Source organism: Budorcas taxicolor, chromosome 24 (genome assembly GCF_023091745.1).
Source record: "Budorcas taxicolor isolate Tak-1 chromosome 24, Takin1.1, whole genome shotgun sequence".
Classification (NCBI taxonomy): Eukaryota; Metazoa; Chordata; class Mammalia; order Artiodactyla; family Bovidae; genus Budorcas; species Budorcas taxicolor.
The window spans coordinates 33,084,035-33,224,488 of record NC_068933.1 but is presented as its reverse complement, the minus strand read 5'-3'; the positions used below and the strand labels follow the sequence as shown (position 1 = coordinate 33,224,488).

Below are 140,454 nucleotides of genomic sequence, written 5' to 3'. Positions count from 1 at the left end.
GTTACAATGAAGCCCTTAGCCTGGGCCTTAATCCAGTATGATCAATGTCCTTGTATGAAAAGGAGATTAGGATACACAGGCAGATAGGGAAATGCGCGTGAGGACACAGCAAGGAGGGGCTGGTTTGCAAGGCAAGGAGCGAGCCCTCAGGAGAGCCCAGTCCTGCCCACCCCGGAACCCCGGAGCTCCAGCGTCCAGCACTGTGAGAACATAAGTTTCCGAGACTTCCCTGGTCGTCTAGTGGCTGAGACTCTGCACTCCCATTGCATGGGGCTCAGGTGTGATCCTTGGTCAGGGAACTAGATCCCATATGTCATAGTTGAAGGTTCTCACGCCGCAACTGAAAAAGATCCCTCCTGACACAGCTAAAGACTCAGCACGGCCAGATAAATAAGTCAATGTTTTAAAAAATTCCTGTTGGTTAAGACAGTCTATGGTACTTGGCTATGGCCGCTTGAGCAAACTAACATACAGCAAGTTTTAAAACCATTGTGTATTTAAAATAGAGAAAAATTAGAAATCTGCCAGCTCGTATCTGCTTATCATGGGCTGGACCCTGAATGAGGATGAACCGAAGGACAGTCAGAAAGCGGCTCTGCCGCGGGCTCCCCACGGTTTCTCTGCCATTTATTCGAAGTGCTTGCCAGAGTACTGAGAAATGCATCCCAAATGTCCCCTGCCTTTCCGGCAGCTGCATCTCAGAAGGACGGGAGGAAAACCCGACCTGGAGGAGCTTGGAGGCAGCCAAGTGGCTGAGTCCTGGGAAACAGATACGGGACACGGGATCCGTGCCGTTCGTGGGCTCAGCTGACCGGGGTCAGGAGAACCGTGGTCCACGAATAACTTTTCTATGAGTTCTCACTGAAAGAAAAAAAGTCTTGATGGGAAAATATGCTAAAGGCATAATATGCCCTAAAAGCAAATATGCTCCTCGTGGGGAAGACCAACGGTCGTAAATCTTCCCGCTCCCCAAACAGCTGCAGCTGCAGCGATTCACCCAGAGGCTTTGCCAAGAACACATCATTGTCTGCACAGACACACACGGAGCCAGGCTGAGCAGAGGGTGGCTGGCCAGAGCTCAGATGAGATGTAACCATTACCGACTCCTGAAGAAAGACTTGAAAACTTTAAATCAAACTACAAATTATGATGGCTCATTCCTTCCATAAATCCTAAGTGTGGTGACTTCACTTGGAATCAAGCAGCAAGCCATGTGTCGCTCCTCGTGAAGTTCAAGTCCGTGTACTCATTTAATGGTACAAAAGTTCAGTTCACTCTTTCTTAGCTTTCTGTACATTTATTTCTTGATTCATCCATCTACGTGATACATGACACAGTGTTTTCAGAGCAGGGGCCCGTGCAGTTCATTGCCCATGACAAACACACTCTAAATATCTGCCACTTGCCTAATATGTTTAGACCACAGCAAGACATTTCATGTTGATTAAATATCACCAAATAGAGTCCACATTCACCTAGCTCCAAGGGCACACAAAATCCTTTATGACATCGGTCCCCAACATTTTTGGCACCACAAACCGGTTTCACGGAAGACAATTTTTCTATGGACCAGGAGGAAAGGGGATGGTTTCAGGATGATTCAAGTGCATTACATGTATGCTGTATTTCTATTATTATTTCTATTATTACATCAGCTTCACCTCAGATCATCAACCATTGCATCGCAGAAGTTGAGAACCCCTGTTTTACAGCTATTGTTGGCTAGCTTTTAACCTCTGAACCTCTTAAGACAGTTTCTTGTATTCCCAGTTGCTTGGTCACAGTCTCTCTGTGACATCTATTTTTCTGCAGAAGTAGAACCTGTGTCCTTAAAGGCAAAGGAGAAATTTAATTCCCTGGCTCTTCTCTGTGGACCGGAGCGGGCACTGTGCATCAGATCTGTTGTGCACCCAACGCAATGTCCCTTCTCCAACACAGATTCCAAGGGAGGTGTGGGAAGCGCAGGCCGTGTTCCAGACCTTTCCTCTGAACATCAGCTGTAAACACAAATTCACTCTGGAGCTTGGTTTCCAAAGGAAAACAAAGCTATGAATAGCATTTGATATTCATAATGTGTTTCCATGTCCCGGTTAGCTAATTTGTTTTTTGATTAGCTGCTTGAATTAACCACATCACCCGAAGTAACTCGGGCCTTTGCCTTCTGACCGTGAAAGCTTCGTGGTGGTCTGTCTTTAGGTAAGGCACCCCAAGTCACCTTCATCTCAAAGTGGCCAAACGACTCAGTCATTGAAGACAGACATGGCGGGCCCCAAAATTATGTGCCCCAAATCTAGCCTTTGTTAGCAGACATCTCCCCACCCCCCTTCCATATTTAACATTTTTTGAGCATGCGTGTGCCAGATGAGTCATCCAAGCTGCTCAGGAAGCTGTCTCCACTGGTGACAGTGCAGCTGATGCACCCTCTGCCCTCCCCTCGCCTGGTGAAAATGCAGAATATCAGTTCCACGGCACTGTCTCCAGTGCCGCATGGCTTCCTTTATTTAGATAACATGCTCTTAGGCAACTTGCTCCCACATGGAGCTTTTCATCTCTTGATTATATTTCTCCACCATTTCTATCTGCCTGTACCTCCCAGAGCATGAACCCTAAAGGGGGCGAGGACCCCAGGATCCCAAGGGTCCCCAGAACCCACAGAGCAGCCCCTCCGGCGGTGACCAGCTTGTTCTGTGGCCCTTGCTTATCCAAGGAGACTGCATGGTAATCTTTTCCCCAGCTGTATCAGCCCAGGAGCCCTGCTGTTTCTTCCTGCTTCTCTGAGATTCTCTCCTGGCAAAGGTGCCAAAAATTGTTTCTTTGAACTTTTCAGCAATTTTGATGCTATTACCAGAGATTCTGAAATTTCCAGCGGCATCAGCTCTCGAGTTTCTTTTTCCAACTTCACGGGACAGAACCGTGTTCTGAGGTTCAGGCTAAACCCCTAAAAAAATGAGTACGTGGATTTTCACATTCTGGAGGAAAGCCAGGCTTCTCTCTCTCTCTCTTTCTCTCTCTCTGTCTTTTTTTTTTTTTTTTGCTCTTTTTATAGTTGATTTCTAAGCTGGCTCCAGCGGGCGTCCAGCTCTCCCTCCCGCCTTGGTCTTTCCCCTCCTGGCTCCTGTTCAATGACTAACGCTCTCCAGAAGTATTTATGGACCCAGCTATCTACCGTGACCTTGTGATCACACTAATCCCTGGCATGAGGCTGCTGCAACGGGCCAGTCACAAGGGTGAGGGGATGGGAGAGGGGTGGACAGCGCCTCATCCTGGAGCAGCCCATTTATTTCTAGAACTGGGCTTTTCCTCTCCTTCCTAAAGTTGGCTGTTAGGGCAGCAGGTTGCCTTATCCTCAATAACCACGCCGGGAGATAGACAACAGCGCTGGGCAGAACCAGAGATCCCAGGGCGAAGGCCAGAGTTCTCAGGGTCGGGGCACCAAAGGACTGCTCCTGCCGCCTCTGTGGGGCAGACTCAAGAGGCCTGAGCTCCCAGGGCTGGCTGAACACTGAGCATTATTACAACTTGCACACTCACAGCCCCAAAGGAGCAGCCAGTGCTCCTGCCTGGGGACTCGGGGATCAAGGGCTTCAGAGAGTGTGAGTCAAGTTCCTGGGAAACTCTGGTAGCATCAGGGGTCTGCTTGACCTGACAATTCCTTTGGGGTCTTTGAAAAGTCGATGAGAAAACTGCTGTTAGAAGAGAGAAGAAAGATGGAAGGAGGCCTGACTTTGCAGGTGGTGGAGAATGATATTGTCATTATTTAGATTAAGAAAAAAAGAGGAAAAAAACCCAACAACCCAGGACTTTGGGGAAGGAGTGAGAACGGAGGCCACGTGACCAAGGCTGGAGGAGGACTCAAGTAGATGAGGCTTGTTGTAGCCTCATCACAGTTTAGCAAGTGATTATCCAGTGCCTCAGGTGACCGAGACAGCTTCCTGTGTTCAAGTTCTGCACCAGCTCCACCGTAAACCACCCGAGGGCAGCAACCTTAGGGCACAGCATGAATCCTGTGAGGTCTTATGTGTGGATTACAAGTGACCGTCATTAGCTTTAAAAAAGGTTTTTAGTAGATGATGATGTTGATGATGATAGCTGGATACTCTGGAAGGCAGGAACCCTGTGCATTTTTACTTATCTTTTTTAATTTTTATTTTTTATTTAGTGAGTGAGTGAAGTCGCTCAGTTGTGTCCGACTCTTTGCGACCCCGTGAACTGTAGCCCACCAGGCTCCTCTGTCCTTGAGATTCTCCAGGCAAGAATACTGGAGTGGGTTGCCATTCCCTTCTCCAGGGGAACTTTCCGACCCAGGGATCGAACCCAGGTCTCCCGCATTGCAGGCAGACGCTTTAAGCTCTGAGCCACCAGGGAAGCCCTTTTTTTTTTTTTAAACTTATTTATTTATTTTTTACCTCGCGGCACAGCATGCAGGATCCTAGTTCCCTGACCAGGGATCAAACCCACGCTCCCCTCCCCCCCACCACATTGGCAGCTCAGAGTCTTAACCACTGGACCACCAGCGAAGTCTTCCTTCTGTCTTTTTAAATCTTTATCTTCTCTCTGCCCAGTGAGTACTGTGCACATAGTCGGCTTTCAAAATCATTTACTAGGTTTGTATTAAATAAATGATGATTATTATAGTTCCATGTCTGCCATGTGGACTTTCATCCTGCTTAGCAGATGCTTTCTCTCTCTCTCTCTCTATCTCTATCTCTCTGTCTTAAACAGCAACAACCAAAAGAGAATCGTCTGAGGCTGGTGTTCAGTTTTCCCTTGGAGCCCGTCTCCTGTGTGAGACCACAGGGCAATGGTCCTCAAGCTTTAGCCCAGGGGGTGCTTGTGTTTCTGAGGAATAGGTATGGGGTGAGGCTTAAAAATGTGCTTTTCTAGGGTTCTCATAGTGACTGCTGCTGGTCTGGGGACCACACTTTGAGAACCACTGTCATAAGGGTGTGTTAGGAATGTCTCAGATTCTCTTCCCTGAAACTTGAGGACTGAAGAAAAAATCCAAGGAAATTGTCCACAGCTACATGTGGGGAGAGACCTCTGTAGAATGCTTCGCCGGGAATCACTGCCCATCTCTGCACAAGGGTCAGTTTCTTGAGAACTTAGAACTTGCCAAAGTGGGACAAAGGTGGCCGAGAAACCACGCAGGGATCCCTATCTGCTTTGCCTGCAGGCTCACCTCTCCACCTGGGACTTCCCTGGTGGCTCAGACAGTAAAATGTCTGCCTACAATGCGGGAGACCGGGGCTCAATCCCTGGGTTGGGAAGATCTCCTGGAGAAGGAATGGCAACCCACTCCAGTGCTCTTGCCTGGAAAATCCCATGGATGGAGGAGCCTGGTAGGCTGCAGTCCATGGGCTCGCAAAGAGTCGGATATGACTGAGCAACTTCACTTTCACCTCTCCACGAACCAATTTTCCTCACTCCAGCCAATGTGATTCTCCAAATCAGAAATCCGATTGCCTCTGTCTCCTGCTTAAAAACCTTCAATGGTTTGCAAATAAGATCACCGACAACATTTGTTTAGATTCCACATACATTTGTTAATGTATGATACTTGTTTTTCTTTCTGACTTACTTCACTCTGTGTAACAGTCTCTAGGTCCATCTAGCAGAAATAGTGACACAGACATAGAGAACAAACATGAGTACCAAGGAGGAAGGGGGGGTATGTGTGAATGAATTGGGAGATTGGAATTGACATATATACATTACTATGCATAAAATAGATAGCTAATGAGAACCTACTGTATAGCACAAGGAGTCGACTCCACGCTCTGCAGTGACCCAGTGACAGTTGCTCAGTCGTGTCCGACTCTTTGTGACCCCACAGACTATACAGTCCCTGGAATTCTCCAGGCAAGGATACTGGAGTGGGTAGCCTTTCCTTTTTCTAGGGGATCTTCCCAACCCAGGGATCAAACCCAGGTCTCCCACATTGCAGGTGGATTCTTTCCCAACTCAGCCACAAGGAAAGCCCTAAACGGGAAGGAAATCCAAAAAAGAGATATGTGTATATGTATGGCTGATTCCCTTTGCTGTACGGTAGAAACTAACACAGCACTATAAAGCAAATACACTCCAGTAAAAATTAGTGAAAAACAAAAAGTAAAAGAAAAACCTTCGCTAGCTCCCCATTTCTTCCAGCATAAAGCCCAGACTGCAGCTTGATGGGCCAGCTCTTCACAGTTTGACCCTTGCCTGCGCCTTCAACTTGGACAAGCCTGATTGCCAGCCATGGTCCCCAGAAATGATCTCTTTCACCTCATTCCTCTGCACAAGCTGGGTTCAGAGTGAACTTTCTTTTATTATTATTTTTTTAAATTGAAGTACAGTTGATTTACAATGTGGTGTTAATTACTGCTGTACAGCAAACTGATTCAGTGATACAGCCATCATATTTTTTCCATTATGGCGTAATATAGAATATTGAATATAGTTCCCCGTGCTTCACTGTAGGACCTTGTTGCTTATCCACTCTCTCTATAAAAGCTTACATCTGCGAGCCCCATCCTTCCCCAGAGTGAACTTTCTGGTCCCCTCTCTCCAGCATCCTACCTGCTGGGCTGTACCCTGCTAGATTTCCAACAAAGCTAGCCTCCTGTGTAGCCCCCTCCCCTGGGCATGGGTCCTTTGTTACAAGATGTCCTTAATACTTTACTCTCTGACTCACCCCGCCTGGCTATGGAGGGACCAAGACTGGATTGTTTGTTTGTTTTTTTGATGTGTGTCATTTTTAAAGTCTTTATTGAAAGTGTTACGATATTGCTTCTGTTTTAGGTGTCAGTTTTTTGGCCGTGAGGCATGTGGGATCTTATCTCGCTGGCCAGGGATCGAACAGACGCTCCCAGCACTGGAAGGTGAAGTCTTAACCACTTGGCCACCAAATAAGTCCCCAGGACTGGCCTTTGAGTCCCTAACACTTAGCACACTGCCTGAATCACAGAAGCCCCTTGGTTTTGTTGAGTGAATGGAAGTTGCTGCGGCCTCAGAGCAGATCACACACAGACTTCAGTAATTACCTGGGAGACTTTTTGATACAAAACAGTGGAGGGGAAAAACTTCAACCAAACAAGGGGGAAGTCGGGGAGGAAAGTGCATTTGCAGGTAAAGATGAGGGGAGACCCAGAGAGAGGAAGATGGGAGGACTTATCAGTGTTCTTTTAAGTCCCCTGCAGTAAAATTAATTCCTCCAGCCGTTGTGGCTCAGACAGCAAAGCATCTGCCTGCAATGCAGGAGACCCGGGTTCGATCCCTGGGTCGGGAAGATCCCCTGGAGAAGAGAATGGCTATGGCCTCCAGGATTCTTGCCTGGAGAATTCCATGGACAAAGTAGCCTGGTGGGCTACAGTCCATGGGGTCACACACATTCAGACACGACTGAGAGACTTTCACTTGCTTACCTAAAGCACAGCGACAAGTGGGGTGGGGGTTCAGAAGCAAACAAATGAAGGTTTAGGCCCTGGCCTTAGAGGGGGAGGAAGTCAGAGGTTTTGCAGAAGGGGAAGTCGGAGCCTCCTGAAATTACTGCACCGGTAAGAAGGCCTCCCCAGGCCCTTAGCTCACACCTCCCAGTGTCAGGCTCCTTTTCTCTCAGGCTGGGCGACAGCATCTTCCTGATCCCCTTTTGATGTGATGACCTTAGATGGTGACAAGTTGCTTCCAGGTCTGGATTCTGTGCGGTGTCTGGGGACATCAGGTGTTTCTTTCTGCACTTAGTACACGAAGCAACTTCATTCTGGGAGCTACTTTTATGCTTGCAACCCATGGGGTCACAAAGAGTTGGACACAACTGTGCGATGGAACTGAACTTTATACTTCGAGGGCTGACTTCTAGGCTGTAGGATGAAGCTTATAAAATAGAGCTAGACTAGGGACTTCCTTGCTGGTCCCTGGTTAAGAATCTGCCTTCCAAAGCCCGGGTTCTCTGTGTTGTGCTCTGTTGCTCAGGCGTGTCCGACTCTTTGTGACCCCGTGGACCATAGCCCACCAGGCTCCTCTGTCCATGAGATTCTCCAGGCAAGAAGACTGGAGTGGGTTACCATGCCCTCCTCCAGGGCATCTTCCCCACCCAGGGATCGAACCCACATCTCTTATGTCTCCTGCGTTGGCAGGTGGGTTCTTTACCACTAGCGCCACCTGGAAAGCCCCCAAAGCAGGGGACACAGGTTCAATTCCTGGTCTGGGAACTCAGGTCTCATGCACAACTAAGCCTGCAGGCCACAACTGGAGAAACCCCTGAGCTGCAGTGAAGACCCAGTGCAGCCAAATAATAATACAATAATAATAAAAGAAAAAAGAACAAGACCAGGAGGCCTGGTTCCCCTCTCTCTTCTGGTGCCCAGCTAGCTGCCTGCATTGGGGCAGCTGTATTTTCAACTCCTGCTCAGGCCACTCCCATGAAGAATGCCCACTCTGCTTTCCGTGAGACCCTTTCACACTGACCCCTTCACACTGACCCCATGGCTCTTCTCCATTCCTAAGACTGTGCCTTTGCAAACTTGGATCTACTTGGCGAGTTCTCTCTCTGATATCACTCTCTGCGAACTCCAATGGCCAGGAAAGTATGATAAACAAAAGAAGCCCCGGAGGAAGTTTCTCAAGCTCCAAATGTTTGATCTCAAAAATCTGGCTGAATTTATCTGCTGAAACCACCATCGACAGGATGTCTCCGGCTGACCTCTCTGCCTTCAGCACCAGCCACCCTGTTCTGAACACAGAGCTTTTCAGGCCTCCTTTCCACATCTACAGAGATACCTCCCAGGAGACGGGAGGCCTCTGTTCTTCCTGGAACCAATGTAAACCCAGAGGAGCCTTAAAAAAAAATACGTTTAATAGTTGGAGAGGCTCCCCCATTCCTTTTAACTTCTGAGCTCATTCCCTCTGGGAACAAGTGACATTTCGATTCTGGTGTGTACGTTGTTTCTTCTTTAGATTAGTTTTTGTATAAACATTCCGCAGCAAATTATTTTCACATTTGGAGCTTCTTTCAAGCGGCCAGTCAGACTGATTCCTCTCTGTTCCCTTTGCTACCCGCAGCTCAACTCTCTCTCACGCACCCACTTCCCCATTTCTCAAACTCAGACTAATTCTACCGTTGGTGATTATATTTCCCCCACTTTCTGGAATTTCCATGTCTCAGGGTTATCTCCCCTGGGCCACAGCCAAAGCTGCACCCACTAGGAGCAGTAATGCCAGCCCAGGTCAGGAAGGAGGGGAGCATCATTTTTCATGCAGATTCGGTCTGCAGAGGCCAGAGCTGCCCTCAGAAGGGGCCTTGGGACCTACAGCACAGGCTTAGTGTGAGAGGGAGGACCAGCCCCAGGACCATGCAACCAGGGAGCAGCTTTCTAATTATGAGACTGCCTGGAGGCTGGCAGTCACAACCAGAAAAGCAGGCAAATCACAACCTGTTCTTCAGTCGCCAACACCATTGCTCTTCAAAACAGGCCCACAAGGGCAACATCTCCTCTAGTCTTGTTTTCCAACATCGCCATTGACAGTTTGGCCTAATTTGGTGAAATTTTCCCTATATAGACTCTACCCCTCAGTTTCAGTTCAGGTCAGTCCTGAACTGACCCCATGGACTGCAGCACACCAGGCTTCCCTGTCCATCACCAACTCCTGGAGTTCACTCAAACTCACGTCCATCGAGTCGGTGATGCCATCCAGCCATCTCATCCTCTGTCGTTCCTGTCTCCTCCTGCCTTCAATCTTTTCCAGCATCAAGGTCTTTTCCAATGAGTCAGTTCTTCGGATCAAGTGGCCAAAGTATTGAAGCTTCAGCTTCAAAATCAGTCCCTCCAATGAACACCCAGGACTGATCTCCTTTAGGATGGACTGGTTGGATCTCCTTGCAGTCCAAGGGACTCTCAAGAGTCTTCTCCAACACTACAGTTCAAAAGCATCAGTTCTTCGGTGCTCAGCTTTCTTTTTGGTCCAACTTTCACATCTGTACATGACTACTGGAAAAACCATAGCCTTGACTAGATGGACCTTTGTTGGCAAAGTAATGTCTCTGCTTTTAATATGCTTTCTAGGTTGGTCATAGCTTTTCTTCCAAGGAGCAAGTGTCTTTTAACTTCATGGCTGCAAACACCGTCTGCAGGGGTTTTGGAGCCCCCCAAAATAAAGTCTGCCACAGTTTCCACTGTTTCCCCATCTATTTGCCATGAAGGGATGGGACCAGATGCCATGATCTTAGTTTTCTGAATGTTGAGGTATAAGCCAACTTTATCACTCTCCTCTTTCACTTTTATCAAGAGGCTCTTTAGTTCTTCTTCATTTTCTGCCATAAGGGTGGTGTCATCTGCATATCTGAGGTTATTGGTATTTGTTCTGGCAATCTTGATTCCAGCTGGTGCTTTATCCAGCCCAGTGTTTCTCATGACGTACTCTGCATGTAAGTTAAATAAGCAAGGTGACAGTATACAGCCTTGATGCACTCCTTTTTCTATTTGGAACCAGTCTGTTGTAGTGATGTTTCCTAGGGCCCACTTGACTTTGCATTCCAGGATGTCTGGCTCTAAGTGAGTGATCACACCATTGTGATTATCTGGGTCGAGAAGATCTTTTTTGTACAATTCTTCTGTGTATTCTTGCCACCTCTTCTTAATGTCTTGTGCTTCTGTTATGTCCATACCATTTCTGGCCTTTCTTGTGCCCATCTTTGCATGAAGCAGTGCAGTAGTTTGAGTATTCTTTGGCATTGCCTTTCTTTGGGATTGGAATGAAAACTGACCTTTTCCAAGTAATTTCTTCCTAACGAATACTAAGAACACTAAACTTTGAAAGTGCTTTGAAAATATAGATTATATTTGCGGTCATCTTTCAATATAGAGATTTTTTTTTTGAAAGTCCTTTGCAGGAATCCCTCTGAAGGAGGGAATTGTTTTTGCTTGGGAAAATACTCTGAAGAGACATTTAGGTTTTAAAAGATAGGACAGACCCTGAAAAGACAGATCAATGGAGGAATTATCAAATCATTGTGCATAATAAAGAGGAAGGAATGGGGTGGGTTTGTTTGTTTTTGTTGTTGGAAATAGGTAGAGCAAGGGTGGAATGGTGGTGTGTGGTCTGTGCGAATGGCTGTAAGTAGGGACTCCAGAGTTCGGTCACTGAGCCTACTGTTTATGAAACTCACAGTGATGTGTTTAGTAATAAAGCAACTTTAGATGTAAGAGAATTGGTACTTGGGTTCCATCCTCTACCCAACTCCCATGCTCAACCAGGATTGGGCCAAGATTCTTTCTTTTTAATTGTGGTAAAATATATGTAACATAGCTTTCACTATTTTAACCATTTTTTAAAAAAGATTATTTTGATGGGACTATTTTAAAAATCTTTATTGAATTTGTTACAGCTTTGCTTCTGTTTTGTGTTTTGGTTTTTAGGCCACAAGGCATGTGGGATTTTAGCTCCTCAACCAGGCATTCACACCCCTTCCTTGGAAGGCAAAGTCTTAACTACTGGACCACCTGGGAAGTCCTTATTGTAACCATTTTGAAGTGGGCAGTTCACTAGTGTTGAGTACTTCCACGTTGGGCTGGGCTCAGGTTCTTATTTTCTCAGGGGGAAGGTTTGATACAATCTCAGAAGACAGAAGGACACTTTCATCTCCTGTGTTCTCCCTGCCCATCTCCCTGGTACCGTCTAACCAGAAAGTTCCTGAAGTTGCTGCTTCCATCCTGGAGAATGAGCTAACCCCAGGATGGGTGGTTGACCCCATCCACAGGAAAGCCAGGGTGAATGGATGGTACCCAGTCATCGGATGAAATCAGAGGACACAACTTGACCTTGGGAACCATGGCCAACGGGTGGGACAAGCTCACCCCAGTCATTTCATTGGTTAATGTATTTAGATGTAAGAGAATGGTACTTGGCTTCATCCTCTGCCCAACTCCCATTCTCAACCAGGCTTGGGGTAAGGTTCTTTTTTATAAATTGTGGTATGAGATATGTGACATAACATTTACTATTTAAGCCATTTCTTAAAAGATTTTTTTGATGGGACCATTTTAAAACTCTTTATTGAATTTGTTACAGCATTGCTTCTGTATTCCTGCATCCTGTATCCAAATCCTGCATTTGAGGGACTGAAAATTTTGGATTCTGTGTATCTCCTATGGAGGGGTTTACTGTGTATATAAATGCATGAGTATATCTAGCATGTAAGCACTCAGTAGGTAGCAGGCACGTCTAACATTCGTATTTAATGTGGTGACCCAAGAACTAAACAGCAGATAAAACCAAGGAGGGTGTTGGAGTGCAGGAATGGAAAAACCAGACCCTTACCATCCTTCCCTCCCCCATGTTGTTGGATTTCAGGTCCTCCTGAGCAGTATAACCTGTCTCCCCTTCTACCCCACAGGGAGAAGGTATTTGCCTTACTCTTCCCCCCAGCCTCATCCAATCAGCAAATGACCTGCAAGACCCCTATCCCACTCTTTGTACCCTGGGTATAAAAGTGGACTAAGGACCCCTGTTCAACATTGGTTCTCTCTTGAGCTGGCCTGCTGTCCTAACAGCGTCTCCCACTCTAATAAACTTTAATTCCCTCTCATTCTGTCTCACGTCTGGAAATTCTTTTCCAACCCACACACAGACCACGACATTTCATTCCTGTGATATGAACTTGTTCTACATCCACAGGATTTCTATGTCATTATTATTGTATCACTATTACTACTTTGGTGATGATTTCTTTAAAAATATTTTAAAGAGGACTTCCCTGGTGGTCCAGTGGTTAAGACTCCATGCTTCCACTGCAGGGTTCATGGGTTCAGTCCCTGGTTGGGGAATTAAGATTCCACATGCAGTGAAGTGTGGGACCCCCTCCAAAAAAAGATGCTAAGGTACATATTTGAGTCAATGCAAATACAGAGACATAGAAACAGTCATTAGATTTAAAGAATAAGAATTCACTGGAGGAGGGACTGGTGGTTGCCAAGGAGCAGGGGGAAGGTGGAGGGATGGAGTGGGAAGTTGGGGTTAGCAGATATAAGCTGTTATATATAGAACAGATAATCAGTGAGGTCCTACTGCACAGCACAGGAAACTATATGCAATATTCTATGATAAACCACAACCAAAAAGAATATAAAAAAAGAATGCATATGTACGAATAACTGAATCACTTTGCTATACAGCAGTAACTAACACAGCATTGTAAATCAACTGGACTTCAATTAAAATAAAGTAAAGGATTCCTTGGAGGAAGGAAGATGGCTCCAAGCTCACCATAAAAGGGAAACTGCTGTAGAGTTCTTGGTGGTCTGGCGAGGACACTGGATTTTCTATTAGCCAGGGATTGGAGATTGAAGTCCATCCTGCTCAAAGCATCGACCAGCGTCGATGACAACTTAGGTGACAACTAAGTCAGGCATCAAGTCATCCCTCCAGTGGGAGAGAAGGAAGTGCTCTGGGGGGGCTGTGCAAATCCCAGGTGGTCTGTCCAAGGGAGCAGGCAGTGTAGACCAGCATCGCTCTCCACAGGTGTGGCGCTCACACGTTGCACCAGCCCATCTGGGTCCCACCCCTGACTCTGCCACAAGCTGGCGTGGATCCTGGGGCAGGACGCCTTTCTCTAGATTCCTCATCTAGGAAACAGAGATGATCATAATCCATCAAGTCTGGAGATGTATGGATGTCCTCAAGGGCATCTTCAATCAAAAAAAAATATATTGTTAAGGACACATGGTAGTACTGACTTTTTAAAAAAACCTTTGTTAATTTGCCCGTGCCGGGTCTTCAGTCTTCGTTGAGGCGTGTGGGGGCTTTAGTTGAGGCACGTGACGGTCTACTGCGCTGACGAGGGGTCGAATCTGGGCCCTCTGCATTGGGAAAAGGGAGTCTCAGCCACTGGACCACCAGGCAAGTCCCCTGTCGTACTGAGTTCTGTCAGAACAAGACTGTGCAAGAGTAAGCAGGTAAAAACAGGTTCGCAAGCGCTCCGATCCACTCTCCAGCTCTGTCATCTCCACCGTTCACCCTCCAGTTCCTTTCAACTCTGTAAAGCCTGTTGAAGACTGATACTAATGAAAGTGATCCCTTCCGTAGAAACGTGTCTGTGTCATGCAACTGGCTATTGCCTCGTGCTTACACCTGCTTTGCACCTATCCCTAAGTTTAGTGCAGAATTCTTGATTCTCTTTCTATGTCTAGGCTCTTTGAGTTCTCCTTTGAGCCTTTTGTGACATTTTACTGTTTCCCTCATTAACTAATGAGTTGAATAAAATCTTTGAAATATGTTCATTTTATATATCCATATGACAGTCATGGTTAGCCAAGAAAAGTATAGATCATAAAACTAGTTTACGTCCGTGTTTACTAAATGATTAGCTTCGGTTCTGGAAACTATAGAAATCACAATTCTCGGATCCTTATATCAGAAGAACAAGAAGGTTTTTGAATCCTTGTTATCTGTATTTTGATTGAGGATCACACAGTGGATTTCAAAAAGCTTTATTTAGACTGTATATGTAGTTGTATGTGTGTGTGCACTCAGTAACTCAGTCACGTCCAACTTTTTTCAACCCCGTGGACTGTAGCCTGCCAGGCTCCTCTGTCCGTGGAATTTTTCAGGCAAGAATACTGAAGCAGGTTGCCATTTCCTACTCCAGGGGACGGTCCTGACACAGGAATCGAACCCAAATCTCTCTGTCTTCTGCATTGACATGCAAACTCTTTACCACTGTGCCACCTGGGAAGACATGTATGTACTTAATAAATGTTAGTAAAATACACTGGTTTTTAACCTGTTAAAAAATGACAGGGGGACATCTCTGGTGGTCCAGTGGCCAAGACTCCTCACTCCCAGTGCAGGGGGCCTGGGCTCGATCCCTGGTCAGGGAACTAGATCCCACATGCCACAACTAAGACCGGGCACATCCAAACCATCATTTTTTTTTTTTAATTAAAAAACAAAATAAAAACAAAGCCACCTCTTGGAGGACTTTTATAAAAATCCTTTTCATACTTCACAGGGTTATTGTGAAGATGAAGTGGGTTAATGCATACATGATCCTTAGTAGCGCTTGGCACATGGGAAGCACCATGAATTACTGATTGTTGTAACTGTCTAGACCACAGCGCTCAGTACCCTGTGATACAATTGTTAATGTCCATCTCCCTCTGCAATGTAAGGTCCTTTGGGATAGGAACTGTAGCCCAAAGAACAATAAAAACAAAAGCCAAGAAAGAACCTGGTAGACAGCCAACAGATTAGTTGAATAGTGTAACAGAGGTTGGCAAATTTTTTTCATAAAGGACCAGACAGTAACGTAGACTTTGCTGGTCACACAGTCTCTGTCCAATGACTTAACTCTGCTGTGCGGGTGGGGAAGCCACACAGATGTTACATAAATGAATAGGGGCGGCTGTTACAGTAAAACGTTACGGATGCTGAAATTTGAATTTAATATAATTTTACACAACATGAAATATTATTCATCTTCTGATTTTTTTCCGCCCATTTAAACATGTAAAAGCCACTCTTAGCTTGAGGGCTGTATAAAAACAGGCAGTAGGCCGGACTTGGCCATTGGCCACGGTTTGCTGAGCCCCGAATTAGATGCTGGGTCCTACAAAGCCAAGGATTTTGTCTTCTTCCTATAGCCTTTCATCCAGTCCTTCCAGTGGAATAGATGTTCAGATATTTGTGGGATTAGGCAACACGTGGACAAAGGCAAAAGGGAGACATTTTAGGGAAGTAACTTACTGAATCGTTTCAGAAAGATTCACCCTGTAGTTTGACAGGAGGATGCAAGCGTGGCCAGGGCCTGGCCCGCAGGTGGGTGGGAAGGAGTGGTCCCACGCGCGTCAGCCGAGTCTCTGTCATCATCACGCTTGACTGAAACCTTCAGTGACACTGATGCTTTTACAGCCTGCCTGTCGGCTGCCTCGAAACCTTTTCAGAACAAAATGGAATTATAAATAATTCTGAAGAGTCTAGGCTGGTCAGAAAACGAGACCTGAATCACATTACAGGATCCTTTCTCCAGACAAGCTAGAAAACCTGTTGGACTTATTCTATCGACACTGGTCAGGTTCAGAGACCTGAATTGGGAATTTTCTAGAATTAGGAAATTGGCATCTTAGTGACCAAACACACAGAAGCCCATGAGTGTGATCCACCTATGAGACAAGAGGCTCCGGCGGGAGCTCCGGAGGCTGCAGGCTTCACCTCCGGTGACCGTGCCTCTCGCCCCCTCCCTCTCCGACCCCCTCCCCCGTGTCATCTCCTGGACCAACAGGAGCATTTGCCTCCAGCCTCCCTGAAGATCATAGCCCCTAAACACTGTCACTGAAGTCACCACCACAAAGGTACAGCCGTATTTTTGCTTTGTGTTGTGTTAGTTGCTCAGTCGTGTCCGACTCTTCGCGATCCCATGAGCTGTAGCCTGCCAGACTCCTCTCTCCGTGGGATTCTCCAGGCAAGAATACTGGAGTGGGTTGCTATGTCCTTCTCCAGGGGATCTTCCCGACCCAGGCATCAAACTCAGTCTCCCACATCTCAGGCAGATTCTTTACCGTCTGAGCCACTGTAATTCCATTTCACTTTTTGTGCCTCCAATTTCATTTAGGGCTCAGGCAAATGTTATTGTGGAGGGTGAGGTTCCAAACAGGAATCCCATAAAAAGCAATATTTCTTAAGGCAGACCTATGACCAGATCAATTAGAACAGCTGTGTCCAGAGAAACTCTCTGGAATATGAAGGAAACCAGGACAGAAACTGGAAAAGAGCTCAAGCTTTAAAGACACATTTATTTTTAAGGTAATTAAATTTAGAAGTGTTTAATTATTAAAAAATAAATTTAAAAATATTAAAAACTGAAGCGCTGATTTGCAATGTTTCAGGCGTACAGCTAAGCAATTCAGCTATATATGTGTGTCTGTATGTGTTTCTATTTAAAGCCATGGCTCTCCCAGTGGTCATGTACGGATGTGAGAGTTGGACTATAAAGAAGGCTGGGTGCCGAAGAATTGATGCTTTCAATCTGTGGTGCTGGAGAAGACTCTTGAGGGTCCCTCGGACTGCAAGGGGATCAAACCAGTCAGTCCTAGAGGAGATCAACCCTGAATGTTCGTTAGAAAGACTGACGCTGAAGTCGAAGCTCCGATACTTTGGCCACCTGATGCGAAGACCCAACTCATTAGAAAAGACCCTGATGCTGGGAAAGATTGAAGGCAAAAGGAGAAAGGGGCGGTGGAGGTGGAGATGATTAGATCGAATCGCTGACTCAATGGACAAGAGTTTGAGCAAACTCCAGGAGATAGTGATGGACAGGGAAGACTGGCATGCTGCAGTCCTTGGGGTCTCATAACTTAGCAATTGAACAACAACAACAACATATTCTTTTTCAGATTCTCTTCTATTATAGGTGATTACAAGATATTGAATATAGTTCCCTGGGCTATTCAGGGAACTAAGTAAGTAGGCCCTTATTTATCTATTTGCTATACAGTAGTATATGTGTGTTAATCCCAAACTCCTAACTTATCCCTCCTCCTTTTCCCCTTTGGTAACCATGCGTTTGTCAGTGAGTCTCTTTCTGCTTTGTAAATAAGTGAATTCATATCATTTTTTGTAGGTTCCACAGATAAGTGATAACATATGATATTTGCCTTCCTCTGTAAAGACACGTTTAAAATGATAGAATGCCTAAACACTTATACAGTTTTGAAAAGAACATAGAGTCATAGACCAAGTCTCAACTCCTGGTATTTTCTAGGTGAGGAAGGAGGTCCAGACAGTGACTGTCCAGAGCCCCATGGTCAGGCCAGGCCTTCAGCCAAGCTCTCTTTTTCCGCTTGACTCTGGCTCTTAGCATAGAAGATGCAGACAGGGAACAAAGGGGGCCTTTCTTTCATCTAAGATGAATTATCACATAACGACTTAAAAATTTAAGGTAGGAGTTCCCTGATGGTCTAGTGGTTGAGTGTCTGCTTGCAAATGAGGGGGACATGGGTCTGATCCCTGCTCTCGGAAGATCCCACATGCCTCGGGGCCACTAAGCCCGTGGCCTCAACTTCTGAGGCCCATGCCCTAGACCCTCCACTCCCAAGGGAAGCCACTGCAATGAGAAGCCCGAGGACCACAGCTGGAGAGGAGCCCCCGACGGCCACAACGAGAGAAAGCCCCTGAGCGACAAGGAAGACCCAGCACAGCCATAAATAATTTAAAAAAGAAAAAAATTTTTTTTTATTTAAGGTACTGCATCTTACTGGGAAAGAGATTACCCAAGATACCACCACCCAGCAACAATTGCAGTGATGTTTTTGTCTAAGATGGGGCGACAAGCTCGTGGTCCATCCTTGCTCCTTTGTGCAGCTCACCACACGAGTACAATCATTCTTGTAAAAAGGCAGGCAGCCTCGGCTTGCCACTTTTCTGTACATCTGCAATTATCGCAAAATAAATTTAAAACCGTTAGGGAAGCCTGCAGTTATTGCCTGGAAAATCCCATGGGTATAGGAGCCTGGTAGGCTGCAGTCCATGGGGTGGCAAAGAGTCAGACACGACTGAGCTTCTGAGCGACTTCACTTTCACTTTTCACTTTCACGCATTGGAGAAGGAAATGGCAACCCACTCCAGTATTCTTGCCTGGAGAATCCCAGGGACGGGGGAGCCTGGTGGGCGGCCGTCCATGGGGTCGCACAGAGTCAGACACGACTGAAGTGACTTAGCAGCAGCAGCAATTTCAACAAATATTCCAACCGACCAATTATTTTCCCAAACCTCTGGAACTCTCTGATTCTCACCCGCTTGACATTGGGGTGAACCTTCCTGCTTTTTTCTTACACATATGTCTTCAGTTCAAATGCTCAGATTCAACTTCAAACTTTATCACCCTTTAGCAAATATATGGGCCCCTCGGGACGTAGTCATTCACCCCAGACACGTGGATTAACGGCTTGTGGTTACCAGGGTGAGGGATGTCTTATGTGGTCATAGAAAATCACCCCCATCTTGTGAAGACTTACCTCAGATCTCAGCGGCTGCAGCTACAAATGTTCATCATTTGGAACTGAACTGTAAGAAGAGAGTTAAGTACAATTGAGGAGAATTCTTGCCTGTAACAGAGGAAGTGTGTGCTTAGTTGCTAAGTTGTGTTTGAGTCTTAGCGACCCCGTGTACTATAGACCAGGCCCGTCTGTCCATGGGACTCTCCAGGCAAGAATAATGGAGTGGGTAGCCATTCCCTTCTCCAGGAGATCTTCCCCACCCAGGGACTGAATCCAGGTCTCCTGCATTGCAGGCAGATTCCTTACCATCTGAGACACCAAGAAAGGCCCTATAACAGAGGAGGTTTCAGATGTGGGTTTAAAGCAGTGATCGCAAAACAAGAAGTGGGGCTTCTGAACCCAAGTAACTCTCCCTCCACTGCCAGAGAGTGGGAGGAGGGGTTTGGGGAAGGAAAAAAGACTTATGCTTTTATTTATTTTTTAACATACTTTATTTTTTAGAGCAGTTTTAGGTTCAGAGGATTTTCTTCTTCATATGCTTGCCTGTTAGCTTCCTGTGTCCTTCTTTAGAACCCTCTCAGCTATCTTTTATTTTTCTTGCCTCATTGCTTTTCAGGGATAAATAGAAATTATAAAAATGAACATCTGTACCCTATTCCTATTCCATATTTTACCACTAAGCATAATAATAGCTATAAGTTTTTCATAGACAATTTTTTAAAAATTTAAATATATTTAAAAAAATTTTTTACAATGCTGTGTTGGTTTCTGCCATGTAATATGCAAATGAGCATTAGAAAGAAACGGTTATCATGACCTCTTTCCTGAACGCAGCTTCATGTGCTAAAGTTTTGATTTCTTTAAGTTACTATAAACTGTGTGGTTGCTGGTCACTAACTCTATAATTTACTTTTAAAAGATGGAAGTTATTTTTCCTCCCATAAAACCCTGACTGAATCCACAACCCCTTTTGCCCCAATAACCTAAAGTTAGTGGCTTTCAAACTTTTTGTTTGGCCTTTTTAGGCCCCCAAGCTAAGACATTAAAAATTGCAAGCCAGTACACACGTGTGCATGTTTAAGTGAAATAAAAGTCTCACAAAATAATGTTTGCCTTCACTGTTTACTCTTACAAAAGCAGTTTTCTGCAGTTTTCTAATCCATATCCTCTTAAGTGGGTTTTGACCTGCCAGTTTAAAAACCACGGTCCAAAAGGCTGACTGTAAGCTGTGGGACTGGGGCCCCCCAGTGACCAGTCTCACACATGTGCATTAGAAACTGATGCAGCAAATAAAATCGTGTTTTTCTATTATTTTCTTTTTTTCTTCCTTCCTTCCTCCCTACATCCCTCCTTTGTTTCTTTCTTGCCTCACTGTGAAGCTTGTGGAATCTTAGTTCCCCAACAATGGATTGATCCCGGGCCCTTGGTAGTGATAGCATGGAGTCCTAACCACTGGACCACCAAGGAATTCCCCAACGTATTTTTGCCTAAAACTGATGTTACAAAGATCAATTGAAAGGGAGAAAGAAAAACAATGTCAGGGGGAAAAAAAATCAGGATTTCATAAAAGACACACTTTCAGTGCCAGTTTTCCAGGGAAGTAGAAGGCACATCATGGTAGGTCACCACAAAGCCTAGACTGGTCTGTCTGGGGATGCAGAGACTTCAGCAAAATATTGCGTGTGCCTGAATGCACCGAATTCGCTCATTGTGCTGTTAGTTTTGGTATCTAGCACCAAAATGCCTTCTTGAATCTACAGAGTGTCTTCTGGTTGAATATTTGTGATTATGAGCTTGCATATTTTAAGACCTGAACACATTTAGTCAGCTTATTCTCAGAAATGCAGACAAGACAGGCTGGCCTCCTTCACGGGGCGTGCAACTGAGCTGCTGGGTTTGTGGGCACGTTAGTGGAGGAACGCTGGGCGGTGGATCCAGCAGCTGTAGTTCAGGCAGCAGGACAAGAGCACAGCCATTCTGGAAAAGGACTGGGGAATGGAGTGGGGCAAAACAGGCCTTGGAAACTGAAAACAAAGATTCTGAGGCCTGAGTCCGGAGGAAAAAACAAAAAACAGGCTTGAAGGAATAAAAGATTCACTTTATCTCTGTTACACTCACCAGTATACCTAGTTGCCACAAGACAAGAAGTTCCACTATAAATTTTAAACTTCTCTCTGTTCTGGTGCTTTATTGCAGAAAATGCTCACGTATTTCTTTCCCCTCAGAGAAGCCTTTCCTGTTCCTGACAGCCACCAAAAGAGCCACTTGAAGTTGATCAAAGAAGTATGACGATTTCTAGAAATTACCAGTGATCCTAAGGCAAACCTCCCTTTTAGAAGCCTGGTGACTCAGACAGTCAAGAAACCTGCCTGCAATGCCAGAGACGCAGGTTCAATCCCTGGGTCAGGAAGATCCCCTGGAGGAAGGCATGGCAACCCACTCCAGTATTCTTGCCTGGAGAATCCCATGGACAGAGGAGCCTGGTGGGCTATAGTCCATGGGGTTGCAGAGTCGGACACAACTGAGCAACTAACACTTTCACTTTTGCTCCCTCTACTCCAGGAGCTGGCACTTTTTTCCACCTTCAGTCTTGGGCACAAACTCTTTTATTAAAAAGCACAGCTGTCTAATTAAAAGCTTTTCTTGCCTGAGTCTTGGGGAAGTGCTACTCATTTCTACGGTATTGCTGTCTGAGGAAAGGGCCGGTAACATGACACTTTTGCTCTTGGGGGAGGCCTCAGAGGATAGAACCCAGCTTGTCCATCCTTCGGACAAAGCCGAGCCAGGGAGCTGCAATGGCTAGAGAACACAAGGGCATGGGCTTAGGTGTTCACCTGGGACTTGGGTCCAGGCCTCTTCCCTTCCCAGGTGACGTGGGCTGGCATTCACTTCTTTCAACACTGTAGCCACAGTGAACACAGCAAAAAGTCCGGTGGATCCACCATCTTATGGCAAGTCCATTACTCAGGGCATCTCACAACCAGCGTTTTCAGAATGATTTTTAAAGAAAACCTGGGGGACTGTGACCTTATAGTTAGCACTTGAGGCAGACTTATAAAATCACAGATCACAGGAAAGGGCCTGCTAGCATCCGGAGTGCATAGGAGGGGGTTAAGGGTCTAACCAAAACCAGGACTAGAAAGCACATCTCAGCCTTCACGCTAAAGCTCTTTCTGCAAACAAGGAGGGCAGAAAGGAGAACTGGAGCTCTGATTTCCCTCCCGGTGCCTTTCCAAGACAACAATGAATTATGCATCTTTAGGTTTTGTGTTCTTATTAAACTTTGGTGGGATGATTATGCAATGGCTTCTCTGATAGTCACTGAAATACTCTCACTTGAGAGGAGAAAACAGCAAGAAAATTCACTTGGTGAAGACAGAGTTGCTCCTGAGTCCTGGTGAGGAACGTTTTCCAAAGTGTGCCCGACACGACACGTAGTGGCCTAAAGAACAGTGGGATTTGAGATCAGAGACCTGGGTTCACACGCCAGCCACGTTCCTGGTTGATTGATATGAAGGGCTTTTTAGTTTCTGGGAAAGAATAGCTTCCATTAGCACACTGTTTATAGTGGAGTGAAGTTTCAGGGAAACTTCAAAACATTTCTGTTTAGGTGACTAGCCTCAGAGATTTTATTTTTCTCTATTTAATTTTTATGAAAGTCACTCAGTTGTGTCCAACTCTGCGACCCCATGGACTGTATAGTCCATGGGATTCTCCAGGCTAGAATACTGGAGTGGGCAGCCTTTCCCTTCCCTGGGGAATCTTCCCAACCCAGGGATTGAACCCAGGTCTCTCGCATTGCGGGAGGATTCTTTACCAACTGAGCCACAAGGGAAGCCCAAGAATACTGGAGTGGGTAGCCTTTCCCTTCCTCGGGGGGGTCTTCCTGACTCAGGAATTGAACTGGGGTCTCCTGCAATGCAGGTGGATTCTTTACCACCTGAACTATCAGGGAAGCCAATCTTTTTTTTAAAATAGGAATATCATTGACTTACAGCGTGTTGCTTCTTTTATGTGGGCAGACAGATTCATTGACATCTACACACACCAGGGCTTCCCTTGTGGCTCAGATGGTAAAGAATCCACCTGCAATGCTGGAGACCTGGGTTCGATTGCTGGCTTGGGAAGCTCCCCTGGAGAAGGGAAAGGCTACCCATTCCAGTATTCTGGCCTGGAGAATCCCCATGGACAGAGGAGCCTGGCAGCTACGTTTCATGGGGTCGCAAAGAAGTTTTTGGAGCTTATGTTCTAGTACAGGTTATTGAAGCAAGTTGACTAGCATTCCTTTTACTCTTAAGTACATTTGCTTGTGAACTATTTACATATGTTTTAGTGCGTCTAGGTTTCTCCCACCTCCTAATTTCTATCTTTTCCCCCACTTTTTCCCATTGGTAAGCATAGGTTTGCTTTCTGTTTCTCTTTTGAAATGTAGTTCATTTTGTTGCATTTTTGATTCCACCACTAAGTGACATTACATGATGTCTTCCTATGTCTTTTTTTATTTAGTATGATCCTATATGGGTCCATTCGTGTTACCGGGGTGGACTTCACTCCTCTTCGTGGCTCAGAGTCCATTTTCTCTCTGCATCACTTTCTCCTTATGCTCTTGTCTTTCCTGGACATTTTCATTGCACCTGTGACTTGGTTCTTTTAAGTACCGAGTGCTGTGGTGCCCACACCTTTTCAAATTAAAGCTTTCTCCTGCAACTCACTCCAGCATTCTTGCTTGGGAAATCCCATGGACAAAGGAGCCTGGTGGGCTACAGTCCATAGCGTCATAAGAGTCGGACACAACGACTAAACCAGCACCAGAGCGTATGTACCCAGGCACAGAGTCGCCTCATCATCTGATAGCTTGATTTCTGGTGTCTTAAAGGAGCTCCATAGTGTTCTGCATGCAGCTCTATACCTTTTCATTTTCTCGGACAGTACAGGAGGTCATCCTTTCCCAAGACCTTCTCCAGCACTTATTCGTAGATGTTTAAATGATAACCACTTTGACTGGTGGGAAATGATACCCTGTTACAAGATTCAATTGCTTCTCTTTAATCTTTTTGATTTTATTTTTAACTGAAAGATAACTGCTGTGCAATATTGCATTGGTTTCTGCCATCAGTTCAGTTCAGTCGCTCAGTCGTGTCCGACTCTTTGCGACCCCATGAATTGCAGCACACCAGGCCTCCCTGTCCATCACCAACTCCCGGAGTTCACTCAGACTCAGTCACCCATAGGTATACACATGTCCCCTCCCTCTTGAACCTCCCTCCCACCTCCCATCACTCCCCACCCCTCTAGGTTGTTACAGAGCCCCAGTTTGAGTACTCCTGACTCACAAAGCAAATTCCCAGTTAGCCTCAGAGATTTTTGCCTGTTTAACTTTAACTCTGCAAATGCAGTATATGGTAAATCAATGAAGGTAGAAAAAAAAGGTCTTTGGTTTTTGATTAGTCCTTAAATGCCTCGACTTAGAAACTGGCATACATATACCACCATCCAAACCTGGGAGCACTTGCAGGCAGAACAAAGGACCAAGAGGCAGGGAATCTGTTGCCCATTTTGAGTAACAGCACTGATGCTCTGCAGTCCTGGCACTGCAGTGCTCTCTTTGGGCCTCGGGGTTTCCCACAGTAAAGTGACTCTGTTGACAAGAAAGTTTTTCATACTTGACCACCAGCCACGGCAAGAAATTCTGTTTTTCCTTTTTTTTGGCCATACCACGTGAGTGGCAAGTGAAATTTCCTTGGCCAGAGATTGAACCTGTGCCCCTACAGTGGAAGGATGGAGTCTTAACTCCTACACCACCAGGGAAGTCCCAAGAAAATAATTTTTCATCATGACCTAGCACACATTTGCTTATAGCTGAAACTCCATGAATACTCACCCTTCTTTTGTGTAACGCACGCTGCTTCCTACTGTACTATTATGTATTAATTTATTAAGTGCCATGCCACCTCGTTTAGTCATTTCTTTAAAAAAATGTATTTATTTTGTTGCACCAAGTCTTAGTGGAGGCATGCGGGACCATCGAACCCAGGCCCCTGGCACCTAAAGTGCAGAGTCCCAGACACTGCGAAGTCCTTCCTTTGGTCATTTTATAGGATTCCCTCTGGGCAGCTGAGGGGGCTCGTGAGTGAGAAATATTCTTTTTAAGAGCTTCAGAGGCTGCCACGTCTAAGAGAGTGACAATGCTTTGGTTTTCCTCAGGATACCCACCTAAGCTGTAGATGGAGCCTTAACTGGCCTCTTAATTTATCTTTTCGTGTAAAAAAAACTCATGACATTTCCTGACCAGTCCTTCCCCTCCTTGAAGCAGAGAGTTGGTCTGGTTAATAGTGAGAAACTTTTCTCCTGATATTAACCTGGGAAAACCAGAAAACATCATCTCGTTTCTGTGGGCTGCGCTGCAATGAGTACACGGTTCGGGCTGGCCCTGTGTCCTTCAAGAGCTGGAAAGCTTGGAGTGACTTAGGATTTTACAGCTTGACATATGCCGGGGCAGACAGGCGGTCTGTAAGCAAAAGCAACAAGTACCCAGTCAAACACTTTGTCTGCACAGATACAAAGGCATGGAAATTTATATGGCAAGGTCCGAATTCCAAAATTCGTTTTTTAATTAACACACCCAACCAAATGCATAAAACCTCACAAAATGAGTGTAGTGGAAATGTCTTCTTTTCTATTTTTAGACTGAAATATGGAGCCTGTAAAAGCGAGGCTGTCATGAATCTTCATGTTTGGGGATAAAGTGACTTATAACTGTGGGTGGTGGGGGCGGCGGTAAGAAGTCTCTACACAAGCCACATATAACAGTGGTAAACAGTTTTTATTCAGGCAATGAAACATGGAAAAAATATATTAGTAATCATTATAATAATTTCATTTGTGAGTATAACTTTTACAAATATTTACCTGACATATAAAAGGGAAATCACTTGTGCATATAAAATTTATGTTGATGATTATTCCACACAACACGATCCTGACAGCAGTAGTCAATGCAGCGTTAGATTCCTCCGGACGAGGCTCCTCACACACTTCATGGCACCCATGGGGACACAGTGGAAGCAGATGTGCAATTAATTAACATGTACTTGTTGGCACATTAGGAAGTACACAGGGGTGTCTATTGGCAAAGACACACTTGCTACAAGCAACACTGAAAAGTCTGCCACCTCTGAGAAGAAAGAGATGCCAGGACCCTGACTCACTGGGCAGGAGGGCCGAGCGCGAGGCTGAGGGTGCAAAACCTGCAGACCACCCTGCACTGGCGGGGGGTAGGGGGTGGGCAAGGCGGGGGTGGGGGCGGGGGAAGGTGGGGGAGGGTTTCAGAGCTCTCATTTTTATATGTCCCCTTGCAAATTATCCAGAGAGCATCACTTAATGGCCGGACAGGGAGATACTTTGTGGAGCATGTTTCAGATGCTGCTAAAAGGCAGAAGGGGAGAAAAGTGGCATTTTTACGATTCTAAAGTGACGAATGGGTAGTGGGAAGGTTCAGGCCACACCTCAGCACCGTGCCTGGCCTTCGCCGCCTCAGTCAGAGTGCTGGATGGACGACTGCCATGGCCAGCATTGCCCGCCCCATCTCCACGGGACAACTATAACCAGAGGGTGTGTACAGATGTGTGTGTGTGTGTGTATATATATAGTAGCTGTAACCATATTATAGTTAATAAAGTCATTCCTTAGGAATCTTGTTAGTCCAAATCTAACTGCATGCAAAGAGGCACAGAAATGGGATTGCATTTGGATGAAAAAAACTATGAAAAGTGCAATCTTTAGTCTCCAGAATGCTAGCTCTGGGCACTAGGGAGGAAGTCTTCCCCGGAAAGTGTCATTCTTAGACCTTCCAGAGGAGATCCTTAGAGAGAGGACTCTATTACATCTATTCCTTTGCTTTTTCTACATGGGAGACTCAAGGTTTGAGAGACAGACTGCTTTCTTTAAGTCACTGGGAACTGGAGGCCAGTCAAACCTTTTTGTACAGAAGTCTCCTTGAAATACTTCTTCATGAAAGCTTTGAAGAAGATGACCCTATAGACCTTTGGCTTGACATTCTGGGATTCCCAGACTGTTATTTGTTCTTTAATAAGGAAATAATAATCTGCCATCTTTTCGGTTCTTCAGAATATATACATCTTTACTTTAAAATGCTTTGCCTGAATCACTGAATCCTTCCAACGTCTAGTTTCTCTCTCCCAACAAGGGGATAAAATAAGAAACCACCCGAGTCTGAGAGCAAACTTGCACGGTCCACAAAACTACAAAGAACACCAGTCGTGGACGATTCACAAGACAGCTATGAACTGCAGCAAAAGACCAAAAAGGGGAGGAAAAAAAAGGGGGAGCTTTACAGATTCTACTCCACTAAAAAAGGACATGCTGGATCATCTCCAGTTAGTGCACTCAGACTTGCCACACTCCTGACCCTCACAACTCGGTTTTGAGCTTCAGAGTCATCAAGTCCTGTGTTACCTGTCGGTACAATGACTGCTTCCCTCTGGCTGCATTGAGTCAGCCCAGGGATATCTGGGGCAGTTCAATCTCCCAGCTTATAACCAGTCAGGATGAATCGGGGACCCAGGTAAAAAGTGTCTAGGTACTTCTGTGAGAATTGCAGAAAGGGTGGGATGGGAAGAAAGGGTAACTGGCTGGTAAGCAGATCTGACTTGAGCCATCCTCCAAAACAGAGAGTGAACCTTTCCTTGGACTCCACGCCACCTGGGAAGGCCACCAGGTCCTCGGCGCCTCAGCACTTCCTAATCAGGGCTGGGTCCGAGGACGCTAGAAGCCATGAGCAAAGTGGGCTTCTCATTGTTTTCAGGAGCATCTCCAAATAAAGTAAATGTCATGAGGTCTGTCAATGACTTAGCCAACCAAGTGACAGACTGAGGAGTCTGGTTACATTAGATCCTCCAGTTAAAACACTTTTAGGTAAAGACTAGCTACACTTTGGCAAACTCAAAAATTAAAAAACAAAAACAAAAACGTCTCTGGATCAAGAGCCTCAAGCAGACCACTCATGCTCCCAAACCACTGTCCAGGCCTGCGGCTTTTTCTCATTTCCCTCTCATGTTTGTCACGGGGTGAATTACTGCCCAATTCACAAGTAATATGGCCCACGGGTGTTTTGAAGCAAAACTCTAGGCTATATTTTTATTCCCCAGAGTAGGTCTCTTTCCCGTATTTTTTTAAATAAACGTACTTCATTCTGCTTAGTATATTCTCTTGATGTGACAGTTGTACACGCTACATTTTTCTTCCTGCAGGAGACTGTCCATCCACTAAATCAGAGGGAAGACGATTTCCTTGTAATGGCCACGGCAGAGTGGCCAGTGGCAAATGTTACTTAATATGGGCTGTTTCGCTTTCCTTGCGCAGTGACTTTACTTGGTAGGGTCTAGTTTCTCAGCGGTCTCTTCCCAGCAGCGTGCTCAGGAAGGATTGTCATCACCTCTATTTCAACACACAGCTACTTTTTTCTCTTTCTATGTAAGCAAGAAGCCTGAAAAAAGAGGACTGTGGGATTCTAATGGAGACTATGATAATAAGCCTTTCATGTGTCCAACAGAGCAATATGAAATAAGTAAACACGGGTACGTCACCAAAACACAGCAGCAAAGAGGTTTAGCAACATTTCTTTCGGCAAAACTGTGAAGTGAGTTTCTCTAGTCGTGAAGGGTTGGAAGAGGGCAGGTCACACCTGAGGCACCTGCTCCTCCAAGGCAAAGGCTACAGCAGGGCACTCGCTTCACACCGCGGGGACTGCTTCCAGGGCCTGAATGATTGTCCTATCACTTCTCCAAGCACAGGTCATTTCTGCTCTTCTGGTTTGTTGTTGCTGTTTTTTTTTTTTTTGTACAAAATGTTAAGACAGTAGGCTTTAAAATACAGCCTAAGCACCAATTATGGGAAATGCATATCAGTAAAACGGGACTTCTGGCTTTAAAAGACATTACTGACCTCCCTGGGGCTAAAGATTGCACCATGTGAACAGTACATGGCTAAAGAAAAGGTCACCTTAAGAGAGTGAGGGAGGGTCTCCACGAGGCACACTTCACTGCTGAAGCTGGACCATGCAGTAGTTGTACAGGAAAAGTACCACAATTTACGTGCACTGGAGATCACACACGTCACCATGAAGACGCTCCGGGTGTTCAGATTAAGACAAAAGAGCGCTTTAAGATGCCTGCGTGGATTTGGGTTTGCCTATTGAACGGGAGGGGGTTCACACAGGAAATATCCATTCGGGAGTAAGGTTCCCCGCCACTCTGAATGGAGCCCAGGAACAGCTTGAGGAATTTGGTTTTGTGAGTAGGGGTCTGCTCCCTCCACCAGTATTCAAAGGAGTGTGGTTTAAAAATACTCAAAATGCACTGAATTTGGGGAGTGGCTCATGTGATTTTCCTGCCCATTTGGTTGAAAATTCTAAATTCTACTATCTTTCAGCTTGAAAGGATTTTTTTTGCGGGGGGCTGGGGAGGGCAGCCTTTGGGGAAAAAAATCTGAAGAATAATTCATCACACTTGCAAAAATCCAACTGCTGCTTTACCTTACAATTGCTAATGGGGTTCATTAAAGAAGGTTGTCTAAACCTTTTATAAGCAGATTTCCTTTGCATATTTCAAACAGAAAGACAATAGAGAGCAAATGTCAACTCTGTAGCAATATGGCTCTAGGACAGACTTGCCGAACCCCAGTTGTGAGGGAACAAAGTAGATCCCCTGGGTCTGAGAACTAACCCCAGAGGGGCGGCAGCACCCAGGCTGAGGGTCATCCAGAAATGGGGGGGACAGGACGCTGTGGCCAAGAGTGCCCCCCACGTGACACCTGAGTCTGAGGTTAGGAGCCATGCCACACACGGAGTCTGCAGGCTTCACCTCTTCAACCCCTCACATTCTGCAATCGGCATTTTGAGCCAGGACTCTGTTTTCAAATAGGACTCTGTTTTCAAATAGGGTTTTATGGTTTATGGGAATATGCCTTTCTGTAGAGAAGTTTTTATTTGACTATGCTTCTGGGGGGTGGGGGGGAACAAACCAGCATCATGTATAAATATGCATGTATGTGTGTGAGAGAGTGAATGTGTCTATAAATAGGTACTCAACTGGAAGTAACAATAGGCCAAATCATCTCCTCAAATAAAACACTAATATTAAAAATTAAATGTAAAAGATGTAATAAATAAACTTAAAAAAATCAGGTGGACAGGATATGGTCCCAAGTAATAGCCATCAAATCATAAACTGAACGCACCTGGGCAAAGTAAAGAAGACTTTAAAACAAACCAAAGATAGAGAATCCTGCCCAGAGCCCATCGACAGGACGGTCGGGCCACTCTTTCCATGTCTGCGTGATGGATCCTCCAGCGTTTTCTCGGGGCGGGCGTGTTGGCAGCAAAGCGGGACAGGCAGCAGTAGGCATGTGCTTTCATCAAGTTTTTTTTTTTTCTCTGCAAAGGGGCAATTATTCTTGGATAAGGCAAGATAATTGTGGTCACGAGAGAAGCAGCCGAACGCAGATCTGCTGAGCTTACACGGGAAACTCAGTCCGTCTTTCCCAGCTTGGCAATCAGCTCGTCGCAGATTTTCGTCAGTTCTTCGATTTCTTGGTTCTGAAAAACAAACAATGGGATGATGCACTGTATGTCCCAAGATGAAAGGATTATGGTGAAATTGTCCTTAGACTGCCCATACCCTCTTCACTGTTCTGCATCAGAAACCCTTTTGAAGAAAGCTTTTTGTTAGTCGCCTCAGCTGTGTCCAACTTTTTGTGATGCCATGGACTGTAGCCTGGCAGGCACCTCTGTCCACGGGGACTCTCCAGGCAAAAATACTGGACTGGGTTGCCACTCCCTTCTTCAGGGGATCTTCCTGACCCAGGGGTCAAATCCCAGTCTCCCGCATTGCAAGCAGTTTCTTTACTGTCTGAGCCATCTGGGAAGCCCCTTAAAGAAAGGAAGGCTCTATACCTTCCCTCCTAGGAAATGGTCATGTGTTCGCCAACTTCTGCTTAGACTGAGTAAGGGGCGAGTGAAATGACTGGCCCTCTAAAGTTTGTTTCTCAAATTTCCTTGCTATCGCGAGAATTACTTGGGGGTATTTGTTAGAAATGCTAGATATCTGGGCCTCACTTGCTCCATCAGCATCTCCAGGGACCTGGGATTCTGGAGGCTAAGAATGCCAAGGGCCACCTTCTCTGGGGTTATCAGATCCCCCAATAAAACCCCTGCCCTGGTGGAACAGATGCCACAGGCCTGAAAACATGTTTGGAAACACAGTAACAAAAACAGAAGAGGTACAAGGAATGAAGTCTAAGAATCACTGGGCAGCATGGTTTTTGCTTATGTAGCAGTTTCTAGTGGAGGAGGCGATGGCACCCCACTCCAGTACTCTTGCCTGGAAAATCCCATGGACGGAGGAGCCTGGAAGGCTGCAGTCCATGGGGTTTTGAAGAGTCGGACACGACTTCACTTTCACTTTTCACTTTCATGCACTGGAGAAGGAAATGGCAACCCACTCCGGTGTTCTTGCCTGGAAAATCCCAGGGACGGGGAGCCTGGTGGGCTGCCGTCTATGGGATTGCCCAGAGTCGGACACGACTGAAGCGACTTAGCAACAACGACAACAGCAGTTTCTAGACTGTGGCACCGCTGACATCAGGGCAAGAGGGTCTTGATTGTGGGGTGTCCTGTGCACCTTGGGGTGTTTGGCAGCATCTCCGGCCTCTACCCACAAGATGCCCATAGCATCTCCTAGTCCAGACAACCACATACACCTCCAGATTTTGCCTAATGGCTCCAGGAGGGCAAAACTGCAATGAAGTGGGACAATAGCTTCATGTGTTACAGAAAAAAAAAGAAAAACGATAGCCTTGGAGCCTAAGCCTTGGGTCCACCGAGCTTCCGTGAACGCAACTTTCCCTCTGACCCCTCTGTGGGTGGGTCCCACTCACGCTCCCCTCCTTTGTCGTCTCTCGAGTCAGTGGACTGAAGTGTCTGAGCAGAGAGACAAGGTTCCTTCATCCAGACCCAAGATGAGGAGGAAAACCAAAGGTCTCCTGGGCATGACATCCCACCCCTCGTACCTTCTGCTGAAGGGCCCTCTCCAAGGACTCCACCTTCATCTGTTCCTTCCGGAGCCCCGCATGGAGAGCCGCGCTCTCAGCCTTGGCTTTTGTTCGAACCTGAGCAATCTCCTCATTGGCTCTGTTATGGAAGGAAGGGATAAAAAACACACAGTTCGTCATTGGTCCCGGCGCAAGAGAAAGGATGCTAACAGCTGCCATCTGTGACACGGGACTAAGTCAGCTGACTTCACCATAGAGGGAAGACAGGAATCAGTGAGCTACAGGATTCAATTTTAACTTATAAAAATTTAATTACACATGACTGCTAAGGAGATTTCCCTGGTGCAAACTACTGGCAGAATTCATCTCTAGGCACATGGTGCCCTTCAAAATTCACATGCCACCCGGAAGTGGAATCACAGGCCAGTTTCTACAACAACCTTAGATTTTTTTAAAACCCAGGACAACAGTAAGCAGGATCTTTGTGGATTAACAGCTAACAAGCCAGGATACTAACTGTTGGCATCTATGAAACACAGACCTACAGGTAACTTTACTGAAGAGATGCAAAAGGAAAATTTAAATACCACAGATGTCATTTGAGAAACAGTTAATAGATGAAAAGATGCTAAAAACTCACTGTAATCGGAGGTGTGCAAATTAAAACGATAAACTTTTAAAATTTATCAGCTTGGCAGAAATTAGCCAGGATGACCTTGCCCTGTGTTGGCCAAGATGCAAGGTAACTGGCTCGGGTGCTGACGGGCAAAGAAAACCCACACAGCCCTCTCTGTGGATGTGGTGTGGCGGGAACTGCCGCATGCCTCCAGCCCAGCGAGTCCATCCTAGCAATCTCCCCTGAGGAGCATGCTCCCCAGCACCATGCTGAGGGCACAGGGTGTTCACTGCCGCACTGTTTGCAACAGGAAAAGGGTGAAATGCCTGTCCACTAAAGGCATGAAATAGTCTACAAACTAATAATTAGATTGAGCAATATGTTCTTACGTGAAAAAAAAGGGCCATAATATACGATTACGTGAAAATAGAAACCTGTATAATACTGTATTATTTTTTTTAAAAAGCCCAAAGCCATTGGGTAGTATTTGTAAAGGCTCATACAAAAGATTAGAAAGATGCAAAATAAACCTTTAATACCAATACCTCTGGGGGTGGGGAGGGAAAAGGGGAACTTACAAGGCTTTACAAACAGGAAGGTGGCAGAATGTACAAGGACATATTACTCTTTAGTTAAAAAAGAGAGTTGGGTACATCCTTCATAGATCCTTTATTCCCCAGGATAAATTGTAAATGCATCAGACTTAAGCATAAAAAAATTAAGCCTTATTTAATAACCTATAATGGAAAAGAATCTGAAAAAGAATATACATATGTATAACTGAAACTAACACAACATTGTAAATCAACTATACTTCAACAGAAGTCAAAACAAATTTTAAACAACAAAAAGAAAACTAAGCCATTAAAAGTACTGGAAGGCAAACATGGGAAATTGTTTCACATTGAGCATGATGAAGATCTTTGTCACTATGACAGATGATCTCATAGCTCTAAAAGAAATGATTGAGAAATTACACTACATAAAAGTAAATTTTTGCATATCAAAAAACACTATGGGCAGAGCCAAAAGGTTACAAACTAGAAAAATTATTCACAACTCATATCACAACGGACTGTCATCTGCAATATATTTATATTTAAAATACATAAGCTGACACTAGAAAACCAGGCAAAGAAGAGTCACTCATGGAAAAGCAAATATATGACTGCTGCTGCTGCTGCTGCTAAGTTGCTTCAGTTGTGCCCGACTCTGTGCGACCCCACAGACGGCAGCCCATCAGGCTCCCCCGTCCCTGGGATTCTCCAGGCAAGAACACTGGAGTGGGTTGTCATTTCCTTTTCCAATGCATGAAAGTGAAGTTGCTCAGTCGTGTCCGACTCTTCCCAACCCCATGGACTGCAGCCTACCAGGCTCCTCCACCCATGGGATTTTCCAGGCAAGAGTACTGGAGTGGGTTGCCATTGCCTAAGTATATGTATGCTGCTGCTGCTACTAAAATATGTTCAATTTCACTCATAAAATACATATAAATCAAAACTACATTGAATGAAAGAAATGCAGTGTTGCTTGCCAAAATAAAAGAAAAAACTCAACTAAATTGAAATAACCATCTTTCGCTGGTTAGATGTATCGAAAACCTGAATCCTGATCTGTTGGTGAAGCTGTATGAGAAAAGAGCTGCTTTCACACACTGCAGGGTTGTAAAGTAATAAAAGTCTAACGAGGGCAACTGGACAATATGATCACAATTATAAATCCATAAATCCCTCTGCCCAGCAGTTCACATACACGGATCTCACCTGCCTCCCAGACAGTAATCGTCTGAGGTTACTTACTTTACTGCAGCACTGTTTGTAGCAGGAGGTGCTGAATAACCTAAGTGTCCAACAGGCAGGACTGGGTAAGTAAAGGATACTTTCCGACAACGGGACACCAGATTTAAAAATAAATAAATAAAGAGGCTCTTCATGGGTTGACACGGAAAGATTTCCAAAATAAACTGCTGAGTGAAAAAAAGTGAGTACACTACCTTCTGTATATTAAAAAAAAAAGGAGAGTCTCATCACATTAAAAAAAAAAAGGACTGTGACAGCCTGAGCCAGCTCGATGGTGGTGCAAAGATAAGGGCATCACATCAGCACTGCACACCTCAGCCTTCCACGCTGCCGCTCACTGCCCGGTGCAGCTCGGGTGGTGGGGGGACAAAGAGGGGAGCATGTCTGGAAGGGTAAAACGATGGCGATTTCCTGGGGTGAGGGATGAGGAGGGAACTCTGCGGGGGGACAGGGTGGGAGGGAGAGACTATCTTTTTATTCTTTTAAAAAATTTTTTCGTTTTATATTGAGGTACAGCTGATTAACAATGTTGTGGCAGTTTCAGGTAGACAGCAAAAGGGACTCAGCCATACTGCATCCATTCTCCCAAACGCCCCTCCCATCCAGGCTGCCCCATAACTTTGAGCAGAGTTCCCTGTGTGGTACAGTAGGTCCCTGTTGGGTATCCGTTTTAAATAGTTATGTGTACACATCCATCCCAAACTCCCTAACTATCCCTTCCCCGCACCCTTACCCCAGTGACTGTAAGTTTGTTCTCTAACTCTGTGAGTCTCTTTCTGTTTTGCAAGTAAGTTCATCTGTATAATTTCTTTTTAGATTCCACATATAAAGGATGTCATATGATATTCCTCCTTCTCTGTCTGATTTACTTTACTCAGTATCCTCTTTGTTCTTTTTAATGTTTGAACTAGAGGAAGATTTTACCTATTCAAAAAAAAAAAAAAGAAATGAGCTGATTTACAAAACAGAACCAGACTCACAGACTTAGAGAATGAACTTCTGGTCACCAGGGAGGAAGGGCGGAGGGGGAGGGACAGACTGGGAGTGTAGGACTAACAGGAACACAGTACTTTATTTAAAATAAAACATGTAAGAATTAAAGATGGTGCTACGAATTAAAGATTTTAAAATTAAAAAAATAAAAAACTAATAACATGTAAAAAATAAAAAATAATAAAATAAATAAATAAATAAAACCATTTACGACCAAAAATAAATAAATAAATAAATAAATAAAATAAAACACCTTTCCAGAAAAACAAAACGAAAAAAAAACACACACACACAAATGCAAAACAGTAATTCTTTTTTTTCTTTCCTGTGTCAGTCTTCCTGCAACAATATGAAAAATGAAATTCTTCTGCACAGGCTCTTACTTGTCTAGTTTTTCCTCGGCGTGGATCTTCAGGGCCTGATACCTTTGCTCTTCTTGTTTAACTCTGGCTAAGTAATCCTGAGCACATTTTTTCAAGGCTTCTTCATTCTGTTACCAAGTGACAATATAAAAGGAAAGAAACAGGTCATTTTGTTTCTCTTCTACTAGTAACCTGCCATGTGTCAAGAGCTTTCTTTTTTTAAAACATGAGAAAACCTAATTACTTTCAGATGCCTTCAAATAAGATTCCATGGTACTTTGAAAAAGGCACAAATAATTCCCACTGAGGAAACTGTAGATAACAGCATGCATTAACTTTCAAATCAGATAGTGAGTTACACTGACACACGTGCTTCAGGAAGTGTGCACACGTGTGTTAAGTCGCTTCAGTTGTGTCTGACTGTGTGTGGTCCTGTGGACTGTAGCCCACCAGGCTCCTCTGTCCATGGCATTCTCCAGGCAAGAATACTGGAGTGGGTTGCCATGCCCTTTCTCCAGGGGATCTTCCCCACCCAGGGATCGAACCTTCATCTCTTTCTCTTGCACAGGCGGGCAGGTTCTTTTCCAGTAGCACCACCTGGCTTTAGGAAGGCCAAAGTTATTCAAAACTGAAGGGCAGGACTTCCCTGGTGGCACAGGGGATAAGAATCCACCTGCCAGTGCAGGGGACATGGGTTTGATTCCAGGTCGGGGAAAATTCCGCATGCCGGGGAGCAACTGAGCCCGTGGGCCACAGCCTCTGAGCCCGAGTGCAGCAGCTGCCGGAGCCCACACGTCTGCAGCCCGAGCTCCACAGGAAGAGAAGCTGGAACACTGCAGCCAAGTGTGGCTTGCAGCAATCAGAGAAGGCTCGAGCAGAGCCACGAAAAATTCGGCAGCCGAAAACCAACCAAAAACTGAGGGCAATCTGATTCCTGTTTTGGACATACTGGACAGTCATTTTTATTTAAAAGAAAGCTCACTGCTACAAGCGCATCTTTAGTGATAGTGAGTGACCAAATTAAGTCAATATGCCCACTCACACCTGTATTTGAAACCTCATACTTCCTTCTTTGATACTTTCAGCTTGAATTTTTCAGTGCTATGGCTTGACTCCCTTTTATTTTTGACAAATTGGTGAACGATCAAAAAGAACATTTCTAGAACTCTCCTAAGGTCTGAGGGCCCCAGGTTCTTACACTCTGTGCCACACTCTGGTCATGTCCAGGGCTTGTTGCCCTGACTGAAAAGAGGAAGGATTCAGACATGCTGCCCAGAGTCCCTGATTCCATTTCTGGGCCACCCACACTTTGGGCACATGGGTTTGATGACCCATCAGCAAGAAGACACGCCACTGAGGAGACAGAAGGCAAAGGACAGGTACCTTCTTGAACCCTTCCAGGACGCCCTTCAGGTTCTCGTATCTCCTGAACAGGTCGGAGAGGGACCTTTCCACCGAGTTGAGGTCAGCCAGGGCCTGCTCCTTCTCCATGGTCAGCTGCTGGAAGCTCTTCTGAGAGCTCATGCTTGTCCTCTGTTCATCTTCTGTGAGTCACAATCAGAGAACACACATTCACTCAACAGACAGTCCACAGCTGCCCTCCTGAGCTGCGAGGCACTCCTCTGGGTGGGTGGAGGGGAACCCAGCAAGGAAGGTGACAAGTTTCTGCCCTCAAGGTCTGACACTCTGGTGGGGGAGACAGGCAACAGGTGATGGGGAAAAGAACAAAGCAGGGAAAGCGGGTGGCGTGCCTTTTATACCAAATGGCCTCTGTCAGAGGAGAGATGCAAGCAGAGACCCAGAGGAGCCAAGGGCAGGAGCCAGGCAGCTCCCAGGTGTCAGGTGGCGTGGATGGCATAAATTATCATCTCAGCACTTCGGTTAATGCAGAGAGACCTGAAGTGACTTGGGGAGTCAGTCCTTACAACAGCGGCTACAAGAGGTTCTAAATTCAATGCAGGAGGATGAAGTGCTGTCCTTTCTAAAGGCCTTGATGGGTCTGACGCAGGGAAAGCAGGACCTGCAGTGGAGTGAGGCCCAGAGACCATCCACCAGAGGGGGTGGGGAGGAAGGATGTGCAGAGGGCTGCCCACCCTGGTGTTGCAAGTGTTCATCCTCTACAAGGAATCCAATCTTAATGCAGCCTCAGTATTTGCAGATTCTGTACTTGTGAATTCGCCTGCTCGCTCTAATTCCCATGTTGCCTCCAAGTCAAGACGTGCGGTGGGTTCCTGGCCGTTCAGGGGCACGTGTCGGGTGGCAGAGAACTGAGGTGACCCGCCAAGCACATTCTCGCCTAAGGCTGGACCAGGAGATGCTCTGCCATGTTGCATACTGCCAACAAGGGCCCTATTTAGTCTACTTCGGGCCTTATTTTTGCACTTTTGTGCTTCCTGTTGAGGAATTTTAAATGGGCCCCAAGCCTGGTACTGTGGAGCTGTCTTGTGTTTTAAAAGCTACAAGGTTGGAGGTGTCTTGGGGGAAAACACATGTGAGATGAGCTTCGTCCAGGCATGAGCTCAGTATTAATGAAACGACAATACACCTTAAATAAGGTTATGTATTGACAAAACTGTCATGACCACAGGCTCATAGGCACCTGCTTTGCCTTCCTGCAGATCAATGGGTTAGAATTGCCTAATTCAGTGTTTGTGGCAATTTTATAAAAACAAGAACTGCATATAATGAGAATCAACTGTATCTCAGGCATGGACAAACTGAGATTTATATTCTGATTTGAAAATCGTCTTTGGAGCCTGAGGTTCATATTCTAGAGAAAAAATTCCTTACCAATCATTTGGGCAATGGTCTTCTCATACTCAGCCACAATTTTCCTTAAACAAACAGACAAAAAGTCTTATCAGAAGAGAATATCCAGACAAGGGAAGCTGCACAAATGCTGCTCTAAACAATGCAACACAGTAACATGTACCGACAATCTTACATAACCCAGCTACCTGCTTTGGGGTGCCCCCCTGCTTGTTAAATATTTAACATAAGATTTGTTAATGCTCAGAACGGCTTTTCTCAAGGTTCTGTTTAACAAGGCTTGCATTTTATTTGGGCTTCCCTGATAGGTCAGTTGGTAAAGAATCCGCCGAAACAACTGCCTTCATTTTTCTTTGCACCTCTGTGAATGACGCCAAGGCAGTCCATGAATTCTGCTTAGAGAAGTGACTCTTTTACACACTGAGTTAATGATCTCCTGGGGGCTCCTCCTAAGAGGCCTGAGTTCAGGCTTTCCTGGCCCCAATCCACCCTTACAGGCAGTGGGTCTCCTGTGATTCAGATCCAGGTTTTATTTTATTGCCCTAATTCCAGAAACATTTTAGTTATTCAAAGTTATTTACAGATCACCCTGTCCTGTTCATGCAGGAGAAGTGCAGTCTTTTCCTGACCCTCCAGTGGTGGGTGCCCCTCCCTGAGACCCCTGGTGAGAAGAACTCTGGTCCTCACTCTGACCAGGCATCCAAGTTCTCATGAAGGCAGCTGAAAGCTCGCTGAGATCAGGGGCTATGCCTTCCTCCCCAGCAAGCCAGCACAGGGACCCAGCAAGCACTTGAAACACCAAATAATACAAGAGCCACAAACTAGAGTGGACCCATTTAAAATGTTTCATCCAAGTGCCCACTGAACAGTCTGTAAATTATTTATGCCCCCCACTCTTTGATGCCATTTTTAGTTATGTCGCAGCTCCTAAATGTAGGAATGAATAGTAAAAGTAAACGGATTCCAAGTTAGAGTCAGTCAGCTTTGTTCCTGTTAAAATGCTTTTTATACTCTATCTCGTGGCTATGAAATTTGAAGCTACCATGTATAGTTCGTTTTAGAAAAGGATTATGGATCGTAATGCCTCCATAACTGAAGATGTCAATAAATCTTATTACTCTGTGTTTTGAATGGGTATTTTTGCACAAATTTGTCTTTTCAAAAGACAAGGATTCTGTGGGTTCTGCTTACTTGTCATTTTCTGAACCACCCAAAATAAACTCCCACATTTGAATATAGTAACTGGTCAGCAATCCTCAGGAAATGACCTTACCCATCACAAATTAAGGTGCAAACAGCAAAACCCTCAAGTTCTCAAGAGCTGGTTCTATGTAAGCAAGTACTGTCATCACTTCCTTTGCACTAAATCTAATAATACATAAAGGTACCCACCCCTCCCTCAAAACTTCAGTCTAACCTCATCTCCAAGACTTCTTGTCGGGTTTCTTCGTATTTCTTCTTCCACTCATTTGCTTCGATCTCTTTAGTGATTATCTAGATTATAATGCAGACAAAGCTTAGTTTTACTGGCTCTGTCTCTTTACAGTTTGAATTCAAGACTAGAGCCTGAAGACAACACACAGCCAATGTTCATCCCAAGATATTCTACATTAGGAATAAAAAAACCTCAACCTCTGTGTGTACTGCACACAGACACTGGGGAAATGTCAGCCACATAAGGATCTGGAATGCGATCACCAGGGTGAAGGAGAAGAGAACCTCTCCCAGGAAAGCCCCAGGTGGGAATTACCATCTCTGTAAACTCCATGTTGGTCCAGGGTCTGGCTCTCAGCCTAGAACCCTGCTGGGTCAGGACGCCAACAGCTGAGCCACTGGTCTGGCAGACTCCTCTTAAAGGTAAGACGCCAGAGCCCCACTTTATTAGTAATTAGGCTGAGACATGAAACCGTCACAGGATCAGAGCGGGGGGAGCTGGCCTGGCCAGGTAGTCTCTTTCTGCAGAGATTTCAGATTGAGTCAGAATAGGGCCCAGAAAGTCAGTGCCTCCAGGCAGAGGCATCCAACTCACGGTGGGCAAGATCCTGCTTGTTAGACCAAGACCCATATCCTACATTTGGGAGGCCCATGCTAGCTGGAAAGAAACACTCTAGATTCACGGTCTCAAATGGCTCTTCCCCTGCACAGGGCTCAGATGGGAAACTATTGTTCTCCTGTGATTATACTTCCCTGTGCTTCTTTCTAATTGGTACAATCTTTATTTTGGTGCCATGGAGCAGGATTTCAAGAACCAGAAGCCAGCCTCTTTGCTTCAGGGAGGAAGCAGGCACATCTTTGTTTTTTGGGCCACTCTGCAGGGCATACAGGGTCTTTTCTTAGATCCCCCTGCAGGGGGGAAAGTCTTAACCACTAGACCACCAGGGAAGTCCTAGCACATCTTTGCTTTGATGCATCTGGTCAGTAGTTATCTCATAATTGTAACTCTCAGAAGAAAGAAGACACTTTTCTCATTTACAAGACTTTGTGGAGCCTCCTGACCACAGCGTTTTGACAACAGGACTAGCTGACACCACTAATTACCAAAGTTATTGCTCTGTTTTAAAGGTTTGAAAGACCTAGGTCAGCGGTACTTAATTAACCATTTTCATCACATTATAAAAATAAAATCACCACACCAAGGGAATTACCTTATTTTAAAAAAGTGGAAGGAATCCAAGAAACATATAAACCAAACATATCAAACACAGCACAGAGGTGTAAGGGGAGGGTGGAAACGAATTAAGGGTACATAACAAGTGTCTTTCTATTTCCCAGATCACCCAGGAAAGGCCCAGCAGTGATCTATTTCAAACAGAAGACGTTCAATAAACACAACAGAGGAAGTTGAGAGTTAATTAGCAATTTTATATTCCTACAAGTCTAGAATTTGAGGAACTTTTAGGCATGAGCCTATATCCTCTGTAAAACAAAGGGGTGCTGACTTAGTTACGTATGTGGGTAAAGTTGGGAAAATTGGGTACTTAAAACTTCAAGGATAAGCGATAAAGAAGTGTCCTGAAGTTCTCAAGGACACTTCCAAGCGTCAGCTTTGCCCCTTGGACACCAGAAGGCCAGGACTCCAGCTCCAAAGGGTTGTTTTACTGGGAGCCCTTTATATGAGCTCTCCAGCTGGGGAGCAAGAACTCAAGCCAGCAGAGATGGAACCTCCCCATTGGCACACAGGCTTGACAAAGAAATGAGCAACAGACGACGTGGCGGGGTAGCCTTCACCTCTTCCCTTATCAGGGTGAGCACGGCGGTCTTATCTGATTCGCTGAGGCAGATGCCGTCCAGGGGGCTCTCCACCCCGCAGGCCACGGACACGGGGGTCTTCTCCACCGGGGATTCCAGCAGTGCCTGTGGGGGGAGTGGGCGCAGGTAAGACGTATGGGCCTCGGCTGCTTAACCCCAAATACATTTCCACGACTTCCTCCTGATGAGAACGATCACATCCTTTAAAAACAGGTTGGAAGTGGGGCAGGAACCAGCAGGGGGAAAGCTTAAAAACAAAACAACAAATCTAGCTACAGTACAATCTAAAGGAAAAACCATTCTTAAAGAATGACCTTATGGTTGTGAGTGGGGGGAGGGGGAAGAACAGGGGAAAGGGATGGTTAGGGAGTTGGGGATGGACAGGTACACACTGCTGTATTTAAAAATGGATGACCAACAAGAAGGACCTGCTGCATACAGCACAGGGAACTCTGCTCAGTGTTATGTTGCAGCCTGGATGGGAGGGCGGTTTGAGGGAGAATGTGTGTGTTAAGTTGCTCAGTCGTATCTGACTTTTTCCAACCCCGGGGACTGTAGCCCTCCAGGCTCCTCTGTCCGTGGGATTCTCTAGGCAAGAACACTGGAGTGGGTTGCCATGCCCTCCTCCAGGGCATCTTCCTGACCCAGGGATCAAACCCGAGTCTCCTTCGTCCCCTGCGCTGGCAGACGGATTCTTTTACTTCTGAGCCACCAGGGAAGCCCTCGGGGGAGAATGGATACATGTGCATGTGTGGCTGAGTCCCTCCGCTGTGCACCTGAAACTATCACAACATTTTTAACTGGCTATGCCCCAATACAAAAATAAAAAGTAAAAATTTTTTTTAAAAAGGGAAAAACATTCTAATGAGTATCAGGCAGGTCTTAGATTCTCTTTTAACAGGTGACTTAGAGAAGTTTTCTTCTCATTCAAAAAGGAGAAAAGTGTAATTACCTCAGAGGTCAGTCACCAGACAGTCATGTGCAGAAGAGAGAAAAACACCCACTGTTAATATCCTGTGAACCTGGGGATCTCTGGGGATGACGAGGTCCATGGAAATAAATTTCAAAACGAGTGTCAACCTTCTTACATACTGCCTCCTGTGTACTATACTTTAGCCACTTTGGATGGAAATGCTTCTAAAATGACTTTCAGGCCTAGGCAGGCACAAATGGCGAAGATAAGTGAACGCCAATGCCCCCAGGTCATTGGGAAGGGCAGAGGCCCCGAGGACTGGCATGCGGATCCAGCGGTGCCGTCAGGGGCACAGGCATCAGGGTCTGGGCTGCAGTTCCTCATTTCGGGCCTTCCTGCCAGAGTTTTTAGCTCCTCTGGCGAACATGTCACCTTCTGAGGTGCCAGCCTGATTTTTTACCATAAACATACATTCCTGGGAGCCACATGTGGTTAGGATTTTGTTTTTCACAGGAATGTGGGCTCTGTACCACTTTTCTTCCTAAAAAGCATTTTTGAGGGTTATTTCCTCCCACCTATGTTAACTTTTTGTATAAATTGGAGAAAAATCTGATCCAGTAACACCCAAAATGCCAGTCAAAGTGACCTGGGAATCTTTTTTTTTTTAAATTATTAGAATTAGGGTTAGGATTCTGGAATAATCTTAATAATCTAAAATGTCAGCATGATTGACCAATCAGTTACTGATTATAATCGATCCGGTTCTCTGGTGTCTTGTTTGAATCAAATTTGAATAGGAAATCCAAGGTCAACTTAGACCAGGGGTTTGTAAACTTTTCAAGGTCATTATGGATTCACCCTCACTTTAGAAAACATTCAGACACACTCATCCTCACTCTAGCAAACACTCAGAAACACACACACCATTTCTGCATACAGCTTCACAGCCCTCAGCCGAGGGCCTAACACAGAAATCCAGAGCTGAGGCCACAGATACGGGAAACGCAAAAGCCACAGGCTGGCAGTGCCCATTCCAGCAGCATTTGGGGGAGGGCAGCCCACCACCTGACAGAAGCCCGAGGTCCCCCAGAAACACTCCTATCTTGGGAGAGACCTGTCACCAGAGCCAGAAGGCATTTGCAGTCGGCAATCTCTAACAAAATGGCCCCCAGTGACCCTAGCTCCTGTATGGGTTCTCATGCAGCCTCCCACCACCCTGAGTTAGGCTGGACCCAGTGACGCTCATGTAAGAACAGAAGATGGTAAACGTCACAGGGTGTCACTGGTTTACAAACAGGCTTCAGGCTGTGAGAAGGTCTATGGAAAAGCCACATGAGGAGATTCTGCTTGGTGAGAGGGCCTGGAAGCGGATCCACCCCAATCGAGCCCGGAGGTGACCACAGCTGGTGACAGACCCTGAGTCAGAGGCACCCAGCCCAGACACCCCAGCATTCCTGACCCCAAAATGAGGAGATTGAGAGCGTGTCACTTGATCACTAGTACACTGCACATCTGAGTCAGCCCCTTACCTCTTGTGCCACGCACTCATCAAGAAACCTCCCCTTGGGGCCTTCCCTGGTAGGTCCAGTGGTTAAGAATCTACCTGGCAATGCTGGGGACTCAGGTTTGGTCCCTGGTCAGGGAACTAAGATCCCACATGCCACGGATCAATTAAGCCTTCAAGCTGCAACTACTGAGCCCTCGAGCCACAGCTAGAGTCCAAGCACTGAGATGAAAGATCCCACATGACACAACTAAGGCCCGATGCAGCAAAAAACAAAACAAAACAAAAACTAAATGAAGAAACCTCCCCGCAGCAGCCTTGCTTCCCCTGTGTAACTCGCCTACTAGGTACTGCCCACACTTTTGGTTCATCTTGTTATACTGCTGATTTTAAATTAGTACATTTTATATCAGTCTTTTGTCTTTCATTACTTTAACTTAGTCAAGTCAACTCTGGGAAACTGGCCCCCTGTGCCTTCCATGACCCTCATGTTAGCAAGAATTTGGGAAATAAGCCAAGTTTTCTTGGTAGGTAAAATACTTGTCTCTTCTGGAGTTGTGCATCTCAGTCATCTGCGAGGGGATAAATGAACTCGGCCTGCTTCCTTGTTTAACGACTTTGCTCTAAACAGATGAGGTATCTGGAAGGGGCAGTGGTCTGTGCTGGAAGATCAGACAGACCTTAGATGGGAGTGAACACACCCAGAGGCGTGGGCTCTCCTTGGCCACCCCCGCTGCCTGGCCACACGCCACAAGCCTAGTGGCTCAAAATGCAATGGCTCTTATGAGGAATTTATAGCTGTGGCCTATTTTAGCTGCCTTTCCCGGTCGTCTAGGATTTATTTAGCTTTTTTACATTCCTCAGTCCTTCATAATGTTTCTCAAACAACACAGAAAGCCTACAGAATCTACCATCATCAGAAACTGGCCCAGCCATCTCCTCCAGGCTGGGTAACCTAGTATGTGTTTAATAAGGATGTTAAACCAATCAGATCACGTATCACTTACATCCTTCCGAAAGGGTCCTGCTTCACATCTCCTAGTCCTTATCCCCATCCCACAAAGCATCTACCCTTGAGGATCCATGAAGACCTGTCTACAGACAGCGGGGCCCAGGGATGTCTTGGCTGCAAGTTGACAGTGAGCACAGATGCTACAAAGTAATTCTCTGTACTTGTCCTGGCGATGGTAGAATCCGGGTTCCTCATCTGTCAGGCTCATCCCATTTGTCCTTGAACCTGTCAGAGCAGGGACCACCCCCCCACACCCCCACCGCTTCTAACAGAGACACACTGTGAACTCAACGTTTGACAAGTTTAAGGTTTCTCTGAAAAAAATAATAAACTCAATCCTAAGTGAGAGATGCTGCACACCAGCTGCTGAGAAGTGAGACGACTGTCCTCTGGCCTGAATAATTTCACCCCGGCCGTTCCCCAGAGCTGGATGGAGGATGCAACAGGAACGCCCTTCAGAGCAACACCCAGAGGCTCACAAAGGCAAAGGCTAGATCGAACAGACTTCTCTCTCTTCTTTTTAAGTAACTGACCTCTTTGTTGCTGTGAGCAGGCGTTCTCAAGCTGCAGCGAGTGGGGACTACTCTTCGTTGCAGAGCACGGGCTTCTCACTGCGGTGACTTCTCTTGTTGCGGAGCATGGGCTCTAGGCGTGGGGGCTCAGTAGTGTGGCACACGGGCTTAGTTGCTCCAGGGGGGATTCTTTTTTTGTATATGTGCTGCCAAAGCGAGCACCTGGGTGGATTCTTAACCAATGGACCGCCAGGGAAGCCCTGAACTGGTTTCTTACATGGCGTTTCGAATATCGCAAGTTCTTTATGCAGTGTTTATTCAACATTCTAAGGAAGTAGAAATTAATTTCAGCCAGTTCAACTGGGATTACCATTCAGAAATCATGACCCAGGATGTGCTCTTTGCAGGGGGCATTGCAGAGAAACCCCCTCAAATCCCAGAGGAGTGCTTCTGTCGAGAAACAACTGTCCTTTGTGACGTCCCTGACCCCTGTGTGCATGTCCTCCTGCCTGGTGTCCACAGGCCCCTCCCCCACCCCACATCACTCACTCTGCGCCCTCCAGGGAAACACATGGGTCACCGCCCAACAGTGAGTCATGAAAACAGTTCCTGGAGCAAACAATGTGCATTAAAAAATGGTAACGCAATCAAAAAAAATCAGAATGAACCACTGGAAGAAACACGGATACTGTCTTGAGCAGTTTGTTTTATAAAAATACAAATGCATGTGTGGAGACAGTTTCCTATGTATCTATCAGTTAAGATGCAAAACATGGGAATTCCCGGCAGTCCAGTGGTGAGAACTCGATGCTCTCACTGCCGGGGACCCAGGTTCAATCACTGGTCAGGGAACTAAGATCCTGCAAGCCTACTGGAGTGGCCAGAAAAAGATGCAAACATGCGTTTTTACTGTGGTTAAACGTAAAGAATGTTTCCATGACAACGTCACCTACTCCTGCAGCTTCAACCATCCTAAGGCCCCTGAGACCTATTAAAGCCAAGCCACACTTTTCTTGGGCTCGTGCTGAGTGCTTCTCATGGTCTACAGCAAATGTGAACCGAGAAGCTGGTCACACAGACGTCTCAAGGCCACACGTCTAACACTGAACTTGCACGACTCAGCTCTCCCTGTAGTCCTAGTATCCCGGCTTCTATGTTCAGCAGTGTTCACTGTGGTCAAGGCTGGGATACAGCAGTGAGCACAGTCATGGCCCCACCTCATGGAGGAAGCCAGGGAGGAAGCCAAAGAGAGCCAAGGGGCAGGTCCACAGAACTGAACAAAACCCCGTCTGCCTGGGCATGTATGTGATGTGGGAAGGAGGCAGGGTTCGTGCGGAAAACCAAGTCAGCAGCAGTTGAGTCTGAGCTGAGCCTAGAGACAAGGAAAGCCAAAGAAACAGTTTAAGCAAAAGGGAACGACTCCAGCTTATGGAAAAGGAGGACAGAAAAACCCCAGGAAGAGGGAAGTTTGTTAGGAAACTGCCACCGTATTTAAAAAGGCTGGTGGTGGCCATGGGTTTGACAAAAGTGAATGGATTTACAACACTTAATCAAAGTTAACTGCACCAATAACGGACAAATGGATACACTGATACCCACAAGGTCACTTCTGACGCACTTGAGATAAAAATGCACAAACTGAATTTCCTCTGGAGGAAACACCAGACAAGCCCAAATTGCAAGAAAGTTGACAAAACAACTGACCAGCACTCTTCAAAAGAGTCAAGGTCGGGGAGGACAGAGACAGATTGGGAGCTATCACAGATTAAAGGAGGCTGAGAACACGGGAACAAATGCCTTGTGGGGTCCTGCCCTGGATCCTGCACCAGAAAAGGGCATTATTGGAGCAGCTGATAAGACCTGAATACGGTTTACAGACGGGATAGCAATACTGCACCAGTGTTAATGAATTCTGATAACTGTATTGTGATCACAGAAAAGGTTAATGTTTGAGGAGCATGGACGGGTACAGGAGGTATAGGAGTTCTCTGTACTATTTTCGTAGGCCTAAAAGTTAAAGAAAGTTTTTAGCTCAGTTAGCTCAAATCCAGCCTTCCTGACACCTGCCATACAGTGGGTCCGCCCTGGGGACGCACCCTGTGCGACATTCCCCACAGGGGAACCGTTTCCACCTTGCATCTGTGGCCAGGAAAATAACGGAAGCCATGTGGAAGTTAAAAATTCTCAGAAGGCGCATTTACAGAGTAAAAATAAATAGGCGAAATTAATTTTAATAATATAGTTCTGTTACTACAACAGATCCAAAATGTCAACATGTCATCAATATAAAAAGCTATCGGCATTTCATTTTCCTTTCTTTTTGGTACTGCGGCTTCAAATGCTGGCTGTACTTTACACCTGGGGGACATCTGGGGATGTTCAGCTGCCGTCTGAGTGCTGATGGTCTTGCTCAAGACACCTCAGACAGGCGCTAAGCTCCCCAGCTGAAGGAACTGAGCTTTATTTCTATTTCGCGCCCATCACCAAACACCGACGAGAATTTAACTACTGAGTTAACATGGACTTCAAAACAAAGACTGAAAGCTCCCATGCCCACCCTGCACCCCCATGAGCCTGGGAACTCACGGGCACAGTGGATCCATCCTTCTCCATCTTCTGACACGGTTCCTTCTCGGTGCCTAAAACACAGAGGGTCATTTTTATAGTCATCACAAGAGGTGGGTCCCTTCCTTCCCACTGAGAGACTCCGGGACACACCAGTGTGGGCCTGGAAGGACATCTATGGACCCCTAAACCCCAGTATCTCAAGACCCTTAAAGGCACACTACATTCTGTTGACTGCTGTGCTGTGTTCAAAGTCCGGAACGCCCAGAGGAAAGAGCGCTCAGGGCCAGTCGTCCACAGGCAGAATCGTGTCCTCAAGTGGAGAGAACGGCAAGACTGCCCCCTTGTGTCCATTAAGAGTTTTGCAAATGAGCTGTACTAACCACAGGATCATTTCACAAAAAGGAAATAGTAACACTGCTGGTGCTGCTGCTACGTCGCTTCAGTCGTATCCGACTCTATGCAACCCCACAGACGGCAGCCCAACAGGCTCCACCGTCCCTGGGATTCTCCAGGTAAGAACACTGGAGTGGGTTGCCATTTCCTTCTCCAATGCATGAAAGTGAAAAGTGAAAGTGAAGTGGCTCAGTCGTGTCCGACTCTTAGTGACCCCATGGACTGCAGCTTACCAGGCTCCTCCGTCCATGGGATTTTCCAGGCAAGAGTATTGGAGTGAGGTGCCATTGCCTTCTCCAATAGTAACACTGAAAAGTATTTTATTACCAAATTGAGGAGAGAATCTAAACTCCAGCCCTGAAGGGTACCCTCAATGGAATTAATGTAGCAGATCAAAAAAAAAGCTCTAAATTTTGATGCCTGGAAACGCAATATCCTCTCCACACCCTTTAAGTTGGTTTCCTCATTCTTACTCTACCACAGGAATCAACATTTACAAAAAACCAACACTATGCTTTTTCTAATGAAGGTATACGCATCTGCCGAAGAAAAATTTTAAATATGGAAAAACACACAAAATGCTAAAGCTACAATCCTCCACCTACAATCACAAATTATTATTTTAGGGCACTGTCAAGAGTGAATTATTCAGAACACAAATGGGACCATTGGTATTCCACTTAAAAACCCTATAGTCAAAAGCCCTAATTCCTCAGGACAACCCTGCCTCGAGTTCCCACTTGCCCAAGACTCATGGAGAACTGCTGAGCATTTTAGCCGTGCCGAGATTCCCTGGGGCACCTCTGCCTATGTATCCATCAGGACCCAGCCCAAAGGTGGCCCCTGGGAACAGCTCAAGCATGGTGCACTCACACCCTCCCACCCCATGCAACCGGGCCTCTGCTCACTACTCAGGCATCAACAGAGTTAACAGGAGTAGCTGTTCTGTTAGCAGAACCCTGGCTCTGTAAGCTTCTGCCAAAGGAATCTCCTCCTAATGAGGGGAGGGCGTAATTCAACAGATATGGACAAGTCCCATACACCAGGGAAAACTTGGAAGATGAATCATTCATTCACAGTCCTTAACCTCAAGGAGTTATCAAAGATGACCTTCTGTAACTACTACACGGAACAGGAACGGAAGAAGAAATGCCGTGGGAACCAAGTGACTTTTCTGAGAGACCTGCAAGGAGGGGCAGAATTTCTACAGGGTGAGGGTGCAGGAGAGTGTTTCATACATAAGAAATAAGTGTGGGCATGAGTCCTCGGGGTGAGCCTGAGTAACAGCTAAAGGGGCCCAGGGGGAAAAGGCAAAAAGGGTCTTTGGGGAAAATGTCAAAGCAGAAAGAGACCTGGGAAGAAATCTGGAACAGTCCTTGGAGTGTTTACTTTACAGACGGGAAACTGAGATCTGGATAGGGGTAGGGGTGGTGGTGGCTGGGGAGATAACTCTTGCGAAGTGCAGATTTCCACCTGCTTCTCTGATTTGATAGATCATGATCTTTTAAAATCTAAGTATAAAAGCCTCACATTAAATTACGTTGCTGAAGATACTGAGTTTCCAATAATGGTTAATGAAGTCAGGATCATGGTGCCAAGCACTTCACAAGTCAAGGTTAAGGCCACAGATACAATGTGGGACCTGGCAAAGGGCCTCGGATCTAGAATGTTCTAAGGTGGAAAACAGCAAGAAGCTTCAGCACAGGGAACTACCTGCGCTGCCTGATATAAAACAGATAAACAATAAGGACCTACTGCATGGCACAGGGAACTATATTCAATGTCTTGTAATAACCTATATTAGAAAAGAATCTGAAAAATACATATATATACACACACACATATTACATATATATATAATTGAATCACTTTGTTGTATAGCTGGAGGCAACACAACGTTGTAAATCGACTGCAATTTAAAAAAAGAAGAACACTATCTAGTAAGGAGACATGACTTACTATGCATAAAGCACTCTAACCTGTGCCTACATGTGGAAGTAATTATATCTGTTAGTTACTACTATTTCTATACATGAAACAAGGAACTCAAAAATCACAACATGATTGCAGATCACTACACTGGAAGCTGTGGCCAGACTGAAATAAATTATTTAAAGAAATCAAGCAGTCCCACACACGAGTGTCTCCGCACACTCTGTCACACTTATCCACATGTTGCCTGGCATTCCATGGATGCCCCTTGGTGTCTCCTCTCCAGGCAAAGAAGCAAAGCACAGACCAGCAGTCTAACCTATCCTTTGGGGGCCCAGTCCTCCAGTCGCTCTAAGCTGCCTCCTTGCCCTAGGCTTCCAGGCATTTTTATGCTTATGTAAGTAAGAAAGATGAAGATTTGCTTCCGTACCTGCTTCAGAGGATGAAAACGCATGATTTATGGCAGACACGGGAACATTGGAACATTCAAAGTACTCCAGGTCGTCCTCTGGCTCACCTTTCCCCTCGGCCCCAGTGGGTTTCTGACCCGATGACGTGGATGCCAGCTTCTCCTCATCGGTAGCATGACCGTCCCTGTTAGAAATGTCTGCGATCTGGGAGATCACTGCTCCTTCATCCTGAGAAAGGCAACAGAGGTGATGCTGCCATTTAGGAGGGAAACTAACACATCAGGAACAGCAAAGCAGCCGCCATACTATTCGATGCTCTCCACGGACCTGGGCACCAACCAAGGAAGAAGCTGCAGCCTCTGAACCATGGAAGGTGTATTTTCTAGGGATTACCCTCTGTGATTCAACTCTAGGGTTTGAAAAATTAGGCTTTTCTAGCCTAAATTATAAGAAAGAAGCTTAAGTGGCCGAAGGCAGTGGTCTTCATATTTTTTGCTCCAATAGTTACTAAATTACTTGGGAAAATTTGTGTAATCCATTGTATTTTCAGGTGTCATCTAGAACCTTTCAGTATGAGTTTAAACAGTCACAAAGGATATAATATCTGCTATATATTATTTATTTGCTTATTTATCTTTCCTTCCAGTTTTATTCAGATGTAATTGACATACAGTACTATATAACTTGAAAATGTACAGCATAATGACCTTACAGATGTCATGAAATTATTACAGTAAGTTCAGAGAAAATCTATCCTCTCATATCAATACAAAATAAAGGAAAAAAATTTTGTTCTATTTTAAATATTGATTTTGCTTATTAATTCAATTTAGTTACTCTAGTGATCCGATACATTATCATCTATTTAAAATTGAACATAAATATGCTCTTAATGGTCAGAAATTTACATCATTCCTTTTCCTCTATAAATTTGTATTTCCTCTCTACTTCCATTAACAAATTATCCCAAAGAAATGTATTTGCATGCTTGAAAGTCTTCTGAAGTTCTGCTATTATATTAAAAAAATTTTTTTTCTACAAGCCTAAGTCTTTAAGTGTCAACATTTTTTTTCTTCTGGAGAGTTATTTCATTTACAAATGTACAATTTATTCTAAAAATATTAGTGTTTTATAAGTACAATCAAACACAAAAGTAAATTTTTTAAAAATGGAAATTGTAACATTTTGTTGCACCAATCTTAAAAGTAATTTTACAAAGTAATATATGTTATTTTTCCCGAAGCAAGTCCAAGGTAAATTTTTCATGTGGATAATTTTCAAATGATCCTACTATACAGCACAGGGAACTCTGCTCATTGTTATGTGGCAGCCTGCATGGGAAGGGAGTCTGGGAAGAATAGACACATGAAATATGGATGGCTGAGTTCCTTTGCTGTCTACCTGAAACTATCACAACATTGTCAACTGGCTTTATTCTAATGTAAAATAAAAAGTTTAAAAACAAAGGCAAACAAACTAAAAAAAGGTAAAATTTTCATGGTTCTTTTTGCCTGCTCTTTAGCAGCATTTGAAAGTAGATAGTTCATACATTTGTAATAGATGAAAAATCAAATTGCAAATCTTTTCTTTAATCTTAAACTATGTACCAAGTTTTTGGTCCTGTGTAAGTTCACCTTAAAATGCATTCTATTAATCAATGAATGTATTTCTGTAACGGTTATACTGAAATAAAATTTTAAAAAGGAAAAATAAAGCATCTCACTGCAATCAAATGGGCCTGGGTTTAGGGGGGTTTATTTGTGTTTCCCAATTAATTCATATAGTCAAGGATAAATATTTACTGCTAGAATAAAGCAAAGGTCAGCATCAATTTTATTCCTGCTTTCCATTTTTATAATCAATTAATAAATAAGTTAAATAGAAGAAAGTTTGATAACAGAAACGTCTCAATTCTTTGAACCCCTTTCCAAGTTATGTACCAAGAAATTCTATCATCAATAATTTTCTTTTTAATGGAAATATAAGTGACATATATCACTGTGTCAAAAGTTATTTTTAATCATGTATCAGCTGACAATTCAGGTTCTCCTATTTGGTGGAAAGCAATGAACTGGAAAACCATCTGACTTTTAAAAATATATTATCCAGTCATTGCAGTCAATCACCTTAAAACTTACACCAACATTTCAAATCCCTCTTTGGTGCTCAGAGGTTCCATATCCAATAGTACAAGACGGAGAATGGGTGAGAAGGAACTTTTCCCCAAAAAAAGTGGGAACAAAGTAACTGTGAAGGAATAGGGCCCTTTCTCAGATCCACTTAGGAAGTCAAGGGACTGGGAATCAGCTTCCTTAAAGAGGAGTACTCAGATTCCACTGGAAAAATCTTCATTAGCCACGACCCTCATGGGGAACACTGGTCTAAGAGATAAGCTGATGGAAGGGACAGACTTACCTGAGAACACCCATCCAAAGCAAGAGACTGGGCTTCATATTTCTTCACCTTACAGCCACTCCTGGGGGAAAAACAAACAGAACACCAGGCTGGTTTGGCATCACACGGACAAGCTCCCAAGCCGTGAGATGGAGCAGATAGCGGTGTGTGCAGAAACCAGCCAAAGCGCACAGCCCCACACGAGTCACACCGCCACACGCCAGAGACGGGAACACCTTGGAGCCTCTGAATCCTCTCCCGAGAGACAGGGCAAGCGAAAACTGTAATTCAGTGATCCCCTCGCTTGTTTCTGCGGAATGCTAAACACTGGCTCTCAGGCCCCTATGGTTTTTAACTGCAACAGCGTTCCCAAAAGCAGCCCCAGCACCTAGACACGGCGGGTCACGTGATCCGCGCTCACCTGGCTTTGACAGTCACCAGAAAAATTACCACGCCGGACCACATTCTTTAAAAATTCTTTATTGTGCTAAAAGCCACAGAAGTCTGATAAGACAGCTCCAGACCTGTGTGCTCACAGAGGGCTGTGGGCAACAGAAAATATGAAGATAAAAATATCTGAGCAATCTGTTACCACAGTAGTAAGATAGAAAATGAACATCATGGCCGGTACTGGGGACACTCACACCGCCCGCTACGTTTAAACTTGCATGTAATTTGTGATCTGAAGACTAGTCCAGATTCTGTTCTGTTTTAATGAACCTAAAACTTCCAATACCACCACTCTGACCCACCCACCCCCATCACCAAATTGCAAGTTCTTCTCGTTTTGTGGGACAAAAACAAAGACCAGCATAGACGGTACCAGAATATGGGGCCCCCACCTCGTCAGTGCCTGATTTTCTTTCCTAATGCCTGAGTGTCACCCTGCTACCAAACTCAAGCTGAGCTGACTCAGGAAAATGTATCCCCTGTGCTCCGAGGCGGCAGCCTTATCCTATCAAAAAAGTCAACTGTTCCTGACACTAAACAGCCCAGCAGTTCCTCAAACCACCGTGGGGATGACCAGGCGGCCAAGCCAGCACGCAGCATCACAGCGCCACACGGGGCGTGCCAAGCCAGGGACGCAAGCTCTCACACCTAAGGTGGGAGGGCCTGTCTCCAAGCCTTTGGGTACAGATGGCAAGGCTAAGCTGACTCATGAAGTGGCAAATGAAATGCGAAAAATCATCAGAAGATTCAACTCAGAAAGGGAAGCCAACATGCTGTGGAGGAGATGGTCCAGGGACGGCGGGGGAGGAACTGCCAAGGGTCCCGAGGCAGCCAGAAACAGCAGGAGTACTTACAACAGAAAACAGAGAAATTTCACTTGTTCAGTAGTCCTGATGCACCAACAAAATTAGAGACGGGAAAGAGACAGACAGATGGAGAAAAAAATCATGTAAAGCCTGGAATATTTATCTCTAGTCTGGCAGATGTAAAGGCTGCAAAGTTCTATGAGATGAGACAGAAATTATAAATGTCAGATTTGTCAATATGACCTCTAGTGAGTGAATGACTCTCAGGAGTAAGAGAGTGGTGGAAACACTCAGAAATGCCACATGGTCAAATTTAAGGATGAAAAGTAAACCAAGTAGTTGTAAATGTAAAAAAAATAATATTACTGCTGAGTATGTTTACTCTTAAATGTCTAGTCATCCAGATTAAAGACAATCAATGCATGAATAAAAATATAATTGAAAATATATCTGCTTATACCTGTCAGTGTCTATCACTAAGACACTCAAAGTGACTTACCTAATTTATCTTATTTGCTCGACAAAATCCCAATCATAGGATGATCTTTTTCATTTTTTATTTCATTTTTATTATACAACAGTGACTCTATTTCCCTGTGCTATACATTAGGTCTCTGCTGTTTATTTTATATATAGGAGTGTGTATCTGTTAATCCCAAACTTCTAATTTATCCCTGTTCCCCCACCTTTCCTCTGTGGAAGACTGTTTTCTATGTCTGTTGGTCTACACCTGTTTTGTAAATAAATTCATTTGTATCATTTTTTCAGATTTCACATACTAAGTGATGTCATATGATATTTGTCTTCCTCTATCTGCAAAGTCAGTGAGATTTTGATAGACTTGGCCAAGAAGATTTAAATATTATTTGAAATTTTAAAAAAAGTTAAAATTAAAAAGATTAGTAAAGAAACTTTAGCATGCATTAAACTGTCTTTATACTGGATGTCTATATTACGGGAGAAGAATCTGAGATGTCAGTCGTATCATCTTTTAAGAAGTCACCCAAGGACCCTGTTATAAGAACTTCGAACTCTCTTCTAGGTGCTATCTACTTCTACCTGTTTACTTCCACTCTTTTCTACAATAATGGAATTTGCTAAATAAAACCCCAGAGTTACACAACAGGTCAAGCGTCTTTCTCCTGTGGAAAGAAGGAGGCAAGAGTCTTGGTTGCATACGAGTTTTTTTTTTTTAAATACATAAGGTATTTTAGACCAAGAAATTCATTCATCAAAAACAGAATGGGGTATTGTAAAGTAAAATAAAGTAAAAAAAAAAACAGAATGGGAGGAAAATGCTAGCAAGTGAGGGAAGTATGGCTGGGAGAGGGTACTTCTTGCTACCGAAAACAAGATGTAGGATAAACTTTCCTCCCTTTGGATTTAGTTTTATGCCACATGAATGCACGGGCTACACACCTTCAATAAGCGACTAAAAGAGAGGCTCCCAATGAGCCCTTATCAACCCTGAGAGATAGGGTCACTGATATTTAGAGGACCCCATATTAGAAAGCACCTAGGCAAAGACCTGGCCATCGCATCCCCCAGGCCACAGGTAACTAGATACAGGTAACTAACCTGAGCCACAGAAGAGCATCCTGAGGACAGCTGATCAATATTTTTTGGCAACTGTTTAACTGCCTGTCTGGCTCAGCAAGCACTTAACAATCAAAGAACAGAGTAAGAACAGATGACCTTTCATATTCTGAGGCTGTTAAAGAGGTGAGTCAGATTCAGGCAACTGGTTAAAAGATTCTTGATTCTTTTTGGAAACTCACTTCCTTACTGATAAGAGCCAGAAGTCTGACCAGGAGATGTAAGAATTCACAGTAGCTCTGAGTGGTAGGTTTGTTTTCAATAGGAATCACAGCTTTCCGTTCAAGTGAAAAGACTTCTATATGCCCCTTCCCCCAGGTTACTGACACTACACGGGCACCCTGCAGCCCTGGGAGCTTTGTTCCATCCAGAGAATCTGCAGACGGTGGCTGGCACTGATCCCTGAGTTCTGTCTATGACACCCCACAGCTCAGACAGGATTTCTGAAAACCATCAGATCTCTTCCTGCCTAGCTCATGATATTCTTTTTTTTTTTTTTTTTCCTTTTTAAAAGCAGGAAAAAACATATCGAAGGTTAGGGGGTAAAGAACTCAGCTGAATAAGCTGAGGATTCAGAAGCAAGGCAGACATCTATAAAGGAGACCTCTGGCATCTCTGATTCCACAGCAGAGTCAGGCACAACAGTGAAGGCTGCGTCAGAGGCTACAAGCTGTGTGTCTGCCCCGGGGGGCCTCCCCCCAAACCAAAAGCAGTGGCCAGACTCTCAGAGAGGACACAGAACACAACGCCCACGCCCGGCCCCACTCACGTTATTAAACGCGACTTGGCCTTCTTGGGTGATTCTAAGATTTCATTAACTTGATTACCGGCGGGAGAACCAAAGTCACCGCTGGTGAAAGTCATACTGGGTTTAAAGGGATCTGCGGACTCGTCAAAGTGGTCCGGGTCAAAGCAGTAGGAGCCCTGGGCGGAGAGCGGGGGCGAGTCCTGCCGCGCCAGGGGGCTGCCGCAGGGCCGCAGGGTGGGGCTCGCCCCGGGGCCCGGCTCTGGTGGCGCCTTGGCTCCATGAACCTGCGGCATGACTCTGCTGCCCGGTTTCCGGCCGGGCTTCCTCGGGAGGGCTCTCCTGGACTCCACGGTCTCCGCGTCTTCGACGAAATCGAACTCGCGTTGCAGCAGGGGGCTCCTCGCATCCTCCGGCCGCTCGGCCCCCGAGTCGTGGGCATCTCCGCCTGGCGTTTCCATCATCTCAGGGGCACATTTCTGGCTCCCGGCCTTCCCATCCTCCCCGTCGGGACGCACACCCTCCAGGGCAGGGGCCGCTTCCGAGAGCTCGCCGCCCAGCGCCTTCTTCCGCAGGGGCACGGGCCGCGGCTTCCGCAGGCGGCTCCGGCCAGCCCCGGGCTCTGGACGTGGACTGCCCGCCCCGGGGTCAGCTTCCAGGGTGGCGCCGGCGGTCATGGCTTTGCTGTCTTGCACGCCCGCGGCTGGGCCGAGGAGCAAGGCTGTGCCAGGCGCCCCGGGGACGTCCCCGCAGTTCCTGGATTCTATGGAAAACGGCCTCACGACGGAGATCTTGCTCGCGTCATGTTCAGGCTCTTCTCTGAAATCCTTGACTGGGCGAGGCCCGCCGGCGGGCGACTCTGCCTCCTGCCCTGAGGGTCGAGAAGCGGCCACAGATGAACAGCTTCCAACCACTTCAGCCACCAGCTCTTCGTCCTCTTCTTGTGAGTCTGAAACAAAACACAAAAGCCGTCGGTTAACAGATGACCTTTTCGGCATTAGTGAATCTTCTCTACTAGCCGAAGCCACGCAGACAGATGGCAGGCTCTCCCCATTTTGCTTTTACCAGCATCCCTAAGGTTCTGTATCGATGGTGGTGAGGCCTGAAAGGGGAGACGTGGTGCTACGCTCTAAAGGGTGCCTGTGTATTACCCAAGTCATGATAATCTACTAGGACTTCCTTGGTGTTTGGTGGCTAAGACTGCACACTTCCACTGCAGGGCACATGGTTCAGTCCCTGGAACTAAAGATAGCCCATGCTACGCACTTCGGCCAAAAAAAAAAGTTATACAAATAGTAATTATACCAAACAGAGCTATTTGAGAAAAGGTGAAGTAGATCATGGGTCCTCTGCAAAGCATATTAAAATTATGCTGAAATTCCACAGGTTAAAACAACTGGTTTGGAAGAAGCTTTGGACCCTGACAGCTCACAGACAGGGATCTCATCTGGCATGGACATGGTTCCCAGGCACTGCCTGAGAGGTTCAGGGTCTGGATTTTATGCAGCAAATGGATTTTAATCTCTGGATGTTAAAAATAAGAATTCCTTCTTCCCCAGGATAGAATTTAAATAACTGGACTGTTTTAAAATTAAATGAAACACTCATCATGGTCTGCTGAGAATAACTTCTCTGTACATGTAAAAACCAAAAGAAGCAAATAAAAAAGCTAATTAGAAAAAGCAGAGATAGCAAAGTGGTTTCAGGAACAAACAGTCCTTATTTTACTAAGACACAAATCATAAAAAAGTTTTACGTCTTTAGAAGCTTTGTCTCTCAGCTGGCCAGGAATTCTCTCAAATCATTGGTGAAAATGAAAGATCCTTTTTAATTGGGGTCAGTCCATCCTAAAGGAGATCAGTCCTGGGTGTTCACTGGAAGGACTGATGCTGAAGCTGAAATCCCAATACTTTGGCCACCTCATGCGAAGAGCTGTCTCATTGGAAAAGACCCTGATGCTGGGAGGGACTGGGGGCAGGAGAAGGAGACAACAGGGGATGAGATGGCTGGATGGCATCAGTGACTCGATGGACATGAGTTTGGGTAAACTCCGGGAGTTGGTGATGGACAGGGAGGCCTGGCATGCTGCAGTTCATGGGGTCACAAAGAGTCGGACATGACTGAGCGACTGAAGTGAACTGAAGGAGAAACACTGCTACCAAGAAGTTGTGTAAATGAGGGTATTTCTTAAAAGCACAAATTAAAATAGTGCTTTCCTGACTTAGGTATCTGAAGTGACAACAGAGTAGCAGCAAAAACCGAGTAAACTGGTTATTATCATAGTATCTCATGATTTAACAAAAACTCAGAAATGACCATCTTGTCATACTTCCTAATTGTAATCCAGGATCAAAGAGCTGAGTATCACTGGGAGAGGTTTTGAAAGCACTCACACATCTTTTTACATGATTCCTTTATGGTTGGAACTGGGCAGTGCATTTACAAACTTTTCTGCACAGATACTTCAGATATTCTACTAATGTTCAATATATCTTGTTCTTTTTTTGTTTTGTTTTTTTCTTAAAGATATATTTAACTGTTATTAATGCTCGTCAAGGCTATGGTTTTTCCAGTAGTCATGTATGGATGTGAGAGTTGGACTGTGAAGAAAGCTGAGCACCGAAGAATTGATGCTTTTGAACTGTGGTGTTGGAGAAGACTCTTGAGAGTCCCTTGGACTGCAAGGAGATCCAACCAGTTCATTCTAAAGGAGATCATCCTGGGTGTTCTTTGAAGGAATGATGCTAAAGCTGAAACTCCAGTACTCTGGCCACCTCATGGGAAGAGTTGACTCATTGGAAAAGACTCTGATGCTGGGAGGGATTGGGGGCAGGAGGAGAAGGGGATGACAGAGGATGAGATGGTTGGATGGCATCTCCGACTCAATGGACATGAGTTTGAGCATGCTCCGGGAGTTGGTGATAGATAGGGAGGCCTGGCGTGCTGCAGTTCATGGGGTTGCAAAGAGTCGGACACGACTGAGTGACTGAACTGAACTGAACTGAATGCTGGAATTTAAAAAAAATTTACTTTTATTGGCTGAATCAGGTCTTAGTTGCAGCATGTGGGATCTAGTTCCTTGACCAGGGATTGAACCTGGGACCCCTCATTGAGAGTGCAGAGTCTTTGTCACTGGACCATCAGGAAAGTCCCCAATGCTGGAATTTTTAATAAAACTCTCAATGTGTGGTATCTCGGATTGAACATACTTCAAAAGGATTTTCTTTTAAAAGACAAAGCCAGTGTGGCAAAATCTTGGTAACTGTTGAATCCAGGGCTGGGTAAACTGGAGTTTTCATTGTACTATTTCCTCTATTGTATACGCTTGAAATCTTGCAAAATAAAAAATTTCAAAACTCAACTGCCTTACACACAGAATTTTAACAAAAACATTTTAAAGTGTACTGACAATTTAACTTGCGTGCATATAGATTCTCTAATCTCTTTCTACATATTTGAGCTGTGATGAGGGTGTTACTGATTGTTTCTCTGTGCTGATGGGAGGTAGGTAGACAAGTAACAGTGAAAACATGCCATCAAAAACCCGGGGCTTCAAAAATCTACATGTGACAGTCTTGGTTAGAAGCCAGGCTGGGTTTGGGCACGCCTGCTCATACCCTAGCATCAGTCGGTTGAAAAAAATAAAGTCTTTATTATCACAAAGTACAGAAAGGGACTACTTATTTTACATGAGCCACAGAGAGTGTTTAAGCAGATTTACTTATAAATCAGATTTATGTTCTCAACGTCTCTAGCTGAAATCCAGGGAAGGGATGGAAGGAGTTCAAAAAAGGAACAAACAGAACCGCTAGTGTGTTATTCTGGGGCTTTGATTAGGGCGGTGCTAATGGAAGGGAAGAGCCGTGCACAGCAACTGAGAAAATGAGGTGAGACGGAGAAGGCTTGTGAGGCGCTGGATGCAGAGCTGAAGGAGGAGGAGGCATCAGAGGTGGCATGTACGTTTCCTGCTCGTGAAACAGGATGGTGCTACTACTCAGTGAGACTTGGGGGTACCAGCCAAGGCGCTTGGGGCTGTTGGAATGGGGCTCAAGGTCGGCCCCTGGACACTGAGAGCTGTCTGGGACCCTGAAGCAGAAGCTGAGTAGGAAGTGAGTAAGTGAGCACAGAGAAATCTAAACTGCGATGAGTACGGGACATAACTGAAGTGATGACATTCATGTCATTACCTTCAAAGTCACACTGGATGCTACAAAACTGAAAGGTGTCTCCCTTCTACACACTTTCATCTTTGAGCCTTAGCATATTTTATTCTAAATTTTTAGATAGAAGCTGATTATCTTTTTCTCTCAAAAGAAGGTAAACCTAAAAAAGATTAAACAAAAACTTGAAGTGTATCTTTTGTCAATTAAAAGTAACGCTATTAATAATGACATCTGTTATCTTTATTAATAACAATACAATGTCAGCTACATAAGAACATGTCCACACATCTTTAAGATGCTTACTGAAACATCTGTGACATGCTATCTGGAATTTGTTTTAAAAATAACTGAAGTAATAAAACAGAAGAAAAAGAAGATGAGGGGACGATGGGACCAAGTCTGAGAAAATCTGGACAATGATTTAACCCGGGAGGTAGGAACACAGAGGCTCCGCTTTTCCATATGACATTGGGAGCTGAGGACAATGAAAGAAACACTGTCTTTTGTTCCACAACTTCTCTCCCAATCTCCCCTTGCCATTGAGACATTGTAAATGTTTATGGCTGGTCTCTCTCATGGGAGCCCTGTCCTCTGTGTTCTTCCCCCACAGGCTGGAGATCAGTTGAGGGGAAGGGTGAGGCTGAGACAGGAGAGGACAGTGTCTCCAGCCCAGCGGCCCTGTCCCTTCTGGCAACATTTGGTCTTCATTTCCTGATTCCTTCACCATCAATCCCACACCTCCCAAAGATGGAGGAAAGACCTTCTGAGTCTCTCCTAGCTTTCTACTTCTGTCCTAGTCTCCCCTATTAGCAAAGGCAGGGCCTTCCCACTTCCCACCCGCCTCCACTTGCCTCTACTCCTCCAGACCCCACCCTTCCCCATGTCCACCGGCCATGAGGGATGAGGGATGAGGACGGATATGCCTTCGCAACCTGGGGACACCTGGAGGGCCGCTGCATCCTAGAGCATGCCACCTGGCAAGGGGGAGGGGAAGGCAGACAAGACCCCTCATCTGAATTCACTCCCCCAGTCTGAGCAGAAGACCCCCACCCCAGCATTTCTTGTCCAGCTCTAGGCAGGTACCAAGTGGGCAAACCTGCCCATCCTAAGTGCACTCCCTGCAGGCCCCAGCCTGGTCTAGCATCATCAGTCACCAGGACAGAGCACCACGGGGCAGGAGGTGGGGGTGGTGGGGGGTAGGGGGAGGGCAGCTCAATGATTTAAGCCAGGGTGGGGAGTTTGTGAAAATGTAAAAGCTAAACCCAAGCTTCTCACCTAACTTGAAGTGATACGTCTGAGTGACGTTTTATTTGCATTTAAGCGTCCCGGTGCCAGCTGACACCCCCTACCTGGGGCTGCCCTAAAACAGGACCTAAAGGGCAAGCACCGCACCACTAGTAACTGGAAGAAGTAAAACAGCCAGTGTCCTCAGGCTCCGGGTAGGTCTCCCACTGGTTAGCATGAGTTCTAACCTCGGTCTTCAGTCCTGGCTTTCATCTCAGAGCCCGTTATGTAACTAACCTCTATTCATCCTTCCATTTTTACGCAAATTCTGCTCTCCTTCAGAACCTTCCTCCCAGGGGCGCTGATAAGCTCTATCCCTGGAATGAGTCTCATGCGTTTGGATGACTGACAAGCACGGCACTGCCTGGCGGCATGGTGAACAGAGAGAGATGAGATCAGTGGATGATTTCAAAGCAAACACTGAGGAAATCCAAAAATAGACCGACATTTCCACTTCTGCCACGTCTGTTGCTGTTAATCAAACTCTTCCTTTCAACAAGCACCCTCCTCTAGATCTAAACGTGTGATGCACCCATGGGTGCTCTAACACAGATGCCTTTTATGCTTATTCAGGATGTAGGCTAGTCTCTTGTAAAAAGGGATCTTCCCTTCCCCGGCCCCCACTCCGCCTTTATAATACTTTTAAAAGAAAAGGCACAGAACGCCAAAATTCAAAAGGCTGAGGTAACAGCTTGACTTTCTGCTTTGCACTCTGGTACGATGAAAACATGGGCTTCCCTTGTGGCTCAGTGGTAAAGATCTGCCTGTACTGCAGCAGACACAGGTTCGGTCCCTGGGTTGGGAAGATCCCCTAGAAGAGGGCATGGCAACCCATCCAGTATTTTTGCCTGGAAAATCCCAGCCTTGCGGGCTGCAATCCATAGGACTGCAGAGAGCTGGACACGACTGAAGAGACTAAGCAGTAGTTGCGGCATGTTGGAAACACACTGGGCTCAAATACAAGTGCATGAAAAACCTTGAGAAGGTTTCCCCTTAGAAGAGGGGAAAATGCCATGCACAGAAGATATTTTCGAAACTCAGAAATGTATTCAGCTAGCAGATACTGAGAACCTGCTCAGCTGGCTGCTTCCACATGGATAACCTCATTTAATAGGAGGTGAACCGCAACCACTCAGAAAACATTGTATATTAACACTGCAGCTTCGGCATTTTTCTCAAATATGCTTGACTCTTCCACCTCAGATTTTAACTTTTGGGTGAAACGCTGTCAGCAAGCTCCTTTTGGATCTGCCCATCACTACTTCTGCTTCAGCTATAAGAGGTCTCTTTTACGGCTTTTTCTTTTTTGTGTGTGGACCATTTTTAAAGTATTGAATTTGTTATAGGATTGCTTCTGTTTTAGTACTTTTGGTCCTGAGGCATGTCAGATCTTAGTTCCCTGACCAGGAATGGAACCTGCACCCCCAGCATTGGAAGGTGACATCTTAATCACTGGACTACCAGGGAAGTCCTCTCTTTTATGGGTTTTTATGTACTGGACATGTGGGACTCTCCTGGTGGTCTACTGGTGAAGACTCTGCGCTTCCACTGCAGGGGGCCCGGGTTCCACCCCTGGTTAGGAAATGAAGATTCAACATGCTTTGCAGTGGGGCCAAAAATCAAAAGAAACAAATACTGAACATGTAAAGTGATAAATCCACCAAAATTTGAACAGGCCTCCTGTGTCAACACACATTCCGGCCTCTTAACCTCAAAATTTAACCAGCATCTCACATCCGAGTCTAGGATGCAAGGTTTGACTCTGAGGCTAAAACAAAATCTCTGAGTACATGAAAACGAATGAATGTACAATAATTCAGGAAGAAAGGGTCTCAGATAAATGTTCAGAGGGTCCATGAAGCCCCAGAAACTCAGTGAAAGATTACATCAGAGCCTTCTCCAGGGAAGAAAATCCACAGCCTTCTCCAAAGCCTAGCCTCAGAAGCCATGGAGCAGAAGCCTGTATTTCAGCAGCATGTTTAGGGCACCTCGAAGGGCTCCTCTCTTTACTTGAGAGTTACAACTTCAACTGCCTCCCCACCCACCATTCACCCTGCAATCACCACATCGAGGTTTAAAGGACCCTTACCTGCTGGGGAAAATATCCTAACATCAAAGAACAAAGCTCACCACCTCCCAGAACATTCCAAGGGAATGCTTCGAGTGCTGTTTTAAGCAGTTTTAAGTGTGGAATGAACCTCTGAGAGGGAACACTCACCAAAACACACATTTCAATAGTCTGTGTAAACAGGACCGATTCACTGGCTCTGCATATGTTGACATTAAGATGGGAATGATGAGGGGTTGGGGGGTGTGTGGCCAGGCCCGAAGGGGCACCGAACGTGTGGTGAAAGCTGGTGGAAGTGGTCCCGGGGCACTGGTGTGGAAGGAAGGGGCGCTGGGACAGACCACCCCATGGGAAGCCAGGCCTCCAAGGAACAGACCTGGGTGAATACTTTCCTTCTCTGGAGGGTGGTTTGGAATTGGAGGGCAGAGTAAGGGCAGGAGGCAGCCAAAACCTGACCTAAGTCCACAGAGATTTCTCCACGTTCTGCTTAAAGGAGCCACTCACCTCCACTAACTGCCAGAACCCAAGGAGCCTGCCCTCAAGGGGCCGCCACACTGCCAGCCAGCAGGGACCCAGGGCCTGGACTGGCCCTGCAGCAGCCCAGTGTCTGAGGCCCCAGGAAGACAGGTGTGCACACCAGACGAGCAGGGGACGCTGGGGTCGTGGGTGGACATCAGGAGATAAGACTGCCTCCAGCAGGACTGATACCCAGCAAGGCAACATGGTGGAGAAGAAGAGGAGGAGGGAGTCAGGCATGGATTACTGGGTTTGCTCAGGGACGGGGGAGTTTACAAATAAGACTCATGTAATCACAAGGGAAGTTAAGGGGAACACACAGAGATGGTGTGGGAATGGAAGAAACAGGTTAATATACTAACAAAGACCAAAAAGATGTTAATTCTATCAAATGCAATATGTGACTTAGTTTGGATCCAATGTTAAAAGACATTCTAAGGAGAACTGGGGAAGCCTGATTGAACATGGCCTGGGTTGCTGCTGCTGCTGCTAAGTCACTTCAGTCATGTCCGACTCTGTGCAACCCTAGAGACAGCAGCCCGGGTTAGATGATATTAATTAGGTTAACTTCACTGATATGATAACAGTCTTATGGTTAACAGGAAAAACATCTTTATGTCTAGAGATACACACTTAAATATTTAGAGAAAATGTCTCATAAATCCTTCAAAAAAAGGAGCAAGCATGGTAAAATGTTGACTGTTGTAATGGGGTGATAAATACATGCAGATTCATTATTCTCTTTTATTATTACATCCTACACTTTTCATAAGATTAAAAAAATAAGAATATCTAGAAAAAACTTTGGAAGGATGTGTATTTTTAAATAGTTCATCCCTTCAATTGGGACAATGGCTTATTTTTATAATTTTTTCTCTCTTATTTATCTGTTATTTTCTACTTGGTGTCTACAATTAATAGGACTTAAGATAATTTTCCACAGCCACATACAATAATACATATTTCCGGAGAGTTCAAGACAAGTTCCCTCTCTTTCCAAGCACCCTCTGCCTCCCACCCCCAGCACAACGCTGAGGAACAGAAGCCCGGATCCCTATGATCCCACCCCCGCCAGTGCCTGGATGCGCTTGATGGCTTTTCAAACCTGGTTTCAGAAAACGACCTCCAGACACAGCCTGTCACAGAAGGACGAGAAGCAACTTAAACACAGTGTTGGTGCACGATGCAACCAGACAAAACATTTCTCCAAGAACTGAAGCGGGAAGGATAATCACAGTCTGGCTATATCAGCAAGTGTAAAACTGGCAAGCAAACGGCAGGCGGTTTCAGGCAGAAATGGAACAGCACAGGCTGCGGGATGGAGCCAGAGGTGAGCCAGCTGTGCGACGGTGGAGGATGCGGGAGCGCCGGACGGACAGACAGATGGAAGGCAGGCCCAAGGAAACAGATGCGTCCAGTGCAGTTGTCTGCAAAGGCTCTCAGAGCGGGAGAGGGGCCTGCCCTCACTTCCTCTCTCCTGTTCCTCCTTCACACTTGGCATCGCCTGGCATTTCTCCCCGCCCCTCCCCCACCCTCTATCCTAAAATACACACTCATTTGTTCAACTAACGACAGTAACACTGAAGTCACACTACATGGCAGGTAATTTTGCTTTTTTTTTTTTTTTAACATTTATTCATTTACTTATTATTTATTTGGCTGTGCTGGGTCTCAGTTGAGGCATGTGACCTCTTAGATGTGGGATCTAGTTCCCTGACCAAGGACTGAACCTAGGCCCCTTGAATGGGGAACAGAGTCTTAACCACTGGACCACCAGGGAAGTTCCATGTCAGGCAATTTTTGAGGGTCTCCAAACTCCTTTGTCGTTCTAATCACTGCTGTGATGAACATTTTTCTATACGTATCTTCATACTAGAAGATGTAGTATAATAAGAATGGCCTTTGTCCAAGGTTCCTGGCACAGAGCTCCTAAAACCCTTGGAACTTTCCTGGATGACTGGAGTGTCATGCAGCTGATAACAAGCCCCTTTTGATCACACCTGAGTTTAATGAGGTGTCTCAGGATGGAGGCCCCAGAGGGTGTCCAGATGGGGCTGGTCACTGGAAAGACCAAACTCGTGATGAGAAGGTGGGAACGCTCGGGAGCTGGTGACTGGTCAGGTTATAAGAAGCCTCTGACAGTGGGAGTCACAGGGCCCCCAGGCTGGTGAACCCACAGCGGCGCTGGCGAGGTGCCTGTCCCCACCTGGACCTGCATCTCTGCCACTCGCCTGTTTCCAGCCGCACCCTTTACAGTGAACCAGTAAGCGTACCTTCCTGAATTTTGTTTGAGGCCCTGTAGTGAATTATAGGAGCTGAGAGGGGCTTGTGGGAGCCCCCTCAGAGCTGCAGCCAAGTAGAAGGGAAATGTGGGCAGCCTGGGGACCTGGGATGCGCCTGCCAGCTCAGGCAAGGGCAGCCTCGATGCTAACTCGGCATTACTGCCAGACCAGGACTGGACTGAAGGACACCCAGTCAGTGGGTCCAGCCCTCAGGGAACTGGTGTTTGAAAGGACACCACATATTTGCTGTCAAAAAGAAAACCCCTCTCAACTACAAGTGCTATTTACATTTACTCACATATTTACGTATGCTAATAACCTACAGGTTGACCATGGGCAGAAGAGAAATATAGTCTTATCTAGTAGCAAGATGAAGGTTCTGTCTCCAAGTGATGGAAAAAGCAGCTTGATTCACAATTACCCAAGGCTGAGGAACTTCACAAGGGAAACCAGGCAGACGCTGTGAAATGTCGAGCAGTGATAACCGTGCCCGATACCCCAGGAAAAAGAACAGAGGAAAAGTCTCCCCACGGCACTGTTTACCTTTATCGCTACTAGCTGTCTGATTCCAGGCCAATGATTAAAGCAAAACAACATATTGTGGTGCAACATTAAAAACTGTGTTTGAAGTAGTTAATGACATGGAAAGATGCTGGCTATATCTTATTAGAGAAACCAGTTTCTAGACAACACTGGGACCAGAACCTTGGCTTCACTTTCAGAATGACTTATCCACAGACTGTTCATTGTGTAACGATTTTCAGGCAATAAACCTTAGATAAGCACTAAAATTTCCCCCAGTGTTTCAGATGTATAAACAAATGACTAATATTAAGCCAATCTTCCCATTTCGAGGCCCAGAATCCTTCTTAAGCACAAAAATCTCTTCATTCTCAAACCTAATCCCCTTCTACCCTTTCTCCTCTGTCTTCATCTCAACATAGGACTCTTGTTCCAAGCCTACCCAGCCCCACCCCGCCTTCTCTTCCCAAGACAGAAGGGTGGGATTTATTATTATTAAGGGCTGGTTTTGAAGGATCTCCCTCCTGACAAAATTCTTCAGAGTTAACACTGTGCTGCGAGTCTCAGCACTTTATGTCACACTCACAACACCCCTACGAGGTGTTCCTTACCCGCATCTCACAGGTGACGAGACCACAGCTCAGAAAGGTTGGAACCAAGAGCGAGGGAGCAGGAGAGAGGAGAGGCGTGGAGCTGGGTCGAGGGTACAGGTGGGTCACGGCTCAACCATGCTGCGTAGCCTCTGAATTAATTCTAGAGCTGTCTTCAATCACTCAATTTCTCTTCACTCCTGGGACGACTCTTAGAAAACCCTAATAAGGCCACAAGCCCAAGAAGAGAGGTTTTGAGGTGGAGGGTCAATGCTACAATAGGACACAGTCAAGTATATCGCTCTACGGGGTTACATCTATGAAGGGGGTGGGCACCTGAGTCAGGATGGAAGCAGGGGGCTGTCCGTGTCTAGGAACAAACCATCCATGTCATGCTTCTGAGTGCTCACAAGGCAGGGATGGAACCACGTGACCAAGCTGGGCTAGACATTCAAACAGGTGGGACTGGGGGCTTCCTTGGTAATCCAGTGGTTAGGCCTCTGGTGCTTTCACTGCCCTGGGCCTGGGTTCAATCCCCGGTTGGGGAACTAAGATGCGTGGAACAGCCACAACGAAAACAAAAAGGTGGGACTATTCCTCCCTCACTGCAGGGGAGGTGATCCCACAGTTTCACACAACCCTCCGGGTTGCAATGTGTCTCATAATTGGCAAAGCTGAAACTGACAGCTGCGAGAACAGGACCCCTGGTTACCAAGGCCCTGGGGCCTGGATTTCTGAACTCTAGCCCGCAGGGTGGGTCTCTGCGGTTCAGGACCAAAGAGAGGATATACGCAGAAATAACACAAACTTGGAGGGTCTGGCGATGACAGAGAAGTTTGACAATTGTATTACTGACTGTGAGCCAAGCTGACTTGAGTCATAGCACTAAGAAATCCTGCATAAAGATCCAAACCAGATGTTCAGTGTCAGCACTCCCTAATTAGCTTAAACCCTTAGCTGCATCAGGACCTGAAGCCTTAAAATCAAATCATAAAATAACGTCTAAGATAATCATCTACCCAACCAACCACAGGCCCTGTGAACCTGCAGCACGCGCTGCACCGGGCATGAAGTGACCAGAGAATAAGCACTTGGGGTTTATAATTCCGTCAAGGAGACGAGAGCCACACTCCGAGCCCCTTTGGAGAACAGTCAGGAGTTGAGCTTAAGGAAGTTCCTACCGCTTTCTCATGTGACGGCCACCTCCCGTTCTTACAGAAAAGATATCACCACGGCTCCATCTCTGGACTTGCCTTCCCTTTCTAAGTGGGTTATTTCCCCTATGAATCTGCCTCTGTATTTAGCAAGAGAACTTTCCAGACTACAGTAGTTCTTCATTTTTGAAAACCAACTAAGTTGTATTTTATTTTTTTATTTTTATATTTTTGGCTGTGCAGTTTATAGAATTCTTAGTTCAATCCCAAGTATATAGGATTCTTAGTTTAATCCCAACTGGGGACTGAACCCGAGCCCTCCACAGTGAAAGCACAGTCTTTACCACTGGACCTCCAGGAAGTCACTAGGTTGTATTATAAAATGACTTTTATTGCTGACAGAGCAGTAAGCTGGGAGAAGGTGAGGTGAATGAATGCAGTGCCTCTAAAGTACAGGTTACAGGAGAGAGGAGGACATCTGGGGCTGAACCAGCAGTTCTCGGGGCTGGGCAGGAGCTGAGTTCCTAATGCGGCACTGACGCCCTCCAATCCTGAAAGTGTACAAGCTATGTTATGCCACCCCTCAAGAAGCAGGGAGGCAGGCCCCCAAACCACTGTAATTCCCCTCCAGCCCAATCTTAGCTTATATTCCTTTGGTAACAAGGTCGACAATCTCACCCATGAAATACAACTCACAAAGGGGGAATGTTGTAGGAACGTTTAAGTTGCATAAACTGCAGACTGTGGTGCCCTGGAACTAAAAATTTACACAAATACACTACTTCACAGTCATATGGTCTTCAAGGCACTTCCATACATACTGCTTAACCTGATTCTCAAATCAACCCTGTGAAACAGGCATGGCAGGGCTGATTAATTCTGCTTGAAAATAAGAAAATGACACTATGAATAACTGTATGTTAACAAAGTTAATAAGTTAGATATAACAGACAAAAACCTAAAAAGACACAAATGACTGAAACTGACTCAAGAGGAAATAGAAAAATCTGAATAGACCTAAGACAAATAAAAGAGATTGAATTAGTAAATTAGTAAATTAAAAACTCCCCATCACACACACAAAAAGATCTGAACCAGACTGGTAAATTTTATCAATCATTTAAATAATTAATATCAATTGTTCAAAAACATCCAAAGACTACAGGAAGAGGAAACACTTCCCAATTCATTCCATCAGGCCAATATCACCCTGATGCCAAAACCAAAGATATCACTGAAAATACAAAACCAAAAAAACTACAGACTATTATTTCTTATTGAAAATCAACACAAAAATCCTCAAAATACCAGCAAACCAAGTCCACCAACACATGAAAAGGCATGCTTTACTCCAGGAATGCAAGGGTGGTTTAACATCTGAAAATCATTTAGTGTAACATATCATAGCAATAAAATGGAAGACAAAACCCATATAATCATCTCAATATACATGGGAAAAGAATCTAACAAAATCCAATGTCCTTTCATAATTAAAAAAAAAATTTCAACAAATAAGGAATAGAAGGGAGCTTCCTCTGACTTCCCTGGTGACCCAGTGACTTAGCCTGTGCTCCCGCTGCAGGGGGCATGGCTTCGCGCTCTGGCTGGGGAAATTTCACATACTGCATCGTGTGGCCAAAAAAAAAAAGGACTTCTTCAACTTGATAAAGAACATCTATGAAAATTCCACAGCTAATATCATATTTAATATAAAAGATAATATCATATTTAATAGTAAAAGCTGAATGCTTTTACCCTAAGATCAAGAACGAGATAAGAGTAAGAATGTCAGCTCTCACACTTCTATTCAAAATTGTACTTGAAGTTCTAGCCAGGTCGATTAAGCAAGAGAAAGAAAAAAAATGCATCCAGATTGGAAAGGAAAAGTATCTGTATTTGCAGATGACACAACTTTTTATACAGAAAGTTCTGAGGAATCCACCAAAAATTATTATAAGAAATGAATTCATCAAGGTTTCAGGAAGGATCAATATGCAAATATCAACTGTATCTCTATACACCTGCAATGAAAAATCCAAAAACATAATTATGAAAACAACTCCGTTTACAGCAATATCAAAAAGAATAAAATACTTTGAAATAAATTTAACAAAGGAAGTGCAAGATGTGTTCTATAAAAATTATAAAATACTAATTGAAGAAATCAGAGAAGATCTAAATAAATGGAAAGGCATTCCATGTACATTTAATATCTTAAGGTGACAATCTGCCCCAAACTTGACTATAGTTTGAACACAATCGCTATCAAAATTCCAGCTGATTTCTTTGCAAAATTAACAAGCTGATCCTAAAATTCATGCGGAAATGTAATAGACCTGGAATAGTTATAACAACCTTGAAAAAAATATAACAAAGTTGGAAGACTGACACCTACTGATTTCAAAACTTACTATAAATCTACCATAATCAAGACAGTGTGTTTAAAGAGACATATACAGATCAATAAAACAGAATCAAAAGTTCAACTCTTACATCTCTTGTCAACTGATTTTTGTCAAGGGTGCAAAATTAAATAAAAAGGGGGGAAAAAAGTCTTTTCAACATAGTGCTAGAGCACTGGATGTCTACATGCAAAATAATGAAGCTGTAACACTTCTTCACAATGTGAATAAAAACTAGCTCAAGACTGATCAAAGACCTAAATGTAAGTGTTCAAACTATTAAGTTTTAGGAGGAAACACTGTAGTAAATCTCTATGACTGTGGTAAGGCAAAGACCTTTTAAATATGACACCAAAAGCAGGGGGGAAAAAATGACAAAAACGAAGTACATAAACTGAACTCCATCAACAGTAAAAACTTTTACACCTCAAATGCTATCACCGAAAGAGTGAAAAGACAACCCACAGAACGGGACAAAATATTTACAGTCAGATACCTTATAGGGGACTTGTATTGAGACGACATAAAGTACTCTTTACAACTCTCTTAAGATAAGTAACCTAATTGAAAAATAGGCAAGGAATCTGGATAAACATTTTGCTAAAGAAGATACACAAACAGCCAAAAAGTGTGTGGAAAGCTGCCCAACATCATTAGTCATTAGGGAAACACAAATCAAAACCACCATGAGACATCACTTCATGTTTATGAAGGTGGATACAATCAAACAGATAACTAGTGCTGATTAGGATGTGGAGAAACTGAAAACCCCCATATACTCTTGACGGGTATGTAAAAGGGTGCAGATACTTTGGAAAACAGTTTGACAGCTCCTCAAAATTAGAAATGTTTACCTTATGACCTAGCAATTGCACTACTAGGTATATAGCAAGAGAAATGAAAAGCGTACACCGACAGAAAAACTTGAACATGAATGTTCACAGCAGGATTATTCAGAACAGCCAAAAAGTGAAAACAACTCAAATGTCCATCAACTGATGCATGGGTAAATAAAATATGGTTTATCCAGAGAATGAAGTATTAATCAAGAATTTTAAAAAAGAATGAACTACCAATATATATGCTATAACATGGATGAACTTTGAAAAACATTACAGTAAGTGAACAGAACCGATCAGAAAAGACTACTATATATTGTATAATTTCAATTACATGAAATGTCCGGAATAAATAAATATATTGAGACATCATACAGTAGATTATCAGGTGCCTAGGACTAGGGGTGGCAGAAAAATGGGGGCATGACTGCTAATGGGTACAGTATTTCTTTGGGGTAGGTGATAAAACATTCTTAAAATTAGGTTGATGTGATAGTTGTTCAACTCTGTTCATACACTATAAACCCTTTAAATGGTGAACTGCATGCAAGTGAATTATATCTCAATAAAACTGCTTACAAAAGAGACAGAACAAAGAGAGTCAGAGGGTGACAGGGTAGAAAGCACGTCTTGCAATTCCTACAACATGTTCTATTACACCACAGACTTACACTTCAGAAAACGCTTTAAATAGTCTGTTATGCGTGTCCCATACTTGAGAGAGCTGGTAGGGCTCAGCGTCACATCAATTTGGGATTTCAAATTTTTCTTAAGGAAGCCTACCATGTGTTAGATAAATTCTATTTACAGGAAGAGGTGAAAAAAATGACATCACTCTTTTTCCTGTAACAGATGTAACCAAGTATAGGAAGCATCTTAGAGGCATGACAATTGGCACACTCAAAAGGCTTTTGGTTTTGTTTTGGGGGTGGGGGTAGGGTTGTTTTTTTTAAAAAAAAATTCTTTCATTTATTTCTTGCTAACATTTGCCTTCTCAGGCCTCCCTCACACATTCCTTTGCTAAAACTACCTACTGGCTGCTAAAACGTTGAGGGAAGCCAAGGAGGCCAAGGGGCCCGGGGAACAGAAGGCAGCCAGGTCCCTCCAGACTGAGGTCAGCAGGGATCTTACCACCGATTCCCTGAGTCCCCAAAGCAGAAACTGAGCGCCCAAGACAGAGCTGAGCGCAGGGTCACTGCTGAGCAGACAGCTGATACATACAGGACCCCCTGCTGCCTGATAACCTTTGATATAGAAAAATGTATACAGAGTAAGCGGGACAGCCGCTCAGCGCTCCTACCCACAAGAGGAACACCTGTTATTCACTTGACCCTTTCCCTGTGAAGACCTTCCTCCTTTCAGGGTCTTCCCTCCCACTCCTGCTCTCCCAAGTTTGAACCAAGGCGGGGCTTCAGAAGGGAGACAAGGGGGTCTGATCTGAGAAGGCTGTTAATAAGGTACACATTTGCATTTAGGCAAGTGTCCAAAATGTGACCTTTTTTTCAGTTTAATGTCTCTGAGATCCCAGTCCCTCGAATTCCCCCAAAGTGGAAATATACTTCATAAATGCATGCTCTTAGCCACTCAGTCCAGGACATCAGCCTTAAAATGGAGTAGAAGTGGACACAGTGTATTGCCCACAGACAGGATAACAGGACAAGAAGGCCTCTTCCAGGACTGCCAGGGAGACCCCAATGGTGTGGGCTGCAGGACTCACGTTCCCGACAACCACGGGGCCCCAGGTCACCCAGAGCCTGGGCGCGGCGAGAGGGGTCCAAGTGGATGAGTCAAGGCGGGAAAAAGCAGAACAGCCTCTGAGGTACGCTGCAATGTTAAGGCGTCACTACTTCACAGCAGAGAAACACCATCAACGCACACAGACACCCATGCCCGAACCCAGACAACAAACTGTCTAAATCTCCTCCTCCCCGCAAAACCAAACAAAAATATCACCCAGGAGCTGGTGGGAGGGGGATAATTAATTTATTTGGTTTTTGTAATAGTCAGGGCCAGGTGCTGGAAGCTTCTAACTTCTGAGAGAGGCTCACTCTAACATGCAAGACTCCACAGGTAAAGAATAATCTGGAAAGCCATTTGATAAACTGGAAAAGCTTTGTGCTAAGGATGAAGAAAGTACCTCAAATTTCCAAATGAGTGTTCAGTGCTGTTTTATTTAGAAAGAGACCCAAACCCTCCCTTTCGAAGGCCATGGTTAAGATAAAGGGGTGGGGCCCATAACCAGTAGGAGTCCGCCCTCCCCGCCCTGAACCCAAGCCTCCCTGGAAGCTGAGCCAATGACGGGTGTGCCTTCTCTTTGCACTCAGGAGGTGCCCTGGATTTTTGCAACCACCTAGATTTGTTTAAGGCTGCACTTCCAGTGGAGCCGAGACCCCCCTCAAACAGAGAGAAGCCCCGGAAGGCCCCCCAGAGTCATCTGCTCCCCGTCCGCAGCAGGCAGCAGCAGGAGCAGAGGAGAAAGGGTGTGTGTTAACAGACGGCTCCTCCTCGCAGAGACCTGAACTTCACTGCAGCTAAACCACCACAACGCGCACCTCCAGAAATCATTATGAGAGTGTTCACAACACCAACTGCCTCTCTCGCAAAGTAGCAACCGCCCACACTGAGCTGAGAAGCTGACGCAGAATAGAGAGAGAGAGGGAGAATGTTCGACAGGAGAGGAGCCTCCAGAGTGACCAGACGCCTCTGTGGCAGGATGGGAACCCTGGCCGGAGGCCACATCGCTGCTCCTGCCCTTCTGTTCCTGTACCTAAGAAGGGCGGCAGGGGGCTTCCCTGGCCGTCCAGTGTGTGAGATTTTGCCTTCCATTGCGGGCGGTGCCGGTTTGATCCCTGGTCAGAGAGCTAAGATCCCACATGCCCAACGGCCAGAAAACTAAAACATGAAACAGAAGCAATATTGTAAAAATTCTATAAAGACTCTTAAAAGAGCCCACATCAGAAAAATTTTTTAAAAAGAGGGGCAGAAGGAGGACCAGAGAGGCAGAGCAAACCAAGAACTTACTGGCAGGCAGCCTCCAAGGCAGCCCCTGGGAGTCCCACCTCCTGGGATTCACACCCTTGGGCTAGGGTAACCAAAAGGATATTGTAGAAATAACAGAGTATGGCTTCTGAGGCTGTCATCAGAGACACCACAGCTGCCATACTGCAAGAACGCTCAGGCAACCCCAGACAGAGCCCCACCGCACAGTAAAGAACTGAGATCTTCCACCTGCCGCCAGCACCAGCATGCCAGGCATGGCTGAGGAGGGATCCTCCAGACCTGGTCAACCTTCAGATGACTAGGGTTCCAGCCAACACCGAGACTGCATTCTCACCAGGAACCCCAAGCCAGACCACCCAGCTGGGCTGCTCCCAAGTTCCAGACCTCTGAAAACAATGTGAGATAATAAACATCCAGTGGCTTGAGCTACTACCCAGTTTCAGAGTTATCTGCTATGCAGCGATCAGTTCAGTTCAGTCCCTCAGTCTGTCCGACTCTTTGCGACCCCGTGAACTGCAGCAAGCCAGGCCTCCCTGTCCATCACCGACTCCTGGAGTCCACCCAAACTCATGCCCATTGAGTCAGTGATGCCATTCAGCCATCTCATCCTCTGTCATCCCCTTTTCCACCTGCCCTCAATCCTTCCCAGCATCAGGGTCTTTTCAAATGACTCAGCTCTTTGCATCAGGTAGCCGCAGTACTGGAGTTTCAGCTTCAACATCAGTCCTTCCAATGAACACCCAAGACTGATCGCCTTTAGGATGGACTGGCTGGATCTCCTTGCAGTCCAAGGGACTCTCAAGAGTCTTCTCCAACACCACAGCTCAAAAGCATCAATTCTTCAGCACTCAGCTTTCTTTATAGTCCAGCTCTCACATCCATACATGACTCCTGGAAAAACCATAGCTTTGACTAGAAGGACCTTTGTTGGCAAAGTAATGTCTCTGCTTTTTAATATGCTGTCTAGGTTGGTCATAACTTTCCTTCCAAGGAGTAAGCTATGCAGCAATACCAGCCTCTTAAGAACTTCCTCCTTCTACCCCAAAATGGGTGCAAAGTCCCAGGAGGCTGCACACGCCCCCACGCACCTGCCTCTCCTCACCCACACACGACTCACGGGTGGAGAGGGAAGCAAAGCGAAGGCAAATGTTCCCGGTGCCTTTTTATTTCTCACAGATGAGCAGACGCTGAGCACAAAGGAAGCAAATGTTTTTAATCCAACAGCACTGCTTACCCAGTGATGCTTTTACTTTTTCCCCTTCTGACTTGATGTCTAAATTGTATTGTAAGCTTCTGATGTTCAAAATTCCTAAAATACATTTTATCCTTCATACATCATATATGCTAAGTTAACATGTGTGAAAGATGTAATCTCTTGATTTTTTTTCAAATTACATCATTTTACAAGATACTAAAGAACATGCTTTCCCCCATCACATACTCTGTCCTGGTAACATTTTAAGAACTTTTCATTTCCTCTGATAAGTCATTTCCTAAGGCAGTGAAGAGAGAGAGATACATAGATCCCCTGCAGAGAAGCTGGGTGTGTGATCTTCAAAGCTGAATTTATGGGATTTCCCTGGTGGTCCAGTGGCTGAGACTCTGCCCTCCCAACGCAGAGCTAGATCTTGGTCAGGGAACTGGATCCCACAGGCCGCAACTAAAGATCCCACAGTCAAATAAACAAATCTTCCTTTTAAAAGTTGAATTTATGACCCCACTGTACTACTAGCAGTATAGGCTCCGTTTCCCAATTTTTAGACTGGAAATCATGTGTGGTCTATTTCGGAGCATCATTGTTATGAAACCAAGTAAGATGCTGAAAAAAACTGCATTCAATACATACGATAAATGCAGCTGGAACAGAAAGTTGGTAATCTGTTAGGTCGGAATTCTGCAGTGGGAAAGCTGGAGATCAATAATTTGCTGTCATATTTCCAGCAATGACATAGGGAACAAGGACTGGCCAGGACAGTATCCGGATCTGCTAAACAGAACTGCCAGATCACATTTTTCCACTTGTGAATTAATGAGATCCGTTTGATTACTATCCTCTTGCCAAGTCTGGCCATCATCAGTCTAGGCCCTGGGGATCTGATTATGTTTGTGCAAGCCCATGAAATTAGGTTCATGTACGTGTGAAGGTGAGGGTGAGACCTTGAACTTATAAGCTGCAATCCCTTCCCAGGCCCAAGGTTAAACCGTTACTGGACACTTCAGCGACTCCTAGTTATCAAATCCCTACAGAGACGGCTGTTTTGGGTAGATAAACCATGGTCCTCTGTCACTCACCAGAGTTCAGAAGACTGTGACAAAATGGTATATTCTGCTAGGGCTTCCTATGAACAGTAAGTAGTATTACTAGTCACTTGAAAAAGAAACTATGACTGCTCTTTAAATGTGTTAAAAGGCTTCAGACGACATCCATTCTGTAGGTGGAACACTGCTGTTGTTTAGTTGCTAAATCATGTCCGATCCTTTGCAACCCCATGGACTGTATGTAGCCCACCAGACTCCTCTGTCCTTGAGAATGCCCCACCAGACTCCTCTGTCCTTGGGGTTTTCCAAGCAAGAATACTGGAATGGGTTGCCACTTCGTTCTCCAGGGGATCTTCCTGACCCAGGGACAGAACCCGAGTCTCTTGTGTTTCCTGCATTAGCAAGCAGGTTCTTTACCACTGTGCCACCTGAGAATTAAGTGGTAGCAATGCAATTTAGCAGGGCTGCCCCCTCATACATAAGAGAAAACACCTCCACCGTTGGAAGCTCTCAAAGGAAGCTATATTGCTTTATTTGGGACTCAAGTGAGCTCTAAATTGGGAAAGGCAGGTCTGAGGTGAGTATAATCATCACGATATTTAAGAAGGTCTTGAATTCACTATTCACCTTAAAAGAATAATAACTACTTTGACAGTTACTAAAATAAAATATTCATTTCCAGCATGCAGACTTTGCCCCTGCCCCCAAGTTTTTTATTTAATACTCTCTGAGTCTCTGCTGGAAAAATGAAACTCTTCCCCCAAGTATCTCCTCGGGTGGAGCACCACAGAGAGGAAGAGGTGCTCCTTACACGGCTCCTTTGTTGTTGCTGTTGTTTAGTCACTAAGTCGTGTCCAACTCTTTGTGACCCCATGGACTGAAGCCTACCAGGTCCCTCTGTGGGCAAGAAGACTGGAGTGGGTTGCCATTTCATTCTCCAGGGGATCTTCTCAACCCAGGGACTGAACCTGTGTCTCTGTGTTTCCTGCACTGACAAGCAGATTCTTACTGCTGAGCCACCAGGGATGCCCACATGGCTCCTTTACATTATTATAAAATAAAGCAACAAAGCCGCACGACCTCATCCCGTTTACTAACTAGTGGGAATTTCCAAGCTGAGAGCTACAAACATACAGGGCGAGGGGGTGGGGGATGCAACTGTATCCTCCTGCAGAGGTTTTTTAAGTGCATTTCATAATAATATGAAGTAGTGTAATATAAAAACTTAAACTGTGAAAGAGCCAAGAAAATGAGAGCATTAACCTGGAATAACACGGTGCTGAAGGAGCCACTGGGGTGAACTGTCAGGTAACATGAAGGCTCCTCATTGGTCGCATCGTGTGTGTGTATTAGTTGCTCAGTCAGGTCTGGCTTTGCGACCCCATGGACTGTAGCTCGCCACGCTCCTCTGTTCATGAATTTGTCCAGGCAAGAATACTGGAATGGGTAGCTATTCCCTTCTCCATGGGATCTTCCTGACCCAGCAATTGAACCCTGGTCTCCTGTATTGTAGGCAGATTATTTACCATCTGAGCCACCAGGGAGGCCCATTAGTCCCATTACCTCTAGGATATTCTAATAAAGCAATCCCTGCAGTAGGAGCCTGGAAAGGGTGCCAGACTAAGTCCCTAGGAGAACCACACTCACAGATTCGACTAGAACACTTCAATGTTTGCATATTTGCTTATACAAGTAGCCCAAAGCCTTAGGATCAAACATCTAAGGTTCAGATTTTAATAAGACTTCCCTTCTAACTCTTACATACGTACAATCTAAACCAATCAACCATACAACCTATACCAAAAATACACCATAGCAACAGTCAAATTACAAATTCTCAAACACTCAAAGTTACATTAGAAACAAAAGTGAAAAGTCTCTGCGTTTGTACTTGTATTAAATGATTGCCAAATTCTCCCCATTCTTCCCTAATTTCCTTTTTGCTCATATATTTTAGACAATTGAAAATTAAGTATGAGCCAGACTGAAACGTCATTTTGCGAGGGAGATAAACAGTCAGCCCAAACCAGTCTCTCCTTGATGCCGTCCCTGACCACTCAGGCCTACAGGAGTGGCACCCAGTACCCACAGTTCACTTGCTAATTAATCAGCTAAGCCTTGTAGCTTGTTTTAAAACTAAAGTTCAATTATAAAGGTCAAATTATAAAGTACTTAAACTTTATCATTTTACCAAAATCATTGCAAGTGTGGATCAAGGTCGGCAAACTTCCTGTAAAGAGCCAGATAGTAAATATTTCAGGCATTTGCCTCTGTTCTGAGTATTCAATCTGCTATCTTACTGCAAAAGCAGCCAGACTACACCTAAATGCACGGCTGCGTTCCAAAATGAAACTTTATTTATGGGCCCTGAAATTTGAACTTCATGTACTTTTCACACAAAATACCGTTTTCCGCCGTTTAAAAATGTAGGAACAGTTCTCAGCTCTCCAGCAAAACAGTAACAGGTAACGGCAGGCCTATGAGCTATTGCTGGCTGATGCCTGATTTACACTGACCCAAACTATGTCAACAAATAAGTCAGCAGTCCCTACAACCCTCCGGCAGTAAACACCTATGGACTGACCCTGTTTATCTCTCTCCTGTTCTGGAGAACTACCTTATGTGTTTGGGGTATCTAGTCCTCTAATCAACATATCAAACAGGATAACTGTTCCAAGGGCAGAAAGAGCTTCAGTGTGAATTACAATTCCCTCTCTCAAAGAAAGGTAACAATTTGTAAACAAAGGCGTGTGTGTTTGTGTGTGCTGGCTGGGGGAGGGTTCAATTAACAGAGGACAGCCACTACAGCTTTCACTTTTATAATCTAAAACACAGGACAAAACCACAGTCCATCAGCACTGGAAACAAACAAAAAAAAAACGATAAACTTGAGACTGTACCTCTCAAACGTCCTTTCCTAGGTGATGTCTCCTTACTGATACATCTCCCAGCAAAGAGAAAGAACAGTAACATCAGCAACTTAAACACCGTTTGCAGAGCTTATAGAGCATCCTGCCAGAAGACAGAGTCTTACATGACCTACATGTGCTGTTCCCCTGCATCAAAGACTAACCGTATTATTAGGGGGCTTCCCACGTGGTGCAGTGGTCAAGAATCTGCCGGTCAAGTCAGATGCAGGAGATGCAGGTTTGATCCCCGGTTGGGGAAGATCCCCTGAAGGAGGAAATGGTAACCTGCTCCTGTATTATTCTTGCCTGGAGAATCCCAAGGACAGAGGAGCCTGGTGGGCCGCAGTCCACAGGATCAAAAGGATCAGACACAACTGAGCAAAAGTGAGAATGCACACCACCTTATCAGCAGTCGAATAACCACAGTTTTTAGAAAGAGAACCTTCCAGGCTGAGAAGTTAGACTTCAGCATTAGACTCCAGGAATTTCTGCCCACTGACATCTTCCCTGGTCAGATCTGTGCCCTGGCTGTATTTTTACACTCACTGTGTATGCATAACAAGGCCATCCACAGAACTCTCGACAAGGACTGGTGTTGGGGAGAAGAAGCCCCAGAGGGCAGGATACTGCCAGGTTGATGGGGAATCATCTTGTTATTTAAAGACACTAAATGGCAAGACTTCTTCACATGCAGTGCTTTTTTCCCAGTTTATACCGCCTGCCACTTTCATGGTCCACAATCTTGAGCTACTCCGCTGAGCTTTCTTGATCCACGCTCAGCTGCATCTGACTCTTTGTGACCCCATGGATTGTAGCCCACCAGGCTCCTCTGTCCATGGGATTTTCCAGGCAACATTACTCGAGTGGGCTGCCATTTCCTCCTCCAGGGAATCTTCCCGACCCAGAGACGGAACCCACATCTCCCACGTCTCCTGCATTACAGGTGGATTCTTAACTGCTGAGCCATCGGGAAAGCCCTTTCTTGGTCCTTGACTCTCTAAAAAGGAAAATTCTAGAGACCAAGAAAAGAGAGTATGAGCCGTAAGTGACCAAAACTTGTAAAAATGAGTCAGTGGCATAGGAAGGACCAAACAATTGGGTCTCTGTGGTTCTGAGGGCCTGGGCCATACTGGCCTCCATTTAATTAGCGAAGAATCTGTCAGGATGAATCAGACCACCAGCTGACAGGATGGTGAGGAAGCAGGCGGCCCAGGCTGAGCAATTCAAAGAGGCTTTCAAACTGTCTTGTGAGCTTTATTTAAATTTGAGGGGAAGGCCACAGAATAGCTCTCTCAGGCTTTCAAATCTCCCTTCAGATCTGCCAATCTTGAGAGAAGAAAGGGGAAGCTATAAAGCGGCATCTTCTGTTATGGAGACTGCTACCCAGCCAAGCGGCACACACAAGTCCTCTAACACGCAAACCTGCCTGTTCCCATGCGGTCTCTGCCTGAACTCATGGTAAAAAAGCGGCCCAGGGCCAGTTGAGGGAATTTTCAACAGGGCAGCACAGTATGGAGCTCACCATTTATTATTAAAAAAAATTTTTTTGGCCACACCATGTGGCATGCAGGATCTTAGTTCCCTGACCAGGGGTCAAACCCACGTCCCCTGCATTGGAAGCATGGAGTCTTAACCACTGGACTGCCAGGGAAGTTCCTGGAGCTCACCATTGAAAGCAAAACCAAATCACAAAAAGCTGATAACATTTCCCCAGTAAGTCCAGCTCCATCACGAAATCCAGCACGGACTTCCTGTGACCTCCCCAGGTGACCTTTGAGGAAGTTGCTAAGCAAGGAAACATAATAACCGTTGGGAGAATAAATTCATGACCCGATCAAAAATCAGGTAACCGGGTAACTGAAAGTTGGCTCTACTTTGTCACTGCAAATAGAAAAAACACAGAAAAGTACATCCATCCTGGAGTGCCTTCTCCAGACAGCTATCCTTTGAAAAAGGAAGCGAGAGCACTGTCCCTCTGTTCAAAGCCCTGCTGTGGGTTGGACTATATTCTCCCCAAAAGACAAGCTCAAGTCCTAACTCCCCACACCTGGGAATGTGGTCTTATCTGGACATAACAGTGAGCCCTGAACAATGTGGGGGTTAGGGGTGTCCACCCCCAACCACTCAGCACAGTTGAAAACACTCCATATCCACATTTCTCTATCCTTGGATTCAACCCACCGTGGACCGTGTAGTACTCTAGGACAGTGGTCCCCAACTTTTTTGGCATCAGGGACCCATTTCATGGAAGACAATTCTTCCACGGACTGGGGTAGGGGATGGGGAATGGTTTCAGGGTGACCCAATTGCATTACATTTACTGTGCACTTTATTTCTATTATTATTACATTAGATCCACCTCAGATAATCAGGTATTAGATCCTGGAGGTTGGGGACCCCTGCTCTATAACATAGTGAAAAAAAATCTGTGTCAAGTGGACCCGCACAGTTCAAACCCATGTTGCTCAAGGCTCAACTGTAGTTATCTCTGCAGATGTAATCAACCTAAGAGGTCAACTTAGATTGGAGTGATCCCTAAACCCAATGACTTGTGTCCTCCTCAGAAAGCCACATGAAGAGACAGAGATACACAGGGAGAAGCTGACCAGGTAAGATGGGAGCTTTGCTTCCATGGGCCAAGGAACACCAGGAATCGCTGGCAACCACCAGAAGCCAGAAGAAACAGGGAAGAATTTGTCCCTAGAATCTTTGGAAGGGGCCTGGCCCTGCCAACACCTTGATTTCAGACTTCTAGCCTTCAGAACAGAGAGGGAACCAATTTCCATTGTTTTAAGCGGCCCGTTTGTGGCCTTTTTTAAAGGCAGCCCTTCTGATCTCACTCAGAAGGAAAAATGAATGCCTTGTGACTACAGGACCCAGAAAGCCCCCTACCTGGCTAACTCCGGCTGCTACAGCCACCAGGCCTCCTCCCTGACTTCCAACATGCTGCCCCCCGGGCACTTCCCTCCCCACCCCTCTGCCTCAGGCTGGTGCTCTCTCAGACCTTCCCAGGAGCCATGCGCTCTGCTAGAAGAGTTCTCAGGAAACTGCACAGATGTCCCCTCAATCCTCTTTCAGGAGTCTGCTCAAGTCCCCTAATCAGTCAGGCTCCCCAGCCCCATCAGCCTTCAGCACCTCCTACCAACCCTCCCCCAACTCTGTTCCCCCTTCCCCAGCTTCATTTTTCTCCGTTGTTGTACTTAGGCCAAAGCTGACAGGTGCACGCGTGCGTGCTAAGTCACTTCAATCGTGTCTGACTCTTTGCGACCCCAGGACTATAGCGCGCCAGGCTCGTCTGTCCATGGGATTCTCCAGGCAAGAATATTGGAGTGGGCTGCCAGGCTCTCCTCCAGGGGATTTTTCCAACCCAGGGATCGAACCTGTGTCTCCTGCATTGCAGAAAGGTTCTTTACCGCTGAGCCACCAGGGAAGCCAAGCTGACAGGTAGGTACATTCTGCTTAACCTCTGAAAGGCCCATCTCCCTCCACGACGCTGGCCTGCAGAGATGGGGACTGTTTCCACTGCTGAATCACAGCCACTCTGAACAGCTAACTGCCTGCGATCAGGCCAGGTGAGATTTTACCCAGAATTGGCTGTGGGACAAAAACGGTTTCCACTAATCGAGAGGAACAGCAGCAGCCTCTGCAGATGAAATGCAGGCTCAAGGTTGGGATCTGAGGGCAGAAGGGCGTCTCCATGCCAGGCTTTCTTGGGTGGACTGGGGCTCACCACCATCCCTGGCGGAAGCGGGGGCGGTGGAGAACTTTGACACCGCCTCTTAAGATTCCTCCTGGTCTAAAAAAATTCAACTCCTACCTATAATTCTTGTCTCCAGCCACACCCTGGAGAAAATGCGCAGGCCTGAGAAATGTGTGAAGCCAAATCGAAACACACCTTCATCCCAACATCACTACACACATTTTTGTTTTTTATGGCCCAGCAGGAATGTTCTGATAATGATAATTTCATACTGCAAAATGTACAACCTACTTAGGGAGGAAAGATTCTGGCTTCCACACTTGGAAAAATACAAACACACCATTTCAAATATGCCGGGAGCTTTCAAACAGCTCCTGCTGAGTAAGGAGACAACCCCCCACCTTTTAAAATGGCCCTGCATTAACACTTTTCCTTCCCTTATTTACATTTTCAAACTTGAAACAACAGCAGCAAAAAAAAAAGGCAGAACAAGGGAAGTCTTTCCTTACCTTGGGTCTTGGCCCCGGAGCCTGCCAGTCCGAGGTACGACTCACAGGATTCCTTGAGAGGGGATCGGATGGGCGTTTCAGTTTCAGGGGTCTCAAAATTACCTTCAGAATCCGAGCTGCCAAGGGGGAAAAATGAGGAATTACCACTTTCAACGGTATTTCCGACACCCCTTTACAGGCTACATCTCCACAAGGTCCAGTATTTTTTGCTAACTTCGCACCCCGCGCGGGGGTCCTCAGTGTGGACTGGCCCGGGATGGGGGGGAGGGGGGTGCAGTGCTGAGGCAGCGCCCTCCTCCAGCTTCCGTCTCCCTGAAATCTCCTCCATCCTCCGGGGCTTTTCTCCAGCAACGTTTATTTCTGAGGTCATCCTTCCCTCCCTCTGACAGCCCCCCAAAAGCCCCTTCAACAGATTCCTTTTCTCACAAAAGCCCTTTGCCAGAGGCTTAAAAATTCAGATCGCCCCTCTCAGCCTAAAATCATGAAGCCAGCTTTCGCCTCGATGCCCTTTTTCTGGAGTTAGGCCTCTCTCTACCTGTTTGCAAGGCACCCGGCTAGAGGCCAAGGACGCTGTCACCTGCCTCCCGCAATCACACGGGTTGACAGCTCAGGAGAGACGACCGTTTCTCCCCCAGCGGCCAGGGGGGCCCTGCATCACGCGACCTTCTTCACCAAGGCTGCATTTTCGGGGACACAGGGGAGTCCCAGGAGGGCCTGGGAGCGACTTCTTCCCCGTAGGGAGGGCCCCAAGTGCCAGCGGGTGCGATCCACGACAGTGCGTGTGTGTGTGTGTTTGTGCAGGGGCGGGGGCTGGGGTCTTGAAGCTTAGAGAAAGGGACTGAGGCACACGGGGATGCGGAGAGACTGCAGATTCTGGGTTAGGCTCAGAAAGCTCACACTGAAACAAGGGGAGGAAAGCACCCGGGGGGAGGGCACAACGTCCTGAACTTCCGACTGCACAGCGAGGACCTGGTTACGGGCAGGGACGGCAGCACTGCCATGAACACGGTTAACACGGGTGGCGACCACACACACACGCGCGCGCGCGCGCACACACAGAATGAGCCGCGGATGGATGGATGGTTGGCAGCGCGTCCGAATCTCGGCAGCAACGCGTGTACTTGCCTGAAACTCAAGGATTTGGTCTCGGCTTGCGAGTCCTCGTCCTCGGGGTCGCCCTCCGGCCCTCCGGCCTCCTCCTCTCCGGCGCCCCCGCCGCGCACCGCGGACCACGTCCATCTCGCCCACTGCACGGGCGACAGGATCTGCCAGGGGCTGAACGCCATGCGCGCGGCTCCTGCGGCCCCGGCTCCTGGGAGGAGGGGAGCGGGGACGGGAAAGCGCTTTTTTCTCCCTTTCAAGATGGAGGGACCCGGTGACAGGCGCCCGGACGCGCTTCCAGCGGAGGCGCGGATGTGGTTTCACGGGCGCCGTCGGGGGCGCGGGCGCAGCGCTTCCTCTCAGCCGGCCGGCCGCGCGCCGCTCCTTCCTCGTCCTCCTTCCTGAACGCGCGGCCGCGGCGCCGAAGCCCCTCCTGGGGCCTCCTCGGGGTGGGGTGAGGGGAGCCCGGGTCGGCAGCTCGGCCTCGGCTGCCCGGCGGCTAGGCGTCTGCGTTCCGAGGGGCCCGGCTCCCGGCTCCCGCCTCCCGGCCGGCCGGCCGCGCCTCAGCTGCCGCGGAGCCGCGCCCCGGGAGCCGCCCCCCTCGGGCCGTACCACCCGCGCGCGCGGCGAGGGGCGCCGGCGGAGGCGGGGCCTCGGAAGCGCGCGGCTCGGCTGCCGAGCCCCCCCCGCCTTCGCGCCGCAGTGGTCGCGCCCGCGCTGCGGTGGAAGGGGCTTGGCGGCTGCGACTTCGGAGGCGACGACGGGCCGAGGACCCGGGCGTCGTCAACGGTTTTTGCCGGCTTCACGTTTTTCCGAGTCGGCGCACGCTGGGTGTCCTTCCTTCCCTGTTTATTTTTTCATCTTGCTACTGCGACTTAATGGCGTTGGTGATACGGGCTCACAGAGAAGTTCAGCCTCTTATTGTAATAAAAAAAAAAACCCAAACCAACTTTTGAGGCCGCTGTTAACGGCGTTTTCCCCTCTCTGATAGAACGGCGTGGAAAATGTCAGCCTTTTCACCCTCACCCGTCAGATCCCTCAGCGGTGGTACAAGAGTAGCCAAGGGCTGGAATTTTCGGTAATTTTTTTAGCTCCCCAGTCCGCACTGGTGGACGCGCCGTGGCCAGGTCTTGGGTAAAGGGTGCTAAATGACACAAATTATAGCCTGATCCGTTTCCCATTCTCTCTCTCTTTTTTTTTTTTTTTTTTTGAGGCTTTCTTTTCATAACTTCTGATTCGGTTTCTGACTCCGATTGCTGCTTCGAAAGTTGGTCAACAGGCCTGGTGATTTCAGCCTTCAAATTAAAAAAAATAATTCTGTATGTTTGAAGGGAGAGGGAAGTAAGTAGAGCTGTCCTCGGATTTTCTTCATTTTCATTCCAGGAATTCAGCTTAAGGATGGCGCCTCTCAGAGTCACCAATGCACCAAGCAAATGGATTGCCTCAACTTCATGATCTCCGTGCCTGGATAAAGACGTTTCTTATCCTACTGTTAATTTTCAGAGTTGCAGGTTCCCACAGAAAGAGCAGCTCCAGAATTAAGAACAAAGGCTGACACTGCCAGACAGACGTCTTCCCCTGAGAGGGGTTGGCATAGCATACTGTTGATGAATCATGACTGCCTTACACATTTTGATAACAAGAACAAAAGCAAAAAATGATGCAAGATAAGGCCTGGCGGGTGGGTCTTAACCATAACAGAAGGGCAGGGGTTTGCCTGAAGTCTAGACAAGAGGGCTGGGGTGTCTGGATACTTTACAATTCATCCAGCTCCCAGAGATAAACACAACAGTTTTGATCGTTCTGGAGACTACAAAGAAATAAGCAGGAGTTGTTTTTTTAGGTCTACATGAAATATGCCACAACACTCTCCCATTGTTTGTATTTTTAGATTTATGGCTCACCACACAACCCTTCAGATTATAAGGTTCCCCAGGTTCCTGGATCTGACACAAGCGTTTTGTTGCTTGGAAATGATATTGTCCACATACATCAGTGGGCTTCCGTGATGGCTCAGTGGGTAAAGAATCTGCCTGCAATGCAGGAGACATAGGAGACGTGGGTTTGATTCCTGGGTCAGGAAGATCCCCTGGCAGAGGAAATGGCAACCCACTCCAGTATTCTTTGCCTGTAAAATCCCATAGACAGTGGAGCCTAGCGGGCTACAGTCCAGAGAATCGCAAAGAGCTGGACAGGACTGAGCAACTAAGCGCGCACACAAATATACATCAGTAATTGTTATGTACTAGGTCCTGTTCATTCTTACTCCTGAATGTTCTCGAATCCTTTCAGTTCAGTTCAGTCACTCAGTCGTGTCTGACTCTGCGACCCCATGAACCGTAGCACACCAGGTCTCCCTGTCCATCACCAACTCCCAGAGTCCACCCAAACCCATGTCCGTCAAGTCGGTGATGCCATCCTGCCATCTCATCCTCTGTCGTCCCCTTCTCCTCCTGCCCTCAATCTTTCCCAGCATCAGGGTCTTTTCAAATGAGTCAGCTCTTCTCATCAGGTGGCCAAAGTATTGGAGTCTCAGCTTCAACATCAGTCCGTCCAATGAACACCCAGGACTGATCTCCTTTAGGATGGACATTCCTCTGCAATTCCATTATGATTCCTGCAGTCCCCATTTTTCATAGATCCTCTGTAAATGTCTCCCAACTGCTTCTACCTCTGAGGGTTTTTCCAGCCCAGGTCACCCTTGCCTGGCTGATCTGTGACTTCTACTCTAGCCTTGCTGTTCCTGCTCTCCTCTGCTCCAGCCCTTTATAGTCGTAGCCATAATCCCTACAGAATTGGTTCAGAACCTTTACTGTGTCCAAGAATCATTTGTGGCCCTTCTTTAAAAATCCAAATCCAGGGGAGGTCCTCAGTGGTCCACCAGTTAAGATTCCAAGCTCTAGGTGCAGGGGAGCTGAGGCTCAATCCCTGGTCATGGAACTAGATCCCACATGTCGCAACTGAGACCCAGTGCAGACAAATAAACATTTAAAAAAAAAAAAAAAAAGACAAGCACCGGGACTGAAAAAAAAAATTTTTTTTTTTAATGCAAATCCAAATGGCCCCAGCAGGTTCTAGAAATCTGTATTTTGACCAAGTGTCCTGGGGAATTTATTCCACAGGATAAATTTGGGAACGATGACTAGCTTGAGTTGACTAAATGTTGCTTCTGGAACAGTTTCCCTTTTGCCTGCAGTGTTTTGCACACTCTTCCCCCCACCCCCACCCTGACCTCAAGCCCTCAGACCTTGAAGGTCCAAAGATACCAGCGCAGGTGTCTCCTCTGGGAATTCTCCCTGCTTTCTACCATCTCTATACCCTAAACATTCATAGAGACTCTCACTGTGGCTCAGTTGTAAAGCATCTGCCTGCTATTGCAGGAGACATGGGTTCAATCCCTGGGTTGGGAAGATCCCGCAGAGGAGGGCATGGTAATCCACTCCAGTATTCTTGCCTAGAGAATCCCATAGCCAGAGAAGCCTGGTGGGCTACAGTCCATGGGGTCGCAAAAGAGTCGGGCACTACTGAGGGACTAAACAACTATTAATAGTTATCACCAGGACAAGAGGCATACATCAGGATGTCCCAGGACATAAGGTCATCCTATACACTATACACAACATGTTTGTTTACATGTCTTTCCCACATCTGAACCATAAGCTTCTAAACAGTAGGGGCCACATCGTAGTTATGATTTATTTTCGTTTGCCCAGAGATCAGTACCGGACCACACTGTCAGTAGGGTGTTGAATTAATGTGCAGGAAAGGAATATTCCAGTTTACAAACAGACCTTCTAAGTTTGGCTACGGTGCCAGAAATTCCTAAAGCCTGACTCTTGCTGGCAAAATCAAGCTTTTGAACCAGCCTACAACGGAAACCAGACAAGTGATGGCCCCAGCAAGACAAAAGCTTATACAGAAATTTCTTGAAATTGGAGAAACAAAAGCTCAGGTTTCTGAAAGTCTCTGCAAACTCCTGGACTTAATGGGAACAGCAGTGAAGTAAGTATTCAATAGCTTGAATTAATTTTATTGTCTAGAAGAACAAATAATGAGGCTGATACGTCAGTTTTCCTATAACTCTGGAAAGAACGGGCAGTGTTTGACCAAGAAGGTAAATCAAATCACTTTGCTGCTACGCCCTTAGCTTCAAGGACTAGATGTCGGCAAATGGAATGTCTTTGTTTTGGAAATGACCGGAAGCACAGGAAGGGCCCATCTGTTCTCTTCCTTCCTCTGCTTCTTGCCTTTCACAGAAGCTTTGGAACTCCTTGAAACATCCACAGTGGTGGCCGGGGCAGACACCCATGCCTTGCCACTAATGAATGCCCCAGAGGAATCTGCGAAATGGGTCTCTTTGGTAAAAAATAGAATAATATAGTAAGCCAACTCTACACAGGCTAACAACTATCCATTTGTGTGGCACAGCTACTGGGAGAATCTCGGGGGCTGGTGGGGGGTTGGGGTAGGGCGGGGCCTGACCAGGAAGAATTCCTAAACCTAATTAAAGTGGTAGTGGTTTAGTCGTTCAGTCAGGTCGACCACCAGGCTCCTCAGTCCATGGGATTTTCCAGGCAAGAATTACTGGAGTGGGTTGCCATGCCCTCTTCCAGGAGATCTTCCCAACCCGGGAATTGAACCCAGGTCTCCTGCATTGCAAGTGATTCTTTACCAACTAAATCACCAGGGAAGCCCATTAAGGACTGGATCTTAACTCATACTGAACTTGATCGTGCAGTAGGCAAGCAAACACGACTCCCTTCCTAGACAATTTGTCGGACATGAGTTAGCAACTAAACAATAACAACAAATCTTTCACTCAAGCAGTATTGGAGCTGCGAGCAATCCACACACAATGGGAACCCTTTTACAACAGAACGAAGGAAAAACAGCTACTGTGAACAAAACCTTTTCCGACGGTCAGTGAAACGAGAAGGCCGTGTGTATGAGATGATGTTCCAGGAGAGGAGGAGGGTGACTTCAGGGTGGCAACAGGGAAATCACAGAGTTGAGGTCACCACTGAGAGAAGAGAAAGCTCAGGCCGGCGGGCAGGCAAACCCATCAACTTATCTGTATTTCCTAACAATTTACAAATTCGGTGAGCAAAAGATACACCTAACTTCAATTAAGAGGAAATGACAAATTGAGGGATTCCCAGGTGGCGCTAGAGGTAAAGAACCTGCCTGCTAATGCAGGAGATGCAGGAGACACCAGTTCAATCCCTGGGTCGGGAAGATCCCCTGGAGGAGGGCATGGCAACCCACTCCAGTATTCTTGCCTGGAGAATCCCATGGACATACCCATGGACAGAGGAGCCTGGCGGGCTGCAGTCCATGGGGTCACACAGAGTCGAACACGACTGAGCGCACGCATGCCAGATTGATGAATGTCATCAAAGCGGAAGAGTGGCTCTAAAGGGCTGAGAAAAGGCACTACTGGCCCATATGACTTGCAACAGCTGATGGCAACGAAGTATAGATGACTCAGAAGACCATCTCCCCTCCCCATCCTGCTTTGAGAGCCACCTTGTTCACGGAACACACGGCGCAGTGGGGCGTTCCCGGTGTGTGCTCACTCCACCAGCCCCACCACTGGATGGTCTCGTCTCACCCCGCACACTGAGCTAAGCCCCCTCAACCCTCCACTTTTGTCTTCTCGAATATAGAAGAGCAGAAGGTCTCTAAGATGCAATGATAACAGTACCTTACATAATCAAGTTTCCTCTGATCCCTACAACATTCTCCGGGAGTGGGGCAGGTTTTCTCATCCTCAGTTTGCTGATGAGGTAACTGAAGCAGAAAAGGCAGTCACCGGCCTAAAACCGTGACACGGGGCTGACTCGGGAGCCTGGTCCTACCTTTCAGTACTCTTCTTGAAGAACGCAGAAAGCACTCGCAGCCACTTGGTGGCTTGAGATTCCATCAGTGGGACAGCAGCTTCTTGCTGCTGCTGCAGTCTTGGCTTCCTGCTTACCTGGCCAGGGCTACAAAGTCCCAACTAGGAGTACCTCACTCCACCCACGAAGAAATGCCATTGCCAACAATGGCATCTGAGGTATTCAGGTTAAGTTCAACATTACAGTCTTAAACCTTGCAAGATCTAATGTTATCCTTTACCTGCAGGCTATGGAATCTCAAACTTCCCTCCAACATGTCCAAACCAGGGACTTATATTAATACTATGCGTTTATACCAAAAATTACATCCTAAAGAGAACCCTCTTTCTCATTTTTTTTAAAAAACAGAAAACCTGGATTTATGTCCACAGCTAAGATGCTTGAAGAGCTCCAGAAAGATGAAAAGGGATCCAGATTGCATTCATTAAAGACTTGGCCAAGCATCCCACCTAGGGGACCTGCTCAAAGACCCTTGTCCAGGCTCTGCTCTGGTGAACGACTCTCATCAGATCCACTTTCTCATTTATTTTGTTCTCTATCACTAGAGCAAAGTTTGACTTCCCCAGAAAGTATGTCATTCCACCTAGATCACAATCAGACCTACCGGAGAACACAACAGAGTTACACCATGCCAGCTTTCAGAGAAGTGGGAAAAGGAACAGATATACGTTATGATGTTTACACGCAACTAGTGTCATGGACAGAGAAGGCAATGGGATCCCACTCCAGTACTCTTGCCTGGAAAATCCCATGGAGGGAGGAGCCTGGTGGGCCGCAGTCCATGGGGTCACTAAGAGTTGGACACGACCGAGCAACTTCACTTTCACTTTTCACTTTCATGCACTGGAGAAGGAAATGGCAACCCACTCCAGTATTCTTGCCTGGAGAATCCCAGGGACGGGGGAGCCTGGCGGGCTGCCGTCTATGGGGCCGCACAGAGTCGGACACAACTGAAGCGACTTAGCAGCAGTAGTGTCATGGAAGGAATGATGCTAAAGCTGAAACTCCAGTACTTTGGCCACCTCATGCAAAGAGTTGACTCATTAGAAAAGACTCTGATGCTGGGAGGGATTGGGGGCAGGAGGAGAAGGGGACGACAGAGGATGAGATGGCTGGATGGCAGCACTGACTCGATGGACGTGAGTCTGAGTGAACTCTGGGAGTTGGTGATGGACAGGGAGGCCTGGCGTGCTGCGATTCATGGTGTCGCAAAGAGTTGGACACGACTGAGCGACTGAACTGAACTGAACTGAACTGAGTGTCATGGAGGGGCTTCCCAGATGGCGCTAGTGGTAAAGAACCTGCCTGCCAATGCAGGAGACACAAGAGATGTGGGATCAGTCCTTAGGTCAGGAAAATCCCCTGGAGGAGGGCATGGCAACCCACTCCAGTATTCTTGCCTGGAGAATTCCATGGACAGAGGAGCCTGGTGGGCTACAGCCCATGGGGTCGCAAAGAGTCGGACATGACTGAAGCGACTTAGCATGCAGTATCATGGAAGAACCCATTCTGTGAGGTTTTCTGCTCATCCCCACCAGATGTCATGACTATATGTTTACTGACTTTATAAGAAAGTTCACTTTCACTGCAATATAAGAGTACTAGAAAAACAGCTGTTGAGTACAAAAGATATAAACAGACTTAGGTCAATCAGTCCGTTCTATGTGAGGAAAATAACAAAAACATTGTCACTGATCCTCCACCAACTACCACAAATCTACAGTTGAAAACAAACACAAAAGACCCACTGAGAGCAGTGAACTATCTTTAAATTCAGAAATACCTGTCCTAATAGATAAATGTTTTTCCTGCTAAACAACATCACTGCAATTGCAGAGCCTGTTCAACAGGTATATCAGAGTTACTGATTTAGCACATTTTGTTTTCTTCTGTGGAACTTACATTCTTTTCAGAAGATGAAATATTAGAAAAGGTCAGAGAGCTCCAAGACAGAGAGCTTCACGCACAGAACCTTAGACAAGACACCCATCTGAAACCCTAAGTTGTTTATGAGTTTAAGTTTCTAATAATACACATTGCTCCAAATCTGAGAGACCTACTTTACTTCATGAACCTGTGAGGGAAGACTGCAACTGAGACTGGTTGGAGTGAAGGAGGCTGAAGGAATTTGGGGAACCTGGGGAACCTAGGAAATCAAAATAGAATACAATTTATTCTTCTGTTTTGACTCCCTTCTTCTACCTTACCTCCAAAATAGAATAAACCTCCCCCAATAAACCTCTCCATCTATTAGACTAGAAGATCATTAATCAGATGGCCTAGATTTTCCAAGATCATCCTGATGTCAAATACTCCATCCACCATCCTCACAAATACATGTCCCCATTTTCATTTATGAAACATGGTCACTAAGAAGTTAGAAGGTACAGGGACTTCCCTGGCAGTCCAGTGGCTAAGACTCTGCTCTCCCAATGCAGGGGGGCCTGGGTTCGATTCCCAGTCAGGGAACTAGACCCTTCATGCTGCAACTAAGATCGAAGCTCCCACATGCCATTACTAAGACTTGGCGCAGCCAAATAAGTAAATACTGAAAAAAGAAGAAGAAAAGAAGTAAGAGGGTACAGACTGGGAGGGCACTTAGAAAGGGCAGCAGAGAGTCATTTTAGGAGGATGGGAGAAGGGTATGTACTCAGAAGAAAGAATGAAACCACATAAAGGTTTCCAGAGTAATTGGGAAACCCACTCCACCAAAAGGCTCACTCTGGACATGTGTGGGGATTTCATCATAGGACTTCATGTGTTTGTGGCTGAAAATCTCATGTTTCTCAAAGACAAAGATAGGAAGCTAAGAGGCAAATTCCGTGACATGGTATGCAACCTTCTGTTACTTCTGGCTTTTATCCTTTTACAGTAAAAGTTTTGCTGCCATAAGTTGGCTCTGAAACTACATGTGTGTGGAAATTCAAGGAAACTGTGTCCTTTTATATCTCTGTTACAGTACAAAGCAGGGAGAAGGGAAGTCTGTCCTTTCTGTGAGTGTTAAAATTAGTGAAAGTGCCAAATATTAACACATTCCTCATTTTCCTCACTAATAAACACAAGCTAAGTGACTAGCTGAAAGTCAAGAAGGGGATTAGTTCTGTAAGACATTTAGAAACATTTATGCAGAAACAGGCATATCCTGGTTCTGTGAAACAGAACAAAAAGCCCAGAAAGGTAAGATATCTTACCTTGTCTTACAGGTAAGATACAAGACTTTGTCATATGATAAAGGGGAGGTTACAATACAGTGGGGAAGGGAAGAATACGTGGTTGAAGGACTAATTAGTTGGCAATGGGGAAAAGATCACATTCAACCCTTACCTCAGAGCATATACCAGCATAAATTACAGATGGATTAGATGGCTAAATAGTACAAATCAAACCACGGGGAGAAAACCATCAAGAAGCAACAGAATCTGCCAGGGCTCTGTCAGAAGGCTGACTGTCCAAACTTGGGAGTAATTATCAAAATAACACAAAAAATAATGATCAGAGATTTGGCTCCATAAGAAGAGGAAAACTCCTAATGTCTGCCTTCCAATTAAAAGGCAAATCAAGAGACATCCCTGGTGGTCGAGTGGTTAAGAATCGGCCTTACGATGCTGAGGACGCAGGTTCAGTCCGTAATTGGGGAACTAAGATCTCATAGCCATGGGGCAACTAGGCCCACACACCACTAGAGAATCCACACACGACTCAACTAAGACCCAAAGCAGCCGAATAAATAAATACATGTTTAAAAGGCAAATCGACAGGCTGAGGAAAATAGTGGCAACCCAAAGCTGGCACTGTTATTATCCAAGGAACTCAGTAAGAGCTCCCCTCTCTCCTCCTCTGAGCACTCACTTCTTTCTAGCAATCCTCTGTCTGAATGTCTTTCTACTCTGAAGAGACCACAACACAATAAACAAAAGTCCACCAAGTTTGCAGGCTCACAGACACCCCCATATCTACTCTCAAAGAAGGTGCCCCCTTATGGGCCTTTCCCAGCATTGGTTCTTAACCTCTGGACCACCAGGGATGTCTCTTGATGAGTTGGTGAGTTCTTTACCAGAATTTTCTGGTAAACCACAACATTATTCCCTTAAACTGCCAAGGGAAACTAACATTCATGAGAAACCGGGCTAAATTCTGGTAGATTACTGGTCCTCCCCTCTCTACTCTGAATCCCACTCATGGCCTCTAGATGGGATCCTGGAAAAATTGGCAGAAGCCACCTAAGGGTGGCAGTTCTCACCAGAGTCGGCTCTTCCAGATGCGCCTAGAATATCTTTAAAAAATCTGTTTCTTTATTTGTGGCTGTGCTGGGCCTTCATTGCTGCACGTGGGCTTTCTCTAGTTGAAGCCAGCGGGGGCTCCTTTCTAGTTGCGGTGCAGGAGCTTCTCGTGGCGCTGGCTTTTGCTGTGGAGCCCTGGCTCTAGGGGGCATGGGCTCAGTAGTCGGGCACAGGCTTGGGTGCCCCGTGGAATCTCCCCAGACCACGGAGAGAACTCGTGTCCCCTGAACTGCAGGTGGATTCTTAACCACTGGGCCACCAGGGAAGTCCAAAAATAAAATATCTTCTGTGCCCTCTTTGCAGGTACCTCTTGAATCCAAGCGGTTGTTCAGTACTGTCAGAAATATTTACTGTTTGTCCCAGGTGACAGCTACAAAGTATCTCTGTGGTCAGAAACTGGCCACGTTGCAGAGCCTGATAGAAAAACTTTTAGGCCTGCTTCCCTAAAATAAAACTATGTACTCAGAGGGAAAGAAAAAACTTCTAAAGCCCCTGCAAAAGGATTTATAGGTGGATCGACCTATGATATCATTTAAGTTGCAGCCCAAATCCTCAGGAATTAAAAGCAACTGTCCTTCTCTCACATATCTTTGAAAAACCGGAAATTCTGTTCCAGCAACTCTTATTTAGGTCATCTCTTTAAAATACCAACTTCAAGGAGGCGATTCTTATCAGAAGGAAAACAGAAGGGATAAAAGGTATTTTGAAACTTAGGCAACTGAAAAATCCTAAAGGTCTTCTCCATAAATATTAATTAAAAGCTTTAGCCATCTGAACAGGTCACCTTAGGTTACTGCAGCTGTTAGAAATATAATTTGGATCAAATCTCTTTTATACTACCTGATTCATGGCTAAATCTTTCAACAACAGCTATAAGGTCTCTGTTGGCCTCTGTCTGTGTGTCTGTGTGTCTATGTATATGTGTTGTATGGTATCCACCTTCAGATGGTATTGCTAAAATTAATTTGTAGAAGAGCTCTATTTAATTGGCTTGAAGAGAATAAAGCACTTGTATATATGAAGGATACCTACAACTTTCAGACATATGATAGAAACTAACTCAAATATTTTTCAGGTTTACTTGATCTGAGAAAATCTTTGGTAAATAAAGCCTAGTTTAAATTTGTTGGATAGGTATGTCTTCAGAATTATCAGCATTAAATGCCAAAGCACATTATCCTAGTTGGGTTCATTGGTTAAAAAAAAGTTCATGTTATCTCTGCTATGAAATTTGTCAGCAAGAAAAACAGCTTGGGATGATGGCTGATTTTGTTAAAACATCTCATGAAAGTTTTGTGTTTAGTCTAAACATAATTATTGAGAACAGGAGAAATAAATATGATACTGCAAAATAAAAATTTTATGTGAACTTTTGAAATAATTTCCACAAATCTTTTTGGTAACCTGAAACCTTAAAGTTTTGCCAAGTTAAATTAAATGGTGGATAGTTATTAAATATCTAAATCATTTGCAAATAAGACAAAAGAATTATTGAACACAGATTTGTCCATTTGGGGATTTCTTCTACAAAGGAACTAAAGATATTTGGGTTTATTAGTAAACATGTTTTGTGCCACACTGAAAAATTTACTATGAGAACACATTTCTACAGATTATAGAAAGCATTTATATAAAGACACATACACAGAGTATTTACAAATTCACAGGCCACAAAATGCTAATATGAAAGAAGGTTCACAATTGTTTATCACTTTATTTTCACTAAAAATTAAGGTTTTTAGCAGCCATGAAATTAAAAGATGCTTGCTCCTTGGAAGGAAAGCTATGACAAACCTAGACAGCATATTAAAAAGCTGGGACATTACTTTGCCAACAAAGGTCTGTATAGTCAAAGTTATGGTTTTTCCAATAGTCATATACAGGTGAGAACTGGACCACAAAGAAGGCTAAGAGATGAAAAATTGATGCTTTTGAATTGTGGTGATGGAGAAGACTCTTGAGAGTCCCTTGGACTGCAAGGAGATCAAACCAGTCAATCCTAATGGAAATCAACCCTGAATACTCACTGGAAGGACTTATGCTGAAGCTGAAGTTCCAATACTTTGGCCATCTAATGTGAAGAGTTGACTCACTAGAAAAGACCCTGCTCCTGGGAAAGACTGAGGGCAGAAGGAAAGGGGTGGGGGGTGACAGAGGATGATAGGGTTGGATGGCATCACTGACTCAATAGACATGAGTTTAAACAAACTCTGGGAGATGGTGAAGGACAGGGAAGCCTGGCATGAGGCAGTTCATGGGGTCACAAAGAGTTGGACACAACTTATTGACTGAACAACAAAGAAAATCATTGCCTGACAGGCTCGGGAACCCTAGGATATTGAAAAGAGAGGAATTCACTCAAACTGCAGGTATCATAGATAAACTCTCACTCCTTCAGTGGAGTCCTTCTTTGACTTACTTGATGTTGATTGGTTTGTATCATGGGGACCACGGCTCCAAAATGCACTCCAAACATTAGGAAATTTTCCTGTTTGTAATAATCATAGTAGTCTCCCTGTCATGCTGTATTTTCTCAAAAGGTTTAAATGTATGTTTGCAGCCACTAACCACCAAGCAAATGATCTCCCTAAGACTGGAAGGCCAGAAAAGGAATGAAGAAAATAACCAGCCGAAAAACAGTGAGCCTGAAGTTACAACCTGTAAATCAACAAAAACAGAGAACTTGAGAACAGTATCTGAGAGTGGCACTAACACCTTAAATTTTTACCACATTTCTCAGTGACAAATGGCCTTCCCTAGTGGCTCAGACAGTAAAGAATCTGCCTGCAATGCAGGAGACCTGGGCTTGATCCCTGTTCCGAAAAGACCCCCTGAAGGGAATGGCTACCAACTCCAGTATCTTGCCTGGAGAATTCCATGGACAGAGGAGCCTGGTGGGCTACAGTCCATGGGGTCGCAAAGAGTCATACGGGACTGAGTGACTTTCAAGGTCTGATCAAAAGGGGGAACTGTTCAAAAAAAGACAACAGGCCCAAATGGAGTCACTTGTGCTAAGCCTACCATGCCAAATGGAGACTTAATACCTAACCTGACTGCAGTTTCAGCCTCTTGCAGGAATATGATCTTAACCAGACAGTCTGGAATTCCCTGGTCAGCACTAGGGAGGCATATGCCTCATAGGCCCCTACAGTTAGCCCCCACAGGGAAGTGATCTTGCCTGAAAATGACCCACTCTTTGCTATTTCCTCTCTCCTTCCCTTCTGTCCATAAAAGCCTTTCATTTCATGCAGCTCCAGGGAACTCTTTCCTGTTTGCTCCATAGGATGCTGCTTGATTCTTGGCTCATAGAATAAAGCCAATTTGATCTTTCAGTTGACTTGGTTGAATTGTTTTCTAACATTCCCATTAGGTTGGTTTCTTCCAGGAAACCATGTTGCTGAGGCAGATGGCACTATTGGGAGCTTTTCTTCCCATCTGGGAAAAAGTGGGAAATGTGGTGGGGCTCTGCAGAGGAAGGTGGCAATGGAGCAGGCTGCCAAAGCCCCATTTTGTGAAGCAGGAAGCTTAGGAATTTGGGAGGCAGGCAGGGTTGGGAGGCAGGCAGGGGTGGGAGGCTCTTCTGAAGAAAATTACAAAAGAACCTTACAAACAGAATGCCAGAGCCCCTCTGGAGACCAAGGAGGGGCCGCATAACTGAGGAGTCTTGACGTTCAAGCTTCATTAGCTTCATGGTAAATTCAAATTGGTAAGTGGAAATATTGATACATTGAGGGAAAGGAAGGTTGGATATTGGACAAGGATATTATCTTGTTTGGGGAGATTTCCTTGAAAATAACGGTTTTTATAAATCCGGAAATACTATGTAATAAATATGAGAATCTTATCCCAATTCAAAGACTAAACTAGTAACTGGCTTCCCCGGTGGCTCACTGGTAAAGAATCCGCCTGCAATGTAGGGGCCACAGGAGATGCGGGTTCAATCCCTGAGTCAGGAAGATTTCCCTCGAGAAGGAAATGGCGACCCACTCCAGTATTCTTGCCTGGAGAATTCCATGGACAGAGGAGCCTGGCAGGTTACAGTCCCTGGGGTCGCAAAGAGTCGGATACGACTGAGTGACTCAACAACAAAAGAACTGGCCGATACTCTATAAATGAATTAATCATTGTTATCCCGTGTCTGTAACACTAACTGGCGTTAGTGATGATTTTCAGCATGTGCGTGTTCAGTCGCTCAGTCATGTTGGACTCTTTGCGACCCCATGGACTATAGCCCGCGAGGCGCCTCCATCCATGGGATTCTCCAGGCAGGAATACTGGAGTGGGTTGCCATTTACTCCTCCAGGGGATCTTCCTGACCTAGGGATAGTACCGGTGTCTCCAGCATCTCCTGCATTGATTGGCAGGCGTAGTACTTTACCACTGAGCCACCTGGGAAGCCTGATGATTTTCAGCACTCACCCAACAAAGGATTTCCTTAGTATTTTCTCCTTCTTTTTTTTAACTTTTTGACTAAGCCATGTGGCATGTGGGATCTTAACCCCCTGACTAGGGATCAAACTCTCACCCTGTGCATTGGAAGCACAAAGACTTAACCATTGTACCGCCAGGGCAGTCCCTAGAAACTCTTTTCTTATGGACCCATAATTAGTAAATATATATATATATATTTGACCATGCTCCATGGCTTACAGGATCTTAGTTCCCTGACCAGGGACTGAACCTGGGCCCTCAGCATTGAAAGTGCAGTCATAACCACTGGACTTACAGGGAATTCCCAGGATATTTTGTTAAAATTATCTTACAAACCTAGTGTAAGCAAGGTTACCCTTTGCTCTTTTTGGCACCTCACCACATATGATATAGTAAGATCATATGTATTTTCTATTTCCTTTGGTCAAGGCACAGCTGGCTACTGAATAGAATGTATTTGTTCTCAATTGTTTCCTGAACTAACAAGTCACTGACTCCCAGCCTAAGCATGCACCCCAGATCTCGCAGAACCACAGGAAGTTTTAGCTGGAAAGGCCCTTTGCCAAAGATCACTGGGCCCAGTATTCAGGTTTCCAGACAGGCAGGTGAGTCCTTGGCGTTCAGGAGTACGTCTGAGGAGTACCAGGCACCAAAGTCTGCATGGCTGGGACTCAGACCTCTTGGGGAGGACATCTGAATTCTAAGCTTTCTCCCCAACCCTGAAGGATATTATAGGGAAGCAAAATTCACTACCCCAAAATGTCTCTTTGGTGTGTGGATTACTTTAAGGTAAAAATAATCAAGGCCCCAAAACTCAGGAAGAAATTCTGACCTTCCCCCAACTGATTAAAACCATTCAGATAGGGAGTTCCCTGGTGGTCCAGTAGTAAAGAATCTGCCGGCCAAGGAAGAGGACACAGGTTTGATCCCTGGTCAGGAAAGATCCCACAGGCCGGGGAGCAACTAAGCCCACTCACCACAGCTACTGAGCCAGCACTCTAGAGACCCGGAGCCGCAGCTACTGAGCCTGTGCTGCCCAGAGCCCATGTTCCGCAACAAGAGAAGCCTGTGCATCACAACTGGAGAGTGGCCCCCACTTGCTGCAACTAGAGAAAGCTGCAAGCAGCAGGGAAGACCCAGCGCAGCCAAAAATAAACAAATAAATAAAATTATTATTTTTTAAACATCAAATAGAGGTCCTCTTCCCAGGATAGAGCTGTCACCAGGGTCATCTGCAGAGTGGGCTTGGTGTGGCAGGGGACAGGGCGTAAAGACCAGGGTCCTCTCTGGGTCCCAGTGTCTCCACAGGCCCAGCACACAGCTGCTTACCAAACATTTGCTTTTCCGTCTTGATGTGACTTTCCTTCCATCCCTCTGAAGTCCCAAAACATTACCTCCAACATCCTCTCTCATCTTCAGCTGAAGGTGGTATATAAGGTGAGGGTTTCTGCCACTTTGGTGAGTGGCTCAACTTTCTGGGGTCTCTGCCATGGACATATGTTACTGAACTTTTGTTTGATTTTCTCCTGTTAATCAGTCTTGCTGGTGGTTTAGTCGCCCGGTCGTGTCTGACTCTTTGAGACCCCATGGACTGTAGCCCGCCAGACTCTTCTGTCCATGGGATTTTCCAGGCAGGAATACTGCAGTGGGTTGCCATTTCCTTCTCCAGGGGATCTTCCCCACCCAGGGACTGAACCTGGGCCTCCTGTATTGCAGGCTGATTCTTTACCAACAGAGTTATCAGGGAAGCCCTTACGTCCATTTAATTCCTAGACTAGCTAGAAGAACTCTGAAGGGCAGAGGAAAATATCTTCCTCCCAAACAATGTACACAGTTGACCTGAGCAACAGAGATACAACATCTCCCCAAATTCACCTCGTTTGAAAAGGCAACATGAACTGTTTAATAAAGAAAAGGAAGGGACTTCCCTAGTGGTCCAGTGGCTAAGAACCTTCCTTCCAATGCAGGGGATGTGGGTTGGATCCCTGGCTGGGGAACTAAGATCCTACATGTTGTGGAGCAACTACTGACCCCATGCCACAAGGAGAGAGCCCACTCACCACAACTAAGACCTGATGCAGTCAGAGAAATAATTTTTTTTTAAAGTACACTTAAAAAAGGAAGAAGGAACTTCTCCGGTTGTCCAGTGGCTAGGACTCCACACTCTCAGTGCATGGGGCCTGTGTTCGATCCCTGATCAGGGAACTAGATCACACACGGCACGTCTAAGATGGAAGATCTTTCGTGCCACAACTAAGATGCGGCATGGCCAAATAAATATTGAAAAAAAAAAACAAAAAAAAAACCCAAACACTGTCATGGCTGAGCAGAATCTCTGGAGGTGGTCTCAGGACATGAGTCCGCCTTCTCCCTGCAACTGCCAGCTTTTCTGATGAAAGCACCTTTCCTTTCTATTGACCCTTGCCTCCTGAATTATTGGCTTTTGAGTGGCGTGCAGCCGAACCTGAGTTCAGTAAGAATTCCTTCATTCAGTTACCCCACACACTTTACAAATGCCCAGGCAGACCCAATTCTTGCCATCACAGAGCCTGCACAGTGGTGAGTTCGGTAAGCAAAGAAAGTGTGTAACTTATTAGTTGTCATGGGTGATGTATAAGGAAAGTGCAGGACCTCCCAGAGAGGCCCAGGAGGCTGAGGAGGGAGGACGAGTGGGGATGAATCAGGGAGTTGGGGAGGCTGCTCTGAGGACCAGCTGAGGGAGGAGCCTGAGGGCTGTGTGGTCAGCAGCCCCAGCTCGGCAGCAAGTGGGACTTAAGCCAAGTGATCGGGGGGAGGATCCTTGAATATCAAGGAGCACAGTCTTTGAAACGGTGGATTCTGAATGGCACAGAAAAATACAAGGAAGAAAGGAAAACTTACCCAGAGTTCTGTTTTTGGCTAAACAGCCAACTGTTAAGATGATGGTGAGCAACACCCCCATTTTTATCTTTTTCTTAAAGCAACTTTTATACTTGGAATGAAATTATTTCTATTTTTCCACTTACTGTCTTTCCCAACCAGAAGTGTGTTCTGTGAACACAAAGCGTCTTATCTATCTTGTTTTATTTGCTCTGTAATATGTGGCGACTGGATGAATAGACAGAAACCTCCCAAATCACGCTGTTTTCCTACATGCAAGCATGTACTATGAGCACAGATAGACAGACAGATAAGCAGACAGACAGATGAGCAGTTAAACAGACAACAGACAGACAGATGGGTACTTTTAAACAAACAAAATTTAAATATACATATTGAGGGGATATATTTATACGTATGGGCTTCCCCTGTGACTCAGCGGTAAAGAAACCTCCTGCAATGCAGGAGACGCAGGAAACTCAGGTTCGATCCCTGGGTCGGGAAGATCCCCTGGAAGAGGGCATGGCAACCCACTTCAGTAGTCTTGTCTAAGAAATCTCATAGACAGAGGAGCCTGGCAGGCTACAGTCCATGGGGTCGCAAAGAGTTGGACACGACTGAAGTGTCTGAGCACACACATGTATACTTACAGCTGATTCACATTGTTGTACAATAGAAACTAATACAACACTGCAAAGCAATTACCCTCCAATTAAGAAATGTGTTTGTGTTTAGTCGCTCAGTCGTATCTGATTCTTTGCGACCCCATGGACTGTAGCCCACCAGACTCCCCTGCCCATGGGATTCTCCAAGGCAAGAATACTGGAGTGGGTTGCCATTTCCTTCTCCAGGGGATGTTTCTGATGCAGAGACTGAACCTGCAACTCTTACCTCTCATAAGATAGACCATAATGAAAAAGAATATTTTTTAAATGTATTAAAAAATAAATGTACTGTTCTCAGTTAGCGGTAAGGGCTTATTCCCAGCATCTCCTGTTTTCATCACAAGCTCTGCTCCCAAAGGGAGGAAGTGGAATTCAGGCAGTGGGGCCAAGACCCTTCCTGACCCCGCAGAGCCCACGCTCTCATCTCCTCTCAGCCGCATAACAAGCCTTGGTGTGTCTATGTGATTTACAAAACTTGCTCCCTGTGGAGGGATGTTTAGGCGGTTCACTGTTCCTCCTTACAAAGGAAACTGGGATGAATAATACATCTTGTCCCATGTACAGGATTACTTCCTAGAGTTAAAACTCTAGAGTACATTTTGTACCTGGAGACACAGAGCCAGACTGCCCACCAGCAAGGCTGTACTGATTCACAGTTTTAAACAGTGAGTAGGGGACAGCCCCTTCCGTAAATCCTCACCCAGGCCACATCAGTCCATCTTCTAAAACCCTGGCAACTGGGAAGGAATGCGATGCTTTATCTGAACACATCTGATTATCCATGAAGTCTGAACATCTTATCCTGTATTTATTGAAACGCTGGCGGACTTTCTTCCTTTTCTTCTTTATTTGTTTTTTTGGTAAGTGGAGTGTTTCAATCCTTTGCCTGAAATTAGTAAAATGAAGGGGGGAGGGGTCCCTGACCAGGTAGCATCATCACCTGGGAATTAGAAATGCAAATTCCCACGCCCCACGCTGGACTTGTCGAATCAGAAACTCTGGGCATGGGTCATCCAGTGGATGACCACTCTGGATGGACGCTGAAATGCCTTCAATCGTTGGGATTTCAGTCACACTAGACTCTCATTCTCTGTACAAGAAACATGTCCCTAACTTCTAAACTGGAGACACAAAGCTTTTCGATCAACAGCATGCTTAACATTTCCTCCTTAAATCAGCATTTAAGGACCTTTAGTCCAGAATATTCTGTAGATAATTAATTAAGACCCTGGTGGCTTAGCAGTAGCGACCCATCCCTGGGTTGGGAAGATCCCCTAGAGAAGGAAATGGCAACCCACTCCAGTATTCTTGCCTGGAGAATTCCATGGACAGGGAGTCTGATGGGCTACAGTCCATGGGGTCGCAAAAAGCTCAACACAACTTAGCAACTAAACCACCACCACCACCATATAGCACAGGGAACTCTTTTCAATACTCTATACAGGGCTGAAAGCTAAAACAGAGTGGATATATGTATATCTAAGTCTGATTCACTTGGTTGTACATCTGAAACTAACACAACATTGTAAATCAACCACACTCCAATAAAAACTTTTTTAAAAAGAGAGAGACTGTGAATTAACACCACAAAACTCACCTAACTCACAACAGCCAAATCAATGCTGAGAAGGGACTCCCTGTTCTCATCTGCCCAGCATCGGTCCCCTTTTTTGAGCCACAATCTGTCTTGTCTCTGACCCTCCACTCTCAGGACCTGCGGTCTGGCTCTAGTACAGGGGTGGGAAAGCGACTCAGGCCTGACTCAACACCACCTCCCCCAACTCTCCCCAGTCCTCCCACGCCGACAGCTCAGCTCCCCCAAGGGCCCAGGACCCAAGCCCGTCGAAGGTTTATGTTTCCTGGACAACCTCTCTCAACTCTTCCGTCACTACCCCTCCTACTTCCTGCAGCAAATCCAGGCCCTTCTGCAGGATTCCCAAGGGAGAGAGGGTGTGCTGACCACTGCCCAGAGGGGCCACTTGCGTCCCCGGGGGACAGGCTGAGCTCACTTCAGCCGTATTCGGGGACCGGACGTGCAGAAACGTGACTCTGTGCTGGGATCAGCCACCAGGATGGGCATTTCCATTAGTCACCAGCCTCCTGGGTCCATAATCCCTTTATTTGAGACACTCCGTAAGCCTTCAGCAGCGACAGCTGGCAGACACATTTCCCAGGCTGGCGGGTGCCGGGGTGGATGTGTGGAGGCCGCGTGGCAACATTCCTCAGCCTCACTCCAGGGCTCCCGGTGTCTGTTGGGGCAAGCTGAGTCTCCGACGTTCCCAGAACTGCCCCCCTCCCCAACACCATCAAGGGCCAAATGCGCAGAACTTCCCTAACTCAGAGCCATCACCTGCCCTTGTGCTGGGACCTTCACTTTTCCCCTTGGATGCTGACTGTTGTTGTTGTTCTTGTTCTCAAATAAGATATTCAGGATGGTTTTATCTCTGCGTCCACACTTTGATGAAACTTACTTGTTCAAGAGCGTCTATGGGGCGGACCCAGGGCCCCGCTGGCACTCTCTGAACTCCAGACACGTAAAGCAGACGCGTTACAGACCACACAGCACGAGGAACTGATGTGCTGCACACACTCGAGTGATGCAAGTGCAGGAGAGCTCCCGGCTGACCGAAAAAGGAAGTGACACGACTCAGCTTCCATAGAGGGCTTTCGACCGCGTGAGGGCGATGCGTGCGGACAGGCAGCGAGGAGGGGCCGCGGGCCGGGGAGACGTGGGACCCGGAGGGAGTTTCAGGCTGGCGAACAAGGACGCGCCAGAAATCCCCTCCGCGCTCCGTAAAGAAAGGGAGAAAGCGGGATTTGATGGGTCAGTGGGGTGTTCACGCTCCACACCAGGCTCACCGCGGACCGTCAGCCCAGCGGGGAAGCCGCGCCTCTGGACACGTGTGTGTGTGTGAAAGGGTCACCACTCCGTGACAAAGGACGCTCCAGCAAGTCAGGGCTGGCACCACCGGGCCTCCTTCACACACACACACACATCTGTACACACCCACACACAAGCACACACCTACACACAATCACAAACACCCCCCCCGACACACACCTTCACAACACACAACACACATGGGTACACACCCACACACCCTCACAACGTCCCACATAAACACACACACCACACATAAACACACTCAATCACACGCACACCCCACACACATCTGTACACACCCACACACAAGCACACACCTACACACAATCACAAATACCCACACACACAGACACACACACACACCTTCATAACACACTCCATACATATAGGTACACACCCCCACACCCTCACAACGTCCCACATAAACTTACACACCACACATAAACACACTCAGTCACATGCACACCCCACACATACACACACATACCTCTCACATATAGTCATACACATACATTCACCTCCTACACAGTCACACACACACCCACATATACGTATGCACCTACACAATCTCACACACACACACCCACACACACCCCTTCACAACACACACCCACATACCCTCACAACATCCCACATAAACTCACACACACCACACATAAACACACTCAGTCACACGCACACCCCACACACATATCTGTACACACCCATACACCATCACACACCTACACACAATCACAACATCCGCCACAGACATACACCTTCACAACATACTCCACACATATAGGTACACACCCACACACCCTCACAACATCCCACATAAACTCACACACACCATACATAAACACACCCAGTCACACGCACACCCCACACACACATCTGTACACACCCACACACAAGCACACACCTACACACAATCACAAACACCCCCACACACAGACACACACACACCTTCACAACACACTCCACACATAGATACACACCCACACACCCTCACAACGTCCCACATAAACACACACATCACACATAAACACACTCAGTCACACTCATACCCCACACACATATACACACATACTTCTCACATATAGTCATACACACACATTCACCTCCTACACAGTCACACACACACCCACATATATGTACACACCTACACAATCTCACACACACTCCTTCACAACACACATCCACACACCCTCACAACATCCCACATAACTCACACACACCACACATAAACATACATTCACCTCCTACCCAGTCACACACACATCCCACATATACATACACACCTAATCACCCACACACACACACACACACACACACAGACGCACACACACACCTTCGCAACACACACATATATTCACCCACAGTCACACACACACACCACACATATATGTACACACCCACACACCCTCACAACATCCCATGCACACTCACACATACCACACATACACATACACACACAGTCACACACAAACCCCACACATATATATATACATACTTCCCACACAGTCACACACACACGCATACTACACATACACTCACCTCCTATACACTACAGTCACACACACATCCCACATATACGCACACACCTATGCACAACACACACACACACTGCCACACAGACGCACACACACACCTCACAACATACACACACACCTCACATATATATATATTCAGCCACACATAGTCACACACACACCGCACTCAAGCATTTCAGTCCCAAACACAAAACCCTCCCCAGTCGCACTGACCATCCAAACAGGGGTATGGAATCAACCAAACAAAACAGACAATTGTCATGGATTAAAAACAACTTTTCCTTAAAAGAAAAAGGCCTTGAACTGGGCAAAGATTGCCGAATGGGAAACACAAGACGAATTTGAAAGTGTAAGGCAAGAAAAAGTGAGAAAAAGGCACGTTGGAAGAGCCAGTCAAGTCCTAGAACTGTCTGGGCTTTGGTCTCTGAAGAGTAGCCCTTGAAGCTGGGATGACCGGGGCCTGTTGAAGGGGACGCTGGGACCTGTGGGGTGGGTGGGTCTCCCCCTTTCTGAGGACGAAACCGAACTCCACAGTAGCCACCAGGGGGCGTCAGAAAACTCTGTTACACATTGAATCAGCAGATTTTTTTGAAGGGCATTTCTTTCAGCTTTGTTTTTCTATCCATCAAAAGGTCACAGTGAGCCCCGTCTGAGTCCAACCCTGGGTGTTTACACTGCGGTTCAGCCGGTGGACAATGGGAAGGAGGGGGGCGACTTCCACAAAAGTACGCTCTGAACCACGCGGTTTGGAGGAGTGATGAGAAATGGCGCACCCAGGAGAGGTGGATCCCAGCCAGCAGGAGGAAATGGAAATATCAAAACCCTCCGCTTCATCCTCCTCCGCTCCCTAGTCTGTTTCCTTTTCCCCTACATGCACATGTAAGCTAGCATCCTTAGACTCTCTGGTTTTTATCCCCCCGGCCAAGGAGCCGGCTAAAGACCGGCCTGGTCACCTCTGGCCAACCAAGGCCAGAAACTAAGCACATGGTGGCTGGCGCCCCCTGGTGGGAGAACTAGAGAACAGCACCCTCTACCGGGCCACAGGCCGGTGGACAACAGGCGAAGTCCACTGAGAATCTCTGTCTCCTCCTCGCCAGCCACTCCTGAAATGTGGGCACATCTCTCAGTTCTAATCTTGTCCTCAATAGAACCTGCCAAGCCCCAGGTATCACCTGTAAAGGTGGCCCATTTTATTCACAACTTGTTTCCCCCAATATCCATCAGTGGACATTTCACAGGAATCATGGCTTCACCCGTGATGGAACCAGAGAATGACGGATCGAAAAAGGCAAAGAAGGCAACTGGGGAAGGGACAGACACCACTGGACTTAGAGAAATGCCAAGAAGGTGATATCCAGTGGGAAAAACGTCAGCCCTCTTCCCACCATTATGTCCGGCCCAAGCCTTCCGAGTTTTGTTTCCTCAACCCCCTACTTAAGAACAGTTTTGAGGTTGCCATGGAAACATAACATTTTGCAGTTGTTAGGAAAGAAGACTCACAGACGAAAATAATTCAGCAAAGAAACCCCAGAGAGGCATTCTAGCCTCCCTGTGTAAATGCAACACAGTGTTCGGGTATTTGTCTACAGAATGGGCTGTATTTTTCAAACATTTACTTCTCTCAAATATTTACTTTCCTGAAATTGTGTTATCAGTAGGGAGAGACCCATAAAAACTTATTTTCTAGCATATAAACAGAAGCCTGAGCTGGTTAATAATTTGCTCCACGGTAGACCCATTCCGGAAATGACCAGTAATTGTTTCCTTTCAGCTAGGTTCACTTGAATTCTGCCAGCTCTGCAGCCTTAGTTTCTGAACTTTTCCAAGCCTCAGTTTACTCATCTGTAAAATGGAGGTAACAGACCGACTTCACAGGGTCCCTGAAAGGATGAAACGAGCTAATGCCTAGGCCTCAGGATCTCTGACTCTCGTAACTTTTCTATACCGTTCATTGCTGTTCAGTTGCTCAGTTGTGTCCGACTCTTTTGCAGCCCCATGGACTGTGGCCTGCCAGGCTCCTCTGCACATGGGATTTCTCAGGCAAGAATCCTGGAGTGTGTTGCCAGCCAGCCACTCCTCCTCCAGGGGATCTTCCTGACCCAGGAATCAAACTCACATCTCTTGCACTGCCAGGCAGATTCTTTACTACTGAGTCACCGGGGGAGCCTCTTCTGTACTGTGTGGATGTGTATTTTTGTTTGAAAAAAGTCTATAAAAGTTTTATGTTATCACGGGATCTCTGACTCAATGAGTTTTCAAAGGTGTTGCTCTAAAGTGAAGCGTCTTTATCAGGTTCCTGAGAGGCCTCATCCTCACCAGCTATCAGGCTTTTATGGGGACATGCAGTGCAAGACAGATGTATGGGTTATATTACAAAGAGAACTATCTTGCCTTCAGAAACTAGATACGATTCTAACCCCTAAATATAAGTAAGCCAAATATAATTTCTTTTTTAAAGCCAAATATAATTTATTTTACCTAAAATTGCTATTAATAACATTCACAGCATACACATCATCAGATTGGCTAAAGGTGAAATTGTACCAGGCACAGCAAAACAAAGTAAAATAAAGATACCCAAAATATCCTTAACAGTAAGAATCCAGAGAATGAAGAAATGTCAAAGTGAAGGATTCTCACACTTTCCAAAGTTCCCAAGTCTCCAGAGGTAGAAGAGGTGGATGATCAGGAGAAGGGGAGGAGAGTGGGTTATCATTTGTCATTCCTGATCTAAATCTGCTAGGACTTTATATCATGTTATTGCAGAAACTAAAGTCTAGACAGTACATGAAAAATGTGAGCCTGCCAAAGCATGCGGGTGACCTGAGAGCATTTGAGGGTACCACTGTTTCTGCACAGGATGCTAAATTGTTTGAAATGAAACCTTCAGACGTACTGCAGAGTGACCCAGGGCGGTGTAAGACCTACAAGAAAAGTTATTAATGTCCTTTTGCCCCAAACTCCTTTCACAAGTTACCTCCCCTTGTCCTGCTGCTGCTGCTGCTGCTGCTGCTGCTAAGTCGCTTCAGTTGTGTCCGACTCTGTGCGACCCCATAGATAGCAGCCCATCAGGCTCTCCTGTCCCTGGGATTCTCCAGGCAAGAACACTGGAGTGGGTTGCCATTTCCCTCTCCAATGCATAAAAGTGAAAGTGAAGTCGCTCAGTCGTGTGACCCCATGGACTGTAATTTCTGGCAAATGTCCTGCCCCTAATACTGTCGATGAATATTCAGATTTTATACATTTAGAAATGCTTTCCTCGGCCCTTGTAAATTTCCATGTAAATAATAAATAACAGTCACAGTGCCTGAACATAAGAAAGTGGTCAACTCAAACTTGTTGAATGAGTGAGAATAGAGAAAAAGCCATCAAGGGTTAAACAGAAGGAAAGAATTTTTTAAATGGTGTTACTGCACAGGGAATTCCCTGGTGGTCCAGTGACTAGGACTGGGTGCTCTCACTGCTATGGGCCTGAGTTCAAGTCCTGGTTGGGGAACTAAGATCCCACAAGCAGTACCACATGGCCAAAAAAAAAAAAAAAAAGGTATTACAAATCCGTGGGGAGAAAAAGGATTATTTAAAAATACTAGTACTGGAGTAACTGATTATCTATTTTGAAAAAATACATATTAGAGCCTTATTTTACAGTAGTAATTCTAGAAATTTCAGATGGAGTAATTGGTTTCTTACAAAGAGAAGGAATTCATAAAACAACTAGAAGAAAAGAGTTATCTCATTTGAGGACAGGGAAGAGCTTACTTTAAGTATAAAACAGAGGGGGAAAAACCCAAAAGCAAAGCGTGATAGGTTGTTTTATATTAAAAAGTAATGTGACTACTAACTGTAATATGCTCTAGAACAGAAAAAAAAATCAGGTTAAAAACTAAGAAATCTAAATAAAATATGGACTTTAGTTAATAACAGTGTATTAGTGATGGTTTCAATAACTATAACAAAAGTACCATAGTAATATCAGACGGTAATAATAAGGAAAACTGCTTATGGAATCTATGGGGACTCTTGGCACTTCTGCTGAAATTTTCTGTAAATCCAAAATTGTTCTAAAATAAAAAGCTAATGAACAAAATACCTCCCCTTCAAAACAAAACAAAAACGGAGGACAATGGTTAACGGGTTTGTTTAAGACAACAGCCAGGCATGTAGGTCTCTGGATTCAGGCGGCCTAGGCTTGAATCTCAATTCTGTCACTCCAGCTGTGACACTCTAGACAAGTTAATTAACCTCCCTGTATCTGTTTCCTTGGGCTTCCCAGGTGGCACCAGTGGTAAAGAACCCTCCTACCAATGCAAGAGACGTAAGAGACAAGAGTTTGGTCCCTGGCACTGGGTTATTTGGGGCTTCCTTGATATCTCAGTTGGTAAAGAATCTGCCTGCAATGCGGGAGACCTGGGTTTGATCCCTGGGTTGGGAAGATCCCCTGGAGAAGGGAAAGGCTACCCACTCCAGTATTCTGCCCTGGAGAATTCCATGGACTGTATAGGCCACGGGGTCGTGAAGAGTCGGACACGACTGAGCGATACTTTCACTGGGTTATTTTAAGAGGTTTGACAAAAAACAACAAAATTCTGTAAATCAATTATCCTTCAATTAAAAAATAATTTTAAAAAGTCATATTAGTGAATGCACATGGGAGACTAACATTTTCCAAGAACATAGTAAGTGCTCAGCAAATGTTAGCTGACTTCATAGTATAAAGAATTCTCACCAAAAAAATGTAGAAAAATTAGTGCATGCATGCATACTAAGTCACTCCAGTCACGTCCGACTCTGTATGATGCTATGGACTGTAGCCCTCCAGGCTCCTCTGTCCGTGGGATTCTCCAGGCGAGAATACTGAAGTGGTTCCCGTGCCCTCCTCCAGGGGATCTTCCCGACCCAGGGATTGAGCCCAGGTCTCCTCCTGCATTGAATGGAGATTCTTTACCATCTGAGCCACCAGGGATGCCCTGAAAATATCAGTACCTCGGTACAAAACTGGCAAAGAGAAATTAAGATATTAAGAAATTACAAATGGCTGATAAGGAACCACTGGTGGTCCAGGGGTTAAGAGTCTTCCTTCCAATGCAGGGGATGAGGGTTCAACTCCTGGCCAGGGAACTAAGATGCCACGTGTCTCTGGGCAACTGAGCCTGCACTCCACAACTATTGAGTCCCTGAGCTCTGGAGCTTGTGCTCCAGAACAAGCCTTTAAACTAGAGAAAGCCTGTGTGCTGCAGTGAAGACCCAGGGCAGCCAAAAAAAGGCGAATAAACATACAGGGGGGAGTTCACCCTCACTGATAAGGAATGTAAAAAGTCAAACCAAGATTATAATTTTTTCCTCTTACCAAACTGGCAAAGATTGAAAATGATAGTGCCTAGCAGAGGAAAGGATACTATTACACTGCTAAAGTGGCAGTGGAAGAAAAGTGATGACCAACCTGGACAGCGTATTAAAAAGCAGAGGCGCCGACAAAGGTCCATCTAGTCAAAGCTATAGTTTTTCCGGTAGTCATGCATGGATGCGAGAGTTGGGCTATATAAGAAAGCTGAGCGCCAAAGAATTGATGCATTTGAACTGTGGTGTTGGAGAAGACTCTTGAGAGTCCCTTGGACTGCAAGGAGATCTAACCAGTCCATCCTAAAGGAAATCAGTCCTGACTATTCAGTGGAAGGACTGATGCTGAAGCTGAAACGCCATTCTTTGGCCACCTGATGTGAAGAACTGACTCATTTGGAAAGACCCTGATGCTGGGAAAGATCGAAGATGGGAGAAGAAGGAGACAACAGAGGATGAGATGGTTGGATGGCATCACCAACTCAGTAGACATGAGTTTGGGTAAACTCCAGGAGTTGTTGGACAGGGAGGCATGGCGTGCTGCAGTCCATGGGGTTACAAAGAGTCAGACACGACTGAGCGACTGAACTGAGCTGAAAGTGGCAGTGTGGGGGTGGGGGGTATAATTTGGGATGACTTTGGGGGGAATAATTAGACAATATATAGCAATACATAACAAAATATACCCTTTAGAATATTTGCATTTTTTACTCTATAATTAAACTTCTAGGAATGTGTTCTAAATTATTGATCAGAGATGCACAAATAATTATAAGAATATTTATTAACTGTGTTAACTTAGATGAGCAAGCCTCATGCATAACTGGCAGGAAGGTAAAATGGTAAAGTCCTTTGGAAAACAATTTGCTGGTTCCTTCAAAAGTTAAACATAGAGTTACTAAGTGCATGCATGCTCAACCGTGTCTGACTCTTTGTGACCCATGGACTGTAGCCCACCAGGCCCCTCTGTCCATGGGACTCTCCAGGCAAGAGTACTGGAGTGGGTTGCCATTTCCTACTCCAGGGGATCTTTCTGACTAAGATATCAAACCTGTGTCTCTTGTGTCTCCTGCATTTACCAGCAGATTCTTCACCACTGTACCAAAATTCTGAAAGAGATGGGAATACCAGACCACCTGACCTGCCTCTTGAGAAATCTGTATGCAGGTCAGGAAGCAACGGTTAGAACTGGACATGGAACAACAGACTGGTTCCAAATAGGAAAAGGAGTACGTCAAGGCTGTATATTGTCACCCTGCTTATTAAACTTCTATGCAGAGTACATCATGAGAAATGCTGGACTGGAAGAAACACAAGCTGGAATCAAGATTGCCGGGAGAAATATCAATAACCTCAGATATGCAGATGACACCACTCTTAGGGCAGAAAGTGAAGAGGAACTAAAAAGCCTCTTGATGAAAGTGAAAGAGGAGAGCAAAAAAGTTGGCTTAAAGCTCAACATTCAGAAAACGAAGATCACGGCATCCAGTCCCATCACTTCATGGGAAATAGGTGGGGAAACAGTGGAAACAGTGTCAGACTTTATTTTTGGGGGCTCCAAAATCACTGCAGTTGGTGATTGCAGCCATGAAATTAAAAGATGCTTACTCCTTGGAAGAAAAGTTATGACCAACCTAGATAGCATATTCAAAAGCAGAGACATTACTTTGCCGACTAAGGTCCGTCTAGTCAAGGCTATGGTTTTTCCTGTGGTCATGTATGGATGTGAGAGTTGGACTCTGAAGAAAGCTGAGCGCCGAAGAATTGATGCTTTTGAACTGTGGTGTTGGAGAAGACTCTTGAGAGTCCCTTGGACTGCAAGGAGATCCAACCCGTCCATTCTGAAGGAGATCAGCTCTGGGATTTCTTTGGGAGGAATGATGCTAAAGCTGAAGCTCCAGTACTTTGGCCACCTCATGCGAAGAATTGACTCATTGGAAAAGACTCTGATGCTGGGAGGGATTGGGGGCAGGAGGAGAAGGGGATGACAGAGGATGAGATGGCTGGATGGCATCACGGACTCAATGGATGTGAGTCTGAGTGAACTCCGGGAGATGGTGATGGACAGGGAGGCCTGGTGTGCGGCGATTCATGGGGTCGCACAGAGTTGGACACAACTGAGCGACTGAACTGAACTGTACCACCTGGGAAGCCCCAGAGTTATCAGGCGACCCAGCAATGTTGCTGCTGCTAAGCTGCTTCAGTCGTGTCCAACTCTGTGCGACCTCATAGACGGCCGCCTACCAGGCTCCCCTATCCCTGGGATTCTCCAGGCAAGAACACTGGAGTGAGTTACCATTTCCTTCTCCAATGCATGAAACTGAAAAGTGAAAGTCAAGTCACCCAGTCGAGTCTGACTCTTAGCGACCCCATGGACTGCAGCCTACCAGGCTCCTCCATCCATGGGATTCTCCAGGCAAGAGTACTGGAGTGGGTGCCATTGCCTACTCCTCAGCAAATACCCACAAAGAACTGAAATCAGGTATTCAATCAGATACTTGCACATCAGTGTGCGTATCAGCACTATTTACAACTGCCAAAAGGTGTAGGCAACCCAAGTGTCCATCAAGAGATTAATAGATAAACAGAATGTGGTCTCTACATACACAGGAATATTATTAAGCCAGTCAAAGGAATGAAACTCTGAAACATGCTACACATGAGTGAACCTTCAGGACATGATTCTAAGTTAACTAAGCCAGCCATAAAAGGACAAATATCCTATGATTCCCAAATATTCTATGATTCCACTTATATGACAGTTTCGATGGATGTTCAAAAGATTTCTACAGCAACTGGGGACCTAAATGTTTTCAATGACTCTATTTAACAGGTAAATAGAGACATAAAGTAGAATAGAGGTCACCGGTGGCTGGGGGATGGAAGTAAGGGGTGTGATTCTTTACTGGACGCAGAGCTTCTCTTTGGGATGATGAAAAAGTGTGAACAGATACTTGTGACAGTAACACAACATGCTCAGTGGACTTAATTGGACACAAAAATGATTAAAATTGTGAATTTGATCTTACATATACTTTACAATAAAAAATTGCAAAAAAAAAAAAAAAAAGCATCCTATAGGACTCAAAGCAAGTTTCAGAACATGGACCTGCATGGTACGTTCCATGGCCATTCAGGATGCTACCGATTCATCTCCTGACCTGGGGTGAACAAATTCACACAGCCTGCAGCCCACTCTGGCTACCAGCCAACAAAGATATTAAATAACCCGCTTCGCTAGCCCAGGACACCAGCAGCTGTGTCCATCCGCCCCGCTCCCCCCACCTCTTGATTTTTGACACGAAATACACACCAGCCGGGAGAAGCTGTGGGGTGGAGTTAAGGGTGGGGAAGCCCTGACGCTCAAAGAAAGAAGCAATTGAGCAAAACCAGACCAGAACCTCCTTGGAGTCTCAACCTTTGAGAGAGTATCTCTCTTACCTTTTAATGATTTGCAAAAAGGGATTTTTCTTCCCTTAGTAACTCTTGTTTAGTATATCAGCTACCCTCACCGTCTGGAAGATGTGCTATCTAAATCAACATACACACACAAATAATTCCCATGTCCTGCAATGCAAACCATTTCCTGGGTTGGGGGGGCGGCGGGGGTGGGGGGGTTGACTTCACCAGAGAGAGAGAGGCAGCCAACATCCTCTAAAAATTATATATTCCCACCATGTCACCAGTCTCTCCTTCAAGCTAAGTACTCCTTCAAGCTAAGTACTGCTTTTAACATTTTTTCATAGAGCAGGTTTTTCTGGATCTTTTCCACAAACTGACTGTAAGTCTCTCTCTTAAATGTACACTAAAACAGTTTCGAAAAATTTCTACAGCAACTGGGGACCGAAATGTTTTCAATGACAGTAAAAATTGAGCGGTGAACAACATGAATTTGAAAGCCATGGGTGCCAAGTACATTGCCTCCTAAGATTACTTGTTTTGAATCCTGTTTGCTTGTGTCTAAAACTTCAAAGCCAGCACCTCTTTATGTCAGGACTTGCGTTCCTCAAAAGGCTCTATCTCTGTTGTTGTTGCTATCTCTGCAGTTCATGAGACCTTTATAGAACCTGCATGTAATTCACGTGATCAGAAAACCCCAAGGCAAAAACACTCCAGTTCTCAGAAACTCCTGACTTTGCCCATAATCTAATCCATTAGAATATGTTCCAAATGCAAACCAAGATTGCCCTAGAAATTTAACTGAAAGCGTTGACAAGTGCATTATGGTTCATTCCTCATGGACAAACTCAACACGCCCTAGATGAGTTAGTTACACACCACAGTCCTAACGGAAAAATAGGTTCTGCTTTATGTCATTGTCCAAACCGCTCCACAAATTATTTACTGCTCTTAGAAAACCCATCTTGGCCCCATTGCCAAAAACAGTTCAACTCAGGAGTCAGTGTTTTCAAACATTTCACCAAACTACCACATCCCCAAACACAGGGCCATTCTCAGGACAGTGCTTCTTTCTGGAAAACGGAAATTAATTGAGGAAAAAGTTAATTCGAAAGAGCCAGTCTTGATTCTCCAAGAGGCCTCGCTGAATTAGCACGCAAGTCAACCTTCCCTTTAGAAGAGAGTTGTGGGTGGGTGCTAAGTCATTTCAGTTGTGTCTGACTCTTTGCAAGCCTACAGACTGTAGCGCTCCAGGCTCCTCTGTCCATGGGATTTTCCAGACAAGAATACTGGAGTGGGTTACCATGCCCTCCTCCAGGGGATCTTTTTGACCCAGGAGTCAACCCACATCTCCTGCATTGGCAGGCAGGTTGGTTTTTTTTTTTTTTTTTTTTTTTTTTTTTTACCACTAGAGCCACCTGGAAGGGCGCAAGAACAGACTCAGTTCAGTTCAGTCACTTAGTCGTGTCTGACTCTTTGCGACCCCATGAATTGCAGCACTCCAGGCCTCCCTCTCCATCACCAACTCCTGGAGTTCACTCAAACTCATGTCCATCAATTCAGTGATGCCATCCAGCCATCTCATCCTCTGTCGTCCCCTTCTCCTCCTGCCCCCAATCCCTCCCAGCATCCGAGTCTTTTCCAATAAGTCAGCTCTTCTCATGAGGTGGCCAAAGTATTGGAGTTTCAACTTTAGCATCAGTCCTTCCAAAGAACACCCAGGACTGATCTCAGCCTTACTCAAAATAAACATCCCACAGAAGCAAGCATAGCACCTGGTTTATAGGTACATATACATGGGAATACCAGAAATATCAATAACCTCAGAATGCAGATGACACCACCCTTAAGGCAGAAAGTGAAGAGGAACTAAAAAGCCTCTTGATAAAAGTGAAAGTGGAGAGTGAAAAAGTTGGCTTAAAGCTCAACATTCAGAAAATGAAGATCATGGCATCTGGTCCCATCACTTCATGGGAAATAGATGGGGAAACAGTGGAAACAGTGTCAGACTTTATTTCTGGGGGGCTCCAAAATCACTGAAGATGGTGACTGCAGCCATGAAATTAAAAGACGCTTACTCCTTGGAAGAAAAGTTATGACCAACCTAGAGAGCATATTCAAAAGTAGAGACATTACTTTGCCGACTAAGGTCCGTCTAGTCAAGGCTATGGTTTTTCCTGTGGTCATGTATGGATGTGAGAGTTGGACTGTGAAGAAGGCTGAGCGCCGAAGAATTGATGCTTTTGAACTGTGGTGTTGGAGAAGACTCTTGAGAGTCCCTTGGACTGCAAGGAGATCCAACTAATCCATTCTGAAGGAGATCAGCCCTGGGATTTCTTTGGAAGGACTGATGCTAAAGCTGAAACTCCAGTACTTTGGCCACCTCATGCGAAGAATTGACTCATTGGAAAAGACTCTGATGCTGGGAGGGATTGGGGGCAGGAGGAGAAGGGGATGACAGAGGATGAGATGGCTGGATGGCATCACTGACTTGATGGACCTGAGTCTGGGTGAACTCTGGGAGTTGGTGATGGATGGGGAGGCCTGGAGTGCGGCGATTCATGAGGTCGCAAAGAGTCGGACACGACTGAGCAACTGAACTGAACTGATATATGGGAATGTATTAATAACTCAGGTAAGCAAGCACGCTTTAGGTACCAACCCTGCACTAATAATACACACTAGTTCATAAGGTAGGTATGATTATTATTGCCATTTTAAAGATGTGGACATCTGCCCAACTGAAGAGTTAAATGATTACTTTCCAAAGCTTCCTGAACTAAGCTACTGCTGGAATTCCCGCCCAGGTCTGCCTGATTCGCAGCTTCTGCTCTCAATCACTGTCTGTGCAGCCTCCCTGAATAACTGAAATGACACTTCCCTGTACCTTTTACCAAAGTCAACTCGCTTCCTCCGGTTTGGGGAAGGCAGACCTTCCTACAAGCTTATAGAGCTATAATTTTCCATAATAATCAGTTTTATCTTAAAATCAGAACTTTCTCTTCATACATGTCCATACTTGTTTACCTTTCTTTTTTAAAGTAATTTTATTTTATTTATTAGCTGCACTTCATGGTGTGCGGGATCTTAGTTCATCGACCAGGGATTGAACCCTTGCCCTCTACACTGGCAGTGTGGAGTTTCAACCACTGGACCACCAGGGAAGTCCCCCATATGTGTTGATATTTCATAGTAGAACTCTGTTAAGACAGATTTACCTGGTTCAATTTCATACTTGATTAAATTCTTCTAAAATATAAATTGTGAGCATTCTGAAATACTTTTCTCCCTCAAAAGACAAATGCCAGTATTTACACATCACTTGTGAGATTTTCGTGTATTTTTATTTTTTTAAAAAAGGAACAATAGATTTTGAAAATGTAACAGCCTGAGCAGGGGAACTTCCTTGAGGTCAGTGTTATCCGTGGCCGCCATGTGTCCGGCAGGAAATCTGTAGCCGGTGACATTAACAATGACCGTGGAGACACTTGTGGCTGTACATCCAAACAAGGCAGGATAAAAAGCATGCTTTTCGCTTTTCATGTATATCATAGGCATCAAAGCTCATATTTCTCATCTTTCACCCGGTCTGTGCCAAGTGGTTTGTAGGGCTGACTCATTAAGCCTGCACACTCTGATGAGGCCGAAACTCTCAACACAGCCCACATGTGTTTATGTCCTTCTTAATGCCCTCATTCCGACAGAGTAGGGCATTCCTGGGTGGTATTCCTAGGCTTAGACCAAAGATGGCTTTAATGATTATTTTTAGGCAAGCTTTGGTAATATATAAGGCATGTGCAGAATCTCCTTGGAGAAAGAGATCCTCTATTGCAAAAGCACAGGATAATCTGACAATCGAGAATCAATTCCTCACCTGGACAGCTGAATCCAGCACAAAAAGCCCTGAGTTCATTTCTCCAGCATCCTATCAGAGAACGATTTAAATATTTACTTTTGAGTTACACCAGCCACATGCTCACCAAGATTAAATAGTCAACCGTCATCCTTGGCTAAAACAACTTACTGCTCAGAGATAAAACCTATTAGCTTGGTTTTCATATAAATACATGATATTTATGTCATCCTCAGGGCAGCCTGTGAAGTGGACGTTGTCATCATTCCCAGTTTACATACAAGGAAGCAGACTCAGAGAGGTTAAGGACCAGATAAAAGAGCTCCAGATACTAAGGAGGAGAGCCTAGAATTCAACCCCGGGCAATCTGCCTCTCGAACTCTGAACATCATCTCAGTTATTACACTGCCTCTTCTATTTGCTTGTTTATTTAATATTTATTTGTTTGGCTGCACTGGGTCTTAGTTGTGGCCCAGGGATCTCCAGAGGGGGGTTCAGTAGTTGCAGTGCAAGGGGCTTAGCTGCCCCATACCCACCATACCCCCCACAACCTGCTCCTGCCTCATGAAAGCTTAGCTCCCAAACCACGGATCGAACTCTCACCCCCTGCACTGGAAGGCAAAGTCTTAACCACTGGACCACCAGAGGCATCCCTTACTTTTGCTTTTTATAAACTTAAATCAACTTTGGCAATTTTTTTCTCATTAGCTATAAGCATTGCTAATTCAGATTTCCCCCTCATTTGCGAGGAATTAAAGGAAAAAGTGGGGTGTGTTCTGCCTGCTGAGATAAAAGTTTGTTTCCTAAAATCAATCCCAACATTCCCGTGGGAAATGGCTGCAGCAGGACCTCTGGAATCAGAATCTCGGTCCCCTAATTTGTAGCTCTGTGACCTTGAACAATTCACTTCTCTTTGTATTGATATTTCAGCTTCCTCACCAATAAAATGAGGGTCATAACAGAAACGAATTCAGTGTTCTTGGGGACTAACACGCAGAGTATTTAGAACAGGGTTTGGCACATTTTTAACCTACTCAATAATTCTCAACTATTTTTACGATTAATAAGATGCCTGGACTAAGTTAAGATTCGAGAACATATGTAAACCATCAGGAGGAACAAGTAACACGTCTATCATCTGGATATTCTGGAAATTACTTTGTCTTGAAAAGAGAATCCAAAGAGGCCCCTCCCATGGCCCAGGCTGTCTGTATGTGATGGCTAAGTGTATCTTTCTCAAACTAAACAGCTTTGGCACTGGCTGAATTAAAATAGAGTATGGATTCCTTGACATTACCTCCAAGACACACACACACACTTTAAACATTTTTAATTAAACGCTTAAAGATGGCTTGGGTTCTCAGATAAATAATTATCATCAACACATCCTCTCTGCGATAAGACAGCAAGGCCATCTTTCAAACCTCAGCAGCTTGCTCTAAATCACGTTCCTAAAAATGGCCCTTCGAAACTTGCATTTCAGTACTTGGTGTCCCCAGTTGTTGCTGTCCCAGAACAAAAGCCTAATTGCTGCCGCTACAATACAGTCCTTTCTCTGAGATCATCACGAAGCCCTCGGAGCAAACAAGAGGGAGTTCTTGCGAACAACGAGCACGGCATCAAGTTCCTGGACCCTGAAGGCCAACACGAGCCGAGTTATCTTTGCGACTAGAGTCCCTTTCTAATCTCTACTCCTGCAGCAACTGGCTCCATCTCGGGGGTGTTTCTGAGCCCTTGAGGACACGTGTGTGTTCCTGCTTGGACGAGTCTGGAAAACTTCGGGGTCCTCTAATCCCCGCCTCCCTCCGCCCCGGGCTCAGCAAGGGCGGGCGCGGGTCAGCAGCCCGCCTGGCGGCGATACTGTCCCCGTGGGGTCGTGGTCGTGCGTCCCCCGGGCCCCGCAAGGTGAGGCTCGGGGCGGGATGTCCCACCCGGCCCACCCCTGCGCCCTGCAGGCGCACGCGGGAGTCCCCACTTTCCCAGCCCGGGTGGGACGGGGCGCCGTGCGCTCCCATCCCGAGCCGGCACTCAAAGCCCCGAACAGCGGCCTCGGAGGTCTGGGGGGCGGGAGTAAGGGGTGCTGGGACTCACGCGGTCTCCCGGGGTCTCGGGGACCTCTCCGCGGTCGGCTCCCGGCCCCTCGGGCTCTGAGAGTGGGCGCCTCCCATGGCTCAGAGCGCGGGGCCCCGGCTGCGCCCACCGGTGCTTGCTCCGCGGCGCGCGGGCCCGGCCCGGACCCCGCCGAGAGGAGGAGGCGGGCGCCGGAGGAAGGGTGGGGCCGCGGGGTGGGCGGGGGTGCCGGGGACAGGGTCCCGGCCGCCGGGAGCGCCGGCGAAAGGGCGTTGCTGGAGACGCTGCGACTTCTCCGCCAATCGCAGGGCTCGGCCCGCCCGGCGGCCCGGGGACCCCCGCGCGGAGATCCCACCCGGGCGAGGCTGAACGCGCGGGTCACGCAGCCAGAGTCCCCCTCCGGGCGGCGGAGGGCGACAGGTGGACTGGGGCGGGGAGGGGGGGGCGGCGGCAATCGCCCTCCCAGTTCGCCCGGGCCGCGGGCCGGCCCCCGGGGAGCCCCCGCGCGCGGCTGCCAGCGGCGCAGCTGGGAGGGGGCCCCGCGGGGCGACCGTGCGGAGAAGCCCCGGGAGGGGGCGGTGTGCGCCGCCACCCCAGACCCGGGCCGCCTTCCCCGCCAGGCGGCCTCCCCCAGCTGCTTGTCCGGCACAGAGGGCTGCGCAGAGTCGTGTAGAAAACGGAGGGGACCTGTTCGTGCCCCCCAAAACTCGAGACAAGTTCCTGCGCCCTCCCCGAGTCTTGCTCTCTTTTCATTTGTAAAATAAGAGGGCTATGATCATTCTTGACCTCTTAATGTCCCTTCTGGGTCTGACAACCAATGAATGATTCGTCTTCCGAACTCTTGTGTTGGAAATAAGCTCCTGTCCCTCCCATCACCCCTGTGTTGTACCTACTCATACTCCTTACAGGGCTTCCCTGGTGGCTCAGATGGTTAAAGAATCTGCGTGCAATGCAGGAGACCCAGGTTCAATCCCTGGGTTGGGAAGACCCCCTGGAGGAGGGAATGGCAACCCACTCCACTATTCTTGCCTGGAGAATTCCATGGACAAAGGAGTCTGGTCGGTTACAGTCCTTGGGGTCACAAAAAGTCGGATTCGACTGAGAGGCTAACATACACCCCGTACTCCTTATAACTTCCTTTCAAAATATTTCAGGCTCTTCTTCATCCGTTCCCACCTCCGAATTCGCTCCCCTGCAGCTGTCTCTCCTCCATCCCAGGGTTTCTTTTAGTTTAAAATATGGAATGTTCTCTTTTCCTAACACCTGTTTATCCTTCCAGACCCAACTCAGATTGCCTTCCACACCACTATCCTGCATTCTGATCTTACAGCTTTTTATTACTGCCCGTCCTTCACTAGAAGGTAAACTCCGCGAAGACTGGAAGTTTGTTTCATGTTCATTGTCTTCCCAATACTGCCGGGCACATACCTAGTAGATACCCATCATTGCTGGTAAATGCCTCCATCCTACATATGTTAGCACCCTGCTCCCATACCACTTGTTAATTCCTCCAGCATAGCACCTACCACGGAGAAGGCAATGGCAGTACTCGTGCCTGGAAAATCGCATGGACAGAGGAGCCTGGTAGGCTGCAGTCCATGGGGTTGATAAGAGTCTGGCACGACTGAGAGACGTCACTTTCACTTTTCACTTTCACGCATTGGAGAAGGAAATGGGAACCCACTCCAGTATTCTTGCCTGGAGAATCCCAGGGACAGGGGAGCCTAGTGGGCTGCCGTCTATGGGGTTGCACAGAGTTGGACACAACTGAAGTGACGCAGCAGCAGCAGCACCTACCCATCTTATTTTGCAACTATCTCTTCATTTATTTGTCTTTCAGTTCTTTAAGGGCAAGAAAACTTCCTTATCTCTGTACCCAACTTTACTGCCTGGCACAATGCCTGTATCCTGGCTTATTTACAATAAATATTTGCCAAATGAATGAATGAACCTGTGGTTAAGCACACAGACTGGTGCTGAACGGTAACTTCCTCCTTGAATGGAAGCTACAGCTAGGAAAGAAGTATGCAGCTACATTTTCACGTTTCCACAAAGGATGGGAAACCCCTACTATATTTACAATGACTCTTTTTTGTGTGTCAAATGTTGACTTCCTGTTTATACATTATCTTTACCCTCCCATAGCCAGCGAGTCCCCAGCGTTCAGGATGCTGCTGCATGGTAGATAGACATAAACAAGCAGAATATTTGGGGCTGGGAAAAGAAACATTAATTAGTACACCAGTAGAGTGAGACGGGGGAATGAGGTTTTGTGGGGAGGATTTCATAGAGCTGAAAAAAGTTAACTCTTGGCAGATAACTTTTTTTAGAAGTTCGAATTCTCCCCGCATTCTGTCTGGAATATTAAGGCAATGTGATTGAAGTGTCATTGAGAAGGCTAACAACCCTGTCAGAGCTGTGGCCCCTTCCCGAGGAACTCTTCAGCCCCTCTTAGGGAGAAAGGTGGGTCATTCCAAGGGGGAAATGGGAGGGGAAGCCTCAGCAGAAGGAAAAGGAGGATGGGAAAGTTTTATCCCCTTCCCCCAACCCTCAGTAGATAAGATGGGCTGTTGGGAGGAGCTTTCTTACTGTTTCTGCAGAAAAGCAGAGGGTAGCATCACTAAAATGGTTGAAAGGAAAAGAAATGAAGCCTATATCCTACTGCGGTGCAGAGAAACAGAGAGAATGAAGGGGAAAAGGAGTCTGCACAAGAATGTGAAAGGTAGTCCCACAGGGGCGCAAAGGGCGTCTCTATTGAGACACTTGTGTTTACTGCTCTTGCTGCCCGGGCTGATAGAGAGACAGGCTCATCAGTGAAGTCAGTGAAGGGAATTCTTTTTTTTTTTTTTAACTTTTTATTGGAATATAGCTGATTAACAATGTTGTGAGAGTTTCAGGTGCACAGCAAAGGAGCTTAGCCATGCATATCCATGTATCCATTCTACCCCACACCTGCCCTCCCATCCAGGCTGCCTCATCACACTGAGCAGAGTTCCCTGCACTGTACGGTAGGTCCTTGTTGGGTATCCATTTTAAATATAGTCGTGTGTACATGTCAATTCCAAACTCCGCAACTCCCCCTCCCCGCCATCCTTCTCCCGGGCAACCATAAGTTTATTCTTTAAGTCTGTGAGTCTGTTAGTGAAGGAAATTACTGTTTTGGGGGAAATAAACGGAATGAGGGCTTTTCAAAGAAAAGGCCTGATGGGGACCAAGAGGGGTAGTATCTGATAGCCAGTGTTAGAGTTTCCCTTTGTGCTTTGTAATTCTGTTAGTAAGGCATTTTTTAAACATTGAAAAAAGAGTAAAAAAAGAAAATTTAACCAACCGATATTCAAGATTTCCCCTGAGATGGCAAAAGACACCCTTCAGTGTCAAATCCTACCCCCTGAAGGTTACTTTTGCTCAGAAGAGGGATGGGAGCTAATGCTCAATGGGTACCAGAGTACCCTGTGCTCGGTAGTTGACAAAAGTAACTACAGTTAGTCCTCGGAGTACTGGGGAAGGATCACAGTAGGTAATATCTGTTGAACACTTTATGTGCCAGATAGTGTTCTCAGTGCGTTAGATTTATTAACTCATTTAGTACATCACGGCATTTTGGGTAGGTAATTTTAGTAGCCTCAATTTACAAAAAGTGAAGTGAAGCACAGAAAGATTAAACACACCTAAGTCCACTCAGTAAGAAATAGCAGTGGTCCAGCGGTAAAGAATCTACCTTCCAATGCAGGGGAGATAAGTTTGATCCCTGGTCTGGGACGATCTCACATCCCATGAAGCAACTAAGCCTGTGCACCACGACTTCTGAGCCCACGTGCTGCAAAGACTGAAGCCCACACGCCCCAGAGCCTTTGCTCTGCGACAAGGGAAGCCATCACAAATGAGAAGGCCTCGCACCGCAACTGGAGAAAGCCGTCTCACAGCAATGAAAATCCAGCACAGCAATAAGTAAACGAATAAATAATAGCAGAGCCCAGGTTCTAACCCAGGTAGGCTAGGTCCAGAGCTATCACACAGAGCTTAGCTTCTGTGCTGTATATCCTTAATTTTCACACTGTGCACCCCACTTTAAGCTGAAGAAACTGACAAGTAGAGAGGTAAGTTGTATATCCAGTATTTAAACCCAGTTCTGTCTTGATTATGAAACTTATGTTTCACACGTATTCCCCCCCCGCCGCTGCCCCCCAGTAATCATGCCAAATGAATACCCTTCAAAGTAGACAAGTTGGGAAGCTACATGCTTATCTTAGAGCTGTACCATCCTTCCTGTTTTGGAAATTATTTAAATGCCAACTTATAAGCCACAGGATAAAACTGGATTTACTGCTCAAGAGTCACACACTGTTCTTGAAACCAGGTAGTGCTCCAACACTGTTCTCAATTTTCCAAATAGTTTTGACTACTCTAGATCCTTTGTCTTACTGTATAAATTTTAAACTAAATTTTATTTAAATCATTTTATTTATTAATAAAATGATTTAAATTAAAATAAATTTTATTTATTTATAAGATTATTTAAATAAAATTTAAAGTAAAATTATAAATTTCTTTTTTAAAAACCTATTTGGATTTCTACAGGGATTCTATTGATTCTATTGACTAATTCAAATGGAGATTCCCAGTTTAACAGTTTTCAGACTTCTGATCCGTGGACATGATACAGCTCTCTATTCATGAAGATTTTCTTGAATTTCCCATAGTTTTATAGTTTTTAGCCAACAGGTCTTACATATCTCTTGCTAAATTTATTCCTAAGTGTATTTATACTACGTAAATGGAATTGTTTTATAATTTTACTTTCTAAATGTTAGTTGCTAATAAATAGAAATACAGTTAATTTTTGTATATTGTATTGTGCAGCCCTGCTAAACTCACTTATTACTTCTAATAGCTTTTTTGTGCGTTCCTTGGGTTTTTCTATACAATATCATTTGCAAATAAAGATAGTTTTACTCCTTTCTTTATAATCTGTATGCTTTTTTCCCCTTGCTTGGCTGCATTGACTAGGCACTTCTGTACATTGTTAAATAAAACTAGTAATCCTTGCCTTATTCCTTATCTTAGGTAGAAAGCATAAAATCCTTCACATTGTAGTATATTAGCTGTCAGATTTTGTAGATGCAGTTGAGAAGATTTTTTTTAATTTATAATTTACTAAAACACTTCTGTGATAAAAGGATGTTGAATTTTGACAAATGCTATTTCTGCATTTATTAAAATGATCATGTTGTTTTTCTCCATATTCTATTAATTTGTTGAATTACATAGATTTTTTTTTGCATGTTAGATCAGTCTTGTATAGCCACTTGATCATGGTTTACAGTTTTCTTATATGCTGCTAATATTTGGATGGCTCATATTTGTTGAGGAATTTTGTATCTATATTCATGAGGGATATTGGTCTGTAGTTTCTTTCTTAAGATGTCTTCATCTGGCTTTGGAATCAAGATAATACTGGCATCATAATGAGTTGGAAAGTGTTTCCTCTCCCTTTATTTTTTAAGAGTTTTAAGGAATGGTATTAACATTATTTCTTCTTTAAATGTTTGATAGGATTCACCAGTGAAACCATCTGAGCCTGGAGTTTTCATCAGAAGGCTTTTCAATTCCAAATTCTGTCATTGATACAGGTTTGTTCAAGCATTCTGTTTCTTCTTGGGTCAGCTTCATAATTTACATCTTCCCCAGAAAGTGTCCATTTCACCTAAGTGGTCATTTTTTGTTAAATGACTTCCTTTTCTTAATACTGGTTGATTGGTTGCATCCGGCCTCAGTGGCTACAGGAGGGATTTTCCTCGCAGCACGAGGGCTCTCCATTCAGGTGCTGGCTCTCTAGTTGTGGCACCCAGGCTCCAGAGTGCATGGACTCTGTAGTCGTGGCGTGTAGGCTTAGTTGCCATGTGGGATTTTAGTTCCACAACCTGGGACTGAATCCACATCCCCTTAGCTTTTTCTATACAATATCTGTATTGATAAGCAGATTCTTAACCACTGGACTGCTGGGGAAGTCCTTAGGGTCACATTTAAAGGCATAAAGTTGTTCATACTACTAATAATGGATTGTTGTTTGGATCTGTTTTAATGTCTGAGGGATCTATAGCAACATCTTCTTTCATTACTGATATTGGCAATTTCTTCTCTTCTTGTTTGTCAGCCAAGCTTGAAATTTACCAATCCTATTAACTTTTTCAAATGACTGGCCTTTGGTTTTACTGGTTTTCTTTTTTCTGTTCTCTATTTCATTGATTTCTGTCTTATCTTTATAATTTCCTTCCTTCTGATTGCTTTGGGTTTAATTTGGTCCACTCTTTTTCTAGTTTTAAAGGTGGAAACTTAGATCAGTGATTTGAGACCCTTCTTTTTTTCCTCTTAAAGGCATTCAAAGCTATAAATTATTTCTCTGTAAGTGCTATGTTAGCTACATCCCACAAATTTTGAAATGTGTTTTTGTTATCCTTCAGTACAAAATATTTTCTGTCTCTTGTGATTTCCTCTTCACACCAGTCAACATTAAAAGGGTGTTGTTTCATTTCCAAATACTTCGGATTTTCCCCGCTCTCTTATTGTTCTTAGTTTCTAATTTAATTTTGCTGTGGTCAGAGGATAAACTTTCAAAATTTACCGAGACTTGTTTATGGTCCAGAATATAATCTATCCTGATAAACCCACAGTGTGCACTTGCGTATATACTTTGCGGTTGTTGGGTGAAGTGTTTCTCTAAATACCAATTAGGTCCTGGTGGCTGATACGGTTGTTAAGATTTTCTGTCTTTGCTCACTTTTGTTTGTTTATTCAATTTCTGAGAGACGTTAAAATCTCCAGTTATGATGGCCTATTTTTACCTTTAATTATGTCCATTTTTGCTGCATGTATGTTGAAGCTGTTATTGAGCACAGACAAATTTGTGATCTTTATGGCATTTTGAGTAACTAACGCTCATCATTCTGTTATCTTTAGTAATAAATTCTTTTTGGAATTCTCTTTTGTTTGATACTAATATAGCCTCTCTAGCCTTCTGTGCTTAATATTGATATATCTTTTACTATCCATCTGAAAGAGGAGAGTGGAAAAGTTGGCGTAAAGCTCAACATTCAGGAAACTAAGATCATGGCATCTGGTCCCATCACTTCATGGGAAATAGATGGGGAAACAGTGGAAACAGTGGCAGACTTTATTTTCTTGGGCTCCAAAATCACTGCAGATGGTGACTGCAGCCATGAAGTTAAAAGACACTTGCTCCTTGGAAGGAAAGCTATGACCAACCTAGACAGCATATTGAAAAGCAGAGACATTACTTTGCCAGTAATGGTCTGTTTAGTCAAGGCTATGGTTTTTCCAGTAGTCATGTATGGATGTGAGAGTTGGACTATAAAGAAAGCTGAGCACCAAAGAATTGATGCTTTTGAATTGTGGTTTTGGAGAAGACTCTTGAGAGTCCCTTGGACTGCAAGGAGATTCAACCAGTCCATCCTAAAAGAAATCAGACCTGAATATTCATTGGAAGGACTGATGTTGAAGCTGAAACTCCAATACTTTGGCCACCTAGTGCGAAGAACTGACTCATTGGAAAAGACCCTGATGCTGGGAAAGATTGCAGGCAGAAGGAAAAGAGGATGACAGAGGATGAGATGGTTGGATGGCATCACCAACTCAGTGGACATGAGTTTGAGTGAACTCCAGGACTTGGTGATGGACAGGGAGGCCTGGCGTGCTGCAGTCCGTGGGGTCACAAAGAGTTGGACATGACTGAGTGACTGAACTAACTAACTAGTTTTCATCTATTTCTATCTTTGCATTTAAACTATTTGTTTTTTTTTTAACTGGACTTTATTTTTCAGAGTAGTTTTAGGTGCAGAGTTAAAATGAGCAGAAAGCACAAAGAGTTTATATACGGCCCCTGGCCTCAAACTCACACAGGCTCCCCACTATCAACCCCCTCCCTCCAGAGTGATACATATGTCACAACCAGTGAACCTGCACTGACATGTCATTGTCACCCAAAGTTGATAGTTTACATCAGGGTTCACTCTTGGTATGTAGCCTACAAGTTTTGGCAAATATATAATGACACGTCTCCACCATTGCTATGTCATACGGAATAGTTTCACTGCTCTAAACATCCTCTGTTCTCTGCCTGTTCATCCTTCCCCTTCCCTCTCCCCTGGCAACCAGTGATATTATGTTTTTATTGTCTCCATAGTTCTGCCTGTTGCAGAACATCATATAGTTAGAATCACATAATATGTAGCCTTTGAAGATTGACTTACTTAAGACATGCATTACAGATTTCTCCATGTCTTTCTTGTGGCTTAATAGCTCTTCATGAAAAGTGAAACTGAAAGTGTGAGTCACTCAGTCGTGTCTGACTCTGCGATCACACGGACTGTAGCCCACCAGGCTCCTCTGTCCATGGAATTCTCCAGGCAAGAATACTAGAGAGGGTAACCATTCTTTTCTCCAGGGGATCTTCCCAACCTAGGGATTGAACCCAGGTCTCCTGCATTGCAGGTGGATCCTTTACCATCTGAGCCACCAGGGAAGCCCAATAGTTTGTATGTTAGATATCTAATTTTGGACTGTATCATGGACATCATGAATACTAAGTTGTGGCGATTTCAGGCTCCATTACTTTTCACTGGTGAGAGTTCTTCTTTCATTTCAGCAGATCATCTTCTCGATGGGCTTGAACTTCACCCCCTGCTTCTTGGGTGGCAGCTCCAGTCTGAGTGCAGACCTTCTGTGTAGCGGAGCTGCTCTGAGTGTTTTCTGCACTCGTGTTTCAAGGGTCAGTCAGTGATTTGGTTTGGGGATCTCCTCTTTGACTTTCTGGGTTCCCCCACTTTTTCAGCATTCATCATTTTCTGACTTCACTTCTTTCATCTCTTAGAAGAGCAGGCAGGACTTGAGAGTTTCTCATGTATGCCTCTTTATCACACAAGCCACTGTGTGGACTACACTTAGCCCTGTGCTAAAAGCATTGGGAGCAGGGACTTCCCTGGTGGTCCAGTGGGTAAGTCTCCAGGCTTCCAGCGCAGGGGGTGTGGGTTCAATCCCTGGTCAGGAAACTAAGATCCTACATGCCTTGAGGTGCAGGTGCGGCCAAAAAAAAAAAAAGCTGTGCCACAGAGACCACTTGTCTAATTCCTCATCTCCTCTTCTCCAAGTGACATGTAGCACCAGAATCTAACTATTTCTGTTTCTTCAATGCCTTTAGGTAATTGCATTATGTATCCTATCCAAGTTCTAGAGTTTCTTTTCTTTTTTTATATATATTAATTAATCTATTTTTAGCTGCTTCAGGTCTTAGCTGCAGCACTCAGGATCTTTCCTTGTGGCATGTGGAATCTTCATCGTGGTGGTGGGCTTTCTCTCTAGCTGCAGCTCATTGATTCAGTTGCCCCAAGGCACGGAGGATCTTAGTCCCCGACCAGGTATTAAACCCATGTCTCCTGTATTAGAAGGCAGATTCTTAACCACTGGACCACCAGGAAAGTCCTTAGAGTTACTTCCGTCAGAATGGTCCTAAGGCCCAGTAGAGCCTATAATATCCAGGAGTAAAAGCCCATTCTTATGAAATGGTAATTCTCAGCTTTATCACACATCTTACTCATCACAGTTTTGGCCTGCTTTCAAAAATCAAAGTCACCTCCACAAGATACAGATTCGTTTATTCATTTGGAATACTAAAAATAATTTGCTATGGGCCCTGCAGATGTTTTAAGAGATAAGTACCAAAGTAGTTCATTGCATAACTGTAATAAGTTTGTAATCTCTCAAGGTGACAGAGACTAATATTCTCTAATACCTGTTTTCCCCCTCTCTCTTAAAACAAGTGAAAACAATGCTGGTTTTTAGATATTATGAGCAAAAGCTATGTTTCCCAGTCTCTATTGCACTTAGATGTGACCAAGTACCTAAATTTTGGTCAATGGAATGGCAACAAAAGTGTCAAATTCAACCTCCGAGAAGTATCATTCATGGCCAGTGAGGAGGGTACTATGGCTTGAATGTTTGTATCCCCCTAAAATTCATATTAAAATCCAAACATGCAAAGGTGATGGTATTAGAAGAGGGAGCCGTTGGGAGACACTAAAATCATGGTGGTGGAGCCCTCATGAATGGGGTCATTGCCCTTATTATAGAGCTCCAGAGAGATTCTTTGCCCCATCCACCTCGTAAGGACACAGCTAGAAGACATCGTTATGAATTGGGAAGAGGCCCTCATTGGAAAGCAGCATGCTGGTATCACGATCTCAGACATCCAGCCTCCAAAATTGTAAGAAATAAATTTTTGTTGTTTATAAATGACCCAGTCTGTGGTATTTTGTAATAGCAGTCCAGATGGGCTAAGACAGGAGGCGATCCCCCCTACCGTGTTTTTTTTTTTTTTGGCTCTTTTTTTCCCTGCTGGCTGGAATGCTGTTGAGATAGCTGAGTTCACGCAGCCATACATAAACTTGAGGTGGAAGGACTCTCATCCATAACACCACAGAACCTCTAAGCCTGCCCTGAATTGCCTACCAACAGATTTCTTTTGTGTAAGCGAAAAATAAACTTACATACAGTTTAGCCACTGTTAGTTTGGATTTCTCTAAGACTCAGCCAAGGCAAATACAAATCAATGTTCTGGTCATTAAAGCGGGGAGAAGAGTCCCATTGTCTTGAAGTTTAAAACTCCTGTAGCTGTAAGAATTATTGTACTAGGCAGGCTACCAGTAATCACCCCATTTTGTTCTATATATAAAGAGTGCTATGTAAGCTAGTCTTAACCTTCATATTTCCAGGCCTGAAGTTCAGCTCTGGCTGAACCTCTCCATAAAACTTCTTCCCAGGCATCACTGCTGAGCAAATCTATTTGTTGTTATTTGTCGTTTAGTCCCTAAGTCATGTCCAGCACTTTTGCGACCCCATGGACTGTAGCCCGCCAGGCTCCACTGTCCGTGGGATTTCCCAGGCAAGAATACTGGAATGGGTTGCTACTTCCTTCTCCAGGGGATCTTCCCGACCCAGGGGTTGAACCTGCGTCTCCTGCATTGCAGGCAGATTCTTTACCATCTGAGCCACCTGGGAAGCCCAAGCAAATCTATGCCCTATTCCAAATAAACTTCCTCCAATGGAATGCTAACAGATATTAAAAAGCAGAGACACAACTTTGCCAACGAAGGTCCATCTAGTCAAAGCTATGGTTTTCTCAGTGGTCATGTATGGATGTGATAGTTGGACTATAAGGAAAGCTGAGCGCCGAAGAACTGATGCTTTTGAACTGTGGTGTTGGAGAAGACTCTTAAGAGTCCCTTGGACTGCAAGGAGGTCCAACCAGTCCATCCCAAAGGAAATGAGTCCTGAATATTCATTGGCAGGACTGATGCTGAAACTGAAACTCCAATACTTCGGCCACCTGATGCGAAGAGCTGACTCATTTGGAAAGACCCTAATGCTGGGAAAGATTGAAAGCAGAAGAAGTGGATGACAGAGGATGAGATGGTTGGATGGCACCAGCAACTCAATGGACATGAGTTTGAGCAAGCTCCGGGAGTTGGTGATGGACAGGGAAGCCTGGCGTGCTGCAGTCCATGGAGTTGCAGAGTCGGTCACGACTGAGCCACTGAATTGAACTGAACTGAATGGAATGCTTCCATTGCCTTCTCCCTTGGTGCTATCCTGACTGATTGATTCACTCACTCATCTGACAAGTATATATAAACGCCTACCTTGAAGCCTGTCTTAATCTCAGTTCATCTTTGCAAACATACTGGATGAGGTGAGAATTGCCTGAAGCCTGCTTCCAGCCTCAAGATGACCGACCCTCTTGCAAGAAAGACAAATATCATAAGATATTGCTAGTATGTGGAATCTAAAAAAGTGGTACAAGTGAACTTATTAGAGTCACAGATGTAGAAAACAAACTTATGGTTACCAAGGGGGAAAGAGGTAGAGTGAGGGATAAATTGGGAGATTGGGATTGACATGTACACACATACACACACTGCTGCTGCTGCGGTTGCTAAGTCGCTTCAGTTGTGTCCGACTCTGTGCGACCCCACAGACGGCAGCCCACCAGGCTCCCCCGTCCCTGGGATTCTCCAGGCAAGAAGACTGGAGTGGGTTGCCATCTCCCTCTCCAATGCATGAAAGTGAAAAGTGAAAGTGAAGTCTCTCAGTCGTGTCCAACTCTTCGCGACCCCATTGACTGCAGCCTACCAGGCTCCTCCGTCCATGGGATTTTCCAAGCAAGAGTCCTGGAGTTGGGTGCCATCGCCTTCTCCACATATACACACTATTTATATGTGAAATAGATAACTAATAAGGACTACTGAACAACACAGGGAACTCAATGCTGTAAAGACCTATGTGGGAAAAGAGTCTCAAAATGAGTGGATATATGTATATATACCACTCATTTGTATATATGATATATATATGTGATATATGTATATATACCACTCACATATATAATTATATATATACACACAACAGTGTAACTGATTCGCTTTGTTGTATAGCAGAAATTAATACAACATTGTAAATCAACTATATTCATTAAAAATAAAATTTTTTAAATAAAATTTTTAAAGATGACCTTCTTGCAAATCTACATCCTAATTCCACCTTGCATCATTGTTTTGGCCTAAACAGAACACAAATGAAAAAGTAAGAGGCTGATTCCTGAAACAGAGCTGGAAAGGCTTTTAGAGGCCATCTAGTTCCACCTTCTTTTTTTTAGTATAAGTCAGCCAAGGCCCTGGTGCACCAGCAACTTGCCCAAGGTCAAGAGACAGAGCCAAGGTTGGAACCCGGAGGCAGATTTGCCGATCCCTGCACAGTCCTCTGTTCCTCCCTCAATCCTTATCTCCTTCATTCACACCTAATCCAAATACAAAGATTACATGGCTGTTATTTTGATTCGAAAATAAAACATTTTACTTTAAGAGCCCTCCCATATATCCTCAGTATCAGAGAGAGAAGTTACCTTTGCTGATTTGTCTTTGAACTGATTCCCAATTGATTCTGAAGAATGAACATGCCAGCAGCCGAGACCAGGACCTTTTTTCCTCTGGCTTGGAACCCTTGGGACTGAAGAAAATTAAGTCAGGTGGAAGTCACATGCTGACTCACAAGGTAACTTTTCAGTGCAAGTTTACAGCCAAATGCCCTTCGCCCAAGGCGACTTCTCAGCAATTCCTCTGTAATTCAACAGCCACTTGGTGTGACTGTTCTCCAACACGCTGTGCTAGCAAAAAAAAGTGGGGGTGTGGGGGGAGAAAGTGTTCCCCTATTTCAAGGTGAAGCAAGTGTCATCCATCATAAGCAGAAAGTTTCCAGAAAAGAGCGCGTTCTTCAGACCTGTGACCTTGGTCTCCTGCGGAAGAAGCTGTTCACGATTTCAATCCGTATTCTGAGGGAGAGGAATGAACGCACATAAAAACCTTCTTCTTCTTTTTAAAAAATTTCACTTAGTTGCCATTTCTAGTCCTATATAATGCTTCAGGGACACTGCAAGCTTTGTGGGCTTTTTATTGATTTACTTTTTAGGCAGAGTATTTTTTTGCGCCTCTGGTATTGTGTTCAGAGACAGAAACTGCCTCTAATTCAAACATCCTGGATTCAGTAACCACAAGTATTTTCTTGGAATATTAACTCTTAGGACTTTTCTGGGTCTCATGTAATTTTGGGGTAGTGACCTGGAATAGCCATTGGGTATTTAAACATGGATTCCCACTCCATTGGGCTTCCCTGGTGGCTCAGTGGTAAAGAATCCGCCTGCCAAGGAGGAGACGAAGGTCTGATCCTTGGGTCGGGAAGATCCCCTGGAGAAGGGAATGGCAACCCACTCCAGAGGAGCCTAGTGGGCTACAGTCCATGGGGTTGAAAAAGAGTCGGACATGACTGAATGACTACACCACCACCTCCCACCTCCCACCCCACTGTCTGGTCCTGGGAGTGGAAGGTCAGAAGAGTTCATCCACCAATACTTTATTTCCACCCCCTGACCCAGCAGGTTTTTACTTTAGTTATTCCACCAAAAAAGGACAAAGCAGACATGAAAATAAGAAGCCTGGCAAAAGTCCTGAGGGTCTGGGTTTAAGGAAGCACTTTCATATGTGAACCTTTGGAGTCAAATCAGTATGCATGGTTCACTGTATAAAAATGGCAGAATGAATATAAGAAAAAAAAAAATCTATTCTCTGGCTGGGCGAAACAAACAGGGTCTATGGAATCTGAAAATACTTCAAAGCAGAAACAAACATTAAAAGGAAATCTTTAAAGAGAAACAAAGTAAATATTAAAAGTCCTTTTGGCTCAGAAGCTAAGACTGTCCTAAGAGGTTATGTACAGATCTTGCTTGTTTATCTTAGGACATTTGTGAGCCAGGCAGGGCTGCCAAGTTGCAAGAATAAAACAGGCTTTTAACCTTTTAAATAAGTTAAATAAAAGAAAAAGTAACACGGGTAGAACAAAGCATCAGAGCCACACTTTCTTCGGGAAGTTTTCCACTTTCCTGCAGGTTGAAAGACCAGAGTTGCACTGCAGTGATTCCACGTCTGCAGACAAAAATCCAGGGGCACCCATAGGAGTTAAGATGGAAGAAAATAAAAGTATCCTGCCTTGCCAGGTGTGGCATATGCACAACTCAGAAGGGAGTGCTGTTGTTCTGCAATTTTTCATGTTCAAGGCACGGGACATTTCCAAACAGGATTTGGCCTGTGTAGTCTTAGCTTTGAATTTTTCAACTTTTTCTTGCTGGTACTCACAGCCTTTTATCTACACTCCACGTTGCTATTGGTACTGTAATCTACCCTCGCCCCCTGCCTTTTCTTGAGCATCTGGAGTCTAAGAAGGTGTGGGCAACAGAGTGGGAGTCATAGTTTCCATCCTCCATGAATATGCTTGGTCCCTGATCTTATCTCTAGGACAGAGCAGGGCATAAACTAGCAAGTGTAAGAAGAGAGTCAGGGGCCTGAGGAAGGTGGAATGAATATGAGAAATGGAATCCTTGAGTCTTCAGGATCAAAGCAGCTCGTCATGGGGCCCAAGAGCTGAAAGAGGCCAATGAGACCACCTCTGCTCAAGATTCCTGACCAATGGTCAGCCAACTTCTCCTTGGAAACTGCAAAGGTCTTTCTGGCAGACAAAGAGTTGCAGCACTCAGACTCCTGTGAAAAATGGATTTAGCAACCCAGCATCAAGGAATGTGGGCTTCCCTGGTGGCACAGTGGTAAAGAATCCGCCTACTAATGTAGGAGATACAAGAGACGCGGGTTTCATCCCTGGATTGGAAAGATCCCCTGGAGGAGGAAATGGCAACCCATTCCAGTATTCTTGCTTAGAAAATTTCCTGGACAGAGGAGCCTGGTGGGCTACAGTCTACAACTGAGCAACTGAGGACACAGCATATCAAGAAATATGGGTAGCTGCTAACATCCAGCTGTTATTGCTTTCAGAGTCTGCCCAGGATTTTTTTTTTCCTTTATGTACAATCTGGCTAAACAAAACATTTATTATCTTAACTTAAACAAAAGCCTTTTATATTTCGATATAGCTGATTCACAATGTTGTGATGGTTTCAGGTGCACAGCAGAGTGACTCAGCCATACACACACATGCCTCCATTCTCCCCCAGACTCCCCTCCCATCCAGGCTGCCACATTGCACTGAGCAGAGCTCCCCGTGCTACACAGTAGGTCCTTGTTGGTGATCCATTTCACATATCGCAGTGTGTACATGTCCACCCCCAACTCCCTAACCATCCCATCCCCCATCATGCCCCCCTGGTAACTATACATGCGTTCTCCAAGTCTGTAAGTCTGTTTCTGTTTTGTAGATAAGTTCATTTATATCATTTCCTTTTAGATTCCACATTTAAGGGATATCATACGATATTTCTCTTTCTCTGTCTGACTTACTTCACTCAGTATGACACTCTTAGCTCCATCCATGTTGCTGCAAACGCCTGGGCTTCTGAGCTATCAGCTTTCTCTGGCAGGCCCCAGTCAATGTCTGAGCAAGGTGGGGGTACAAACTCCTGGTCATTCCAGCCCAATGTGGGCAGTCTCTCTCTGCCAGTCTTTGCTTTAGGGCTTCACGTTAGCTCAGCAGAGACTTAGTCCGACCTGTACCATCACTGTCTGAAGGCTGTCCTATTTAATCCTGGGAACAGAAAGTGGACATTAGGCAAAAACTAATGAAATCTAAATGACCTATGGACTTTAGTTAATAATAATGATGTATCCATATTGGTTCATGGCAGTCCACTAGTTAAGACTTCACCTTCCAATGCAAGGGGTACAGGTTGGGGAACTAAGATCCCACGTGTTTCAAGGCCCAAAAACCAAAACATAAAAATAGAAGAAATATTACAACAAATTCAATAAGGACATTTAAAAAATGGTCGACATAAAAAAATATTTTATAAAATTGTTACATATGTACCACGGGCGTGCATGCTGAGTCACTTTAGTTGTGTCCAATTCTGTAACCCTATGGATGGTAGACCTCCAAGCGCCTCTGTCCATGGTATTTTCCAGGTAAGAATACTGGAATGGGTTGCCACGCCCTCCTCCAGAGGATTTTCCTGACCCAGGGATCAAACCTGCGTTTCATCCATCTCCTGCAATGGCAGGAGTGTTCTTTACCACTAGGACCACTTGGGAAGCCCATGTACGCCTCACACAATTGTTAGATGATAACATCAGGGGATTTGGGAGGTGGGTTATACTGGAACAGTCTGCACTCCCTTCAACAATTTTTCTGAAACTGTTGTAAAAGATAAAAGTTATTTTAAAAAAATCACTCCCTTATAGTGTTTAAATTAACTTTCCTATATTTAGTTAATATCTGCCTGTCAATCATTTTACTCAACGCCATTCAGTCTTAAAGAGTAGCTCCAGA

The 140,454-nt window shown here is 45.5% G+C and overlaps 1 protein-coding gene across 4 annotated transcripts; it reads right to left on the bottom strand.

The window, feature by feature from the left end:
- Positions 1 to 25,853: 25,853 nt before the first annotated feature.
- On the bottom strand, positions 25,854 to 136,555 carry TACC1 (transforming acidic coiled-coil containing protein 1). 4 transcript variants are annotated; one of them, XM_052661307.1, is made up of 14 exons: positions 136,535 to 136,555; positions 85,254 to 85,369; positions 57,081 to 58,005; positions 54,764 to 54,799; positions 53,481 to 53,541; positions 51,086 to 51,293; positions 48,349 to 48,401; positions 41,801 to 41,926; positions 39,990 to 40,066; positions 38,594 to 38,637; positions 37,187 to 37,347; positions 35,825 to 35,931; positions 32,052 to 32,172; positions 25,854 to 30,579 (listed from the first exon to the last, which is right to left on the bottom strand). In XM_052661307.1, the coding sequence occupies exons 3-14, from the start codon at positions 57,731 to 57,733 to the stop codon at positions 30,511 to 30,513; spliced, it is 1,716 nt and encodes a 571-aa protein (XP_052517267.1). In that variant the 5' UTR covers positions 57,734 to 58,005; positions 85,254 to 85,369; positions 136,535 to 136,555; the 3' UTR covers positions 25,854 to 30,510. The 4 variants fall into 4 exon arrangements, with proteins under 4 accessions (XP_052517267.1, XP_052517264.1, XP_052517265.1 ...); XM_052661304.1 differs by lacking the exon at positions 136,535 to 136,555 and adding an exon at positions 123,586 to 123,705; XM_052661305.1 differs by lacking the exons at positions 54,764 to 54,799; positions 136,535 to 136,555 and adding an exon at positions 123,586 to 123,705.
- Between the last annotated feature and the right edge of the window lie 3,899 nt (positions 136,556 to 140,454).

What these genes read in the sequence shown, in the direction of transcription:
- TACC1 (XM_052661304.1), bottom strand. Translation starts at nt 123,662, where the DNA reads ATGGGAGGCGCCCACTCTCAGAGCCCGAGGGGCCGGGAGCCGACCGCG. An exon ending in GCCAAGTCGCGTTTAATAAC is followed by an intron (nt 54,800 to 57,080) that starts GTGAGTGGGGCC and finishes TTGGTGCATCAG; the next exon opens with GACTACTGAACAAGTGAAAT. An exon ending in AGAGGGCCCTTCAGCAGAAG is followed by an intron (nt 30,580 to 32,051) that starts GTACGAGGGGTG and finishes TTTGTTTTTCAG; the next exon opens with AACCAAGAAATCGAAGAACT.